Source organism: Oncorhynchus gorbuscha, linkage group LG19 (genome assembly GCF_021184085.1).
Source record: "Oncorhynchus gorbuscha isolate QuinsamMale2020 ecotype Even-year linkage group LG19, OgorEven_v1.0, whole genome shotgun sequence".
Taxonomy (NCBI): domain Eukaryota; kingdom Metazoa; phylum Chordata; class Actinopteri; order Salmoniformes; family Salmonidae; genus Oncorhynchus; species Oncorhynchus gorbuscha.
In genome coordinates, this window is record NC_060191.1 from 20,903,593 (window position 1) to 21,023,634 (window position 120,042).

At 44.1% G+C, this 120,042-nt stretch overlaps 10 protein-coding genes and 1 pseudogene across 26 annotated transcripts; 7 read left to right on the forward strand and 4 right to left on the reverse strand.

The window, feature by feature from the left end:
* Positions 1–569: 569 nt before the first annotated feature.
* On the reverse strand, positions 570–14,852 carry LOC124004853 (PHD finger protein 1-like). Its single transcript, XM_046313685.1, has 15 exons — positions 14,277–14,852; positions 13,627–13,705; positions 13,452–13,533; positions 12,686–12,772; positions 12,076–12,170; positions 11,405–11,553; positions 9,858–9,953; positions 9,298–9,366; positions 8,949–9,072; positions 8,514–8,581; positions 8,109–8,240; positions 5,884–5,962; positions 1,390–1,505; positions 1,040–1,123; positions 570–897 (listed from the first exon to the last, which is right to left on the reverse strand). The coding sequence occupies exons 2-15, from the start codon at positions 13,702–13,704 to the stop codon at positions 570–572; spliced, it is 1,587 nt and encodes a 528-aa protein (XP_046169641.1). The 5' UTR covers position 13,705; positions 14,277–14,852.
* A 10,969-nt stretch (positions 14,853–25,821) lies between these two features.
* LOC124005228 (ral guanine nucleotide dissociation stimulator-like 2) lies at positions 25,822–45,936 on the forward strand. Of its 4 annotated transcripts, XM_046314278.1 has the most exons (21): positions 25,857–26,142; positions 27,313–27,431; positions 27,609–27,778; positions 35,993–36,040; positions 36,162–36,245; positions 36,395–36,558; positions 36,737–36,793; positions 37,030–37,223; positions 37,548–37,651; positions 38,424–38,639; positions 39,331–39,434; positions 40,206–40,290; positions 41,201–41,260; positions 41,607–41,693; positions 41,840–41,872; positions 42,176–42,297; positions 42,428–42,517; positions 44,084–44,177; positions 44,516–44,740; positions 44,959–45,073; positions 45,169–45,936. In XM_046314278.1, the coding sequence occupies exons 2-21, from the start codon at positions 27,335–27,337 to the stop codon at positions 45,339–45,341; spliced, it is 2,322 nt and encodes a 773-aa protein (XP_046170234.1). In that variant the 5' UTR covers positions 25,857–26,142; positions 27,313–27,334; the 3' UTR covers positions 45,342–45,936. The 4 variants fall into 4 exon arrangements, with proteins under 4 accessions (XP_046170237.1, XP_046170234.1, XP_046170235.1 ...); XM_046314279.1 differs by lacking the exon at positions 27,313–27,431 and having other exon boundaries at positions 25,863–26,142; XM_046314281.1 differs by lacking the exons at positions 44,959–45,073; positions 45,169–45,936 and having other exon boundaries at positions 25,822–26,142; positions 44,535–44,734.
* A 1,855-nt stretch (positions 45,937–47,791) lies between these two features.
* On the reverse strand, positions 47,792–53,130 carry LOC124005231 (deoxyribonuclease-2-alpha-like). The gene is made up of 7 exons (XM_046314289.1): positions 53,000–53,130; positions 52,363–52,460; positions 51,886–52,054; positions 51,211–51,310; positions 50,857–51,021; positions 48,790–49,014; positions 47,792–48,585 (listed from the first exon to the last, which is right to left on the reverse strand). Exons 2-7 carry the CDS (start codon positions 52,458–52,460, stop codon positions 48,167–48,169), a joined length of 1,176 nt encoding a protein of 391 aa, XP_046170245.1. The 5' UTR covers positions 53,000–53,130; the 3' UTR covers positions 47,792–48,166.
* Positions 53,131–54,467: 1,337 nt separating this feature from the next.
* LOC124005232 (G-protein-signaling modulator 1-like) lies at positions 54,468–57,658 on the reverse strand. Of its 2 annotated transcripts, none has more exons than XM_046314290.1 (5): positions 57,493–57,658; positions 56,639–57,152; positions 56,223–56,382; positions 55,662–55,888; positions 54,468–55,086 (listed from the first exon to the last, which is right to left on the reverse strand). In XM_046314290.1, exons 2-5 carry the CDS (start codon positions 57,134–57,136, stop codon positions 54,946–54,948), a joined length of 1,026 nt encoding a protein of 341 aa, XP_046170246.1. In that variant the 5' UTR covers positions 57,137–57,152; positions 57,493–57,658; the 3' UTR covers positions 54,468–54,945. The 2 variants fall into 2 exon arrangements, with proteins under 2 accessions (XP_046170246.1, XP_046170247.1); XM_046314291.1 differs by lacking the exon at positions 57,493–57,658 and adding an exon at positions 57,332–57,471.
* Positions 57,659–58,976: 1,318 nt separating this feature from the next.
* LOC124005230 (pre-B-cell leukemia transcription factor 1-like) lies at positions 58,977–66,092 on the forward strand. The gene is made up of 8 exons (XM_046314288.1): positions 58,977–59,299; positions 60,083–60,156; positions 61,861–62,105; positions 62,532–62,722; positions 63,205–63,340; positions 63,456–63,597; positions 65,172–65,260; positions 65,441–66,092. The coding sequence occupies exons 1-8, from the start codon at positions 59,061–59,063 to the stop codon at positions 65,519–65,521; spliced, it is 1,197 nt and encodes a 398-aa protein (XP_046170244.1). The 5' UTR covers positions 58,977–59,060; the 3' UTR covers positions 65,522–66,092.
* Positions 66,093–66,177: 85 nt separating this feature from the next.
* On the reverse strand, positions 66,178–73,617 carry LOC124005229 (neurogenic locus notch homolog protein 1-like). Of its 5 annotated transcripts, none has more exons than XM_046314284.1 (10): positions 73,300–73,617; positions 72,324–72,474; positions 71,667–71,999; positions 71,333–71,559; positions 70,778–71,108; positions 70,348–70,497; positions 68,565–68,638; positions 68,325–68,454; positions 67,502–67,942; positions 67,285–67,336 (listed from the first exon to the last, which is right to left on the reverse strand). In XM_046314284.1, exons 1-8 carry the CDS (start codon positions 73,352–73,354, stop codon positions 68,384–68,386), a joined length of 1,392 nt encoding a protein of 463 aa, XP_046170240.1. In that variant the 5' UTR covers positions 73,355–73,617; the 3' UTR covers positions 67,285–67,336; positions 67,502–67,942; positions 68,325–68,383. The 5 variants fall into 5 exon arrangements, with proteins under 5 accessions (XP_046170243.1, XP_046170240.1, XP_046170238.1 ...); XM_046314282.1 differs by having other exon boundaries at positions 72,324–72,477; XM_046314283.1 differs by lacking the exon at positions 67,285–67,336 and having other exon boundaries at positions 67,503–67,599; positions 72,324–72,477.
* Positions 73,618–76,213: 2,596 nt separating this feature from the next.
* Positions 76,214–79,965, forward strand: LOC124005233 (annotated as a pseudogene).
* Positions 79,966–88,854: 8,889 nt separating this feature from the next.
* On the forward strand, positions 88,855–98,315 carry LOC124005446 (bromodomain-containing protein 2-like). Of its 7 annotated transcripts, none has more exons than XM_046314723.1 (12): positions 88,855–88,992; positions 91,550–91,838; positions 92,045–92,182; positions 92,357–92,507; positions 92,720–92,871; positions 93,028–93,537; positions 93,759–93,887; positions 94,216–94,467; positions 94,882–95,153; positions 95,633–95,973; positions 96,243–96,368; positions 96,474–98,315. In XM_046314723.1, the coding sequence occupies exons 1-12, from the start codon at positions 88,973–88,975 to the stop codon at positions 96,599–96,601; spliced, it is 2,508 nt and encodes an 835-aa protein (XP_046170679.1). In that variant the 5' UTR covers positions 88,855–88,972; the 3' UTR covers positions 96,602–98,315. The 7 variants fall into 7 exon arrangements, with proteins under 7 accessions (XP_046170679.1, XP_046170674.1, XP_046170678.1 ...); XM_046314718.1 differs by lacking the exon at positions 88,855–88,992 and adding an exon at positions 89,297–89,444 and having other exon boundaries at positions 91,547–91,838; XM_046314722.1 differs by lacking the exon at positions 88,855–88,992 and adding an exon at positions 89,297–89,444 and having other exon boundaries at positions 91,547–91,838; positions 95,648–95,973.
* A 3,990-nt stretch (positions 98,316–102,305) lies between these two features.
* LOC124006459 (rano class II histocompatibility antigen, B alpha chain-like) lies at positions 102,306–105,600 on the forward strand. Of its 3 annotated transcripts, none has more exons than XM_046316481.1 (3): positions 102,306–103,253; positions 103,643–103,755; positions 104,895–105,600. In XM_046316481.1, the coding sequence occupies exons 1-3, from the start codon at positions 103,195–103,197 to the stop codon at positions 105,197–105,199; spliced, it is 477 nt and encodes a 158-aa protein (XP_046172437.1). In that variant the 5' UTR covers positions 102,306–103,194; the 3' UTR covers positions 105,200–105,600. The 3 variants fall into 3 exon arrangements, 1 of the variants encoding a protein (XP_046172437.1); XR_006833785.1 differs by having other exon boundaries at positions 103,132–103,253; positions 103,544–103,755; positions 104,895–104,909; XR_006833784.1 differs by lacking the exon at positions 104,895–105,600 and having other exon boundaries at positions 103,132–103,253; positions 103,544–103,816.
* Positions 105,601–106,664: 1,064 nt separating this feature from the next.
* On the forward strand, positions 106,665–108,600 carry LOC124004854 (rano class II histocompatibility antigen, A beta chain-like). Its single transcript, XM_046313686.1, has 3 exons — positions 106,665–107,037; positions 107,294–107,563; positions 107,712–108,600. Exons 1-3 carry the CDS (start codon positions 106,665–106,667, stop codon positions 108,035–108,037), a joined length of 969 nt encoding a protein of 322 aa, XP_046169642.1. The 3' UTR covers positions 108,038–108,600.
* A 3,078-nt stretch (positions 108,601–111,678) lies between these two features.
* On the forward strand, positions 111,679–114,988 carry vmo1b (vitelline membrane outer layer 1 homolog b). The gene is made up of 4 exons (XM_046316452.1): positions 111,679–111,946; positions 112,241–112,353; positions 114,384–114,690; positions 114,830–114,988. Exons 1-4 carry the CDS (start codon positions 111,698–111,700, stop codon positions 114,830–114,832), a joined length of 672 nt encoding a protein of 223 aa, XP_046172408.1. The 5' UTR covers positions 111,679–111,697; the 3' UTR covers positions 114,833–114,988.
* The last annotated feature ends 5,054 nt before the right edge of the window (positions 114,989–120,042 follow it).

The window sequence follows — 120,042 nt, forward strand, 5'->3', positions numbered from 1 at the left end:
CTGATCCCTTGATTCAGGTCAACTTCTCAATCTGCAGATGCACAATCCAAATAGGCACTATGCAACCACATCAAATCAAATCATTCTATAATAATATACTGTGAATATATAAATCTAACTATAAAACAAAAGCCCCGTTGTGGCTCCTAATATATTTCTATTACATACTATCATGTAAATCAAGTATGACAAAAGGTAACGTAACAAATTGCCTGTAATCAAATACTGTATATACAATCTTCAAACGTAAACATGATAAATGCAAAGGCATATTCCAAAGGTATACAGTACAAATATAGGAGAAACACCAGCAAAGAGGGAGATATAGTAACATGTAGTGTGATGATATAGAATGGAGGCGATATCGTTTGAGCAACCTGGATTTGCCTTGTGTGGGGTTTTTGTTTTGCTTGTACTTGAAGTTGCCACACATTTCTGATGTGGCACCTGCACAACAGTCATTCTCCCTCTCCCTCTCTCTCTCCAATATCCCCTCTCTCCTGCTAAGCACTCTGGTGTGTTGATCCTCTCTGCCTCCCTCCACCCCCCCATTTCTCTCTCACTTTCTCTCAGTACACACTCACGTTCCCCCACTCCACGAGGTACTGGACCTTCCCGTCTGGCGTTACTCGCCTCGCCAAAATCCTCACCCCGTCCCCGCCCCCCCAGCCCCTGACAGCTGACCCATCCCCCCCGCCCCCTCCCCCCACGCTGTCCGGATAGGAAGGGACGTCACGCAGCAGGAGGGAGGGGCAGGGATCCAACTTCTGGCCAGGCTGGTGCTGGTGGTGCTGCTGCTGGTGGTGGTGGTGGTTGTGATGGTGGTGGTGGTGATGGTGGGAGGATGACAGGGAGAAGGGGAGGCAGGGGGGCGGCACTCGACAAGGATCTTCCGCACTGAAGAGAGAGAGAGAGAGAGAAATATTTCACGATTCATACTTTTTTCCATTGTCATCCAGGCACAGGTATGGTTTCCTCTCTAGATGTCTAGATTGAGGGTAGTCCCCGGAGAGCAGGAGGAGCTGTGGTTAACACTGACCTATAGTGATGCAGGGTTCTGGAGATGGCTGGGGCTCCGTTATAGGTGGGGTGATACAGGGCAAACATCCGCTTAGGTGGAGAGCTGTGGAAAAAGAACAAAAAAACAGACAAAAAAGTAACAATACATGGATTTCCACTGACATACTGACTAATACAAGCATTTCCTACACCCACAATAATATCTGCTAAATACGTGTATGTGACCAATATAATTTTATTTGATAAGGGTAGCCTAAATCAATGAGGATGTAATGTAAAAAATAAGCCAACACTCTGTAAATACAGTACATTGCATTATTACTTGTTATACAGTATGTAAAGTGTAACCAACACAATAACAGCACCAACCCCAAATTCAGCTCCTCCTCCGACTTCCTGGAGTTGTAAAGGTTAGTTCCACCTACGTAGCCATGGCAACATGGCACAAGATCTATTGGGGTGGCTGGGACCGGGGGCGGACAAGGCTGGACACAGGAGAAACACTGATTAGTTAGTGTTTTGACACCAAATCAGTGAATCCAATCACGCAATCCAATCCAATCACGCAGTTCATGTCCTTATCTTTATAGAATAATTCATACTGCTTGTGAATACATCTAAATACAAACCAAGGTCTATTAACATACTGTATCAAATGAAACATATCATTTAAAAAATGTAATTGCATTTCACTTTTAAAAAGGTCGGACGCTGGAATTTTGTCAGTACAAAGGGCTAGCCTTTCAAAAAGGAAATATACACTACCATTCAAAAGTTTGATGGTCACTTAGAAATGTCCTTGTTTTTGTCCATAAAAATAACATCAAATTGATCAGAAATACAGTGTAGACATTGTTAATGTTGTAAATGACTTATTGTAGCAGGAAACGGCTGATTTCTAATGGAATATCTACAGTTGAAGTCGGAAGTTTACATAAACCTTAGCCAAATACATTTAAACTCAGTTTTTCACAATTCCTGACACTTAATCCCAGTAAACATTTCCTGTCTTAGGTCAGTTAGGATCACCACTTTATTTTTGGAATGTTTTGGAATAATAGTAGAGAGAATGATTTATTTCAGCTTTTATTTCTTTCATCACATTCCCAGTGGGTCAGAAGTTTACATACACTCAATTAGTATTTGGTAGCATTGCCTTTCAATGGTTTAACTTGCATCAAACGTTTCGGGTAGCATTCCACAAGCTTCCCACAATACGTTGGGTGAATTTTGGCCCATTCCTCCTGACAGAGCTGGTGTAACTGAGTGAGGTTTGTAGGCCTCCTTGCTCGCACACACTTTTTCAGTTCTGCCCACAAATTGTCTATAGGATTGAGGTCAGGGCTTTGTGATGGCCACTCCAATACCTTGACTTTGTTGTCCTTTGGAAGTATGCTTGGGGTCATTGTCCACTTGGAAGACCCATTTGTGACCAAGCTGTAACTTCCTGACGTCTTCAGATATTGCTTCAATATATCCACATAATTTTCCTACCTCATGATGCCATCTATTTTGTGAAGTGCCCCAGTCCCTCCTGCAGAAAAGCACCCCCACAACATGATGCTGCCACCCCCATTCTTCACGGTTAGGATGGTGTTCTGCAAGCCTCTCCATTTTCCCTCCAAACATAACGATGGTCATTACGGCCAAACAGTTCTATTTTTATTTCATCAGACCAGAGGACATTTCTCCCAAAAAGTACGATCTTTATCCCCATGTGCAGTTGCAAACTGTAGTCTGACTTTTTTATGGCAGTTTTGGAGCAGTGGCTTCTTCCTTGCTGAGCGGCCTTTCCGGTTATGTCGATATAGGACTCGTTTTACTGTGGATATAGATACTTTTGTACATGTTTCCTCCAGCATCTTCACAAGGTCCTTTGCTGTTGTTCTGGGATTGATTTGCACTTTTCGCACCAAAGTACGCTCATCTTTAGGAGACAGAACGCGTCTCCTTCCTGAGCGGTATGACGGCTGCATGGTCCCATGGTGTTTATACTTGCGTATTATTGTTTGTACAGATGAACGTGGTACCTTCAGGCCTTTGGAAATTGCTCCCAAGGATGAACCAGACTTGTGGAGGTCTCCAATTTTTTTCTGAGGTCTTGGCTGATTTCTTTTGATTTTCCTGTGATATCAAGTGAAGAGTCACTGGGTTTAGGGTAGGCCTTGAAATACATCCACAGGTACACCTCCAATTGACTCATGATGTCAATTAGCCTATGAGAAGCTTCTAAAGCCATGACATAATTTTCTGGAATTTTCCAAGCTGTTTAAAGGCACAGTCAACTTAGTGTAAATAAACTTCTGACCCACTGGAATTGTGATACAGTGAATTATAAGTGAAATAATCTGTCTGTAAACAATTGTTGGAAAAATTACTTGTGTCATGTACAAAGAAGATGTCCTATAACCGACTTGCCAAAACTATAGTTTGTTAACAAGACATTTGTGGAGTGGTTTAAAAACAAGTTTTAATGACTTAAACCTAAGTGTTTGTAAAGTGTATGTAAACTTCCGACTTCAACTGTACATAGGCGTACAGAGGCCCATTATCAACAACCATCACTCCTGTGTTCCAATGGCACATTGTGTTAGCTAATTCAAATGTATCATTTTAAAAGGCTAATTGATCATTAGGAAAACCCTTTTGCAATTATGTTAGCACAGCTGAAACTGTTGGTTTGATTAAAGAAGCAATAAAATTGGCCTTCTTAAGACTAGTTGAGTATCTGGAGCATCAGCATTTGTGGGTTCGATTACAGGTTCAAAATGGCCAGAAACAAAGAACTTTCTTCTGAAACTCGTCAGTCTATTCTTGTTCTGAGAAATTAAGGCAATTCCATGTGAGAAATTGCCAAAAAACTGAAGATCTCATACAACGCTGTGTACTACTCCCATCACAGAACAGTGCAAACTGGCCCTCACCAGAATAGAAAGAGGAGTGGGAGGCCCCGGTGCACAACTGAGCAAGAAGACAAGTACATTAGTGTCTAGTTTGAGAAACAGACACCTCACAAGTCCTCAACTGGCAGCTTCATTAAATAGTACCCGCAAAACACCAGTCTCAACGTCAACAGGGAGGAGGCAACCCTGGGATGCTGGTCTTCTATGCAGAGTTGCAAGGAAAAAGCCATATCTCAGACTGGCAAATAAAAATAAAATATTAAGATGGGAAAAAGAACACAGACACTGGACAGAGGAACTCTGCCTAGAAGGCCAGCATCCCGGAGTCTAGAATGTCATTCGGGCCTAGCCCGAACCATGAAAAACAGCCCCAGACCATTATTCCTACTCCACCAAACTTTACAGTTGACACTATGCATTGAGGCAGGTAGCGTTCTCCTGGAATCTGCCAAACCCTGATTTGTCCGTCAGACAGCCAGATGGTGAAGTGTGATTCATCACTCCAGAGAACTCGTTTCCTCTGCTCCAGAGTCAAATGACGGCAAGCTTTGTAACACTCCATCGGACACTTGGCATTGCGAATGGTGATTTGCTCGGCCATGGAAACTTATTTCATGAAGCTCCCAAACAACAGTTCTTGAGGACAGACAGACGATCTTACACACTACACGCTTCAGCACGTGGAGGTCCCGTTCTGTGAGCTTGTGTGGCCTACCACTTGGCGGCTGAGCCGTTGTTGCTCGTAGCCCTTTCAACTTCACATTAACAGCACTTACAGTTTATCAGGGCTGCTCTACTTGAAAGTCACTGAGCTCTTAAGTAAGGCCATTCTACTGCCAGTGTTTGTCTATGGAGATTGCATGGCGGTGTGATGTTCAGCAACAGGTGTGGCTGAAATAGCCATGTCCACATATTTATTTTTTATTATACCTTTATTTAACTAGGCAAGTCAGTTAAGAACAGATTCTTATTTTCAATGACGGCCTAGGAACAGTGGGTTAACTGCCTGTTCAGGGGCAGAACGACAGATTTGTACCTTGTCAGCTCGGGGGTTTGAACTTGCAACCTTCCAGTTACTAGTCCAACGCTCTAACCACTAGGCTACCCTGCCGCCCCATATATATAGTGTATATCTGTTTATCTGTCACCTCCATTTCCTATGTAGAAGTAGATTCATATTGTGGAGACTGAGGTAGAATTTCTTACAGTGTGAGCTCGCTACCATAACAACAAAAGCATCAGTACTCTATCCCATCTATCATTTGCTTCCTCAGTTCTCAGCACACCCTCAGGTCTATCAACCTCCAATGCTGGACTGTGACCCACAACATATACAGTAATTACAGCAGTGCTATGCTAGCATTGTCCCCTTACTAGCGTGCTGTCCCTTTAAATCGAGGTGCTCTGTCAATGCTGCACTGTCAAAGTGCCAGCGCCACCTGGCCAAACTGTAATCGACTGCAAAGTGCACTTGGAAGCACTCCCAGATGCCGCATATCAGCGTACCTTCCCCTCTCACTTTCCCTGGGATAACCAACCTGCCCCAAGATGGCAGATGATTCATGTCCGCTCAGGATACAACAGACTCCTGGAAGTACTGCCCGCTGAAATACGACCGATCCATAACATTTATTGTCTCAGGATTAGGGAGCCAGCCTAAGCAGTAGTATAAAAGGATGTGTATTTTCTATTCATATTAAAAAATATATTTCTAAATCCGTGAGCATAACATGCCGTCATACTTGATCGATCGAGTCGTAAACCAGCTTCAATAGTGTATGAGGGGTAGGCTGGGCTTTGAAGAATATGTAAACAGACAACACTGGCTATAAGGAGAATCTTTTCTCCACATACTGACTGACATGTCGTTCCAATGCCAGGCAGCTCTTTGCTATGCAGTGAGGAAGCGACTGATGTCTGATCTCTCCCTTGATGCCTGGTTCGAGGCAGAAGCACTGACCTGTGTCTCCATGATGCGCCGCTTTGATTTGCGTGACTCTGGCCCCACCGCTCTCCTCTGGCAGGGCAGTGACAATGGGCTGCTCCACACAACAACACAAAGACACAGTCAATAACTTGAGGAGTGGTGCACTGTTTTCACTTAGAAAACTACAGTGTGAGTCAAAAGTTTGGACACACCTACTCATTCCAGGGTTTCTCTTTATTTTTTACAATTTTCTACATTGTGGAATAATAGTGAAGACATGAAAACTACGAAATAACACATGGAATCATGCAGTAACCAAAAAAGTGTTAAATCAAAATATATTTTAGATTTGAGATTCTTCAAAGTAGCCACTCTTTGCCTTGATGACAGCTTTGCATACTCTTGGCATTCTCTCAACCAGCTTCATTAGGTAGTCACCAGGAATGTATTTCAATTAACAGGTGTGCCTTGTTAAAAGTTGATTTGTGGAATGTCTTTCCTTCTTAATGCGTTTGAGCCAATCAGTTGTGTTGTGACAAGGTAGGGGTGGTATACAGAAGATAGCCCTATTTGCTAAAAGACCAAGTCCATATTATGGCAAAAACAGCTCAAATAAGCAAAGAGAAATGACAGTCCATCATTACTTAAAGACATGAAGGTCAGTCAATACAGAACATTTCAAGTACTTTTAAAGTTTCTCAAGTGCAGTCGCAAAAACCATCAAGTGATATGATGAAACTGGCTCTCATGAGGACCACCACAGGAAAGGAAGACCCAGAGTTTCCTCTGCTGCAGAAGATAAGTTCATTCGATTTAACTGCACCTCAGATTGCAGACCAAATAAATGCTTCACAGAGTTCAAGTAACAGACATCTCAACATCAACTGTTCAGAGGAGACTCCATGAATCAGGCTTTCATGGTCAAATTGCTGCAAATAAACCACTGCTAAAGGACATCAATAAGAATATGATAATTTCTTGGGCCAAGAAACAAGAGCAATGGACATTAGACCAGTGTAAATCTGTCCTTTGGACTTATGAGTCCAAATTTGAGATTTTTGGTTCTTTGTGAGACACAGAGTAGGTGAACGGATGATCTTCGCATGTGTGGTTCCCAGCGTGAAGCATGGAGAAGGAGGCGTGAGGGTGCTTAGCTGGTGACACTGTGCGATTTATTTAGAATTCAAGGCACACCTAACCAACATGGCTACCACAGCAATATGCTATCCCATCTGGTTTGTGCTTAGTGGGGCTATCATTTGTTTTTCAACAGGACAATTACCCAGCACACCTCCAGATTGTGTAAGGGCTATTTGACCAAGAAGGAGAGTGATGGAGTGCTACATCAGATGACCTGGACTCCACAATCAGCCAACCTCAACCCAATTGAGATGGTGTGGGATGAGTTGGACCGTGGAGTGAAGGAAAATCAGCCAACAGGTGCTCAGCATATGTGGGAACACCTTCAAGGCTGTTGGAAAAGCATTCCAGGTGAAGCTGGTTGAAGGAATAACAGGAGTGTGCAAAGCAAGGCAAAGGGTGGCTACTTTAAAGAATCTCAAATATAAAATATATTTTTAAAAATGTAACACTTTTTTGGTTGCTGCCTGATTCCATGTGTTATTTCATAGTTTTGTTGTCTTCACTATTATTTTTCAATGTAGAAAATAGTACAAATAAAGAAAAACCTTGAATGAGTAGGTGTGCCTGAACTTTTGGTATAAATGTGGTGTTTTTTATTTTAAGCCTATAGAGAATGAAAGAGAAGATGGTGTTGAGAATGTTTAGCAAGATGATCAATGTCCACATGCGAATGCGCACACACACACACACACACACACACACACACACACACACACACACACACACACACACACACACACACACACACACACACACACACACACACACACACACACACACACACACACACACACACACACACACACACACACACACACACACACTATAGATGATGTATTTATTGATACAAATATTAGTTATAAACATATTAACCAGAATGAAATAAGTGAGTCCTTCCCGTCATGATTTAATGAGGCACACAGGAGCCTGTTTAGTTAGGAACAGTTGTTCCTATCCAGCTGGAAGGACCACCGTCTACAAGGTGCCGCTCTTTTTCATTATTGTAAATGTGCAATTAATTACTAGAATGAATGTATCCATATAAAGAGTTGAGTCCTGGGGCTTGTGTTTGTAATGAGAGAATAATAAATCACAGAAGTTGTCCTTACTCTGACCTTCTCCTTTGGGTGATGTTGATGGGCGGGTCAGTGATGAGGGGAGACGAATCAGAGGTCAGGGGAGGTGGAGCTCGGACCTGGAGCCCAAAAAGACACTTCTTCTTCTTGATCTCTTTACCAGAGACAAACCTGGATGACATCACAGAGAAAAAGACTTTCAAAACTTGTCGACAAAAACTTTGTAAAGTCAGGTCATCGTTTTTTTTAAAAACAAGTTAGCATTATTGTCTATGTTTTCTTATCGTTCTCTATTGATAACATCAAAGAGTTAACTAACTGAAACAATTAACTAACTGTATTTTCTTTAACCAAATGTACAATTCCAGAAGCAACGCTATCATAAATCTGGTCACGCATAGCTGTGGCTTCTGTTTGTTCTTCGCATCATATGCAGACTCTCACCTGTCTTTGTTGGAGTTCAAAGCGTTGAGCAGATTGTGGCAGCGATCTTGCCTTGGTGTGTCAGAGAGCTGGGGGACAGAGAGGAATGAAAATCAGGAGCTTGATTAACACTGTGGATGGTAGCCTGAAACAAATGTTAACACATTTAGAGACACATTGACGAAAGGTAAACATCTCCATGGATGACATAGTTAGTTACTAATGTGATTTGAGAACAGCTCATTAAAAAAAGGTATGACTGATTTGAATGCAACTGCAGTACCTGAGAGCCACATCAAATACAAATGATATTTACCTTTTAAAATGTGCTAAATAACAATGGCAAGTAGCTAATGAAATCAAAGCACATAATTACCACATGACTGCTAACCAATGACGCTAGCTAACACTTTCACATCGTTTCATCATAGCACGTAAGTGAGGACATTTTTATACCGAGCCGAGAAGCAAAGAGTCCCAATTCTCATTGGCAAACGACATGATTTCATGGTCGAAATCAAAGTATTTTCTCTTGCAGCACAAGGAGAGGTGGTAGAGCACCAAATGGGCCAAATCTACCCTGTATTTACAACAAACACACCAGGAAAAAAGACGCCATTAGTTCAGAATTTATCACATCACAAAGCTTTTCATTACATTATTGAGTAAGAGGCATTAACATATTGTAACCCACACGACTCAATAAACCTGTCAGAAGAAACTGGTTTTCAAGAGTGTTTCAGTGTGATAATCCCTGCATTTTAAATGATGTATTCTTCTCTTAGCAGATACTGTATAGCTTTACCAGCTCATGGGTAGCCGTTGAATTGTCTCTGGTCCGCTTGCACAGACTGAGCACTGGAACTCATAAAACCTTTCAGAAAGAAATAGAACACAGATTATTCTATTTCTGCCTGTGATTGACCAGATATAAAAGTCAATGGAAACATAACATAGTACGTGGTTGCTACTGTCAGCAAATTCTTCCCAGTTTCCATCACCTGTTTAGCAGATGTAACAAAGCAGCACATTCTACCTCACCATCAATCTCAAACATTACTTTCCTATGCAGAAACAAAGGGTAATGTAATAAGTATATCATGGGCATTAAACCAGTAGGATAATACAGATGGTTAATGTGACAATAATGGTGTAATGGACTGGACTAATTTGAATTCATTTTAAACCTCTACCACATTACATTGGACACCAGAGAGGCAGAATAACAACTGCACTGCTATTAGCAATGAACACTAACAGCATTAGCCCTACCACTGCCAGTTTTATAACCTCTCTGTTATGGTTTGACAACGGTAATGCAAAGGAGCAGTACAAGGTTATATAGATAACAATACTCTGACTCACCTGTCTCCGTATAACAACGGCTTGGTCAGACACTGTGTGCAAGCTTCATGAAACCACTGACCACAACTTCCACACTGCAACATTTTCAGGTTCCACCTGCAGTTGATAAATAAGAACATTAGCCACACTCCCCAATGGCCAAAACATAGCTAACATCTGGTGGCCACCTGACAAGAGTACAGTATATTATGTATTTTTCAAAAGGCTGCAATACTCAACTGAAAAACACATTATGTCTTGACAGTAGAGCTGTATAATGGTGAAAAGGGCATGCAGGGTTCCGACATGAATATTCTATTTGTTTTTGTCGGAAAGGAAAATGAATAGTAAAGCTTATTGACCAATACATGTGCTAAACACTAATTATAAAATGTTATTATTAAGTGATAATGCCCGAGAAGCCGGTGTTTGGAGGATATATTGGTATGGGTGTTGTTAGAACCGAGTCAAAGTCGAGGGCCGGCAAACCGTGTCAATATATTCTCCGAACACCGACTTTGTGGGCATTATGACTTTTATACAACAGGTTAACAACATACTCAAATAATGATTGACATATTTTCATTATAAATGTTATTTGGATTAATGTATTCATACCCTTTCAATCCTTCCACAAGTTATAGTCCCGACACAAATCTAGGCTTGCTACCCAAGCTGGCTGGTCATTCGTTCAGTTGCCAGAAACGCGACCCAGTCGTTCAGTCTTTTTGTTCTGTATCTATGGATGTGACCCAGTTGTTTGTTCTAAATGTTCCATTGAAATACTGACTTGCAACGTTGTTATCCCTTGCTTGCTAGCTAGCTAACTACGGCTAACTTACAGTCATGTAAAACAGTGCAGCAGGAATAAGAGCAAAGTAGCTGCATTTGCATTTGTTTAAGCTGTTTTCTAGTGACATTTATTTGGATACATCCATAACAATGAGCTAATGAGGCACGATTTCGCCTGACATGGGAAATGTGCTCTCTCTTTAGGACACTGTTGTTCAGAGGAGCTAGCCAACAACACAGCTAACACAATCACTTCAAACCGAAGATGGAAGAACAGCAAACTAGCTGCACTTCGTTTCATTTGACCTGTTTTCGATTGATAGTTATTTGTATATATCCATACAAATTATGCTGATTCATGATTTCAACTGGCTGAGAAAAGCTGCCTTCCTGTCTGTCTCATCCCGACTCCCTACACGTCCATTAATATGGGACAGCTGGAGATCCAATTTGAATATTGAAACAATGTTGCAAATGTCGGAGAGACAGACACCAAAGTTTTTACATCTCCGCTGTTAAAAACTCAAAGTTAGTCTAAAAGAAATGTGAGATAATGTCTAGATGCTTTTTATAGTGGAGATCAGTGGATTGCACAGTCAGATGGAACACAGTAAATAGGCATTTTAATGTCATAGATTTAGCCAGTGGTAACTTGTGGAATAGACACCATCTGGAATGCGGTTTTAACCAATCAGCATTCATGATTAGACCCACACGTTGTATAACATAATTTATCTACTGAGGGAATCTGTTAGAAGCTATAAATTGTCACTCACTCTCCAGGTCCGGCACAGTAGCAGTAACACTGCTGCTGGTTGGTCAGATGCTGTGGGTCCCAGTCTAAAGATGACAGCTGATAGGGCAGCCGAAGTTTCATGATTTGCATGAGCCGGGCAAACCGTCCTCGTTTGATGGCTCCCCCTCTCTGAAATAAATGTTGACAAATCGATTCACTACAGCGACCTCTCCAATCCCGGTCATGTCAGTACATTCAAGATAGATGACATTGGATGGGAACTATCCAGAAAAAGCAATTCATCTCATTTTATTGTAGGTCAGCTGAGTGAGATAATATCTTGAGAAAAGTCAGGTCAATGAGATATGGACATTGACCGATGGACAATTAGCCCTTAACCACAGTGCTCCCTCATCTAACACCTACAGTACAGAATTGGAGCATACATGAATTACTGACCATAATCACGATAATACAGTATTATCTTGAAAAAAAATCTGCATTGATGAACTGGTCAGATGTCCAGAAACCATAATACAGAGTTGTAACATTTCTGTGGTGTGCTTCAGATATATCCTATGACGACACTGTTTAACACAACACTGGTATTGAAATCCTCTGGATAGATAAAAACATTTTTTACATGTCTGAAATTGATATTTTCCCTGAGCCAAGAGGCAGTGTGTTAAACAGAAAGATTAGCAGTCTAACCTTGGTTGCCACTGCAAAGACACATTGCCGACATATCCAAGAATTGCTGTCAGCTTCCGGCTCAATGGACGGAGTGTGGCACTCAGGATGATAACCTGTTATGGAATGGAGAGTGTTTACTGTAATTCACATGCTGAGTATATGTTACTGATGGAGGACATTTCCTTGTCTCTTTTCATGAAATATTATACACTGAGTATACAAAACATTAGGAATTGCAACGCTGGTGGGTTTTTCACGCTCAACAGTTTCCTGTGTGTATCAAGAATGGTCCACCACCCAAAGGACATCCAGCCAACTTGACACAACTCTGGGAAGTATTGGAGTCAACATAGGCCAGCATCTATGTGGGACGCTTTCGACACCTTGTAGAGTCCATTTCCCCCAACAACTGAGGCTGTTCTGAGGGCAAAAGGGGTGCAACTCAGTATTAGGAAGGTGTTCCTAATGTTTTGTACACTCAGCGTATATTATCTGGTAGAAAATCTGAAGAAGAAAAAAATAGATGGCATTGTTTTTTTCTTCCTTTAAATTAGTTGTGCCTACCCGTCATAAGTTATTATTTGACAATACCTCGATCAATAGTACATAACATGCTGTGTTTTCTTACCGTGACGACATTTAAGACAATTGATGAGAGGTTCTTTAAGAGGCGGGGCATCACAGACACAGCAAACCTCTTCCACTCCAACTGAGACTTAAGCGAGAGAGAAAAGGAGTGAGTATCAGAGAATGGGGGGGAGAAAGAGAAAGATCACTCAACAGTGTTAATTTATGTATATTGATTCATTTCCTTGCCACTTCATTGATTTCAATGTCTCCTGCATCCTTTCAGATTTCACTCCTTTTGACATGCAGATATTTGGCTGTGCTTCCCTCCACTTTACACTAACTACGTGGGGGCGCCATTTCCCTATGGAGTCATTACACTAATAAATTCATAAATACACCAATTACACCTAAAAGTACCCCATCAGAAATGCCAACATTTCCAGGGAATGTTGTATTTCAACCTTGACTAAAGACCTTAATTGCACAACATTCTTTTGAACTACAATGCATCGGAATGAATAGAGAGCGTCAAATTAAGAACAAACTTTTCAAAGCTGAGAGAGAAACATCAAAAGACATTTTATGAATTTCTTTAAACTCCCTGAGGTGAATCAAGGTAAGGTAAACATAAAGATGATTAAAATATGATAATGGAGAATCCTCAATTAGCCCCCTAGCTATAGAAAGGGTAGATATGAATGAAATAGTTTTATCCACATTTTAGGGGATAATACTTTGATTCAAAAGGAAGTCCACAGTGCCCAAAAACCCTCCAAAATGTGTTGTGTTAACTGAGGAAAACAAGAGTAAGTTGTAAGTCTTACAAGAGTGAATGTCTTTTCTTAGGACCCAGAATTCCGAGTTGTCCTCAAATCTCACCAGACAACACTGCTTGACTCCATCTACCTGAGGAGTGGGATGGAAAGAGAGTGGATTTGTTCACTCAAACCTAAATAGAATACTTTCCAACTGCACACACACACACGCACACACACTTACTCTTTTCACATTACCGAGGTACAGTAGCCCATCACTCCATCGAGCTAACACATCATCCCCTTCACTTACTCCCCCCATCCTGAAGAGAAGTGAGAGAGAGAGAGATAAAGAAGGGGTGAGGGAGAGGAGGGGGCTCATGTGAAATGGAAATCCGATTTATTCACCGAATACTTTGCTGCCATTGCTGACAGAGGTTTATGGCCTTATCGTTCCATAGGCACTTGGCTGGAGTGGATAAGGCGATACATTCTCACAAACCCAGCATAGCCACAGTCTGAATCCAGCAGATTTAACGATGAGTGTAAGTGCCCATGCATGGAGCAGGACAAACCATTATGACACAACACATGTGAGAAAATGCATTCACCACTGCATGATGACTGCACTGTAGTTTGATTGTAACACCACTGTACGTCTCTCTACTTTGCTTTCTCGTGCACTTCTGCGTTGTGTCCTCTTTGAACATCGAAAACGACAAAAACTTGAATAGAAAGGAATCGCTGTAGCCTATGGTCATAATCTCTGCACATCCAGCGGTTGTTCCAGTGCAGGCACTCAAGTCAAAGAGACACATGATACATAATAGCATTTTCTGATCAATAAAAATTAACATAGACAGTGTTGCTGGATGAACAGAGAGCCATTGCTACCTGTCAAGTCGAACTCCTCTCCGTTGGGGTCACAGCGATTCCTGTGCCGGCTTGACATGAAATATTGTATCTCTTCTGTTTTCCTCTCGTCTCAATTACTGTCCGGTTGGATGTGAAGCCTACGTGTGTGCCAAAGTGGATGTGCATGTATGTGTCTGTGCCAAGCGCGTATGTCAGTCAAGTCGTCAGTGAGACACCGTCGGTACGTCCGTCTTTCCCTCGGTCTGTCTGTCCTCCGCGACGTCGTTTCGTCATGTTCCCTTGCCTTTGCTCTCGTTTCTCCACCTATTGATGCTATTAGGCGTGTTTGTCAGAGCAGCACGAGAATCAACCCGCGAGAGACGCCATCATCCCTGCCTCTTTCTCGACCGACTTGTTGTGACGCAGACATAAAACACCGAGAGATAGAGTGGGAGGGAGATAGGGGGGACCGGGGCAACGGCGGCGGGAACACCTTAACATCCGAAGAAATTACCTCTAAACCGTTATGACAAGGAAAGCTGTGTTTTCCGAAGATTGAACTAAATTGTGCTAAAAGCCAGTTAAAAATCAGCCAACGACGATAGTCGCTGGAGTTTATGTGGCCAATTAGTGGAAGTTTAAATACCTCATTAATTGGTACCTCCCAAAGAAGGGTGCTGCAAGTTTGGAGTCCTGGAGAAAGTTTTAGAAGGGCCAGAGGAAGATGCGCTCACACGTGTTATTCACCTTCTTTTTTACCATTCAGTAAATTCCACCATAAATAGTCTCCTTGCTATAGTCAGCATTTTTCTTTCCTTCCAGCTAAAATAAACTAGAATCATAATGTGATCATAAATTATCTAATTTCTTAATATTACTACACATTTGTATTATATAGCCTAGGCTTCAATATACAATATGTATAATAAACATTGTAATTGTTTATATAGATTTATTTGTGCAGTCTTTGTGGTCCCCTTGCCAGATAAGCCTATTTTCAGGTTTTGGACACTATACAAAGTTAGCCTAAATAATTAAGGATAATTAAGGCTTGGATTAGTTTGAGTACTTGTCACTGTCATCAAAGGGAATTGTTGAACGTGATTTACAACAGTCTATAGTTGTTCTATACATTTCCTCTTATTGTGAAGTATTGAATATCTATGACCAATCATCTGTTCTTTACAGCTCAATAATCAATGCATATGCTCAGTAATGTCATCACCACTTGCCTCTGCTCACTATCGCCATGAATATCACTGGTCACACAAGCTTTCATTTCTCACAACAACTGGGTGATAACATATAACATGGTAATAACCAATGTCAGAATGAGTAACAATTTGACTTATTTACCATTGGTTAATTATGAGCCCTGGAAATTTCACACACGTTCATGTTTATAATTTATGAACTGCAGATTAAAGGGCATTTTAAAGTGTCATACCATAACTTAGCACTGACAATTCTATGAGTAGGCAACATAGCCTATAATTTAATAGTCAAAGCAACAAGTGATGAGGTGTTTCATATATTATTTGTATCGTTAGATTATATGTATTTGTTCGTTTGCTTGTTTTTGTCCTATGAATGGATCAAGCATATGGTAATATTGTGCTCAAAATGGCCACTGGCATTTCTGAAGGATGACAATGAGTTCCTCATTGGCAACACTAGATGGCGAGCACACTACACCTTCTAATGCACTGCTCTGTCAGTAGTGTAGTGTAGTGGTAGGCTAATAAAAATGCAGTGGTGGCATTTAGCTGAACTACAGTTCAGTTCACATGACTGTGTGATGAAAGAGATGTTTGGAATGTATCATTAGCATTTGGATGAGGGTCGCTTTGAATAATGGCAAAACGGAATTATGCTTCTAGCAGTCTCACAGCAAGATTCACGATTTACCAAGAAAGGATAGTGAGCCCATTAGCCCAACTTTAGTATCATCACAGAAGAGAAAAATGACCCCTAGTCATGTTAATACGGGGCTTGTGCAGGGGTCATAAGGTTGACAACTTGACGCCTTTCATGTACTCTCCCTTTTGGAATAAAGATGCCTCTCACACACACAGCCGGGGCTTTGTGAGCAGTTCTGTCATGAGACAGAGCGGAGGGGAAGCAGACAGTCATGAGCTTCTGATAAAAACTAGGCAAAACTCAATGTGGCTAGTGTCCATAGAAGGGTTTAATTAAGAATATTAGAGTAAACTTTCAGAGACAGAAGGAAACAAGCACCATTAATAGGATATTGTGCTACTACATCCAGGGGTGTCATGGACAATGTTCCCTCTAATTGAGCACTGAGCCAATTTTCATGTCTGCTGAGCGCAAACTTGAACATTGTTAAAATGTACTATGAACCCTGAGGCTGTACCCGCTTTAAGTTACAGTTTTAACTGTGGCCAAGTAGGCTACTGTGGCTATTTGATTATAATGTAGGGCTACCAGTGTGGCCTACCATCAAAAACAATGAAGAAAAAAGCATTGCATAATATATTAACATGGAAATACCTGTTTAATCATTCAGTCCACAGTAGCAGCCAATGTGTGTTGTTCATTGTAGGCCTACATTCCATGAGACTTTTGAGAGAGAAAAAAACATACAGGGCTTGACATTAACCTGTTTATCCACTTGTCCTTCAGACAAGGAGGTGACTGAAAATGCTGTTGTGTTGTTTGATGCAAGAAACCACTTTCCAAAATAAAATGCATTATTATTCCCATACCTTTATTACAGAGAATCAGACAAATTATGCTACCCTCTGCCTATTAGCTACTTAGCTTATTCAAGCAAGCATCAAAATAGAACACTGCCCCTTTAAGACAAAAAAATAGCTGTTTGCCTGACTAGCTATTCAAAGATGTGTAGAATTGTACATGTGTTGTGCTCTTGTAGAAAGCAATCACTCCCCTATTACTGACTACAAATGATCTATAACTGGGCTAACTCATTAACTAACAAAGGATATTAATGTGCACACATGGCTTTACATGCAACTCTCGCCTTGATCTCAAAACAAGCGCATCTACTCACAATCGCTCATGCTGTAAACACAGTCCAGTTCAAAGTAAATGGCACAAATCCATCTTTGGAATTGTCTATTTGCATATAGGCCTACTGCAGCTCTGATTGGTTATGCCGCACAGGTCTGTTTAGAGTACAGGCTGAGTCATGCATTTCAATGCAATATAATCCTACTCCGATGCATTCGGCCTACAACAAAATCTCTTGCATGATTCATTTTGTTTTGGTATGTTGCATTTAAAGTGGATAATATTGCGTTGATTCAATCACTATTGCCCCAGTAAAGGGAAACAGTAATAGTGTTAACTAACAGTGAAAACTCTAGAAAGTTGAGTAAAGTTCAATCTCATGCTTCTCTCCATGGGATGGTATGTCTTCTGCCTGCGTGGCAGTCTCAGGGATGCTTCGAGCCTGCACACAAGCAGTTTAGAGGGAACTTTGGTCATGAACCCATTATTATATAGGGGGGTTGTTCCCCCCTCTGTGAGTTGGAGAATTTTTAAATTTTTCAAACACCTGAAACATTTTTTTCCTGCAATCTAGAGCCATAATAATTATGACTATGTTAAAAATATATTTTTCTGCATAGGTTATCTAAGCATACCTCTTTATCTGTTCAATTGTTATTTTAATGAACAATGAACATTGATTCATCAAGACCTTTTATAACTTAGGAGGTTAGTATGTAACGGTTTTCTAGGTGTGGTGAAGGAGAGTCGGACCAAAACGCAGCGTGTAGATTGCGATCCATGTTAAATCAAACAAATGTAAACACGAAATAACACAAACACTACAAAACAATAAACGTAACGAAAACCGAAACAGCCTATACTTGTCAACTAATACAGCGACAGGAACAAACACACTAAGGACAATCACCCACGACAAACTCAAAGAATATGGCTGCCTAAATATGGTTCCCAATCAGAGACAACGATAAACACCTGCCTCTGATTGAGAACCACTCCAGACAGCCATAGACTTTGCTAGATCACCCAACTAGCTACAATCCTAATATATACACACCCACATACAAAAGTCCATGCCACACCCTGGTCTGACCCAATACATAAAGATAAATACAAAATACTTCGACCAGGGCGTGACAGAACCCCCCCCCCCCGTAAGGTGCGGACTCCCGAACGCACCTCAAAACAATAGGGAGGGTCCGGGTGGGCGTCTGTCCATGGTGGCGGCTCCGGCGCGGGACGTGGACCCCACTCAGTCAATGTCTTAGTCCCCTCTCCTCGCGTCCCTGGATAGTCCACCCTCGCCACCGACCATGGCCTAGTAGTCCTCACCCAGAACCCCACTGGACTGAGGAGCAGATCGGGACTGAGGCAGCTCGGGACTGAGGGAAAGCTCGGGAGTGAGAGAAAGCTCGGGATTGAGAGAAAGCTCGGGAGTGAGAGAAAGCTCGGGAGTGAGAGAAAGCTCGGGAGTGAGAGAAAGCTCGGGAGTGAGAGGAAGCTCAGGCAGGTAGATAGATCTACCAGATCCTGGCTGGCTGGTGGTTTCAGCAGATCCTGGCTGACTGGCAAATCCTGGCTGACTGACAGCTCCATGCCGACTGGCAGCTCCATGCAGACTGGCAGCTCCTTGCAGACTGGCAACTCCTTGCAGACTGACAGCTCCTTGCAGACTGACAGCTCTGGCTGCTCCATGCAGACTGACAGCTCTGGCTGCTCCATGTAGACTGGCAGCTCTGGCTGCTCCACGCAGGCTGACAGCTCTGGCTGCGCTGAACAGGCAGGAGACTCCAGCAGCGCTGTAGAGGAGGAAAGCTCTGGCAGCGCTGAACAGGCGGGAGACTCCAGCAGCACTGTAGAGGAGGTAGGCTCCGACAGCGCTGGAGAGGCGAGGCGCACTGTAGGCTTGATGCGTGGTGCTGGTACTGGTGGTACTGGACCGAGGACAAGCACAGGAAGCCTGGTGCGGGGAGCTGCTACCGGAGGGCTGGTGTGTGGAGGTGGCACAGGATGGGCTAGACCGTGAAGGTGTACTGGAGATCTTGAGAGCAGTGCTGGCACAGGACGTGCAAGGCTAGGGATGTGCACAGGAGGCCTGATGCGTGAGGCTGGCACCAACTTCACCAGCCGACTAACACGCACCTCAGGAAGAGTATGGAGCGCTGACCCAGGTGCCATCAAATCCCCGACAAGTTCCGTCGGGCGAATTCCATGCAAAGAGCACCAACACAGCAACTCCCTCATTTCTCTCTCCTCCAATTTCCCCATTAACTCCTTCACAGTCTCTGCTTCGCTCACCTCCAACACCGGCTCTGGTTCTGGTCTCCTCCTTGGCTCCTCATGATAAACAGGGAGAGTTGGCTCAGGTCTGACTCCTGACTCTGCCACACTCTCCCTGAGCCCCCCCCCCCAAGAAATTTTTGGGGCTGACTCTCAGGCTTCCTTCCGAGTCGCCGTGCTGCCTCCTCATACCGGCGCCTCTCCGCTCTCGCCGCCTCCAATTCTTACTTGGGGCGGCGATATTCTCCAGGCTGAGCCCAGGGTCCTTTTCCGTCCAGTTCGTCCTCCTCTTTGGGCTGGTCCTGTTGCCTCTTGTCCTGCTGCACCTTTGGGCGGCTACACTCCCCTGGTTTAGCCCAGGGTCCTCTCCCGTCGAGGATTTCCTCCCATGTCCAGAAATCCTTATTGCGAATCTCCTCTTTGGGCTGCTCCTGCCTGTTGACACGCTGCTTGGTCCGTTTAGGGTGGGTGATTCTGTAACGGTTTTCTAGGTGTGGTGAAGGAGAGTCGGACGAAAACGCAGCGTGTAGATTGCGATCCATGTTAAATCAAACAAACGTAAACACGAAATAACACAAACACTACAAAACAATAAACGTAACGAAAACCGAAACAGCCTATACTTGTCAACTAATACAGCGACAGGAACAAACACACTAAGGACAATCACCCACGACAAACTCAAAGAATATGGCTGCCTAAATATGGTTCCCAATCAGAGACAACGATAAACACCTGCCTCTGATTGAGAACCACTCCAGACAGCCATAGACTTTGCTAGATCACCCCACTAGCTACAATCCCAATATATACACACCCACATACAAAAACCCATGCCACACCCTGGCCTGACCCAATACATAAAGATAAATAGAAAATACTTCGACCAGGGCGTGACATAGTACAACTACCACACTGGTATATAGTATCATAGCCCTAAATATGCTTCTCTGCATCTCCACTAAAATCTGGTTAAAAATTGAACGGAATTTGAGTCATTAGTAATTGCTTTCTTTTCTAAAGTCTAGCAGCTATGATAGTTAGACTTGATTAATAGCCTGAAATGGGTTGGTAGCTACCCATGCATACCCCACAAGACATGTCACCAGAGGTCTCTTCAAAGTCCCCAAATCCAGAACAGACTATGGGAGGCGCACAGTAATACAAAGAGCCATGACTACATGGAACTCTATTCCACATGAAGTAACTCATGTAAGGAGTAAAATATATTTTAAAAACAGATAGAACTCTCACTCTCTCGCTCTCTCTTCTCTCTATCGTTCCGTTCCTGCTCCCAGCTGTTCCTATTCCCCTAATCATCATTTAGTCTTCCCACACCTGTTCCCGATCCTTTCCCCTGATTAGAGTCCCTATTTATTCCTTTGTGTTCCGTTCCTGTCCCGTCGGTTCCTTGTTTAGTATTCACCATGCTGTGATTGTGTTTCGCCCTGTCCTGTCGTGTTTTTGCTGTGATTGTGTATCGCCCTGTCCTGTCGTGTTTTTTGCCTTCATCAGATGCTGCGTGTGAGCAGGTGTCTCTGTCAACTACGGCCTGCGCCTACCCGAAGCGACCTGCAGTCTGGGGCCGCTTCTCCAGTTATTCCCCTCTACAGACTAGAGGATTTCTGTTATTCCCTGTTTGGACTTAAATAAACTCTGTTTCTGTTAAGTCGCTTTTGGGTCCTCTTTCACCTGCATGACAGAAGGAACCGACCAAGGAATGGACCCAGCGACTTCAGACGCTCGTTACACTGCCGTCAAGATCCAAGGAGCCATGCTCGGCAGACACGAGCAGGAATTGTCTGCTGCTCGCCATGCCGTGGAGAACCTGGCCGCTCAGGTTTCCGACCTCTCTGGACAGTTCCAGAGTCTACGTCTCGTGCCACCTGTTACTTCCTGGCCTGCCGAGCCTCCAGAACCTAGGGTTAATAACCCACCTTGCTACTCCGGGCAGCCCACTGAGTGCCGCTCCTTTCTCACGCAGTGTGAGATTGTGTTCTCTCTCCAACCCAACACATACTCTAGAGAGAGAGCTCGGGTTGCTTACGTCATTTCACTCCTTACTGGCCGGGCTCGAGAATGGGGCACAGCTATCTGGGAGGCAAGGGCTGATTGCTCTAACAAGTTCCAGAACTTTAAAGAGGAGATGATTCGGGTTTTTGACCGTTCAGTTTTTGGTAGGGAGGCTTCTAGGGCCCTGGCTTCCTTATGCCAAGGTGAACGGTCCATAACGGATTATTCTATTGAGTTTCGCACTCTTGCTGCCTCTAGTGAGTGGAACGAGCCGGCGCTGCTCGCCGTTTTCTGGAGGGACTCCACGCAGTGGTTAAGGATGAGATTCTCTCCCGGGAGGTTCCTTCAGATGTGGACTTTGATTGCTCTCGCCATCCGCATAGAACGACGGGTAGATCTTCGTCACCGGGCTCGTGGAAGAGAGCTCGCATCAACGGTGTTTCCCTGCTCCGCATCGCAACCATCTCCCTCCTCTGGCTTTGAGACTGAGCCCATGCAGCTGGGAGGGATTCGCATCTCGACTAAGGAGAGGGAACGGAGGATCACCAACCGCCTGTGCCTCTATTGCGGAGTTGCTGGACATTTTGTTAATTCATGTCCAGTAAGAGGCCAGAGCCCATCAGTAAGCGGAGGGCTACTGGTGAGCGCTACTACTCAGGTCTCTTCATCTAGATCTTGTACTACTATGTCGGTCCATCTACGCTGACCGGTTCGGGTGCTACATGCAGTGCCTTGATTGACTCTGGGGCTGAGGGTTGTTTCATGGACGAAGCATGGGTTCGAAACATAACATTCCTTTCAGACCGTTAGACAAGCCTACGCCCATGTTTGCCTTAGATGGTAGTCATCTTCCCAGTATCAAATTTGAGACACTACCTTTAACTCTCACAGTATCTGGTAACCACAGTGAGACTATTTCTTTTTTGATTTTCCGTTCACCGTTTACACCTGTTGTTTTGGGTCATCCCTGGCTAGTATGTCATAATCCTTCTATTAATTGGTCTAGTAATTCTATCCTATCCTGGAACGTTTCTTGTCATGTGAAGTGTTTAATGTCTGCCATCCCTCCCGTTTCTTCTGTCCCTACTTCTCAGGAGGAACCTGGCGATTTGACAGGAGTGCCGGAGGAATATCATGATCTGCGCACGGTCTTCAGTCGGTCCCGAGCCAACTCCCTTCCTCCTCACCGGTCGTATGATTGTAGTATTGATCTCCTTCCGGGGACCACTCCTCCTCGAGGTAGACTATACTCTCTGTCGGCTCCCGAACGTAAGGCTCTCGAGGATTATTTGTCTGTGTCTCTTGACGCCGGTACCATAGTGCCTTCTTCTTCTCCGGCCGGGGCGGGGTTCTTTTTTGTTAAGAAGAAGGACGGTACTCTGCGCCCCTGCGTGGATTATCGAGGGCTGAATGACATAACGGTTAAGAATCGTTATCCGCTTCCCTTATGTCATCAGCCTTCGAGATTCTGCAGGGAGCCAGGTGCTTTACTAAGTTGGACCTTCGTAACGCTTACCATCTCGTGCGCATCAGAGAGGGGGACGAGTGGAAAACGGCGTTTAACACTCCGTTAGGGCATTTTGAGTACCGGGTTCTGCCGCTCGGTCTCGCCAATGCGCCAGCTGTTTTTCAGGCATTAGTTAATGATGTTCTGAGAGACATGCTGAACATCTTTGTTTTTGTCTATCTTGACGATATCCTGATTTTTTCTCCGTCACTCGAGATTCATGTTCAGCACGTTCGACGTGTTCTACAGCGCCTTTTAGAGAATTGTCTCTACGTAAAGGCTGAGAAGTGCTCTTTCATGTCTCCTCCGTTACTTTTCTCGGTTCCGTTATTTCCGCTGAAGGCATTCAGATGGATTCCGCTAAGGTCCAAGCTGTCAGTGATTGGCCCGTTCCAAGGTCACGTGTCGAGTTGCAGCGCTTTTTAGGTTTCGCTAATTTCTATCGGCGTTTCATTCGTAATTTCGGTCAAGTTGCTGCCCCTCTCACAGCTCTTACTTCTGTCAAGACGTGTTTTAAGTGGTCCGGTTCCGCCCAGGGAGCTTTTGATCTTCTAAAAGAACGTTTTACGTCCGCTCCTATCCTCGTTACTCCTGACGTCACTAGACAATTCATTGTCGAGGTTGACGCTTCAGAGGTAGGCGTGGGAGCCATTCTATCCCAGCGCTTCCAGTCTGACGATAAGGTTCATCCTTGCGCTTATTTTTCTCGCCTGTCGCCATCTGAGCGCAACTATGATGTGGGTAACCGTGAACTGCTCGCCATCCGCTTAGCCCTAGGCGAATGGCGACAGTGGTTGGAGGGGGCGACCGTTCTTTTGTCGTTTGGACAGACCATAAGAACCTTGAGTACATCCGTTCTGCCAAACGACTTAATGCCCGTCAAGCTCGTTGGGCGTTGTTTTTCGCTCGTTTCGAGTTTGTGATTTCTTACCGTCCGGGTAGCAAGAACACCAAGCCTGATGCCTTATCCCGTCTGTTTAGTTCTTCTGTGGCTTCTACTGATCCCGAGGGGATTCTTCCTTATGGGCGTGTTGTCGGGTTAACAGTCTGGGGAATTGAAAGACAGGTTAAGCAAGCACTCACGCACACTGCGTCGCCGCGCGCTTGTCCTAGTAACCTCCTTTTCGTTCCTGTTTCCACTGTCTGGCTGTTCTTCAGTGGGCTCACTCTGCCAAGTTAGCTGGTCATCCCGGTGTTCGAGGCACTCTTGCGTCTATTCGCCAGCGCTTTTGGTGGCCGACTCAGGAGCGTGACACGCGCCGCTTCGTGGCTGCTTGTTCGGACTGCGCGCAGACTAAGTCGGGTAACTCTCCTCCTGCCGGTCGTCTCAGACCGCTCCCCATTCCTTCTCGACCATGGTCTCACATCGCCTTAGACTTCATTACCGGTCTGCCTTTGTCTGCGGGGAAGACTGTGAGAGCCGCCAATAAACGCAGGATTAAGAGTCCAAGGTATTGTTGCGGCCAGAGAGTGTGGCTTTCCACTCGCAACCTTCCTCTTACGACAGCTTCTCGTAAGTTGACTCCGCGGTTCATTGGTCCGTTCCGTGTCTCCCAGGTCGTCAATCCTGTCGCTGTGCGACTGCTTCTTCCGCGACATCTTCGTCGCGTCCATCCTGTCTTCCATGTCTCCTGTGTTAAGCCCTTTCTTCGCACCCCCGTTCGTCTTCCTTCCCCCCCCTCCCCCGTCCTTGTCGAGAGCGCACCTATTTACAAGGTACATAAGATCATGGACATGCGTTCGGGACGGGGTCACCAATACTTAGTGGATTGGGAGGGTTACGGTCCTGAGGAGAGGAGTTGGGTTCCGTCTCGGGACGTGCTGGACCGTTCACTCATCGATGATTTCCTCCGTTGCCGCCAGGATTCCTCTCCTCGAGTGCGCCAGGAGGCGCCGGTGAGTGGGGGGGTACTGTCATGTTTGTCATTTATTATCATGTCTTGTCCCTGTGCTCCCCATTCTATTCGTTTCCCTCTGCTGGTCTTATTTGGTTCTTTCCCTCCTTCTATCCCTCTCTCTCCCCTCCCCTCTCTCACTCTCTCGCTCTCTTCTTCTCTCTATCGTTCCGTTCCTGCTCCCAGCTGTTCCTATTCCCCTAATCATCATTTAGTCTTCCCACACCTGTTCCCGATCCTTTCCCCTGATTAGAGTCCCTATTTATTCCTTTGTGTTCCGTTCCTGTCCCGTCGGTTCCTTGTTTAGTATTCACCATGCTGTGATTGCGTTTCGCCCTGTCCTGTCGTGTTTTTGCTGTGATTGTGTATCGCCCTGTCCTGTCGTGTTTTTTGCCTTCATCAGATGCTGCGTGTGAGCAGGTGTCTCTGTCAACTACGGCCTGCGCCTACCCGAAGCGACCTGCAGTCTGTGGCCGCTTCTCCAGTTATTCCCCTACAGACTATGAATTGTGTTCAGGCTCCCTGACCATCCGCTCAAAAAAAATAGGAACCTTTTTTTTTTACACGAAAAAAATAAAAACAAACAAGAAAAGGACAAATCTGAGGGGCACATACCCTTATGGCCCCTGTGGGCATGACATCCTGTAATGCCTTCCAGCAGTGTCGGGTCAATTTCCTTTTGGAAATGTTTCCCCATAGTGTCAGCATTGGAGGGGAAAAATGTGGCAGATAGCTTATTTCCATAGGGAACTATTGGTTTTGTTCTTAAAACCTAATTTTAGGAGCCCATAGATTACTTGACATGTTTAATATTGTATACCACACACAGTCCACGTAGACTATATTTCCGAGATGATCACTTTTTCCCCCTCTCTCAGCCAGCGAAACAAGTGTAGGCTATGTTACTAAACGCGCTGAGCACAAGTCTACAGGAACTGCGCCGTCAGAGCACAGAGAGAGAGAGCAGTGACGGAGTGTGCTGCACACGAATGTGCTCAGTGCTGCTATCATCCGATAGAAGCTTGACAGGCGACCAGAGGGGGACACAGATACTGATAGAGGTGGAGAGAGACTCTCTTCCGACGTCGGTGCTGGAACGGATGAGCGCGACATTCGTCCACTAACCGGTTACCGTATATTCCACGGCGGCAGACACTACAGATATCCAATGCTAGCGGAATTTAGCTGACCATAGTTGGACACGCAACATTCAGTAAGTTCGTTCATACGATACAGCCATGAATGACACTTTGTATTTTCATCATCTCTTTAGTTGCAGGGCCCTCATAGCATTGAATATCATATGGCCTTCTGTGAATAGGCCTAAACCTTATGTATTTGTGTTACTAAAGAAACAAATGCTTTACACGCAAACTTTATCATCATATTCCGTTTAATCCCAATAGTGTCTTGTTTCCTATGATTTAAGGTGAACACAATTTGGTTGAGAAATCAATGCAGCAGCACCCATCGGTTGGTTGAATTGAAAGGGAACGTGTCCAATTGGGGTGTGACCATCTGTAGCCTAGTTACAGTGTGGACTCACTCATGCAGATCAACATGTCATGTTTACCTTCCTCAAAAAGGCAGCAATGTCACGAATGGAAGTTATTCAGACCTTTGGATAACCGTTGGTTGGTTCTGATGACAAACTAACAGTCAGTATATAGACACATTTTACAGATATGTTTTCCTATTACCAATATATATTTTTTTAACAACGCCAGGCCTAATTATATGCATTCCCTCAAGACTGAAATAAACTTAAAAGTTTAGTACCGTGTTTCCAAAGATGATGTGATTGAATTGATTGGTGTCCCATATAAGCCTATTGTATAACAGTGCATGTAGGGTAGAAAAGTGTGTTTCATTTCACAGACAAAAAGCTATATATATATAACAGGTTGCCCAAAACAAATCGAATCAAATTGTATTTGTCACAAGCGCCGAATACAACAGGTAGACCTTACAGTGAAATACTAACTTACAAGCCCTTAACCAACAATGCAGTTTTAAGAAAAATACCAACAAAAAAATAAATAAAGTAACAAATAATTAAAGAGCAGCAGTAAAATAAAATAACAAAACCAAACCCTTAATTATACAGATAAAGATGAAACATAAAATGTTTGTTACACCTATTTAAACACCTTTAGCATCATAACTGAAGTAATGACATGAACCATACAAGAACAGGAAGTCTTGTGACATATCCACATGCTGTACATTCCTATACAGTAGCCTACATCACACTTGCTTGGCAAAAAATGTCCTGACCCAGTTTCATTAATGTGAATCAGCAATGCATCATCGCATGAATATCTGCCATCTCTAAATATATATATAGTGGTTCATGTCAACATCCTCCCCCACTGTGTAACAGTGGTTTCTAGATTTCCATCATCATGGCAATCCACATCAGAGAGAAGGGGAAAAAAGGAAGGAAGAGCTGGCATTCAAATTCAGTGCTGGAGCAGGGCACAGTGAAATGTAAATCATCATGTAAGCAAATCAACTGCTACCACCAAAGCTTTGGTACACAATTATTTTTATTGTAGGGTATATATACTATTGTGCTTCTTTTTTTTATGCCTTTCAGAGTTGGTTAAAGTCCATGAACTATGACATTTTCTGAGTTGAAAATTGAAATTGTGCCTGTTGTTTATTTTGTGTCTCTAGCTGTTGGTGCCATGATCCCTCGTAGTATGCGAACAGGTGGGATGGCCCTGCCAGGGGTGGAGTCAAGGGATGTACCCCTCATTGGCTACCGGCCTTTAGCGACTGACGATGTTCCCCTCAGCAGCCAATCAGGGCAAGTGACTGACTGTACCGGACTGGACTCCTCTGAGGTTGGAAGTGATTTCATATTTGATTAACTTGATTAGGAACATGTACTGTAAGTAACTCATTCACAGCAATTAAAATGCAGTAGTAGTTTCATTGTGATGAGAGACATGAAGGTGCAGTTGCACTTTAATACCTGTAAAGTTATGGGGGGCACTGTTTCTTGTTCTCTCATATAAGCAAACTTTCTCCAGTGGTCTCATATTAAAAGATTCACCAGATATGGTGAATCCAATAAATGGCTGGTTTGATACAGAAGCACATCTGTGTCATATAATTTAAAGATGCACTGTGCAGAAATCGCTCTGCCATTTCCTTGTTGTTAAAATTCTAATAGTTTGCCTATTTTCAGTTTATGTGACAAAACAAGCAAGTTGTTTTGGGTGCACATTTTTGTTTTTTTGCCCTAGCACCTCATAGCTGATTCAAATAACCAACTCACCATCAAGCTTTGATTATTTGAATCAGCTGTGCAGTGCTTGGGAAAAAACAAACTATTAGAATCATTATACCATCTAAACCGCTGTGAAAATCTTTTCAATAACCAAAGATATTGTATTGTCAGCTGTTTGAAGCTAGTGTACAAAACCGGAAGTAGAAGTCTTAAAAATTAAACTGAAGACAGAGGAGGATAGAAATAGCTCACATAGAACAGCTCTACAGCGTTTTAGACTTGCTTTCAATGAGAATAACAGGTCTATAACAGATCTATAACTTACTCTATGTGAATTTGTCGGGTCGCCCAAAATATTACTTATTGCAGCTTTAAGTCAGGTTGTCCTCTTAGTCTTGCCCTTTAAAATTGATCACATTCCTCAGACCAATGCTCATGTCTTGAGATTTCCAAGACGACTGTAACATTTTTGCTAAGATGTTGCTTTCTTGAGCATGACTTTTTTGACCATATTACATGTATTTTGTAATATAATTCACTATTTATTTATTTACAGCTGAATTCCCCTGAAACAGAAAGGGTTGTGTTAGTTGTTTTGAAAGTGTGCAAACCTGGACAGGTTGACAGCACGCAGGTTTTTCTCACAATGTATAACCTTTGTTAATGTTCCATTGGCCGAGACAGAGGCTGTCAAGGTTTTATCAGACTAGTTGTGGCAGTCAATTTCTGGGTTATTCTACTCTAGTCACACAGCCTTGTTGTTCTGTCACTGATGTCTGGGTTTTACTCCTTTTCAACCCTAAAGTACACAGATAATTGTTTCCATTGTAAGTTCTCGCCTCTTTTTTAGGAAAGAATGTGTTTGTGAGATATTATACTACTTAATTTTTAACACTTAGGCCTATGTCATTTCATCACTTTGATTTTACAAATCAATATATTCACCCAATAATTGCAGACCTTATCAGGTCAATTTAAGATGAAAGTGTGATTGCCATTTAGTTGATTGTCTCTTAATTACATATCAATTAACTCCATCATTTCCCATTGACTAACTCTCATACACTTGGCTACTTGGCTTTAGTGCGTAGTGCACATGATGCTCGTCTCATTGGCTTTGACTTCACTTAGCATGCAGTCTCAAGAAACTCCCCGGGGCTATAAAAAGAAGACACCAGCTGCAGTGGTAACTTCCCTCTTGTTCTGTTTGTGTCACATGACATGACCACTGTACCAAGTGTCTCGTGTTAAATAATCTATGGGTGGCCACCAGCCGGTGGGTCTATGTGTTGTGTGTTGTACACCTGCCACACCCCCATCTCCACTCAGATATCATAGGCCGGGTTTCAGAGGACATTCTATCAAGTGGAATTGAATCAAGCCACTTGTTCACTCTTTAATGAGGGAAACTTAGATGCATGTGAATGGATTTAGACAATGGGGTCAGGCCTCACATTGACAATCCATCCCCCCCTGCAGGCAATGAAACGTTTACACACAGGGAAGCATGTTCTTTAGGTCAGGTTTCATAGATATGAGCTACATTTGTTATGCAGGTATAGCTTGGTGGAATCATTTCAGTAGTATTTCAGCTTATCTTAAAATGGGGCCTGTGGTTTGTCACATAGTTCTGTGGTGACCCATATAGTCTCCTGAATATTAATTCTTAACAAAAAAACCTAAGTGTCTTGCCGATATGACCCTGATAGTTAAAACAACCGTATGAACCAAAGTTTTCAAAGATATTTCAGATAAGACTTTGATATAAGGACATAGAGCAGCTCTAGCATACCACCAGGGCTCACTTTAAAGAGTAGAGAGGGTACCATGGGATGCACAGATGAAAGTTTGAGAAGAAGAGAGGGGAAAGATGGGAGGACGGGGTGGGAGCCTGAGAGGGAGAACAAGGGAGCTGCAAAAAAACAAACAATAGGCATCTTTAAATAAAACTTCAGAGGATATATTTACGAGCCCCAATTGTATTGCTGTGTAAAGTAGTCAACAATATTTGTGTCAGCGGTGGGATTTACGTTTTCACATGACAATAGCCTCCCATTTGCTCAGGCACCCATTTGTTCATACTGTATAACAACCATACATACTTATTTAAAAAGACAAAGCCCAAAATGTCTGATGTTGACAAACGAGTGACGGAAGTAAAACTTGAGACTGTGTAAAGACAGGGGGTGAAGATGGTGAGATTGTGAGGCTCTTTCCCGCCCTGCACCAATGCCTATCGTACGTGGTGGTCAGAGGAGGCCGGGTTGTGAGGGAAAGAGAAAGAGAAACAATAGCAGCTCCTTACGACAGCACGTCCTGCTTCCTGTGTTTGTCTCCGCTCATTATGCACTTCCTCTATGGAGTGAAAATATGGAAATATAGAGACAAGGAGCATGTTGAATCATGAGAGAAGTTCCGCATACAGAGTATAAACATTGAGTTAAAACTAGCAACGATGTGAAAAAGTGGGCGATCAAAAGAAAACATTGGACAAAATCTGTAAACATGAGCAGACAAAATGGGAGATTTGAATGATACAGTATCTGAGGGGAGGCAAATTTCCTTATCAAGATGTTTCTCATGGAATGGACCTCAGCCACTTACTTCCATAATTATTATCATCTGCTCCCTGGGCCAGCTTTTCCTTACAGCGGAGCAGCCAAGTCCTTGTATTGATTGTTGAGGAAAATGCACTCGAACAGATTCAAAGATTTTGCGCATTTGGTAGAACAGAAACACTGTAGGGGTTGTTACATGCCACAATATTAGACATCCTCATTGGTGCCTCTGTTCCATTGCCACTCACAGACTGAGATGTGGTGATTGTGGTTGGTTGAGGTTGATGTGGATTGGTCCCAAGTAAGTGGTTATACTGTAGCTAACTGAACCAGGAAGAGTTGTGGGTAAACTTAACCTTAGACCTACTGCTTGAGACAAAAACACAGTACCATGGAAAAGGAGGCCTACAGTAGACCTATGTTAAAAATGTAAACAAGTTGTATTTAGCCTCACTTTAACAACTGCAGTGCAGAAACAGCGACTGTGCTGTTAGCCTAGTTCATAACACCCGGATTCGTTGAATGCAGTGCTACTTTAGGCCTACAGTACAAAGGCTTCTCTGTTTTTCGTGACCTGTTGTAGGCTAGCATTAATGACCACACACAAATAATCATCTCCAAAAGTCCTGTGTTCTATCTTCTTTCTGTGTACATTGAGCTGAAATCCTCTTCAACTGGTTTGCAGTCCATGTATTTACACAACCTTCCTTCTGTCTGTTGCATAGAGTCATATGTGTGCAGACAGTGCGTTTATAGGTGCCGGTAAACAGCGCTACAAAGGCTAGTAGTCTATGCTAGCTAGAGTTCAAATGAAATTTTATTTGTCACATGTACTTTTTTACTCCATACATTTTCCTTGACACCCAAAAGTACTCGTTAGATTTTGAATGCTTAGCAGGACAGGAAACACACATACTTTGTTTGTAAATTATGTCTGAATGTTGGAGTGTTCCCATGGCTTTCCGTAAATTAAAGAAACAAGAAAATGCTGCCATCTGGTTTGCTTAATATAAGGAATGTTAAATTATGTATTCGTTTACTTTTGATACTTAAGTATATTTTAAACCAAATACTTTTAGGCTTTTCCTCAAGTAAAATTTTACTGGGTGACTTTTACTTTTACATGAGTCATTTTCTATTAAGGTGTCTTTATTTTTACTCAAGTATGACAGTTGAGTACTTTTCCCACCACTGTCAAATACAACAGGTGTAGTAGACCTTACTGTGAAATGCTTACTTACAAGCCCTTAACCAACAATGCAGTTCAAGAAATATTTACTAAATAAACGAAAGTACAATTTTTTTATAAAAACTAACACAGTAAAATAACAATAACGAGGCTATATACAGGGGGTGCCGGTACCGAGTCAATGTGCGGGGGTACGGGTTAGTCGAGGTAATTTGTACATGTAGGTAGGGGTAAAGTGACTATGCATAGATAATAAACAGTGAGTAGCAGCAGTGTAAAAACAAAGGTGGGGGGGGTCAATGTAAATAGTCCAGGTGGCCATTTGATGAATTGTTCAGCAGTCTTATGGCTTGGGGGTAGAAGCTGTTAAGGAGCCTTTTGGACCTAGACTTGGCGATCTGGTACCGCTTGCCGTGTGGTAGCAGAGAGAACAGTCTATGAATAGGGTGACTGGAGTCTTTGAACATTTCTTTGGGCCTTCCTCTGACACCGCCTAGTATATCGGTCCTGGATGGCAGGAAGCTTGGCCCCGGTGATGTACTCGGCCGTACGCACTACCCTCTGTAGCGCCTTATGGTTGGATGCCGTGCAGTTGCCATACCAGGCAGTAATGCAATCGGTCAGGATGCTCTTGATGGTGCAGCTGTAGAACTTTTTGAGGATCTGGTGACCAATGCCAAAACATTTCAATCTCGTGAGGGGAAAAGGTGTTGTTGTGCCTTCGTCATGACTGTCTTGGTGTGTTTGGACCATGATAGTTTGTTGGTGTGGACACCAAGGAACTTGAAACTCTCGACCCGCTCCACTACAGCCCCATCGATGTTAATGGGGGCCTGTTCAGCCCTCCTTTTCCTGTAGTCCACGATCAGCTCCTTTATCTTGCTCACATTGAGGGAGATGTGGTTGTTCTGGCACCACACTGCCAGGTCTCTGACCTCCTCCCTGGTTAACATGCTAACATTTGCTTATGCTAACAGCCAGACCTAGCTTCTACTAGTGCTAACAGGCAGTAACCTGAACCAGTCTATCATTGTGAGGCTGTGAAAGTCTCCACCTGTGTGTCAACATGTGCTCACCCCCTAGTGTCGTTAGCCCGTTGTGTAAACAGGGTGTGTTTTCTGCTTTATTCATTGACTTGGAACATTTATGAACTGTCATTAGCATATGTCACATATTAACAGGTCAGAGCAGCTTACCGATCACAGCACCTGTACACAGCCCATCTGTAAATAGCCCACCCAACTACCTCATCCCCATATTGTTTTTTTTGTTGCTCTTTTGCACCCCAGTATCTCTACTTGCACATCATCATCTGCACATGTATTACTCCAGTGTTAATGCTAAATTGTAATTATTTTGCCACTATAGCCAATTTATTGCCTTATTACCTCTCTAATGTTACTACATTTGCACACACTGTATATAGATTTTTCTATTGTGTTATTGACTGTACGTCTGTTTATCCCATGTGTAACTCTGTGTTGTTGTTTTTTCGCACTACTTTGCTTTATCTTGGCCAGGTCGCAGTTGTAAATTAGAACTTGTTCTCAACTGGCCTACCTGGTTAAATAAAGGTTAAATAAATAAAAATGTAAAAAAGTGTCAGAGGATGTAATGATCCTCAGAGCAGGTTTGTTGAAATGTTGATGATGAAGGATGAGTTTACTCTATTCATTGTAGGAAGAGAGGTAGTCAAACAGGTTTAGTTACAGATGTAGGTCATTCACACAGGGAAAGAGAGTGAGAGAGGAGGAAGGAGGGATTGAAAGAGAGAAGGTATTGTAAAGAGAGAGGGATTGAAAGAGAGAAGGTATTGTTCAGCCAATCGCTGCAGGCCATCTCATTGTGTGTAGGCTATGTGAGTCCCCTGTGTGTTCAACAGTTGAGTCTAATATTATATCATCCCTCTCCTGTGTGTATGTATTGTATGTGTCTCTGTCTGTCTGTCTGTCTGTCTGTCTGTCTGTCTGTCTGTCTGTCTGTCTGTCTGTCTGTCTGTCTGTCTGTCTGTCTGTCTGTCTGTCTGTCTGTCTGTCTGTCTGTCTGTCTGTCTGTCTGTCTGTCTGTCTGTCTGTCTGTCTGTCTGTCTGTCTGTCTGTCTGTCTGTCTGTCTGTCTGTCTGTCTGTCTGTCTGTCTGTCTGTCTGTCTGTCTGTCTGTCTGTCTGTCTGTCTGTCTGTCTGTCTGTCTGTCTGTCTGTGCCTGAGTGAGTGAGTGAGTGAGTGAGTGAGTGAGTGAGTGAGTGAGTGAGTGAGTGAGTGAGTGAGTGAGTGAGTGAGTGAGTGAGGGAGTGAGTGAGTGAGTGAGGGAGTGAGTGAGTGAGTGAGTGAGTGAGGGAGTGAGTGAGTGAGTGAGTGAGTGAGTGAGTGAGTGAGTGAGTGAGTGAGTGAGTGAGTGAGTGAGTGAGTGAGTGAGTGAGTGAGGGAGGGAGGGAGTGAGGGAGGGAGTGAGTGAGTGTATATGTTTGTATACGTCTATCTCTGTGTGTGTTATGGGTGTGTCCATGTGACGCAGGCACACAGAGAGGTTGGCCCTACCTAATGACGGCTCCAGGTGTGTTTGTGTGTTAAGTCCGAGAGCCAGACTAACTGAAAGACAAAAGACAAACTGTCCCTCGGTCATTGAAAAACGACGGTCAAGGAGGAAATAGGAAACTAAAAAGGCAGATGAAAGAAAGTGGACAAGATGGTGTTTGTAGCTTTCTTCTGAAGTTCTCAAAGAAGCTAAAGGCTTGTAGCCTGTCTGGACTTGTCGAGACAAAGGTAACTTGTGTTTTTTTGGGTCAATGTCAATGAGATACAGATGGGGGGAAAGAGAAAGCGCAACCGACAGATATGAGATCTACAACAGAAACATGCTGCAGTAGGTGGAGCAACATGTTCTGAACCTTTGTCATGATAATAGAGGGACTATGGATTTGTATTATATTTTTATTTAACCTTTGTTTAACTAGGCAAGCCAGTTATGAACAAATTCTTATTTACAATGACGGCCTACTCTGGCCAAACCCTAACCCAGACGACGCTGGGCCAATTTTCCACCGCCCTATGGGACTCCCAATCACGTTCGGTTGTGATACAGCCTAGAATCGAACCAGGGTCTGTAGTTACACTTCTAGCACTGAGATGCAGTGCCTTAGACCACTGCACCACTCGGGAGAATGAAAATGATGCATAACTGAGCATGGGCCTTTGGTACTCCAGTTAATTTGAATGAGGAAGTGGATACTGAAGGTGATTATAGAAGGCACCTCCACATGTAGAGAATAAAAAGGAAATTGATGGAGACGTTATAGGATACAGCAGTTGTTGCGTAACTGTGAGGTCTGGTCAGTGGTCTATATGACCTGCTTTGAGCTTAATGCATTTGCACGTATATGTTGACCTGGATATTGCTCATCATCCTATTGTGGTTGGATCTCAACTGAAGGGGGAAGTTAATGCAAAAGGAGGCAGTGCAATGCCCTAAAAAGCTTTTAAACGCGTTGACGTTGTTATGGTTTATATGTTGAAGGATTCACACATGACCAGTCGGACTTTTGTTTGTGAAACTGGATTGTTGATGTCAGACTAGTGATGCGTGCATTTTTCCGCATGGAAAATCCCATTTTCATGGGCGTAAATGGCAGGGGAAGTGTAAACTGGTATATCCATTAATATATTACCCCTCAGGTACGTTAGGATGTTTTGCTGTTTTACTCGTAGTAGGCCTATTTCATGGAATGGTTCGGTGAATCTGTGAGCAGGTCATTTCAGTACAGTATCACAGCTGTTTTGCAAGTATTCAGATGGCAAAGTGTATTTGATGTAATGTTCTAATTTCTGTTGAAATTATGCATCGTTTGTGTTCCAGAACATATGAAAGATGTTTGTGATCCATCGGTTTAGTTGCGTTTACAACTTTACTGTGTATTGTTTTGTTTTAAGACCTACTCTACTTCACTTACGACCTTTTCAGATTCTGGTAATATTTCACCCAATAACATAATATGCTTCAGGGGCACCTAAGGTTCTGGTTCTGGTTCTGGTTCTGGTCATGTGACAGTACTTCTATTTATTGTATGTTATTGTATTCCACAGGGGGAGACTTCCCCCATGAAGACAACTTGGTACTGTCCTCTGGACTTGGTAGGTCAATGCAACTTGAGATATGCATGAATAACTAGATCTTGGTGACAGTGGGAGGTTTGTGCGAGAGTATGAGTTATGCACATATTTTACTGAATCATACTCTTTCTCTCTTCCTCAGTCTACTGTGTTGGAGGAGGAAGAGGACGGAGTGATATACAATGTAGTGGTGAAGCAACAGCGTAGCGCCCCCACCAGTGCAACAGTGAGAATACATACCATAATACACTGCACAGAAATGACAGTATAATTGCACCTTACATCCTTACACGTTAGCTTTGTCTGATTTGTGAAATTGTTATAAATCTCTCTATTTCTTGCTCTATGTCTCCCTCCCTCCCTCCCTCCCTCCAGTCCAGCTCTCGTTCGCAGTGTGTGAAGGCGGGAACAGAGGAGAAGCTGGTTCAGCACCTCCTCCACTCCTTCGCCATGGGAGACTCCTCCTTCATCACCATCTTCCTCGCCACCTATCGCTCCTTTACCTCAACCAAGAGAGTGCTGGATATCCTCATCGACAGGTGGGGAAGACAGAAGCAATGCATTGCACACCGGTTGTGTGTAGTGTTACAAAATGTTTTGAAGTGCTGTAGAAAGACCAAGAGAACGAAAGGAGACGTTGTGATGCCTCTGCGTTGCCCTCAAGAAACCATCTTTTGTATATCTATTTTTTATATTTTTTATTCCCTCTTTCTCCAGATTGCAACATCCACCAGGAGAAAGTACAAAGAGTCAGATTAGGCAACCCTTCAACAGGTGAGTCTAATACTATATCACCCCTGTCCTTTGTGTGTGTGTGTGTGTGTGTGTGTGTGTGTGTGTGTGTGTGTGTGTGTGTGTGTGTGTGTGTGTGTGTGTGTGTGTGTGTGTGTGTGTGTGTGTGTGTGTGTGTGTGTGTGTGTGTGTGTGTGTGTGTGTGTGTGTGTGTGTGTGTGTGTGTGTGCACCATGCATTTGTATAGATTTTCTCCCGTTCCTCTCTCCCTCTCCCAGAGCGGTGTGTATGGTGTTCAGTATGTGGTTGTCGGAGTATCCTGAGGACTTCCGCTTTCTGGGAGAGCCTGGTCTTCTGCTCCGCCTGGCCCCCCTGCTGCCCTCCGACCCCTCTGGGACAGAGATCAGGGGTCGCCTCCTCAGACTGGCACAGGAGCTCAGTGAACAGGCTCTACTGCCTGACTCTAGTTCAGGTCACTATACACTCTGGGTTTATGACAGTCATGGCACTGCCAACCTGAGGTTATATGAGGATTTTGTGGGTGGCATAACCATAGATATATATATGGGCAGAACTCTCCTCCAAATTGTTTCCAGTAGTTTTCTGTAATGATCTTCAGTGTTCTATTCCCACTGTCTCTGCTGTCTACCATCCAAATCTGGTGGAACCTGCTTCTGTAACAACCACCCTGATGTGTCTTTCCACTGCCAACCCGACTGAATAAGACTTTCATTTGTATCAGTTAATATAGACCTACATTCATTGGGATTAGTATTGAATCATCTCTGCCGTTTAGATAGGACCACCCCCAGCCCCGCCGACCCCACTAAGTTTGATCCCACCAATATCCTGGGCTTCCCCGCTGGGCTGATTGCTGAGCAGCTCACCAAGATAGAAACGGTGGGTTTAACCTCTGACCCCTACAGTATCATTACTCCTCCTAACCTTGTATAGATCATGGGAACATGCACTTTACTACAGTTTTAATTGTGTTTCTTTTTTTCTATTGTTACGTCTCTCTGACCCTTTCCTACTCATATTGGACATGTTTGCCACTTGCAGTCTCTCTGGCTATGCCTTGCTCTCTCTCTCTCTCTGACTGTCTCTCTGTCTCTTTCTTTCTCTCTCTCTCTGTCTGACTGTCTCGGTGTCTCTCTATGTGCCTCTCTTTCTCTCTCCGTCTGTCTCTCTCTGTGTCTCTCTTTCTTCGTCTCTCTGTCTCTGTTTCTCTCTGTGTCTCTCTTTCTTTGTCTCTCCCTCTGTCTGACTGTCTCTCTCTTTGTCTCTCTCTCTCTCTCTCTCTCTGTCTGTCTCTCTCGGTGTCTCTCTTTCTTGGTGTCTCTCTGTCTCTGTCTCTCTTTCTTTGTCTCTCCCTCTCTCTCTCTGTCTGACTGTCTCTCTCTCTCTCTCTCTCTCTCTGTCTCTCTCTCTCTCTGTCTGACTGTCTCTCTCGGTGTCTCTCTCTGACTGTCTCTCTCAGTGCCTCTATTTCTCTTTCTCGCTCTCTCAATCTTTACTCACTCTCTACCTCTTTTCCTTCAATCATGGTCCCTCACTCACTCACTCACTCACTCACTCACTCACTCACTCACTCACTCACTCACTCACTCACTCACTCACTCACTCACTCACTCACTCACTCCTTACCTCTTCCCCCACTCTCTCCTAACAGGAACTGTTTGTGCGTCTGGTCCCGTACCACTGCCTGGGCTCCCTGTGGTCTCAGAGGGACAAGAAAGGCTGCGAGGGTGTATGTTGGTCCGTCCGGGCCACTGTACGCCAGTTCAACCGGCTGGCCAATGCCGTGATGGCTTCGTGCCTGTGGCCCACGCAGCTCCGCAGCCAGCAGAGAGCCTGCCTTCTGGAGAAATGGATCAGCGTGGCAGAGGTCAGCTGGTCATCATTACAATAGAATAACTTTATTGTCCACACACACCCGTTGAGTTTGGAAACAGCATTCCTCTGGAGGAATTTCAAGGTTAAATACCTCGCTCAAGGACACAACAGCAATAGGTTTGGGATTTTGAGTTGAAGTAGAGAGTGGGGAGCAGAATACTAAGCTGTCTTTCTCAAAGACACTGTACTTGACTTTCCCCATAATACTTTCCTCTCTCTATAAAGGTGCTCACAGTAGATGTAGTACTGCCATCCTGTAACTTAGGAGAACAGTAGCAACTTGCCGCAGGGCTGTTTCTGCTGACTCCACACACACAATCACATACACTTTCCTGCTTACTTGGTTACACGCCCCCCACACACACACACACACACACACACACCGTCCGCAGGTGGTTATGGACACATGAGCAAGCCGAGTCGCTGCCAGACCTCTTTCTCCTTCACGACTAAAAGCCTAGCTAGCTCCTGAGTGTGTGAAGGAACTTGTTTGGAAACACACACAGTCTCACACACACCCTCAGCCTAGATATCATTTGTTGCCAAGACACTCACGTCACCTCATCAACAGGTTGTTATGGGAGAAGTCACTTTAGAAATGTTGACCATGTCAGACAGCGAGTGCCAAACAACCCCATTGATCCGGCGGCAGATATTCTCAGACCATGTGTGTGTTTCAACAGGAATGCAGAGCCAGGAAAAACTTTTCTTCTCTCTACGCCATCGTGTCTGCCCTGCAGAGTAACCCAGTACACAGACTAAGGAGGACGTGGCTAGAAACTGACAGGTTGGTGGAGGAAGCATTTCGATTGGTATAACAGAAGAACGTACTTTAACAAATATATATATATCCTTGTAATGTTTGTTGGATAGAGAGCGATACAGTCTTAGGAAAAAGTGTTCCAAAACGGTTCTGCGGCTGTCCCCATAGGAGAACCCTTTTTGGTTCCTGGTAGAACCCGTTCTACATGGAACCCAAAAAGGGTTCTACCTGGAACTGAAAGGGGTCCTTCTATGCCGGAAAGCTGAAGAACCCTTTTTGGTTCTAGGTAAAGGAGAGTGTGTTGAAATGGGCGGCCTGATTTGAACTCATGCTACAGCAGAACATATGCACTGGAAGCAGCGGCCGAGACCACTTGACCACCCTAGGCCACACCAAAACGTACTTCTATTGCAGATGTTTTCATGGTATTGTCATTTCCATAACATTGTCATTCTCGTAACACTATCATTGTCATGACTGTCTTCTTTTTCCTTTCTTTTTTTTTTTACAACACAGCCATTTCAATAACTCAGGATTTTAATCACAATGTCACTGATATAACACCATCCTTTCCCACAGTCAACCATATTTAACGTTCCAAAACACTACAGCAGTTGATCATCTCTTCTTGTTATCATTTACCCAATCTTAGCTAAATTAATCATGGCTAGCGGATTCGTTTGGATGTGGATTATAGTAAGACCCAGTAGACAGCAGAGAAAAGTCAGTCCAGGCCCCTAATACCTTCTTTGGGTGCATGGCTAATTGTTGTTGTCATGTGACTCTGTCTGACAGGGAAGCAGTGAGGAGGTACGAGGAGCTGTCCAACATTTTCTCTGAGAAGGACAACTACTCCCAGAGCAGAGAGCTGCTGAAAGAGGTGAGTCACAGTGATTGAGAGTTACTGCACACACGTATTCACACACACACACAACACGCATGGACTGAATGTACGCACGTATGTACACACACACAGAGACACAGACACACACACACACACACACACACACACACACACAACACGCACGTACTGTATGTACGTACGCATGTACACACACACAGAGACATAAACACACACACACACACAGACACACACACACAGTGCACTGACAGACATCCCATTATACAAGCAATATGAGCTAAGGACAGGTCTCATGTGAAGTGTCGTCACAGATCACACCAAACGTGTTTTACTCATCTCAAATCCATATACGTTCAAGACTGGTTGCACTACACAGATCCAGTGTAAGCATTACTCCGGGGCTAAAAATGTCTTTGAATCATGAATCATGAATCATGCCTTATAACCCAGGGGAAGGCTTCATCTGGGGGAGTACAGCCTCTCAATGTCAACGTTCTGTCAATCTAAATTCACCCGTTTCTCAACATGTATTGCGTTTAGGATGCATTGTGAGTTTCTGACTCGGGGTCTGGAAATTGTTAGGATTAGCAGCATTTTCATTCACTGTTTATACGTTGTGCATGCATCAGTACCTTTTACATGAGCTGCAATATCACCAAGGCATCCACACAGGAATTCATCGAAACATATGCCGGAGCTTTCATTTGAAAGCTTCACTCCAGGCTTTGATGTTGGAAAAATATCACACTGCCTTCTGCTGTGCTTTGATCATTTACCAAGCAAGCTGCTTCCTTACCCTCTGTTTGTCTGGAATTGAGGGCCTACTACTCAGTTACTACACAGGGTTTTAGAGCACATAGCCATGGTTCTAAATTCTACATTGTGTTCCAGATTGTCATGCTTAGATGTTTGTCTGTTTTTTTTTCAGGAGGGTACTTCGAAGTTCGCCAACCTGGACGGCAAGATGAACAACAGGAGACAGATAGGAGTAAGTGCTCTTATAAGCGAGTTTGAAGTCACTGACAAATCTCATTATCATTTTGCCTTGAAGGAAGAAGCATGGAATATACTGTACAAAGGGCATCAGATAACCCTTTGCTGATGTAACGTAATGCAATGCTGGTATTTCTTCAATCGAGGAATTGTTGATGGTTAAGGAAGGACAACTTGATGTACAGCACATTCACCGGTCTTAACCCAAGGTTCTCCATCTTAACCCAAGGTTCTCCGTTGAGCATGCATTGAGTAGGCTTCATCTGTGTCTGGGAAGCCTAAAGCCCCATGCCTCTGTTTTTGCTTTTCCTTGTTCTCCACCCCTCCCCTCTCTCACACAGTCCAGTGCCCAGGGCACAGTACCCTACCTGGGGATCTTCCTCACAGACCTCACCATGCTGGACACGGCCGTCAAAGACAGACTGGAGGTGAGTCCCTTCATAATACAGTCATTTATCCCCCATCATGTGTCCAGCAACGGGAAGTTGGTCATACGCTCCGGTGGTGAAGGTGTAGTTGGTTTACCGAAAAAGTTGCATTGACAGTGCCATAATATCCTGTTCCTCCATTTCAGAACGGCTACGTCAACTTTGACAAGAGGAGACGAGTAAGTGATGCGGTCAGGGCCTTTGCACTGCTGCTGTTTAGATTCCTCAGAACCCGCTGTCCTTCGCGTTGAGTTATTCCAGGATCCAGACCAATTCATTAGCCTCTGGCTCAACACAGCAGATGGTCTTCATAAATTGCTTTTCTGTTGTGCCTCTCATTAAACGCGTGGCAGTGTATTGATTTCTGAAGCAGTGCGTTCATGCACATATTCATGTTTAACTGCTGGCGTTTCGACTGATAATGTGCCATTGGTGCTGGAGAGTCATTTGATGTTCATAATGATTTGTTTTTCTCTTTGCAGGAGTTTGAGGTTTTAGCTCAGATCCGACTACTGCAGTCCTCCTGTAAAAACGGTGTTTTCCTCACCGACGAGGCATTCCTACAGTGGTACCAAAGTGTACCCTCGTTAAATGAAGAAGAAAGGTAAGCCGTGATTCTCTTTTGGTTTTTATTCATTTTTACAATCAAACCATTCACGTTTGTACATACGTGTTATTTCAAACGGAACACTACCACTATGATGATCGCTAATCACATTACATGATGTCTGCAGTTACAGACTGTCCAATGAAATTGAGGTGCCGTGCGAACCGAGCTCTGGTCGTACCCTGAACCCTACAGTGATCATCACACGGTGCCCAAAGTAATGTGGCCTATTATTACACTCTACACACAACATGGAAGTAGTATTCACTGCAGATACCTTTCACTATGTATAGTGAAATACATTGGTTATATGGGCTCAGTACTATTGTATAAGAATGGCCAGTCAGCATTTTCTGTGAACTATACTACACTACATGAACGAAAAGTATGTAGACACCTGCACGTCAAACATCTCATTCCAGAATCACAGGCATTAATATGGAGTTGGTCCCGCCTTTGCTGCTATAATAGCATCCACTCTTCTGGGAAGGCTTTCCACTAGATGTTGGAACATTGCTGCGGGGACATGCTTCCATTCAGCCACAAGTGCATTAGTACGGTCGGGCACTGATGTTGGGCGATTAGGCCTGGCTCGCAGTTGGCGTTCTAATTCATCCCAAAGGTGTTCAATGGGGGTTGAGGTCATGGCTCTGTGCAGGCCAGTCAAGTTCTTCCACACCGATCTCGACAAACCATTTCTGTATGGACCTCGCTTTTTTCAGCACTAGGCAGTCCCGTTCTGTGACCTTGTGCGGCCTACCTCTTCGTGGCTGAGCCGTTGTTGCTCCTAGATGTTTCCACCTCACAATAACAGTACTTACAGCTGTAGCAGGACAGAAATTTGGCGAACTGACTTGTTGTAAAGGTGACATCCTATGACGGTGCCACATTGAAAGTCACTAATCTCTTCAGTAAGGTCATTCTACTGCCAGTGTTTGTCTATGGAGATTGCATGGCAGTGTGCTCGATTTCATACACCTGTCAGCAACAGGTGTGGCTGAAATAGCCATATCCACTAATTTACATTTACATTACATTACATTTAAGTCATTTAGCAGACGCTCTTATCCAGAGCGACTTACAAATTGGTGCATTCACCTTATGACATCCAGTGGAACAGCCACTTTACAATAGTGCATCTAAATCTTTTAAGGGGGGGGTGAGAAGGATTACTTTATCCTATCCTAGGTATTCCTTAAAGAGGTGGGGTTTCAGGTGTCTCTGGAAGGTGGTGATTGACTCCGCTGTCCTGGCGTCGTGAGGGAGTTTGTTCCACCATTGGGGGGCCAGAGCAGCGAACAGTTTTGACTGGGCTGAGCGGGAACTGTACTTCCTCAGTGGTAGGGAGGCGAGCAGGCCAGAGGTGGATGAACGCAGTGCCCTTGTTTGGGTGTAGGGCCTGATCAGAGCCTGGAGGTACTGAGGTGCCGTTCCCCTCACAGCTCCGTAGGCAAGCACCATGGTCTTGTAGCGGAAAAATTTGAAGGGGTGTCCACATATTTGACTGTCAAATTTGTAGTAACGTGGCCATAAGTAATCAGTTGTGGAAAATTGACTTGGGAGGGTCTGGGGGTAAGTCCTCTGTACTTTTTTCTATTAAAAATATCCGCACACAGTGCAAGAGCTGGTAAATGAACATACAACATTGGAAAGAGCTGAAAGCCAAACTTGGACATTTACTATGTATTTCTCAGGGGTTGAGTAAGATGTTTTGTCGGTTGTTGTCATACAGATTACGGTGCACGATGAACATACATGATATGATTCTCTCACCTCCTTACAGCCTGAATTCCTCCAGGACCAGCCTTGTTGCTGACAGTGACGGTCTTTTTTACTTCCCCTCCCCCGTCTGTCACTTTCTTTCCAAATTCACGAAGGTAAGAATAAGACCTAACATTTACAGTTATTTTACGTACTTTCCCAAAAATATATTTGCATTGCCAGCTAGGATTGCAGAGCATGTAATTACTATTCAGGTACAAATGCTGGTAGGTGTTGCTGTTTACTAGTAATCAAATATGATTGTTTTAAAACAAATGCATGTCGTAAAAACATACAGAAGAGCACTTTTCAAAGAGGAAAATCTTTGACCTTTTATAATTCTCTTCTGTGTCTTTTTATTTGCTTTGGCCTTCACGGAACAGCCACTTTTTTATCTTGTCATATCAGTAAGTATGTTTTTATTCTTTTATTTTCATCACTATTATTATTTCAGCATATGAAATCCCCCTCAGTTTCCTGTCTGGATGTTGACTCCTCCCATCCCACCAATGACCCCATCCCGTCTGCATTGACACCATCCACTCCCGTCAAATCACATCGTCGGTCAGTCTCCTGTGGCAACAATCCCACCAATAACAACAAAGGGTCTGGGCCTGACATGCGGATCGTCAGGATACGGATGGATTTACAAGATGGGAATATGTACAGAAGCATACTGGTACTGAGCCGAGATAATGACACATTTTGAGATATTTGCCTTTTTTGGAATCAAATTATACACTGGACTGCACCCTGCACTCATGACTATTTACTTTAATCCACAAATATCTGTTAATGATAGTAATCCAAAATATTTCCTCAGGTTGTACACAGGATATTATAACTAGGAGTCAAGCTGTCTGGTATCATTGTCGTTCTTCCTCTCTGTTTCCTCAGGTGACAAACAATGACAAGACGCCCACTGTGATTAGTTCTGCCTTAGATAAACACAGTCAGGACCCCAAACAGGCATCCAGATATGAGCTCATCCAACTATTGCCCGAGGGAAAGGGTAAAGACATTTCTCAACCCGACCATGCGAAGTCACTTTAACAGTTCTCTGTTCATATTGATTGTAGTGATGACTTTTCTTGTTCTGCCCTGTAGAGTTGGTCATCCCTGCCACAGGAAACGTCTTCTATGCCATGACTTCCTCTAGTGTGGACTTCCTGCTGCGCAGACAAGGAGGCAACACCCCTTTTCGCTCTCAACCAATCAGCACAGAAACCAGTGCCACCTTTCCTCGAATCAAAGCCAAGGGGCGGAGACTGTTTTTTTGACAACAACTCTTTCCCAAATAGGCTACATCTGAGACATAATGTAGCTAGTTCTTCTCAAGGACAGGTCACGATAAGAATGCAGGCAGATATCTCAGTGAGATGAGGCCTTGTCTTTCCTAATCTTTTTCCGAAGTGGAAACACATTCTGACCAAGCTTGTTCAAGCAAAATGTATCCTGAAACCTGTCTGAACTTGTTTGATGAACGTGTTCTTACCTGGGACATTTCAATAAATATGCTGCCCGTTTGTGTATACCAGGTAGGCCATTAGTGTAGAAGGGTGCACGTCTCTGGTTGGCAATGCATACTACTGCAAATATACACTGAGAACAAGACCAATGCAAATCTTTAACTGATGGTGAATGGTGCTGTTCCTTAAATCTCTCTGACCATCTAATTTCCTATTTAACCAAATGGAATGGCCTTGTAACCAAGAGCAACTGAGGAATCCAAATCATCTTGCGTATTTGAGGAATGTGCCTCAGGTTCCATCATAGAGACGAGTTGATAGTAGAGAACTTCATTAAATCAAAGTATTTTGGGGGATACGACCTCCTTGAATTGACCATGACAACAAAGTTGAACATTTCTCCGTAGAGAGTGGATACAAGCGGCATGACGACATATTACGTATGCAAGGCGTTTCCAGCGTATGAATGGTGGGGAGAGCACTGGGCTGACATTGTGACATAATGCATCTGAATAAGTGGCAGACAGAGTCACTGAAACCTCTCATTATAGCAAAGCACAGGGGGCTCATCAAAATGTTTTAACTATGTACTTTGTATGTATACATGTTTTTTTTATTTTTTTTATGTGTTGACGATGTCATGATCGTGTTTACATTCACAAGGAGCAATCAACAAGTGTCAGAATGACATGTTATTCATTTTGAAGTAACAGGAAATATATGAAATTGCCCCAAATTGCAACCATTTCAAATGAGCACAACACGTTACAAAGATAAACATGATCATTTCACTTGGGTTTTGTGCACATTTCATTGAATGATAGTAGCTCCGGTAGTATCTTATGTCAATTACAACACATTTACAGCCTTGCCACTCCCATACAGAAGTCATGTGTTGAGTATTAACCATTAGGCATAACAACATCAACCCACAAACTCTTAACCTAAACAATTCACGTGAAGACACTGTTGTGCGTATTGAAAAGATGTCTACCATTTATTTTTTTTTACCTTTATTTAACCAGGCAAGTCAGTTAAGAACATATTCTTATTTTCAATGACGGCCTGGGAACAGTGGGTTAACTGCCTGTTCATTTGTACCTTGTCAGCTCGGGGGTTTGAACTCACAACCTTCCGGTTACTAGTCCAACGCTCTAACCACTAGGCTACGCTGCAGCCCCATTGCACCTGAATGCTAAACTTTTCAATACAGCATAAGCTAATCTTTATCAATGGTCTCTGAATGGGTTTAGTTGGTAGTTGAAATGGAAGTCTGTCTGAAGTATACTTCAACCAGTGCACCCAAAGTCAGTCCTCAAAGACCCATGCCAGGTTAGTGAGTTATTCTCACCTATCACTGAATGATGTTTAATTGATATCTTCTCTGACGTTTGATAGAGATCTGACAGCTATTAAGGTTTCATTATGCAATGTCTTTAGTCCAGGAACTGAATGTAGAGGGTTTTGCAGAAGGCTCTGCTTCTATCCAATGAGGATGAGACCAGTAGGAAGGAAAACCTGTATGCATAAGGGCGCATGGGGAACAGATTGTGGAAGGCCCTAACTGATGAACTCTTGTGAACTCTGGCCACACTACCCAGTGCTGTTGAAGTCTCTACTAAGGCTGAAGCATAGACACGGTAGTTCCAGGGAGAGGAGAGAGGATTCTGGGTAACGTAATTTGATGAAGTGTTAGCGCCAGGCTAAGCTACTGATTGTTTAGTGCCTTTCTCTCATTGGTGCTTGAGCCACTAGTGTCCCAAATGGCACCCTATTCCCTAATAGTGTTACCTTTCACCAGAGCCCTGGTCAAAAGTAGTGCGCTTAATAGGGTGCCATTTGACATGAAGCATCTGTGATGTCGGCATTGGAATGTAAAAGTACATATGATGTACATTCACAGTGCTGTATATGCTTGCATGTTTATGCACTACATATGCCCTATTTGTTTTAGTGTGATACATTTCCTTTTTCTATGGACGCATTTTGATGCGTCGGTAATATGAGGAATTTCTATGCAACTCCCCGGATGTGTGCCGTAATTCTGCCGTGTCTATTCTTACCAAATAAATGTACATCTAAAAGATTCAGACTGTGTTTTAGTATCTAGCTTGTTGGTGGATGAGGAAGTTTAATGAAGAACATTATGCAAAATATTTGCGCAGAAAACAGTATCTTTGCCTGTTTCGAGCTGAACGCTGAAAAGGTCGCCACACGTTTGACTAAAAAGTAAAAGAGAATTCAAGAAAAAACATGACACATACTTTAACAATCTTTTTTTTTTTGTTAAATCATTTGTCACATAAAAGAGGTTGAAAACAGACACACATAAAATGTCTAAAAACATACCTGAGATCACAATCAACATTGCCTACAGTCATTAGCAACTTATAGAACTACATAGCGTGCATCAATATGATCATTGTTTAATGATTACAGGAGTGCCACTTCCCTTTCAAGTATGTTTCTATTCATGGCAATTTATGAAACACTCCAAAACTGCCATAAAAAAGGTGAATTAGATGCTGGTACCTTATTAATCAACATTCTACGGGGTACCTTGTTCATGGAGCTCAATAATAATACACCTACCTGCTCAGTGAACTGTGTGCCTACTAGTAACTTTACACTGATGCTTACTGCTTCATATCTCCCTGGTAGTGCCTTGCATCCTCTACGTCCACATCACACCCGCTAGTCCCTCCCCCGCACATCTCACACTCCAGCGCCGCTGTCCGATAGGCCTTCCACACCGTGGCGTCCTGCAGGCACACCGTCCCGCCCCCTCTCTTCTCCTCAGCCTCGTTGCGGTTGATGTCGCCCACACACACCCAGCCAGCAGCTCCATCCAACCCACCCCCGGTGGTACTCACGGCCCACTTGGAGTGGTCGTTGGAGGCCTTGAAGGTGATCCTCCCGCCTGGGGAGATAAGCTGGATGTCCAGGACCTTCCAGCCCAGGGAGCAGTCAGAGGGCAGGATGCCAGTGGAGCGGATCCAGAACTGGACTAGGAGGTCTGACTGGAGGGAGGGAGCCACCCAGGAGTGGTACAGATCTAATAATATAATAATAATAATAATAATAATATATGCCATTTCTAATGGGAGACAGGAGGAGGGGAAATGGGAATATTGCGGTTAAATGTTGGGTCAATCACAATGACAAAACGGTAATGACATGAATAGTCATTCTTACCATGAAACAACACTTCAACAGTACAAAAAAATGACAAATTAATTGTTTCTAAATTGTTCCTTACCATTATTGAATGATCTCCCCTTGGCAAAGCTGATGAACTCGGTTCCACCCAATGAGGTGAGAGGCACACTGCGATTGGATGCAGGTTGGGTGTGCGGTAAGCTGCTATAGGCCATCTGACCTTGGCTGTTGTTACAGACGTCAGCCAGTGCGGGCACCAGAGAGGCCAAGGAAGCAGGGACACCGCAGTCATACACATTGGGCTGGTTGATCTGCAACTGCTCTCCTGCAATTTAAAACATAATACATGTCAACTGAACACTTCAAACATTTCAATCAATGAATTGTGTCAAAAGTAAAGCAAATAATGATGAATTGACTGATCAATCCGGTTTGGCCGCCATTGTAAATAAGAATTTGTTCTTAACCGACTAGTTAAATAAAGGTTAAATAAAAAAATGTAAATAGGCACCAAGTTCCAAGACAAGTACTATCTTAATCTAGAGCATGACTTATTACTATGACAACTTTTCAAATTCTTCAAACAGAGTAGCATACAAGACCACTGACTGTGGCTGAGATTGAAAACATTTTAAGACAAGACAATGCTTTGAGGTTGATGGAAGTTGGCCTCCACTGAGAACTCCCATCACAATTAATGACACTCGTCTTAAGCTGAACAAAAATATATACGCAACACGAAGTGTTGGTCCCATGTTTCATGAGCTGAAATAAAAAGTTCCCAGAAATGTTCCATACACACAAATAGCTTTTTCAATCTCAAATTTTGGGCACAAATTTGTTTACATCCCTGTTAGTGAGCATTTCTCCTTTGCCAGGATAATCCATCCACCTGTCAGATGTGGCATATTAAGAATCTGAATAAACAGCACTATTGTTACACAGGTGCACCTTGTGCTGGGGACAATAAAATGCCACAAATGTCTCAAGTTTTGAGTGAGCATGCAATTGGCATGCTGACTGCTGGAATGTCCACCAAAGCGGTTGACAGATAATTGAATGTTCATTTCTCTACCATACGCTGCATCCAAATAGAGAATTTGGCAGTACGTCCAACCGCCCTCACAACTGCAGACCACATGTATGGCGTTGTGTGTGCGAGCAGTTTGCTGACGTCAACGTTGTGAAGAGAGTGTTCCATGGTGGCGGTGGGGTTATGGTATAGGCAGGCATAAGCTACAGACAACGAATACAATTGCATTTTAACAATGGCTATTTTGAATGCACAGAGATACCATGAAGAGATCCTGAGGCCCATTGTCATGCCATTCATCCGCCGCCATCACCTCATGTTTCAGCATGATAATGCACGGTCCCATGTCACAAGGATCTGTAAACAATTCCTGGAAGCTGGAAATGTCCCAGCTCTTCCATGGCCTGCATACTCACCAGACATGTCGCATGTTGTGTTTCTATTTTTGTTCAGTATAACTCCACGAGAGACATGAAACTTACAGAGCAAACATCGCACCGCGGGAGGAGTATGGTCTCTATGGTTACAGTGCCATAGAGGATAACCCTATCTGTCACTACGGTAACAGCACCATTTGCTAGCCAGGTTGTAGTGGTACTTGCTATTACAATATGCTAAAATGCTAATGACCTAAATTGTTTATGCAAATGTCATTTTTCGTTCACAATTATTGTGTCAACATTAATGTGGCTTTATTAGCTATTGCGTAATAATGAGTTAATTGTAATTTTTAAGTTCATTGCATGCAGGTTTTTCAGTGATAGGGGCAGCAGTACTTTACCATTAAAGACCCACTATTACTGTGGAGAATGACTATGACATAGGACTTAGTTTGTAGGGTCAGCAATAATAGTACGGCACCCCTGGAGAAAATGAGGGTTAAGTGCCTTGCTCAAGGGCACGTCAACAGATATTCCACCTAGTCGGCTCGGGTGGTACGCACAGACAGTCTGTCCCAGCATGAAACAGTCACATGAAATAGAACACATTTGTGTCTTCATGAAACAATTCAGTTTCATATATTATAACAGGGTGGATAATCCAAGATACTTTTCAGAATTATATTTATAGTATTCCATTTATAGTATTCCATTTATAGTATTCCAAATGACTTTTACAGGATTACAGTCTCACCAATGGCCTGAAAGCGTTCCAGTGGGTAGGTCACACAGATGAAGTTCTGTCCGTTCTGTACACCACTACCCGGGTAGGAATATTGCCCGATTTCCTTTACAGGGGGGAAATGAGGGGTGCTGTGGACCAACCAATAGCCCTGTGTCTTGTCCAATAAGACAACACCTGAGATGGAGAGAGGGAGATAACACACACATTGAAAACAGTCATTTCACAACAGTACATACTCTCTCGTCAGACAAAAACATGAACATGCTACAAATGGAGGAGCTGGCCAGAGGCCTGGGTACTGAGGTTAGCATTACAATGTAATGCCTGGTTACAGTATACAGCTGAGGTTTATATTGTCCTGACCTTTGGTGTGGCCACCTCGGCTACTAAGGAAACCAAATCCTTTTTCTCCCTCCTCGGGTGGTCTCTGGTCATTGTACAGGATGTATGCAATGTCACCATTCTGCAAAAGAAAGTACACACACTCATCATCAGAAGATATAGACTTTCATATATATTGCACACTCTAAACTCAGAAACAAACAAGGGTTATAGTGCCAATAGTGTTTGTTATTTGATAAGATGTCATATGCTGTATTTATTTATCATGGCTGTCTGGGTGAAAAGAAAACTCCAATTGCACCTTAGTGAAAATTAGACAGTGAAAGAAACAACCCAGAAAAAAGTTATAGATCCACATTTAGATTTTTTGTGTCATTCTGTCTCATTCCACTGTGACATAAAGAGGGAGGGGGCAGCTACCTAAAATAAAACCTCAGCAGTGGTATATACATGTGTTGCAAGTGAAACTTAAAGGGAAAATCCACTCAAAAACAATCTTTTGGTCTTTTTTTTAATTAGTCGACTGTTCATACAGTCCCAAAATGGTTTGCAAGTCAGCAGTCAAGTTTCAAGATATTTAACTTCCAAGAAACATGAAAAAACATTTTGGGCCTGATAGTTTTTGAGTGGATTTTCCCTTTAAGTTTCACGGTTCATTCTAACGTGGTCAGATATTAATAATAGAAGGAACCAGACCTTCCTCTGCTCATACAGCTGGCCCACGGTCCTCCCCAGGGCTCCAGTGCTGTCATTTACCAACACATTTCCATCCGTCCATCCCTCGCTCCCTTTGTCCATCAGTAGATAACTCTGTCCATCATTGGGAAATTCACGATCAACATGGGGGAGTTTGTAGAGATAGAACCTGAGAGAAAGTATTTGATTCTCAGTACTGTGTGTTGTTTTAGCATGTAAAAAATATATATAACCAGGCAAGTCAGTTAAGAACAAATTCTGCCTTGTTCATGGGCAGAACAACAGATGTTTACCTTGTCAGCTCAGGGATTCGATCTAGCAACCTTTTGGTTAGCGGCCCAATGCTCTAACTACTAGGCTACCTGCCACCCCATACCTTGCTATACACTCGGTCTGTGACTAAGTAACTAACAGACCTACGGGAAGAAGGAGGTCATATCAGTTCCATCTTCAGTCTGCCCAGAACTGTTTTCTCACCAGTCAACAGCTTCCCCTTGATCGTTGTAACAGGAGATAGGTGAGGAGCCTCCCTCTTCTGGTTGAAACAGGATCATCAGGACAACAAGTGACAACATCTGAAGGGAAAGCAACGAGGTCAAAGTAGTTTTAGGAACTGTGAAATACTATTGCCGAAATGACAACTTCAACATTTGTTCACTTAAATGGAAAAGGGTTGAAACAAGAAGAGAATGCTGCGATGCATTACCAACTGGAACAGTAGCCGACAGTCCATGATACAATTATTTTATGGTGTTGTAACAATGTATCAGAAGTAAACTAACAAAAAGTATGCGATTTTGCATCGATTTGATATCCAATTGATTTGTCAACTGCTTTTACAATCAATTAGGATGAAGCATAACCCATGCAAACTAAATGTATAGCCCCCTCAAACTCAACTCTTGACTTCGAAGCCAGTTCCACTGCGTTTTCTTTGTTCCCCTCTAATCAGGAGGGACTCATTCAGACCCAGGTCTGCGCACATAATGATCAGCTAGAACAGAAACCCAGCAGGCTCCGGACCTCAATAAAGAGTTGAATACCCCTGCTATAGCCTGTGCCCCACTGTAAGGTTGATTGAAAAGTCTAATTTATACATCAACACTTAGCCTACCTTTGAGTAGATAAGAACTTGACAAGGGCGCTGATTCTACAGCTTTTTCCGTATCCACGTGATCTTCGATTGTGGCGAACGATTCCATTTCTTTATTTGAGGTGCATCCTTGTTTTGAAGTATGATGTCACGGGGCGGGCTTTTGGTCACGAGTTAATAAGGTGGAGGAAAAAAATAAATAAAATAAAATAAAAAAGTTAATAAGGTGGAGGAACTGCATTAACGCCCTGGACCAGAAGCACCCTTCTGCCTTTTATACATGGGGGAAATCTATTAATTTAAATGGAATCAGAGCGTATATGAGCATAAAGCAAGCCGCAAACGTATGATACATATTTATTGGATACATATTAAATGAACAAGTGTGTTTTCCTTGCTGTTGTCAACAATGGTTGAACAGTTAAAGGGATGAAGTTGATACATTTCCACTTTGCTGTGGACAATTAATCCTCAGCACATGTAGTCTAGCCTAACAGCATTGCAACACTGTAATGTAAAGGCAGATATCTGTCGTTTGACAATTGAATAATGCATATTGAGTGGTTATGGCAAATTGCCTGGGATTGAGAACCTCAACATTCTGAAAAAAGCACCATTATGCATACATTATAAAGAAATGAGACCTTTACATTATTATGTCACTCTCTCCTTCATTGGATTCCAGGCAATGCTACCAGACTACTGTATGATATATTGAGAAGATTGCTTTGATGACAGGCTGTAGCTCAGTGTATAGTCTACACTTTTGGTTGGTTTGTTGACGTTTTCCTCAATGCCTGTCTCATGCCTTTCTTTCACAATTGCATCTATTTTGTGTCTTTATCTTTTTTTGTATTTAAAAAAAGAATCCTCCTTTTAATATCCCACCAAAACAGTTTCTCTGACTTTGGGACTTTGTTTGTAACAATTGTAAAGAAGGTCTAGAAGGCTAAAGAAAGTTAACGAAAGGACTCCACTTCAAGTGCCTTGTGTTGCACAGAGTATTCTTAGCATTTTGACCTTCGAGCAGCCAGTTGTCATATGATATGATAACTTTTCACTGCTCTTGCTATTATCACTGCTCTTTAATAATCTTTAAGTATTGGCCCCAATGCCTTCGTCAGCAGTGTGCAGGTTTCTTATTTTTTCCTCATCTTATTCAACCTGCAATGAAGATAGCTCAAATGTGTGAGGGCCTTTTGCATGTTGAATCACACTTTGAGGAACTGCCATAATAAGCATTCTTCCTCATCACTTACCACCTTCTCTGCACAGACAGTTCAAGACTTCCTCTGAAAGTTGCCGTCTCAGTTGGAGTGGACTGGAGTCTGACAAGACTGCAGGCTTCCTGGAGGCCCCCAGGGTTTTGATGCTGTGCTGGCCCTTGCATTGGCCCTCAAAATCTCTGTGGAGTCCAGTAGACAAAGGCTGAGGGACTTTATCAGAAGCCTTCTCGGGGAACAAGTAGAAACACTCTTGATGCAGGTCAAACATTTAACGCTTATTTTATTCTCGTGAGGAGCTGAATTCAAATATAAGATGGAAACACAAACACTCTCATTCATACTTGTTCACTGCTGTGGGGAGCAAAACTCATTTCCTCATATTGCAATAAACACATTTAAAGCACCCCAAAGCGTAGGGGCATTTTGAATAACATCCAAATTATTGTGCAGTCAACATACAAATCAGCCCACTCTGTAAGCTTAATATCATACAACACACATTGGAATTAGTCTCTACAGCATTATGCAACTGAAATGACGCCTCTATTATTCACATACAATTTTTTTATTAAATGACTGATGCAGGTATCGATACAGATGATACTGTCAACTCAGACCATAACAGAACAAAATGGTCATGCCTGGTCTGGCCAGGTGAATAAGAAGCAAAATCCATTGCTCTATAGGGCTACACCACATACTCTGAGCCAGTTGAGCCCATCTCTACAGCATGTGTATCTCTCAGGTTCCCAGAATCCCTGGCAACTCAGTCCTCTGGTCCTCCATGCGTCCTCCCTGGACACTCAGCAGTAAGGAAAAGAAGTCCTCATCATCCATAGGCCCTGGGGCCACACTGCGCTGCTCCTCCAGCCTACCCTGGGCCTGAAGTACAGAGACAGTCAGAAACACCACATGGTTTGATGCCTATTTTACACTGGACCTGAGGTAAGGAGACAAGACATTAACGCCTACGTAACATCACATAACATCATGCTTATACACCATATGACATGATATGTTGTTACACCATACAACATAATACCCAATGCCATGTTACAGCACATGACATACAGGTGTAGGATATTCCTTTGACCAGTATTGTTGCAGTAAAATAATCCTGCAGCAACAGCATTTGAATGTTTAGTCCATGATGTTGCATGATCGGTGGTTAGGCTATAAACTGGCCAAAATTAAGCTACTTGAAAAGGGAAATACTGTTAATATAACTGTGTTAGTGCGGGTTTTCCGTTCATTTATGTAAAGCACAAAGTCATTGCATTTCCTGGGGCGCAGGAAAATGAAGATCCTTCATCTGTTATGCCAATGTAGCACTGTAACATGATATTAACGTAACACCATATGACATGATGCCTACATTATATTTTGCTTATGACAAGAACAAAATAATGTTTTGGTCAAATTGACTATTGGCAGCTTGGGTGATTACAGTTACTTACTTGCGAGATGAGAATCATATTGTACAAGTCCTCGTTCTGCACTGCAATTGGAGCAGACTTTTTAGGTTTTGTATATTTTACGCTGCTCCTCTTCTTATTGGCTTTCGGCTTAAGGGGTGGGGTGTCATGTAGTTCCACCCGCTGGTCGTCAAGCCGACGGCCTTGGGAAGTAGCCACCAAGTCAAAGAACTCGTCTTTCTGCAGCGAGGTCATTGAGGAGAAATGCACTGTTGGGAATGGAAGAGGAGAAAAGAGAGTGGAGGCATGCTACATTTAATGGCCTAGTTCATTTAGTGTCCTAGTTAATCATTCAAGCAATATTATTTCAATATTTTACTAATGTACAGATGACATCCTAATGTGTGTCCCTGCCACAGTTATATGATAGAAGCGCTTCGATGGATGTTGGTACCGTACAGTTATTTACAGCTTTTCCCCTTCTGTCATTTGAAGTGAGTCAGCGTGTCAATGTTGAAACAAGGGAAGCTAATGGCAAAAGTTGTTATGTTTACCACAGTCACTTAGTTATTATTACAGGGAGTTGTTTTCACATTCTATCACCTCTGTGGGCTCTGTGGGCCGGAATGTAGGTGTTGGGTTCAGAATGGCATCTTCTCCTCCCTCTGAACGAGCACCGCTGGTCATTGAGTCGCCTTCCTTCTTGCAGAGTAAAGACCAGGTCATACAGAGCGTCTGGGAAGTAAGGGGTTAACCGTTGAGGCTGGGAAAGACAGGTTGCAGAAAGAGTAGTCATTATCAAGGACTTCAAAATGGGGGGTATCACTACTCATTTAAAATCCGCTGGCATTTCCACACATATACATTCTGTAACCACAAAATGAACCCCTTATTCTTCCACCACTGGGATGTTGTTTGTTCTTTTTCTATACGTGAAAGAAAACCCAATAGCGGAATTATTGTAATTGTGGGCACAAGGGAAATTGCAGTATTTTTTAGTGAAAGCACATGCTATAGACCTGTTTTTGGGCATGCTCTGGGCTCAGCGTATCTTTGGGCAACTGGTCAAAGGGAAGATGTCTATTTGTGTCAACTTGTAATCCTTGTGATGGTTTGTCCGTCTCCAAATCTTGTTCTGTTGTTTTGTATTTTTCTGTTTTATCCACCATCGCCATCCCTTCTTTCTTGCCATGTATTTTCGGGCCATCCATTACTAATTCATCCATCCCTTTATTGTCCTCAACCCCCTCCTCTGTCCCAGTCTCTCCTTTTGCTTGATTTATTTGGTTATCCTTTTTTCTTTTGTCGCCATCTCCGCTTTCAGTGTTGGCTTTTCCAATCTGTCCATGTCTGGCAGTGGCGTCCTCTTCCGCACTGGAGTCTTCATCGTTGCTCTTGCCTGTTATTGTCTCTATCCCTCCCTCAACATCCCCCTCCTTAATAATGATTAGATCCTCCAAGTGCTCCTCTTCAGCTGTTTCAACTTTGACCTTTGGGTATTCCATGACAACATCCATTTGTCTCAGTGTAAACCTGACAAAAAATGAGATAAGACAAATATATCAACTGATGTTCTATTGTACATTGTGAGGAATGTGGAACTGGTTCTAAGAAAATGTATTAGGTAATCTAATAGAGTTGATCAAAATGTTAACTCTCAACAACACATGTAGAAGACTTCTAGTGTGACACAGACTGAACGGCTACTGTACCTGTAAGCATAATATGGTATAATCTCAAGAGGGGTGTTTATGAAAAACCAGGACTGGTTTCCTGCTCACTTCTTTAGGCACTGAATTCCTATCTTGGATTGTACTTGCCCGCCTGCCAATCATTACCTTACCGACCCACACTCTCAATAAGTCTATCGTACCTGTGTTTTCCTGGAGTTCAGTTTCTGATAAACATCATCTTCTTGTGTCCACATGGATTAGGCATGGCATCACTGATTCACATGGCAGTTTTCTTCATGACAACGAATCAGTTATGCTTCACATATCACCGTGACGAGCTCTCGCTCGCTAGTCTCTTCCTGTTCCTCTTACCCCAACCCACCCCTATTTATTTGTGCCCTATCTCTCTGTGTCATGGATTTATGAAATATTACTGTAAAAAGTGAAGTGGTGCGATGTTATCAAATAGCCTTGTTTTTAACAAAGTCAAAACTCATCATTTGAGATGAACATCAGAAAGGGGGAAATGACTATGAAGTTTTGCTCTGCTTGTGTTGCATTTTCAGCAGAACAGCATACAGTCAGAAACAGCAACATGTTGAAACAGGCACTCTGTTATTCTGACAGGGACTGTGGTTTGGCATACTTCCTGTTGACTTGCAGCTAAAGGAGAAGTAGACAAAGTGTGAGAGAGAGAGGGAGAGAGATATAGTCACACGTTAGTCACATGTTCATTTGTGTATGTTCATATATGACTTGTCTGAACTATTCTGTAGTTCTAAAAAGTGTTCTGCTGTATATCACCCACTGATGTATGAAACTTTCACTGTAAATTAATTTGTCAAATCTGTTAATATTATGGTGTGCTTGTATTGTTCCATATGGTGAGAGTGGGCCACAACACATCCGCCACGCTGACCCTCAAGCTCTTTTGACTCATCACATACACAGCTGCTACTACTTATTATCTATCCTCTTGCCTAGTCACTTTAACCCTACCTATATGTAAATCTACCTCAATTACCTCATAGTACCCCTGCATGTCAACTCTGTACTGGTACCCAGTGTATATAGCCAAGTTATCGTTACTCATGGTGTATCTATTCATTGTGTTATTATTTTTTCTATTTCTCTCTCTACATTGTTGGGAAGGGCCCGAAAGTAAGAATTTCACTGTTAGTCTACACCTGTTGTTCACAAAGCAAGTGACAAATAAAATGTGATGAAAATAAATATTTGATGATTTGATTGGTAAAGAACTGTGTGTGACCTTATTATGAGGCTGATGCATTATTAAATTCGCTGACATGAAATCAGAAGATGATCCCTTCCCCATCATGGATGCAAATGCTCAATGTATTAGGCTACTTGCAGATTGAAAGATCCCCCTCTTCTCCAGTGGCGGTTCTGGGGCCCCTGTGACAACAATTCTGGACGCCCTTGTGGCCTCCCTAAACGTGGAGTATGAAATAGTTTTTACATAACAAATTTTTGCTATCATTCTTTTTTTACATCCCCATCCTTATAGTTATATCCATCTACCTGGTTGTTCAGAATACTTACTTAGTTTAAAAGTCATAGCTATGAATATCCCTAGTACAGTAGCCTATGGGCTATGTCTGGAGTACAAATCGAATTTATGAACATTCTTGTTCGAGACTTTCTTTGTCAATCGCTAGGGGACTCTCGTGCAGGCCTGCTCTAGTGTTTGAGTTTTGAAGGGTGTGTGACTGTGATTACTCGTCCGCGCCACTGTGTGCCGCTCAGGATGTTGCAGCAGCAGCCTCTCACTGGCAACGGGCCCTCTAACGGCCGGGGCCTTGGCCTGAGCTCTCACCCCGGTATGCACCCTCTAAACTCGGTTCATCCATCTTCCCACCACCGCTCCGATGGAGACACGGGCCACGAAGGCGCAGAAAATGGACATGAAAGCCGCAGAGACATTGGTGACATATTGCAACAAATCATGACCATCACCGACCAAAGTTTGGACGAAGCACAAGCAAAGTTAGTCATAATTGTTTCTAACTTATTCAGATTTAGCTACACCTTACTGCAAAGTTGCTCAATGGCCAAGAGATAGCTAAAGTTTTCAGAAGTTTTCATTTTTTCAACTTTGAAGTTTTTTAATAAGCTAACTAGGTAGACAACGTTGCTAGATAGCTAACTGGCTTTGTTTCATGATAAAGCTATTTGCACGCCTTATTAAATGGTTATCACTTCTTCCCCTTGGCTATTTACACGCCTGTTGTTGTGAAATTTATAAAAACCGAAATAATTTGTGGCTAACTCGATGAAGAGGGTGAATCTTGCTAAGCTAAAACTAGCCAGTTATCGAGCTACGCTCTATTGCTTTGTGTTACTACTAACGGCTATATGTACATGTATATGAATAACAATATATTATCAACGGACTGTGGCCATAATCTTGACATCATCCATTTCATGTTACATTTGTTCTACGAATAAAATGTTAACATATTAGCTACATATTGTAGCTGCTGCTAGCTAGCCATAGCATTTCGTAGCTAACGTTAGTATAGCAGGCTGCAGTGAACTCCAGTCAAAAGGTCACGAACAACAGAGCCGATGTTTGTTATGAATGTCATCTAGTTAACGTTAGCTAGCTATATTAAGCGTGTGAAAGCAGGGAGCTAGCTAACTTATCAAATATTTTGTTGGTGCTAATGGCTCGTTGCTAAATAGCTGGCTAGATAAACTAGATAGACAGCTACAGTAGCTAGTTAGCTAGCTAATAATAATAACAATTATCTTTTTTTCATTCGTCAGAAAACACGCATTGAATTGCCATCGAATGAAACCAGCTTTGTTCAGCGTCTTATGCGAGATCAAAGAGAAAACGGGTAGGTTAATTTTCACTAATTGAAACCCTTTGTTTGATTTAAAACTTGTTGCTAATTCGTTTAAAAGTTTCTGACCATCTGTGATGAAAACAATGTTGGCTCCATCACAATAATGAGTTGCGCATAATCCATGCAGTTGGATGACAGAACATTCTCTAACTATTTACAATTTTCAACAACATGTATTGTGTATGATGACTTTAAAAATGTTGCGCAAGATGAGCCTTCCGTTACTTGTTTCTTCCACAAAGTGCTTCTCCAAGTCTGTACCTCAGAGGGAAAATATTTTTATATACACTGAACGTAAATGTAAAGTGTTGGTCTCATGTTTCATGAGCTGAAATAAAATATCCCAGAAATGTTCCATATTCTTTTTTGTGCACTGATGTATTTACATCCCTGTTAGTGAGCATTTCTCCTTTGCCAAGACAATCAATCCACCTGACAGGTGTGACATATCAAAAAGCTGATTAAACAGCATGATCATTACACCTTGTGCTGGGTACAATAAAAGGCCTCTCTAAAATGTGCAGTTATGTCACACAACACAATGCCACAGATATATATTTTTTTAGGTATCGTGCAATTGGTATGCTGACTGCAGGAATGTCCACCAGAGCTGTTGCTACCATAAACCACCTCGAATGTTGTTTTAGAGGATTAGGCTGTACATCCAACCAGCCTCACAAAGCAGACCATCCGGCTTCTTCACCTGCGGGATCGACTGAGAACAGCCAGACTGGTGATGAAACTGTGGGAATGCACAACAGAATAATTTCTCCACAAACTGTCAAAACTGTCTCAGGGAAGCTGAACTGCGTGCTCGTCGTCCTCACCAGTGTCTTGACCTGACTGCAGTTAGGCAATGTAATCAACTTCAGTGGGCAAATGCTCATCTTCGATGGATATGGGACGCTGGAGAAGTGTGCTCTTCATGGATGAATCCCGGTTTCGGGCAGATGGCAGACCGTGTGTATGGTGTCGTGTGGGCGAGTGGTTTGCTGATGTCAGCGTTGTGAACTACGCGCCCTATGGTGGCGGTGGGATTATGGTATGGGCAGGCATAAGCGACGGACAACGAACACAATTATATTTTATCTATGGAAATGTGAATGCAATGAATTGTCGTGCCATTCATCTGCCGCCAACATCCATGTTTCAGCATGATACTGCAAGGCCCCATGTCGCAAGGATCTGTACACAGTTCCTGGAAGCTGAAAATGTCCCAGTTCTTCCATGGCCTGCACAATGTCAGCCATTGAGCGTGTTTGGGATGCTCTGGACTGACATGTTCGACAGTGTGTTCCAGTTCCCGCCAATATCCAGCAACTTTGCACAGCCATTGAAGAGGAGTGGGACAACATTCCAGAGGCCACAATAAATAGCCTGATCAACTCAATGTGAGAAGATGTCGCGCGCTGCATGAGGCAAATGGTGGTCACACCAGATACTGGCTAGTTTTCGGATCCAAGCCCCTACTTAAAAAAAAGGTATCTGTGACCAACAGATGCATATCTGTATTCCCAGTCATGTGAAATCCATAGATTAGGGCCTAATGAATTTACTTAAATTGACTGATTGCTGTAACTCAGTAATATCTTTGAAATTGTTGCATGCTGCATTGATATTTTTGTTCAGTGTAATAGGAGACATTGTAACTCTTAATTTTCCATGAATCAGATTGACAGACCTCTCTTGTTGCAGGCCTATCAATGCGAAATGCTCAGGAGGAAGAATCACAGGACCCACAGCTGGTGCGATTGGACAACATGCTGCTGGCGGAGGGTGTGGCTGGGCCGGAGAAAGGTGGCGGGGCGGCAGCGGCGGTGTCCGCAGCCACCAGCTCTGGAGGGATGTCTCCAGACAGCTCACTGGAACACTCCGACTACAAAAGCAAGTTGAGCCAGATTCGCAACATCTATCACACTGAGATGGAGAAATATGACCAGGTACTTTTCTACTTGTTTTTTGGGGGGAAAGCAGTGGGGCAGTCCGAAACCTTTTGTGTTGTTTTTTTGCTTTATTGAAGAGATAGTAAAGTGTTGGAAAGACGGGGATGAGGGAGGGTGAGTCAAAGAGCAGTGGGCCGGATTCAAACTCATATTGACTCTGACTCTCATATATATGTGTGCTGGGCTCATTGGCTGTACTTGATTTGAGGTGGCGGGATTTGACACTTTACACACACTGAAAATGACACCCTTTAGCAAAGTAAACTAAAATGTGGTGATGTTATAATTTAGGTGAGATAGTTGAACGTGAACATAAATGACCGACGTCAACAGTGTCGGCCCGCTGTTGACTTCCATCCTTTGAGCCCAACTGACTGTCATATCTGTCTCCAATACCCCCCTCTGTCTCCGTGTCTCCTGTAGGCCTGTAGTGAGTTCACTACCCACGTGATGAACCTGCTGAGGGAGCAGTCGCGTACACGACCTGTGTCACCGCGGGAGATTGAACGCATGGTGGCCATCATCCACCGCAAGTTCAGCTCCATCCAGACACAACTCAAGCAGAGCACCTGCGAGGCCGTCATGATCCTGAGGTCCCGCTTCCTCGACGCCAGGTCAGCGTGTAACACTGCTATTGTGGTGACACGACACCTGTCAAAACTTGCCATGATAGTGAATGACAATTCATTTTCAGGTAGTATTTTTTTATGGAGAATAAAACATTCCATACATTTTTATTTTACCTTTATTTTACTAGGCAAGTCAGTTAAGAACAAATTCTTATTTTCAATGATGGCCTAGGAACAGTGGGTTAACTGCCTGTTCAGGGGCAGAATGACAGAGTTGTCAGCTCGGGATTTGAACTTGTAACCTTCTGGTTACTAGTCCAATGCTCTAACTACTAGGCTACCCTGCCACCCCATGAACAGTGATTCATGGTCATACCAGTCATATTTACAGAGCATTATCATGTTATTACAGTGCAGGTTGTGATTGACTATTGTGTGTCAATATCAGTTGTTACTGTAGTTGTGAAACGTATACTTCTGCCTGGGTTGTTTGCCCACTCTCAACACACTCACCTTTGTGTTGTCAGGCGTAAGAGACGTAACTTCAGCAAGCAGGCGACGGAAGTCCTGAACGAGTATTTCTACTCCCATCTCGCCAACCCTTACCCCAGTGAAGAGGCCAAAGAAGAACTAGCCAAACAGTGTAGCATCACTGTCTCTCAGGTAACTTTGCGTCATAAGTATATGCGTCATATACTTACTATTAGCTCACCAATTGATACGTCCATATACAGTTGACTCCATTGACCAGCCTCTTACTGGCTCGTTAACTGAACAGGTGTGCAACTGGTTTGGCAACAAGAGAATCCGCTACAAGAAGAACATCGGGAAGTTCCAAGAGGAGGCCAACATCTATGCCATGAAGACGGCCATCGTGGCGACACAGAACGAGGACTCTCCACACACGCCCAACTCAACAGGTAAGAGCTGAGGAAAGGAAGCCAGGCCTAGTGATACACACCACTGTTTTGAGTTTATGGTTCAATTGATAATAGAAATGGATGGGTTGTTAGTGTTTTTGTGTTACGGAGCAGCAAGGGGAACTGCCCCTCCGTACCTTCAGACTATGCTCCAACCTTACATTCCAACCCGCTCTGCCACCTCTGGTCTCTTAACCCTCATAAACCAATCTCTACAAAGAGCTAGGACTACATTTAGGCTAATGAAATCATTATGGAACGGAGCGCAGACCAACCTGTAGCAGTTTGAACCCAACGCATGGCGCAATACTTGGCTGTGTCATCACACAGTTCCATGGTTAGTGCGGGCAATAGATGAGGGTATAGTCTACTATTTTACACTATCCTCCCTATTATAATTCTACGTACACTGATCTTCCAACATAACCATGGTTTAAAAACTGAATTTGGTGATTTTCAGAATGAATCAAACAACCGTTTTCTTTCTTTTAAATACTTTCCTAACCCTAAATAATCTACAATCTATCAGCTTTCTATTTTTAATTCTACCAATTGGTGCTGAAACGGAGACGAATATGCATATATTTAGATGGCTTTCTTCCATTGATCCCTAATATTCTGAACCCATTCTCTCGATATATTCTGTTGAGTCTGTCAAAACAAATTCTAACTAAAAGGTACACCATATTTAAAGGGATGGCTTAAAATAAATGTGCTGAAAACCCTATTGAATGAAAACTCCACAAGAAAATTGACCAGCAAGTGGGAGAGTTTTCAGAGGTTGAATTAAGCTTAATCAGCACACGCAAGGGAACTATGTCTGCAACTGAATAAGATACGTCTGAACACCAACTACTGAGAAGTGCGTAGGAAAGGCCTGCCTAATTTCATAGGAAAGGCCTGCCTAATTTCATAGGAAAGGCCTGCCTAATTTCATAGGAAAGGCCTGCCTAATTTCATAGGAAAGGCCTGCCTAATTTCATAGGAAAGGCCTGCCTAATTTCATAGGAAAGGCCTGCCTAATTTCATAGGAAAGGCCTGCCTAATTTCATAGGAAAGGCCTGCCTAATTTCGTAGGAAAGGCCTGCCTAATTTCGTAGGAAAGGCCTGCCTAATTTCGTAGGAAAGGCCTGCCTAATTTCGTAGGAAAGGCCTGCCTAATTTCGTAGGAAAGACCTGCCTAATTTCCTAATTCGGAATTGGGCCTTTGCTGCTGTCGTACCAACTCCTTGTCCGATGATGGAAGTCTGCTTCACAGCACAATCGGATCTGGGACCAGGCTGATATTGTATGAATAGTAGCCCTTATTAAAGACACCCCCCCTTTTGTTCCTCCACAGGATCAGATCTGGGACCAGGCTGATATTATATGCCTAGTGGCCCTTATTAAAGACATCTCCCCTTTTGTTCCTCCACAGGATCAGATCTGGGACCAGGCTGATATTATATGCCTAGTGGCCCTTATTAAAGACATCCCCCCCTTTTGTTCCTCCACAGGATCAGATCTGGGACCAGGTTGATGTTGTAGGCCTAGTAGCCCTTATTAAAGACATCTCCCCTTTTGTTCCTCCACAGGATCGGGGGGCTTCTCACTCACTGGACCAGACCTTTTCCTGGGTGTTCCACCAATAAATGGAGAGCAGCCTGTCTACATGGGAGCACAAGTATGGAACTTCACTGTCATTCACTTCATGTTACATAATCATCTTTATTTTAGCTCGTAGCTAATTGAGATCACATTCTCATTCACAACAACAACCTTTGGGATGAGTTGTATTGGAGTGGAGAGGGGTTAGTGTAGGTTAATGCCGCTACACGTCACCACGTCTTTTTCTCTTTTGCAGACTAATGGGAACTGGCAAGGGCAAAACACACCCCCCTCTGCCACTTCCCCGGGAAACGACCACTCGGGGGACTCTGACTGATGGCCCCGCCCCCTTTGGGTCGATGACATAGATGGAAAGATTGACAACGGAGAAAGAATGATATCACCCTTACTTGGCTGCAGTTTTTGTATGTCCTTTCTGTTTCTTACTGTCCAATGATACTGTTCATTATGTTTGTATGAGCTGAATGTATGATTTTTGTGTGAGTGTGTGTGATGTTTTGTATTGGGATCATGGGTTTTTGTTTCCCACAACTTTATATGTTACTGTGGTATGTAGGCAGGGAGGCTTGGGAAATTGCGTTACCATTGTTTTATTAGGCTATATTATTAATGCTGTTATTACAAATATTTTAGGATTTTCGTTTAAAGCTCAGATATAGTTGCATTTAGAGGATGTGGGGGCAATATAGAAAATCCAAAGATTTAGTGTGTTTGTTTTCTCTTTTCTACTGGGCTTGTTTGTCTGTGTGTCTATATCATGAATGAAGTGTGTGTGCTGGATATATTAACAGTTTGAATGAGTATATCAACAGTGCTGTCATTCTGTACAGTGAGTGAAAAACACCTGTATTCTCTACCTCTTTTACAATAAAGTCTCTGTATTCACAGTCAGTTGGTCTGTCTTGATTGGTTGATATCAGCATAAGAGAGACAGGTCACTGCCTAACATGGCAGAAAAAAAAATGCACATGAATCATTTCATAGTTTATTGATTTAGATATTTCGAGTAAATTAAGTTACTCATTTATTGACTGAGTTTATATCCCGTCTGTCAATCTGCTGTTATTTAGGGGCAAGGAGCCTGTTACAGAAAATGTAAACAGCACATGATTGACATGGTATTTGGGGTCATTTTAGCAGAGCTCTCTCCCTTACAAAGCTGTTTGTTTAGAGTCGGGCATGTGGTTATTTAGCTTCTCATTTCGGGCTTTCTGGTCTGCCTTTTTAAAACTTGCCGTTTCAATCTCTGGCGCCGCCCTGTTGGGGTTATCGCTACTATCGACTATTGATCTACGATTTGATTGGATGGGAGCATCTGTAGGAGGGACTACGATCACTCTTTCTATGGGCTCATTGGCAATTTTCTCTGATAAGGCAACATAAGTCGGTTCGGGCTGCTGTGAACTGGAGCGACGCTGCATTGCATTCTGGGTACAGGAGAAGGACCGCTGTCGAGGAGCAGGCTGGGGTAACAGGAAGTGCGGTGTCGCTGCTCTTGGGACTTTCTGGGGCCTTTCACGATCTTCGTCCTCTGAGGTAACTTCCTGCAGAGTGCTGATTGGCCGTGGGGGACGCCCCATGATTCTTGGGGTGACCAGTGCGGTCACTGATTGGTTGAGCTGTGGCCGCCAGTTCTGAGGGGAAGGGCACTGCACTCTGCCCATTGACCAATCACTGTCAGAAGAAGAGGGCGATCAGATGAGTAGGCAGTGATGAATTTGCCTTACCAAGATTAGTAAATTGCTAAATGTTATTGTGAGTGGATGTGTGTGGATGTGTCAAATGCCACAAGACTTTACCTTGGTGGAGGCGAAGACATATCCCGATGCCCTATGACACCAGAGAAGGAGGCACTTCTCCCAGGGAGCCCAGGGGAATTCACCCATTGGCTATACAGCAAGGCACGCTCATCCCACAGCATATCATTAGCTTGCTCCAAAGGAATAGGCCCTCTCTGAAACCTGTGAGCCAATAGGAGCTCCAAGACTTGATGATGCATGCCCTCTCGGGCAACATCCAGTGCCCGGCGTCCTCTGCGATCAGACAGATCCTGATTGGCCCCGTTTAGGAGCAGGAACCGGGAGGTGTCGTAGCAACCGTGGAGGGCGGAGAGGAACAGAGCAGTCTCACCCTATCAGAGAATGGGAGTGTCGAAGCAATAATATGAGAGTACCTTAAAGTTGAACCATTCTACGCAGATTCAACTGAATACAGTTTCTTCGAAGTTCCTCTTCCTAAATCTTCATACTAGTACGTGAATAATCATAAAAGCAGAGGCTTCTGCTGGCCTTGGTACCTTGTTGTCCTGTAGGTCCACAGCAGCACCGTAGCGAGTGAGGGTTCTTGTCAAGGAGAGGTGGTTAACTGAGGATGCCCAGTGGAGGGCTGATCTCCCTGGGAGAGAGAGTGCATTTACAGTGGAGGAAGGTGAGGGAAGGAAGGTGGGAGTTCAGTACAGAAAGAGAGGGAGGAAGTCAGCCAGTGAACAAACATTATACAACAGAGTCAAGCCCAAAGGGTGAAAGACGGGGAAGAGGGAGATTTTGAAAGGGAGGAAATGAGAATGCAAATGATGGTGAGGGACTAGGGAATTAGCCCGAGAGGGAGAGAGATGGTGTGTGTGTGAGAGAGAGAGAGAGAGAGAAGAGCAAGGAAGGCTAATATGGTACATCCACACTGCCTGGGCACTAGGGCACATTAACTTCTGTATCGGTTTGAGAGGGGGGCAGCAGGGGTGCTGTAGAGAGGAATGGGAAGGAAGAGTGGGAAGCCATGGAGGTTTTACCAGAACAGAAGAGAAGAGAAGGGACACAAAAAGGGACGCGACATGGGGAGGACCAGAGAGAGATGAGGTCAGTTACACTGGTTACTCAACCCCTCAAAGTAATACAATATAGTAATATGTATGCGAGGCAGTGTGTTTATAAGCTAGTTATTACACCTATGGAAGCTACATAACATTTATGGACATTTGTTCCACGTAATATTGATTTTTAAAATATATTTGCACAATAATTCTCCCATGACACTCTACAGGGAAGTTCAGTTTACTTATTTTACCATCTAGCCTACATTTTGGTTTATAATATAATTGGGAAATTGGGAGAGTAAAGTGATACCAGTGTGGTCGGTGTTGTTGACCGGCACCCCAGCTCGTAGCAGCTCCAGAACCACACGGTCAAGCCCACTCCGGACTGCACGAATCAGGACAACTGACCCATCTGGACCACACCACTGAACCGAACCAGACTGTCAAAATCATATGTATTGTCAAAATAGAACACTGTAAATAATAACCAGCGTTATCTAAAATGTAAATAGACATATTGACATTTATGTAGAATATGTATGGAACTCACTTGATTGGGTGTTCTGTGATGTGTCGACGGGACAGCATTTCTCTCCCATCCTCTTGGGGGAGCTAAAAGGGGAGCTGAAAGTCCATTTAGTTTCATGCTTAGTGACGTTGTGCAAACCGTAAACTATTCTGTGACAAATTAATATAAGAGAATAATGAGTCATTTTACAAGCCTATTAATGCAGTATGTTAACCATGATCATTGGCTACGTCCCTTCCGTCTTCAAGAGAGCGAGAGTTGCACCCCTTCTGAAAAAACCTACACTCGATCCCTCCGATGTCAACAATTACAGACCAGTATCCCTTCTTTCTTTTCTCTCCAAAACTCTTGAACGTGCTGTCCTTGGCCAGCTCTCCCGCTATCTCTCTCTGAATGACCTTCTTGATCCAAATCAGTCAGGTTTCAAGACTAGTCATTCAACTGAGACTGCTCTCCTCTGTATCACGGAGGCGCTCCGCACTGCTAAAGCTAACTCTCTCTCCTCTGCTCTCATCCTTCTAGATCTATCGGCTGCCTTCGATACTGTGAACCATCAGATCCTCCTCTCCACCCTCTCCGAGTTGGGCATCTCCGGCGCGGCCCACGCTTGGATTGCGTCCTACCTGACAGGTCGCTCCTACCAGGTGGCGTGGCGAGAATCTGTCTCCTCACCACGCGCTCTCACCACTGGTGTCCCCCAGGGCTCTGTTCTTGGCCCTCTCCTATTCTCGCTATACACCAAGTCACTTGGCTCTGTCATAACCTCACATGGTCTCTCTTATCATTGCTATGCAGACGACACACAATTAATCTTCTCCTTTCCCCCTTCTGATGACCAGGTGGCGAATCGCATCTCTGCATGTCTGGCAGACATATCAGTGTGGATGACAGATCACCACCTCAAGCTGAACCTCGGCAAGACGGAGCTGCTCTTCCTCCCGGGGAAGGACTGCCCGTTCCATGATCTCGCCATCACGGTTGACAACTCCATTGTGTCCTCCTCCCAGAGCGCCAAGAACCTTGGCGTGATCCTGGACAACACCCTGTCGTTCTCAACTAACATCAAGGCGGTGGCCCGTTCCTGTAGGTTCATGCTCTACAACATCCGCAGAGTACGACCCTGCCTCACACAGGAAGCGGCGCAGGTCCTAATCCAGGCACTTGTCATCTCCCGTCTGGATTACTGCAACTCGCTGTTGGCTGGGCTCCCTGCCTGTGCCATTAAACCCTTCAACTCATCCAGAACGCCGCAGCCCGTCTGGTGTTCAACCTTCCCAAGTTCTCTCACGTCACCCCGCTCCTCCGTTCTCTCCACTGGCTTCCAGTTGAAGCTCGCATCCGCTACAAGACCATGGTGCTTGCCTACGGAGCTGTGAGGGGAACGGCACCTCAGTACCTCCAGGCTCTGATCAGGCCCTACACCCAAACAAGGGCACTGCGTTCATCCACCTCTGGCCTGCTCGCCTCCCTACCACTGAGGAAGTACAGCTCCCGCTCAGCCCAGTCAAAACTGTTCGCTGCCCTGGCCCCCCAATGGTGGAACAAACTCCCTCACGACGCCAGGACAGCGGAGTCAATCACCACCTTCCGGAGACACCTGAAACCCCACCTCTTTAAGGAATACCTAGGATAGGTTAAGTAATCCCTCTCACCCCACCCCCCCCTAAGTTTTAGATGCACTATTGTTAAGTGACTGTCCCACTGGATGTCATAAGGTGAATGCACCAATTTGTAAGTCGCTCTGGATAAGAGCGTCTGCTAAATGACTTAAATGTAAATGTAAATGATCAGGAGGTGTTGTTACGTTGTGTGGGTGATTGTGGGTGGCTCGGGGGGGCTGCGGTAGTGCTTCTGCTCTTGCGTCCGGTGGTCACAGATGGACCTGTTGATGTCCTCCATAGAGCTCTGTGTAAAGTCAGTGTCACTTCCAATATCCAGGTCCTTTTTCAGGGGCCTGAAATCATACGTTTATGCTCTGAATAGCAGTACTTTGTGCATACTTAGTGATATTACTACAGTATCACTAGTATTGTGTAAAATAGAGGCAGTCCAACAGAACAGTTTTATCTTACAGACAGATTAAAAGTTCAGTTAGGTTCAAATGACCCTAATGCAAACAACCGAAAGCCATACAACCCATTACAATGAAGCAAACTGTTATGTGATCACAGCGCTGTTGATTTACTAGACTGAACATCCTCTAACTTCTCCCATAATCCTTCATCTTCACTCACCGCAGTCGAATGGCATCCTCCCCCAGTGGATCTCTGCGTCTTTTCTTCTCAGCCTCCTTTGCTTTCTTCTTCTTTATCCCATTCCTGTCTTTCTCTCTCCCTGTCCTGCCCCTCTGCTCTCGGTGGGGTGTGTGCTGTACCCATGCCTTGGCCACATTGGCTCCGCTGTCATTCTCAGTGACAGTGGATCTGTGCCTAACCCTCTCTCCTCCCTCCCTCTCCACTCGTCGTCGTCTCACCCTTCTGATCGCCAAGACAACCATCAAGACCAAAGCCAGTACCAGGCCCGTTGCCACGCCGATCACAGCCCATAGCCATGGAGGTGTTGCTCCTGTGCAGAAAAGGGGTGCAGAGATATTAGATGGTACTCACATTTACACCCCCCCGCACACACACACACACACACACACACACACACACACACACACACACACACACACACACACACACACACACACACACACACACACACACACACACACACACACACACACACACACACACACACACACACACACACACACACACACACACACTATGAAACAGGATACATACCATTAGTTTCCTCTTTTTCCTCAACTGGGTCCTCCTCTCTCCCCCCTATTTCCTCCCCAACTCCTCTTACACTAATAATGGCTTTTAATTCTGGGTGAGAGGGGACCGACACACGAGTCGGCGACGTAGCAGCCCGCAGGAAGTTAGCTGCTTCAATGGCGTACGGGAAACAGGTAGAAGGAAGACGGGAGCACGGCCTGTTATCCACTTGCAGGAATAGGAGAGAGCTGTTTCAGAGAGATGGGGAGTGAGAACATTGATGAGATGCTAACAAAAGAAACTCGGTTAAGGTAAAGCATTTGGGGAAGCAAAATCATAATCTCTTTATAGTTACCCATTTGAGTCATCCGAGGAAGCTTGAGCCAGCAGGTTCTCGAGCTGCTGGGGATTAAAGGTGAAGAGGTCCTTGCTGGCGTCAAGGGACACCATGCCGCGCAATTTGAGGGGCGTCTGCAGGAGGGTGCTGAGGGCCCAGAGAAGGGAACTGTTGGAAAATGTGCCGTGTTGCAGGGGGACGTGGGTGTGCAGGAGCAGGGTGCCCTTAGCCCACAGAGGGCTGTGGTGCCTGTAACAGTCACTCCCGTCCCAGCCACAGGCGGCGCTTTCACAGCCCTGGTCACAGTAAGAGTTGGCATAGTGGTCTCGGCAGTAGTGGATGTGGCCTGAGCTGAGAGGTGGGATAGTTGGAGGGATGCAGAGAAAGTGTGAAGCCCAGCTGAAACATCTGGATGTATACAAAAAGGAAAGTGAGAGTGATAAAGAGTAAAGAGCAGGGTGTGTTTCATTCCAGGAAGATGTTCTCTCCCCTCTGCTCTTATTCACTCCCCTCACCATGAATATGAGACTACTGGGTAAGAGTAAGTCACCATATTGCTTTCACATATCCAGTCCTGTTAGATCCATGAAGGAGAGTGAACAAAGGGAAAGGTTGATGGAACATCTTCCTGGAATGAAATGCAGCCCAGATCTCCCTGCTGCTACAGTGTCTTACTTGCAGTGTCCTTTGTCCCTCAGACAGTCGAACCCGTCTCTCAGACACTCAGGCTCGGTGCAGTCTTTATCACATGACCCATCTCCAAACGTGGCCTTACACTGTCTGGATGGACACTGGGCCCAGGGGTCACCACCGGGAGATGCTGCTGCTACTTGGGGAGGAATCACACACATACACACACACACACAAAGGTTGGATTTCCACTTGACACTAATATACTAACTTAAACTGAATCACGTTGGATAAAAGCATCCATTAATTACACTACTGTATCACGCAAGAACCTGTGCTTTGACCTACATTTTCAAGCTGTGTATTGTGTAGGCCTATGTGTACCTATCACCACCAAGCATTCATTGTTAACAATGCTTGGTACCATGCAGGCCAGGCAGGCTATGAAAGGTGTGTCCTTGGCATGAACCAAGAAACGGGAAATAGGAGGCCTGACACAAACAGGAAGTCTCCAGGAGAGGCGAATAGCAACAGGAAATGGAGTGGGCTGGGACTGGATGAAGGTCGGAGGTCGTCACCCTGGCGATGAGGAATGTAATGGAGAGGGACAATGGAGAGGCTTGGCAGGTGTGTGAGGGACAATTAAATCGTAACACAGGAGAGTTGGGATTAGACATAGTGTACTGTATAGCAGTGAACAGTCAAGGAAATGCAGTACAATCTTTTTGGTTAGTTACATCTTTAAATCAGGGACACATTCATGCAGCATCTTATAAAGTGACGCTGAAAGAAGGTGAGAGCAGCATATGTCAAGTACGTCACAGGATTTTCTCCGAATGATATATCCTCGGAAATCTATAAAACATTGAAGTGAGAATATGTAAAAAATAAAAGTATGTTTCGTTGTTGGGAAGTACCATGTAGGACCTCTCTTTAGACGATTACCTAGTAGAGACTCTACCTCACTCTCATAGGTATCTAACATCGTATCAACAAGATAATAGCTGGAAGACGGACTCACCTCGACACCACCTGCTCAAACCCAACAGAACAGCTGTCCACAGCACCAGCATCATTGGGCCAAGCAGGTCCCAGAGAGGAGGATGGAGACGGCAGTAGTCTACTCTCTCTCACTATCCTCCCAGCTGTACCGGTGCGGTTACTAGGTCCAATGCCTTGGTCCAGCTATGGCAGGTCCGGCAGGTCTGTACTCCGCCAAAGTGTTGCGAGGTATCTCTCTGGGTATCTTCAAGAGAAGACCGCGTTCGTAATTGGACTGTGTGAACAGTTGATGTCTAAAGTGTACACCCTAACCTCCAGTGCTGCTACCACCCACCTCCCTCTCTCTAATTCTTCCTCAGAAGCACTGCGGATATGTGGACAACTTCCTGCCACTGTGTGGAAAAGAATAGGAGCGGGATGTGTGTGTGTGTGTGTGTGTGTGTGTGTGTGTGTGTGTGTGTGTGTGTGTGTGTGTGTGTGTGTGTGTGTGTGTGTGTGTGTGTGTGTGTGTGTGTGTGTGTGTGTGTGTGTGTGTGTGTGTGTGTGTGTGTGTGTGTGTGTGTTTGGTTTTTGTGTGAGTCTGCAGTCAGTTTTTCTATTGATTTCAATGTCTCAGGATGTAATCTTTCAAATGAACCAGGCCCTGTATTCATAAAGCGTCTCAGAATAGGAGTAGCGATCTAAACATTTGAATTACATTTAAAAAAGGCTAAACCGATCCTAAATCAGAACTCCTTCTCTGAGTCACATTATGAATACAGGCCAAGGAGTAGGCCTGCACATGTCACTTTTTTTTTTTACCTCCCACGCAGGAGCATGCTCTCTGCATTTAGATTATATATATATAATCTTATCTACTGAAAACGACAAATAAAACTATTTCAAAATCTCAAAGAAGAGGTAATAACCTCCAGGAATGTGGTGGGTCTTAAAATAGACAGATAAAGCTGCAGCACCTTATGTCATCTGTCTCAAATGAAAGGATGGATCCAGGAACAGGAAACTAGGGGGTTCTTCTTTCATCCTTAACCTAGGGACTCATCAATTGTGCCAAGAAACAGCCTCACAGCAGGTGGTACAACAAAGGCTGTGTGCCTTTTCAAGTTATTTTGCGGGGGTCTATTTCAGACTAAGGCATACTACTTACTCTTGACCTTCATTTGAGGTATTTGAGAAAAAAAACTAGAATCGTTTTTTAAACGTTTTATATGATGAGTTTATATAAACCTATATAAAACATTAGGCTGCTGTGCATTGTCAAGGGGGAATATGCAATAGATGATCGTGGAAATAATGTATCGATGATAAGAGCAGTGATAATGATTATGATTATCATCGTGTAGGTCATCAAGCTTTCCACACGATGTCGCTATTCTACATGAGATTCCTTTCAAATTCAAAGGTGACTGCAGTATAACTAAATTAATACTAAGATGTCCCTTTGTATGATATGAGGGTGTAACATAGAATATAGGCTAGATCTATTCTTAATAGATATAGGCTATCGTTTCCTTGACATTTAGAATAAATTGCAACCTCACTCGTAATAGCCCACATGCAAACGTGAGTAGCCTATCTTTTCAAAAAGTAATTTGCGATACTATTGAGTCCTTCCAATTGATACTCCTGTTTAATTTTGAGGTTTCAAGTGTCCTAACCACTTTCATAGGGCATTTATTGTAATGATACTGTAGTAACGTGTTTATTTGCCCTCCTTCTCCCATCTCTATCATTCAGTGTTGTGTGTGACCTCATCTACAACATCACCATGAGTCGCATACACACCATCGAGCGCCTCGGCTTCCAGTCGGTGCTGAAGCAGGAGATCGCTTTCTTTGACAAAGCTCAGACAGGTGAGTCATATCTCATTACAATCTACAGGTAACTGCCTAAATAAATGAAATACCACCACTAGCTGCCAGAATAGCTTCAATGTGCTCTGACATAGATTATACAAGTGTCTGGAACTTTATTGGAGGGATTGACACCATTCTTCCACGAGAAATTGAATAATTTCTTGTTTTGTTGATGGTGGTGGAAAACGCTTTCTTAGGCGCCGCTCCAGAATCCCCCATAATTGTTCAGTTGGGTTGAGATCTGGTGACTGAGGCACACACACACACACACACACACACACACACACACACACACACACACACACACACACACACACACACACACACACACACACACACACACACACACACACACACACACACACACACACACACACACACACATTAACTCTCTATACTGCTTTGAGACCCGTCTTTCAAAGTCACTGAGATCCCTTCTTCTAGCCATGGTAGCCAAAATAATGGGCAGCTGGACATATTTATACGTGACCCTAAGCATGATGGGATGTTCATTGCTTAATTAACTCAGGAATCACACCTGGGTGGAAGCACCTGCGTTCAATATACTATGTATCCATCATTTGCTCAAGTGATTTCTTTATTTTGGCAGTTACCTGTACTTCACCTTTCATAAATATATATTTTTATACAGTTGCTGGTTTACTAATTGATGAAGCTAACTGATAAACACATACTGTATGTCCAAAGTGATGTGAAAAGCAGAGTATCTTAATAAACATGAATGATCCTGTCAAGAGTATTGTGCGGGTCTTTCATTTCTTCAAAGTATATATGCTATATATTTATGCTTTATGCTATATATATATATATATATGTGATATATATATTTGCACGCTAACTTAACCTATGACCTTTCCAAAGATACCTGGCAAGCGGTACCAGGTACAGGAAATCAGACCTTTTCTAACCTATTGTTGTGGAAGTAGCCTGGTCCCAGATCTGTTTGTGCCTTTTGGAGAAAATTTATGGGGTGACAATGTCAATAAGAGTTGGCAAGACAGCATAAACAGATCTGGGACCAGGCTATAGTGGGGGTAGTTTTGTGAACTACTGAACACCCCCGTGATGAGTAACCTTGTCTGAGAGTTGCAGTTTCGTGTTTGCATACATCTTGATTCTACAAGTTACAGTCACCAAAAATAGCACTACAAAGCAGACAGAACAGAAGGTAACTGTGAATATTGTTTTTGTCCCATAAGCTCGGTGCGAAGGTTCAAAAGTCACTAGCCCAGGCCAATGACGTTGCCACGGAGACCTTCTCCTCTATGAAGACAGTACGCAGCTTTGCCAATGAGGAGGGCGAGACGGAGCGCTACAGGAAGAGGCTGGAGAAGACCTACTCTCTGAATAAAGAGGAAGCAGTAGCCTACACAGCCTCAACCTGGACCAATAGCTTGAGTCTCAGTTTCAATTGTAAACGGTCACAGTGTGAGAGCAATTTATCAAATTCAGTTCCAAAGAGCTTGGATTGCACATTGACTCACGAGGTTGCATGAATTTGTCTGTAATAAGGGCACTGAGTTTTTCCTGGCCATGTGAACTGACGAGGGAAAGCTCTGGGCCATTGTTATAGACTATAACTACTGTAGTTCCCAGAGTGTTTCCTGGTTACATGATCTGGAAAACTCTGGTCTCTAGTCACCCCATCTGTCTCCCTCTCAGATGTAAAGCCTGTTCCTGAAAGTCAGTATCCTGTACTATGGTGGCAGTCTGGTGACAGGGGGGACCGTCAGCAGTGGGGACCTGGTGGCCTTTGTGCTCTACGAGCTCCAGTTCTCCTCTGCTGTGGAGGAACATAAGATGAACAATCTCCATTCAATCTACCTGCAGCCATCTTAAGCTTGATCCCTACCGCCAAATCCAAACAGACCTAAATGTACACGCCCTAACAAGGCACTGCCAAGTTGTTCTCCAGCAAAATAGGGGTCAAAATGATTCATCATTATCACAACATTTGAATCACAACTAGAGTTTTGAGTAGCAACATTTTGACAGTCACTTACTGGTGCCGCATTTACACCTCCTGTCTGACAGTCCGTGATGTCGTGTTACCCAAGTGAGATGAGGGCAATCGGTGGCTCTGAGAAGATATTTGAGTATGTGGACCGACAGCCCCATGTTCCTCCAGAAGGCACCCTTGCCCCACAGAAACTTGAGGGATATGATCAGTTCAAGAATGTCATATTTACCTACTCTACCAGGGAGGATACACCTGTGCTCAAGGTATCTACAGTATATTTACAGTATACTGTATACAGATATACTGGATACGAATTAAAATAACATACATTAAATCTCAATTTCTCTCAGGGCCTGTCTCTGGAGCTGAGGCCTGGGCAGATCACTGTCCTTGTGGGGGCTTCTGGAGCAGGGAAAAGCACCTGTGTGAGCCTGCTGGAGAGGTTCTACCTGCCCCAGGAAGGAGAGATCCTATTGGATGGACAGCCACTGAACAGCTACAAGAACCAGTACCTGCACGACCAGGTCATTACAAACAGCAATGGAAGCAATGTTACTCTTCCCCTAAGCTATTTTAGTGTCTAACATAATTAGCTACCAGCCTTTAAAGAAAATTACATGATCACAATGTTTGCAGAGAAGTTATTAACCAACTAAATGCATTATCTAAATTAATAATTTTTCACAGATCAGTGTGGTGAGTCAGGAGCCGGTGTTGTTTGCTCGTTCTGGCAAGGAGAACATCAAATACCCTGCCTGTTTGGCCCTGTCCGGGGGTGTCATCGGATGGGGCCACAGTGTCTCCTGACCCCTCCTGTCTCAGCCTCCAGTATTTATGCTGCATGCTGCAGTAGTTTATGTACCGGGGGGCTAGGGTCAGTCTGTTATATCTGGAGTACTTCTCCCGTCTTATCCGGTGTCCTATGTGAATTTAAGTATGCTCTCTCTAATTCTCTCTTTCTTTCTCTCTCTCGGAGGACCTGAGCCCTAGGACCATGCCTCAAGACGACCTGGCATGATGACTCCTTGTTGTCCCCAGTCCACCTGGCCGTGCTGCTGCTCCAGTTTCAACTGTTCTGCCTGCGGCTATGGAACCCTGACTGTTCACCGGATGTGCTAACTGTCCCAGACCTGCTGTTTTCAACTCTCTAGAGACAGCAGGAGCGGTAGAGATACTCTTAATGATTGGCTATGAAAAGCCAACTGACATTTACTCCTGAGGTGCTGACTTGTTGCACCCTTGACAACTACTGTGATTATTATTATTTGACCATGCTGGTCATTTATGAACGTTTGAACATCTTGGCCATGTTCTGTTATAATCTCCACCCGGCACAGCCAGAAGAGGACTGGCCACCCCTCATAGCCTGATTCCTCTCTAGGTTTCTTCCTAGGTTTTGGCCTTTCTAGGGAGTTTTTCCTAGCCACCATGCTTCTATACCTGCATTGCTTGCTGTTTGGGGTTTTAGGCTGGGTTTCTGTACAGCACTTTGAGATATCAGCTGATGTACGAAGGGCATTATAAATAACTGTGATTTGATTTTGATTTGAAATATGGCAGAGATGATGCCACTGATGAGGAGATGTACCAGGCTGCTGAGCTGGACAACGCCCACAAGTTAATCTCTGACCTGCCCAATGCCTATGGTACAGGTATGTCCCAAAAGCTCAATTCATATTGACTTCATCCTGATAGGGTTGGTAATGTTGTTTTTTAGGGGCTTTGTTTAGTCCTTACTGATAGAACGTTACACTTTTCTCTGCATAGCTTTAACTTTGAACTGTTAGTGCTTTTCCTTCAGTAACCTACTGATGACGTGATTGTAGTGGATGTGTGTTATCCAGCTCTACTGTTCATACTTAATTGTTGTTCTTTATTCCACAGATGCCGGGGAGAAGAGAAGGGAGGCCAGGTTTCAGGAGGGCAGAAGCAACACATTGCCGTCACCAGAGCTCCGATCAGACGGCCTCGGATTCTAGTGCTGGATGATGTCACCAGTAACGTGGACACAGAGAGCGAGCATTTGGTAGGAGAACTCTGAATCTTATTATCTTTCACTACAACAGACTGACAGATCTATTGTTTGGGGGGATAATCAGTTGCTGTTGATAATTTACTCACAATATAAACCAATGGAGGCTGTTTCCTTCCCTAACATTAAATATTGATTTACAGTGTATCTCAGCTAATCTCTGACAGTTCAGTGGCTTTAATTCAAACAAACTCATCATGTTTCTCTCCATGTCCTTAGGTCCACCAAGCTCTGCTCAACGATTCAAACCCCTGCTCAGTCCTGCTGATTGCTCATAAGCTGAGCACTGTGGAGAAGGCCAATCACATTGTCGTTCTCGAGGAGGGAAAGGTGCTAGAGGAGGGGGGCAAGGTTGAGCTGCTGGAGAAAGGTGGAACCTATGCTGACCTGGTGAACAGGCAGAACACTGGCTTCCAGCGCAAAGAAGGGGAGGAGCTAAACAACTAAAACAGAGGCTCCAATCCCATGACACTCCTCAATGTAAACTGAAATCCCACTTCTGTCACCATCTCACATTTTCAACATTATTACCTAGTAGTTCTACTGCATCGTATATGCTTAACAAATACTCTGAGATCATAGCATCAAACTGTTGTTAAATGATCATAATCCCCTCACTGATTACAATAAGAGTCCTGTAATATAAGAGGTTTCATACAAAGAGCACATTTCTATGTTCAACTTTCTATTTGCACTATAGTGTAACTAAAGTATTCTTTCTGCCCCAAATGCCTTTTGTATTTATTTTTACATTTATTTTTGTTAAATTGTTCTCCCACATTTGTGTTCTAACTATATAGTGTAAATAGGGATCCCAAAGAATGTTTTGTTTTTCTGTCTCTTCAAGGCAGTACACTACAGGAGCCTTTTTCTGTTCTGTGTTAATGACAATAAACATTCTGCTCTCTGAAATAATTTCTTCATTTAGTATTTGAATGTGGGGGAATGGTTACATAACTACAGCATGATGTGTACGTTTTGCAGTTGATCTGTATTATGGGAAACGCCTAATGACATTCACTTATTCTTTCCTTTGCTACAGGCCTAGATAATGATGCCAAAGGCCAAGCCGAATCGCATACATTGACCCCCAGCAATACTGTTAGTGTTTAGAGGGTATTTCCAATGAAGGCAATACGATGCTTAACACAGGCAGTTTCATAACAGTTGCAATAGCATAGTTTTAGGTCCACAAACGTACACACTGCTGGAGCAGCCATATACTGCAGCAGTAGCAGCACAGACAAGGGGTAACCAGCACAGACAAGGGGTAACCAGCACAGACAAGGGGTACAGGGTAACCAGCACAGACAAGGGGTAACCAGCACAGACAAGGGGTAACCAGCACAGACAAGGGGTAACCAGCACAGACAAGGGGTAACCAGCACAGACAAGGGGTAACCAGCACAGACAAGGGGTAGCCAGCACAGACAAGGGGTAACCAGCACAGACAAGGGGTAACCAGCACATACAAGGGGTAACTAGCACAGACAAGGCAGCACAGACAAGGGGTAACCAGCACAGACAAGGGGTAACTAGCACAGACAAGGGATAACCAGCACAGACAAGGGGTAACCAGCACAGACAAGGGGTAACTAGCACAGACAAGGGATAACCAGCACAGACAAGGGGTAACCAGCACAGACAAGGGGTAACCAGCACAGACAAGGGGTAACTAGCACAGACAAGGCAGCACAGACAAGGGGTAACCAGCACAGACAAGGGGTAACTAGCACAGACAAGGGATAACCAGCACAGACAAGGGGTAACCAGCACAGACAAGGGGTAACTAGCACAGACAAGGGATAACCAGCACAGACAAGGGGTAACCAGCACAGACAAGGGGTAACCACACACGTCACAGGGGCTGTAAAGCTGAAGCATCCGTTTAGAATGTTTTCTCACCACCAAATATGTTGTTGAGAGGAAGTCCAGTCGTGGGTCGTGGGAGAAATCACATACACATGGTTAGCAGATGTTATTGCGAGTGTAGCAAAATGCTTGTGCTTCTATTTCCGACAGTGCAGCAATAACTAACATGTAATCTAACAATTCCACAACAACTACCTAATACACACAAATCTAAGTAAAGGAATGGAATAAGAATATATACATATAAATATATGGATGAGCAATGACAGAACAGCATAGGCAAGATGCAATAGATGGTATAAAATACAGTATATACATATGAGATGAGAAATGCAAGATATGTAAACATTATTAAAGTGCATTATTATTATTACATTCTTTTCACCTTTATTTAACCAGTTAGGCCAGTTGAGAACAAGTTCTCCTTTACAACTGCGACCTGGCCAAGATAAAGCAAAGCAGTGCGACACAAACAACACCAGAGTTACACATGGAATAAACAAACGTACAGTCAATAACCAAATAGAACAAAATCTATATACAGTGTGGGCAAATGAGGTAAGATTAGGTAGGTAAGGCAATAAATAGACCGTAGTGGTGAAGTAATTACAATTTAGCAATTAAAACCTGGAGTGATAGATGTGCAGAAGATGAATGTGCAAGTAGAAATATTGGGGTGCAAAGGAGCAAAAAAAAAACAATATGGGGGTGAGGTAGTTGGATGGGCTACTTACAGATGGGGCTATGTACAGGTGCAATGATCTGTGAGCTGCTCTGACAGCTGATGCTTAAAGCTAGTGAGGGAGATATGAGTCTCCAGCTTCAGTGATTTTTGCAAATCGTTCCAGTCATTGGCAGCAGAGAACTGGAAGGAAAGGCGGCCAAAGGGGGAATTGGCTTTGGGGGTGATCAGTGAAATATACCTGCTGGAGCGCATGCTACGGGTGGGTGCTGCTATGGTCACCAGTGAGCTGAGATAAGGCGGGGCTTTACCTAGCAAAGAATTATAGGTGACCTGGTGGGTTTGGCGACAAATATGAAGCGAGGGCCAGCCAACGAGAGAATACAGGTCGCAGTGGTGGGTAGTATATGGGGCTTTGGTGACAAAACGGATGGCATTGTGATAGACTGCATTCAATTTGCTGAGTAAAGTGTTGGAGGCTATTTTGTAAATGACATCACTGAAGTCAAGGATTGGTAGGATAGTCAGTTTTACGAGGGTATGTTTGGCAGCATGAGTGAAGGATGCTTTTTTGCTTAATAGGAAGCCGATTCTAGATTTAATTTTGGATTGGAAATTCTTAATGTTAGTCTGGAATGAGAGTTTACAGTCTAACCAGACACCTAGGTATTTGTAGTTGTCCACATATTCTAAGTCAGAACAGTCCAGAGTAGTGATGCTTGGACGGGCGGGCAAGTGCAGGCAGCGATCAGTTGAAGAGCATGCATTTAGTTTTACTTGCATTTAAGAGCAGTTGGAGGCCATGGAAGGAGAGTTGTATGGCATTGAAGCTCATCTGGAGGTTAGTTAACACAGTGTCCATAGAATGGCCAGGAGTACACAGAATGGTGTCGTCTGCATAGAGGTAGATTAGAGAATCACCAGCCTCAAGAGCAACATCATTGATGTACACAGAGAAAAGTGTCGGCCCGAGATTTGAACCCTGTGGCACTCCCATAGAGACTGCCAGAGGTTCGGACAACAGGCCATCCGATTTGACACACTGAACTCTGTCTGAGAAGTAGTTGGTGAACCAGGTGAGGCAGTCATTTGAGAAACTAAGGCTGTTGAATCTAGTGATAAGAATGTGGTGATTGACAGAGTTGAAAGCCTTAGCCTGGTCGATGAATACGGCTGCACAGTATTGTCTTTTATCGATGGTGGTTATGATGTCGGTTAGGACCTTGAGCGTGGCTGAGGTGCACACATGACCAGCTCGGAAACCAGATTGCATAGCGGAGAAGGTACGGTGGGATTCAAAATGGTCGGTGATCTTGTTTGTTAACTTGGGTTCGAAGACCTTAGAAAGGCAGGGTAGGACAGTTTGAGTCTAGAGTGTCCCCCCCTTTGAAGAGGGGCATGACCGCAGCAGCTTTCCAATCTTTGGGGATCTCAGACGATACGAAAGAGAGGTTGAAAAGGCTAGTAATAGGAGTTGCAACAATTTTGGCTGATAATTTTAGAAAGAGAGTGTTCAGATTGTCTAGCCCAGTTAATTTGTAGAGGTCAAGACTTTGCAACTCTTCCAGAACATCAGCTATCTGGATTTGGGTGAAGGAGAATGGGGGAGGCTTGGGCAAGTTGCTGTGGGGGGTGCAGGGCTGGTAACCGGGGTAGGGGTAGCCAGGTGGAAGGCATGGCCAGCTGTGGAAAAATGCTTATTGAAATTCTCAATTATCGTGGATTTATGGGTGGTGACTGTGTTTCCTAGCCTCAATGCAGTGGGCAGCTGGGAGGAGGTGCTCTTATTCTCAATGAACTTTAGTGTCCCAGAAAGTTTTGGAGTTTGTGCTACAGGATGCAAATTTCTGTTTGAAAAAGCTAACCTTTGCTTTCCTATCTGCCTGTGTATATTGGTTGTAGGACGGCCAGGGTGTTAAGTGACTAGTGATCCATTTATTAAAGTGGACAATGATTTCAAGTTTGTATGTAGGCAGCAGCCTCTGTGTTAGTGATGGCTGTATAACAGTCTTATTGCCTTGAGATATAAGTTGTTTTTCAGGATGGAACAAGGTGAGGATGGAACTAGGTGAAATTGGGCTGACATTCTGCACATTTTCTCATTCATGAAACATCTGACGTCAATCATTTTTGCTGTTCCCCAAAACTAGAATATTACAAACACAGTGCACTAAGTTTTATAGGCTTGACGCTTTGCGAAAGGTTAAAAACAAATCAGTTGTTTAAGAGTGCACTGTCTAATTGGCTTTGTGAACACACACACTTCACATAGGCGTTTTTCATGGAAATATGCAAATACATGTTACAACACGCCAATAGGATCTCACTAGCTCATGCTTGGCTTTACCCACCTTGCTTGTTTCATTTGCTCACACTGTAAACAACACAGATGAACTGTCTTGGTTTAGTTAGAAATATATTTGGTAGTGGGTCCACCACAGCTCAACTGTCGTAACACCATAGCAACAGTATTTGTTTATTTGTTTCCCCATTAGCTTTTGCTGAGGCAGCAACTATTCTATTCTAGTCCAAAAAAACACAAAACATGACAAGTACAAAACGCACTTTGATTGATAGACAGTCACACACATTTTTAACACAACGATATATAAACAATAAAATAATAATAATATAAACAATACAAGTAAAACAAATAATGTTTGTCTGCATGTGCTTGTCCCCTCAAAGTCCTCGCTGATCCATGACATGTTGTTTAATCTATTCTTTAACCCTTGTGTGGTGTTTGGGTCTGTGGGACCCATTTTCAATGTTTACTAAAAGAAATGATACAATTCATAATTTTTTCAACCTGAGACTCAATGGCCTTGGCTCATGATGAACATGTAAAATAACACATTTCCATTGAGTGCACCCCTCCACACATTTATATTACATTGTGTGGTGTTCAGGTCCACTGGACCCGAGGGTAAGTGTGGAAAAGTGTGTTGGTGAAAACAAGTAAAAATTCAACAAAAAGGTTTGCTGTGTGCCTTCACTCTGTCTTCCTCCTCCCTGGGCCTGCTGTTTCAACATAGCACCAAGAACCTGTCTGTCTCCCTGTCTGTCTGTCTGCCTGTCTCCCGCTTTTCTCGCACTATTTACCCTGTGTAGTGTGTGAAACTACACAATGCCTTGCGGGAACTTGCACAATGCTATTAGAATACATTATTTCGATACATTGTAAAACATTCTGTATTTTCCCACACTCTACCGCAGCCAGGTGCAAATTGGGGGGAGACACAACAAATTAATAGCTTTGCGTGAGTGGCTCAGTATGTCAAAAAAAATTATCTTTGCTCAGAGGTCCTTGGAAATTATTTTTAAAATGATTTTTACCCCCTTTTTTCTCCCCAATTTCATAGTATCCAATTGTTAGTAGTTACTGTCTTGTCTCATCGTTACAACTCCCGTACGGACTCAGGAGAGACGTACGGGAGTCCTCCGAAACACAACCCAACCAAGCCGCACTGCTTCACACAGCGCGCATCCAACCCGGAAACCAGCAGCACCAATGTGTCAGAGGAAACACCATACACCTAGTGACCTGGTCAGCGTGCACTGGGCCCGGCCCCCCACAGGAGTCGCTAGTGCGCGATGAGACAAGGATATCCCTACCGGCCAAACCCACCCTAACCCGGACGACGCTAGGCCAATTGTGCGTCGCCCCATGGACCTCCTGGCCGCGGCCGGCTGTGACGGAGCCTGAGCTCGAACCCAGAGTCTCTGGCGGCACAGCTAGCACTGTGATGCAGTGCCTTAGACCACTGCACCACCCGGGAGGCAGAAATTATTTTTTGTAGAGAGAGGCTAGTTAGTGTAACCGAGACACCAGACCAGCTCGGCGGCAGAGAGACAAGCTAGCTGCAATCAGGTCAGTGGGTGGACCACCTTCTCGTGTTTTACAACCCTGGGCCCAACGTTACTGTTGATGAGCAACTTATGCCCTTCAGACAGTACATGCCGTCTAAACCCGCTAAATATAAAATCAAGATCTGGGCTGCTTGTGATGCTGCTTCATCATATGCCAATTTGTAAGTCGCTCTGGATAAGAGCGTCTGCTAAATGACTTAAATGTAAATGTAAAATGTAAATATGCGTGGAACTTGAAAGTATATTCGGGGAAGACATATGGAGGAGCCCCTGAGAAGAACCAAGGGATGTGAGTTGTCCTGGACGTGACAAAGGGACTCTGTAGCCACAACATCACATGCAATAACTTTTTGACTTTGCACAAGCTGGGACCGGAGGTCCTCAAGAGGAAGCTGATGATGGTAGGAACAGTACAGAAAAACAAGCCAGAACTCCCACCTCAGCTGTTGAATGCACGGAACAGACCTAAGTTTGTGTTCACAGCCAATTCGTCCCTAGTGTCCTTCATGCCAAATGAAGGCAAAAACGTGGTACTCATGAGTATGCTGCATAGGGATGTGAGAATCTGTGGCCAGGAACATCAAAAAACAGAAATCATAATGGATTAAAATGTCACAAAAGAAGGGGTGGACAATTTATACAAGCTAGTGACTGGCTACAACTGTAAAAGAAGAACCCTACGCTGGCCACTTGTGATATTCTTCAACATCTTGGCGTACAACGCGTTAGTCATCTGGATGGCGTTGAACCCAGATTGGAACAGAGGGAAGCTCCAGAAGAGACGGCTCTCTCTCAAGGAGCTGGGCAAGGCATTGGTAAGACCACAAATCCAGAGGAGGCAACATATCCCAAGGACTCCAGCTTCTGCAGCCATCGTGATGGGGATTCAGGAGGATGCTGGTGCCCCATCCGTCAAACCCACAGAACCAACCACTCCAATATCGGAAGTAAGTGTGAGTGATGTTGTTGCATGTGTGTGTGTGTGTCTGACTCCTCTACCTTATGTTAGTAACATTCCTGAACTAAGTGTTTTCCTCATTCTAGATTGCAGACAGAAACAACAAGAAGCGCTGTGATGTGTGTGGACCCAAGGACAGGGAGACACAGTACACATGCATCAAGTTCAAGAAATGCATTTGCAACACACACACAGTAAAACTCTGTCCCTCATATGGTGTGTAGACGGATCTTCATTTATGTTCAATGAGGCTCTTCCAATTTGTTCAGTTCAAAGCAATAAACATCAATAGTGATGAAAACCTTGTTTCATTTATATTTGTTCAAGATAAACATGATTTATTCCACCCATGTCTGGATTATATATTTTTTAAACTAATAGTGCTTTTATTGATAAATGTAATCTAGCAGAGGTAAATGGCAAATATGAACCATATATGCTGTCTATATTGCTTGTAATTGAAATGTCAACATCTAAGTATTAAGTATTTTTACATAAATTATTATGGCTGTATTGTTTTAAAAACCCAATAATGTTGTGGGTCCATGAGACCTGCGAACATTGGGTGAATAACAAAACCATGAAGGGTTAAAGGTCATTTTGCTGTTAGCTTGAGTAATTGGAGAATGGAAGGGAGTTCCATGCAATCCTGGCTCTGTATAACACTGTGCATTGTCGTGAATTTGTTGGTGGCATGTCTTGTGAGGTATGTATGGGTGTCTGAGCTGAATGTTATTTGACTATGCAGACAATCTGGAATTGGCATGCTGCTCTGTTTTGAGCCGGCTGTGGCTTTGCTAGGTCTTTCTCTGCCCTTGACCATATTACCGAACACTAATCAAGATGGGACTAGACCAGAGTCTGACCAACTAGTACAGTTGATTTTTGTGCCAAAAACACAGAACATCGTTTTATAACAGACATACATGTGGAAGACCAGTGGGAAATCATTTTTGAAATAGAGAAGGATAACGGCCCAAGGGAACTGCCCTAAGGGACACCGTACTGTGCATATCTGATGCTAGAGAAGCTTCCATTGAAGAACACTCTCTGGGTTCTATTGAATAAATAACTCCCCAACCATGTGCTGGCAGGTGTTGTAAAGCCAAAGCAAATGAGTTTCGTCAATAACTATTTATGATCATTAACATCAAAGGCTGCAATTAAATCTAACAATACAGCTCCAACTATCTTATTATCCATTTATTTTAAGCAATCATCTGTCATCTGAGACAGTGCAGAACAGGTTGAGTTCCCTTCTCTATATGCGTGCTGAAACTCAGTTGTTAACTTGTTCTCTGAAAATAGCACTGTATTTGGTCAAACACAATTCTCTCCATCAGTTTACTAAGAGCAGGCAGTAAAACTGATTGGGTGGCTGTTAGAGCCAACAAAGGGTGCTTTACTGTTTTTAGGCAGTGGAATTCATTTAGCTTCCTTCTACGCCTGTGGACACACTAGTTTTGGCTTTGGCTAAAGATATAGAAAATTGGGGTGGCAATACAGTCCCTACCATTCTCAATAGTTTCCCATCAAGGGTTCCTTTACCGCTATTCTTTTATTTTACCAGGCAAGTCAGTTAAGAACTTAAGAACAAGTTCTTATTTTCAATGGCGGCCTACTAGCAGTGGGTTAAATGCCTTGTTCAGGGGCAAAACAACAGATTTTTACCTTGTCAGCTCAGGGATTCAATCTTGCAACCTTTCGGTTACTAGTCCAACGCTCTAACCACAAGGCTACCTGCCACCCCACATCATTATTGATGGATAATAGTTTTCCACCTCTCCCACACTAACTTGACCAAATTCAAAACAGACATCCTTCTCTTTCATTATTATATATTTTATTCAAAAATATGATGGTTCACTGATCAATATTTTAATTTCCACTTTACTAGTGAAACAGTCTTTGAAATGTTTGGCAAATATCGAAAGGTTTTGTTATAAATGACCCATCAAGTAGGCCTAGGGGTTATCCCTTTAGAATGATGTGAAACAAATTGAGAAAATCAAGCTGTCTGAAAAATTAGCCATGTCATGACAAGATGTTGACAATAACTTATTTTAACATCGGCATCATCATGTCACGACTGAACTGCCCCAAACTCCCACTGATGTGACAAATTGCATAACTTCCACTTCAAATAAAAACGGAGTTAAGCTCCAACCAAGTGATTGAATACAACCTACAACTGAGGCTGATACATACAGCCAATGATGTGTGTATATATATATATATATATCATTGGATACAGCTGATATAACCCACAAGTAAACCTGCCCATAGGTAACCCCAATAGCGGAACTGAAGGAGAATGAAGGTTGGAAGGCCAATACGTTAGGTGCCAGTGTGCCTAAAAGGCTGGTGATTTTCTGGCTGTTTTAGCTAGCCACCGTTAGCTACTTGGGGCTAACCATTGGGAAATATTACCCAGTCATAACATGAGGAAGATCTACCACCGGTAATAATTATTTTGTATTTATAATTCGGAGTAGCTCGTAATAAGCATTCGGTTTCGTGAACGTAAAGATGGTTATATACAGTTATATAAACAAATAATCTGTGTTGTATTTATCTAACTAGCTAGGCTAGCCGCCTGAAGCTAACGGGACAGGATGTTCTTCTTGTAGGGCGTGGCATGTTAAATGACAGACAGCGTGGATAGCCAAACATAATATAGCACCTATGCGGAGTAGCCAATCGGAAGCAAGTATTACGAGAACCCCGACAGGAATTGCACGGAAACGACACGTGATATGTTTATAAAGCGGCAGGCGGTAGCTTTTCGGCGCCATTTCATTGTAGAACTGTTCGGCTTTTATTTAGTGGAAACATAACAGTGGACAAATTCGGAACATAAAAAGAATCCGGATCCATCCTGATGGAAACGGCCGTTAACCCGCCCCTTGACAGGTACCTTTAGGAACATTGTACCTTCAGGCTCGGGTCGGACCTGATTTTGCAGGCGTGACAATTAACACGAATCGGGACGGAATGGCTAAACCTAGTTAGCGAATATTCACTGTCGGTGCATCAGCTCGCTAACTAGTCTTTTCTCAACTCTGACACGAACCAATGAAAATAGTCCGTTGGCTAGTAAGATGTAAATATAGAGATGTTTTTTGTTCATAACACCCCCTTAGATAGTTAACCATACAGTGAGGTTGATATTGACTTGTGTGAGTCAGCCTACTCTAACTTAGTGCTGGGAGATTGTTCAGAATTGGCTGTGGTGATGAAACGCTTCATTGAGCGGCACTGCGCCACCGCCATTTTCCTGCTATAAATCTTAATGACAGAGAAATAAACTGAGCTAGGGCCGCAGATGTGCAATGTATTTGCAGCTTATTCAGTTGCCCTAACCCGGTTGTTTACTTTCTGATGTTCGCCAGCAAACGTTAGCGTCCTGGCTAACTAGATTGGTAGCTAGCTGGATTCAGTTGTTGACATGCGATGGTTCCAAGCTAACCAGCTAAGTTAGCGTTTTCACAAATGGGGTCTCACATAAACAAGCTAGTAACATGAGGAGCTAATTGGATAGTTGAATAAGGGTTTAAGTCACAGGAGTTTGACGGTTTTGACTGACGATCCTGAGGGTCTGTTTTGGCGTCGGTGTGTTTACACACACTCAAAAAGGCGGTGCGGCGACACTGATCCCACGCAATGACTATAAATAAGCGCGGAAGCCTCGCCTCTCTGCCGGCTGAAATGATTGCCACAGTTAAGAATGAAAGCATATCACAATTTAACTAGCTAATGCATTTGATTATTGCCTATTACCGGTTAAGACCCACAAATCAAAGTGAATTCAACGAAAATACTTGGGAGATTAGGCTAAGTATAACAAGTACTCATAGAGAGAGCAGTAAACTGGGCAACATACTGTAATGACACTGGCAGGGAGCATGCCTCAAACCCTCGACCTTATAGCCCGAAGTCCAGCGCGCGATCGACTGTGCAAAAGCATGCTCAAACGGCAGTCGATATCCGTGCTTATAAATCCAGGGTCGTTACACTACTCTCTCCTTTCAAAGAGCGCGTCCTCGCGCTCGCTTGCGACTCTACGTCTTATAGGAACGCGCTCACCGGCCAAGCACACGCACTGTCTTGAATGCAAGGTCCGATCACTTCTGACACCAATGGAATGAAACAGGCCTCGAACCCTCTACCTTCTAGCCAGAAGTCCAGCACGCTATCGACTGTGCCCCAAAAGCATGCTCAAGCGGCAGAGTCGATATCACCCTGGGCTAGAAGGTCGCGGCAGAGTCGATATCTGTGCTTATAAACCCAGGGTTATAAAACTATCAGTCTTTGCCCCTGGTTATTCATGAATAATATTATTAATGCATTTCCATACTTTGCAGCTCTTTCTCCAAACGTTTAACTTAACAATGCCATGTTGTGTTTGGGTGTGTGTAAGTCCTGAGATGGAAAATCAGCTCATGAGCTTTGCCTCCCTTTGTGTGTCAGTGGGATGGCATGTGCGTGCTGTGTGAGCCCTGGGCGACTGGGAGAAAATTGGCAATCTGGTCCACACAGTGCAAAAGATGGAAGCGAATAGAGGGAGAACCTGCATGTTGTCACAATTCTACCACTGAATGCAGGTTTAACTGCCCTCAATGCTGCCCGAGGGATTTCCCATCCAGTGATCTGGGTTGCCGGGGCTGTGCCAAAAGTGGCAGCCTATTGATAGAATCCTTATGGCATTGGTGAGGGAGCAGATGGCAAAGGGCCTGTGTTGGCGAAGGGTTCCTTCCTAATGCTTTCTGTAGGGCAATGAAGTATCGCAAAGATCAAGCACATTGTAGCTTACTACTTTTGAAATGCCAGAGCTGAGGGATAATTTTAGCATATGAATGAGGTTCTGTATTTCTCCCCTCATACTACATCCCCTTCTGTCTTCCCACCGCCTGTCCTGTCTATCCCACTACTTACATTTACATTTAAGTCATTTAGCAGACGCTCTTATCCAGAGCTTCAACCTCTCTCACCATTTGTTCCTCTCTCCTGGTCAGCAGCTCTCTGGGAGTGGTGGGGCTGTCTGGCGGCGGGATGGAGCACCATGCCTCGGGCCAAGGCAAGCGCATGCGGAAGCCCTCGCTGCTGTATGAAGGCTTTGAGAGCCCTCAGCTACCGTACGCGCCGCCCCCTCCCCCGGTCCAGCCCCCCGTCAGGGACCCCGGCCGGCAGGGCTGCATGACCAACCAGCTGCAGTTCCTCCAGAAGGCTATGATCAAGTCCCTGTGGAGGCACCATTTTGCCTGGCCATTCCATGAGCCAGTGGATGCCTTCAGACTCAACCTCCCAGTGAGTTACACTGTTTGTTTATAAACAAGTGTAGAGATCAGTGGTCACCAACAGTGGTCCTAGAGAGCCATAGGAGTTGCAAGCTTTTACAACCCACCACCATGTAGGCCTACACCTATGAGCGTTTATACATAGTTTACATCCTCGCCACACCACCTTTCAACTGTCATTACTCTTTTTCTTTATTCCATTCTTTCTTATTCTAGGATTATCACAAGATCATCAAGCAGCCCATGGACATGGGAACCATCAAGAAGCGGCTGGAGAACAACTACTATCGCAGCGCCAGTGAGTGCATGCAGGACTTCAACACCATGTTCACCAACTGCTACATCTACAACAAGGTATGGCCATAATATTTACATATGTGTAGGTCAGGCTAATGCATCAATGACAACAGACCTAATATAGTTATCTAATTTATCACAAGTCCTTTCCATATTCACAGCAACGGTAGATGTACCGGTGTTAACTGGATTTAGATTATAAAGTGCCTGTGGCCTCTTCTCCTCTCCCAGCCCACAGATGACATAGTGCTGATGGCCCAGTCCCTGGAGAAGGTGTTCCTGCAGAAGGTGGCCCAGATGCCCCAGGAGGAGATTGAGCTGCCCCCTCCTGCCCCCAGGGGCAAACCGGGCAAGCCTGGCAAAGGAGGCCGCAAATCCAACGGTGAGTCACTCTGGAGATTGTGGTGGGGAAAAGCAGGCAAGAGCAATGTTCAACGACGAGTTGGTGGATGTACTGTGTATGTTTGGTAAAAGATGAGTTGGAACAACCTGTTTAATGTGTAGTGCACTGTACATCTTTGGCCATAATATTCTTGGCAGTATTATCACCATGGGTGTGTTCTTGGGCCTGATTTTTCTCTGCCCATCTTACAGCGTCAAAAGCTCACCAGGTCCCTGCAGTGTCCCAGTCAGCATACTCCTCCTCTGACACGGGTGACTCAGACACCCCCCCTCTGACCATGCTGCCCAAGAGTCTGCCCCCCACACAGCTGCTGAGCCTGCCCCCCACACTGCCCACCGCTAAGGTACCTCACCACACTTCACTCAAGATGCTAAGACCTGAATAGGAACTTGCTATAGTACTGTACATCGTATTGATGCTACACACTTGTTGCTGCTGCTTTCACACTGTATATTGGCTATAGAATACCATACTATAACTCTTCTCTCTCCCTGTGCAGAAGAAGGGAGTGAAGCGGAAGGCGGACACCACCACTCCCTCCAACATGATGACCATGCCCCTGGCTGTAGGAGGGGGTCGGATGGTGGGCCTGGGGAAAGGAGGCCACGGGCAAGGCCTGAGCCATGACCCCTCCACCCTCTCCCTCACCTCCCTGGGGGACATGGACCCCCCTCCCAGCCTGGTTAGAGGACCCATGGGCCCAGGGGGTCCCGTTCTGCTCCAGCCCATGATGGCTGGAGGCGGGAAGACCCTGGCTCGGCGCGGTGGCAGTGGACGCCCCATCAAGCCCCCCAAGAAAGACCTGCCGGACTCTGTGCAGCCAAAGGCGCCACGGCGGGCCAAGCTGAGTCAACAGCTGCGTTACTGTAGCAGCGTGCTGAAGGATCTGCTGTCCAAGAAACACGCGGCCTACGCCTGGCCCTTCTACAAGCCCGTGGACGCCTCGGCCCTGGGCCTGCACGACTACCACGACATCATCAAGTGCCCCATGGACCTCAGCAACATCAAGGTCAGCTTGCAAGCTAGAGATGTCATATTGCCTTGACTCAATGAGAACTGAATGTGGCTGAAATACACAGTTCATGGATTATTACCTCCTATCTTCTCAGATTTGTTTTGCGTGGATTTCTGTCACAGTATGAAACTAAGGAGGCTTATCCCTATCTGGAGTCCTCTCCTTTATATGTTGGAGTTTAAAACAGTCTTTTCTCTCTCCCATTATTCTCTCAGAGGAGGATGGACAGTCGGGAGTACAGGGATTCGCAGCAGTTTTCCGCTGACGTCCGACTCATGTTCTCCAACTGCTACAAATACAACCCCCCCGACCATGACGTAGTGGGCATGGCCCGCAAGCTGCAGGTGAGCTCTGTTTTGTCAACACAATTCACCCTGGAACCCTTAGTTCACCTTTGTTGCTTGACCTCTGTCCACTGCATGCTCAGGGGGTTTTACTTGGAATGACTGCGATATGTGGTAGTCTACCTTGGCAGAATGCAATGACTGAAAGTCACTGGATAAGTCTACTTATTGTCTAATCTATAAATTGTTTAGACTCCATTTCTCTGTTCTGTCCCTACAACTTTGTTTCTTGTGATAACTGTTATTACTGTGTAACAAAACAAAAGGGACGTGATCCACAATGGAGTAAAAAACAAGCTCACTCCGTTTTGTCCATCTGTCCAACTAGGACGTGTTCGAGTTCCGCTTTGCCAAGATGCCCGACGAGCCCCTCCAGCAGGCTCCTCCCAAGTCCCGAGGCATGGGCGGTGGCATGGGCACTCACGCTCACGGCGGCGGTGACTCCTCGTCTTCGTCGTCATCGTCGTCCTCCTCCTCCTCGTCGGAGAGCGAGCCCAGCAGCGAGAGCGAGAGCAGCTCTGACAGCGAGGAGGAGCGAGCACACCGCCTGGCCGAGTTACAGGACCAGGTGTGTACACAGGTAGACTCAACCCCCCGTTCACCGAACACACCGCACCACATACCTAACACAGGCCAGCTTTCATCTACACACCACAAGCATAGACTGCATCAAGAGTTTTAGACTTCTCTCCAACACAGGTTTTTCTAATATTCAGACAAATCCATGCTAGTATGCATACTTTCACTCAGTTGGTGTACATGTTCATACAAGTACTCTCTGTGTTCAAACATGTATTTTCACAAGCCTGCTATTTGCTGTATTTTCTTACTGTTAGTCTATGGTAGGCCGTCTTTGTAAATGAGAATTTGTTCTTAACTGACTTGCCTAGTTAAATAAATAAAATATCACAGTATTCCTTCATGATCTAGCCATATAAGCAAAGTGTATTTGTCCAGTTGAACACTCCACCTCTGGTCTGCCCCATGGTCACAGCTCCGAGCCGTACACGAGCAGTTGGCAGCCCTCTCCCAGGGCCCAATTGTCAAGAACAAGAAGAAGAGAGAGAAGAAAGACAAGAAGGAGAAAAAGAAGAAGAAGAAGCCGGAGAAGCGAAGCCGAGGACGGCCCAGCACGGCGGTAGGCTGTGAGGACTGGGAGATGCCGACGATAAAGCCGGTGAGGACTCCGAAGAGTAAATCCAGTAGCAGGAGCTCAGCTCCCGCCTCCTCACAGGGCAAGAGAGGCCCTGGCAAGAAGGGCAGCAAGTAAGCACACACTGACCTCAAACACAACCTTTCTCTTTGCTTTTATTTGCTGTTTTCAGTCTCATTTTGTAGACTTTCACATTGCTTCCTCTTCTACCTTTTCTGTTTCCTCACTTTGCTTTTTAAAAAGTTTCTTACACCATTTTCTACTTCCTCTCTTTCATCACAATCCAATTTCCAACTTGACCTGCATTTGTTTCTCTAGAAACTACAGTGGGATTGCAGAGTACAGATTATTGTACGGGGCAGTATATCAAGTTCATTTTGATAAGAGATTAAAATATAATGAATTGAGGTGATAAAAAAAAAAAGTAAATGTGTCAATGTAGGTTGTCATTATATTTGGCGTGAGGTCACGAGAAATGATTACCAAAAAATGTATAATTGGGTCCCCACAAGTTCGGCGTAAAAAAAAATGGGCTCCGTGTTGGAAAAGTTTGCATACAATTTCTCTAGGACTAATCCATGGCCTCTAACAGCTTCCCTCTCCCTAGAAACACCAAGAAGTCCCAGGCTTCTACCATGCCCTACTACGCCCCGCCGGCATTCTCCATGCTGCCCCACTATGACTCCGAGGAGGAGGAGGAGACGACTCCCATGTCATACGACGAGAAGCGCCAGCTGAGCCTGGACATCAACAAGCTGCCCGGCGAAAAGCTGGGCCGTGTTGTCCACATCATCCAGTCCCGCGAGCCCTCGCTGCGCGACACCAACCCCGAGGAGATCGAGATCGACTTTGAGACGCTCAAGCCGTCAACGCTGCGCGAGCTGGAGCGCTACGTCATGTCGTGCCTGAGGAAGAAGCCCCGTAAGCCCTATGGTGAGGGGGAACGAATAGCAATAGCTAATGCTAGTATGGTGTGAATGGGAATGCATCATGTTGTCACTGCAGACGCTTGCTAATGCCTTGTTATGCTACAAAGGACTGATGCTACAAGCTGGTGCTGTGGTGATAAAATGCTACATGCTAGCGCTCTGGTTGACTAATACCATACAAAAGGAACTAGTCTTTCACTATGGAATGTTTGGATATGTATGTGAGGGCTGAGTATGTAACCTTTAACCTGTCTTCCTGTCTGTGTGTAACAGTGAAGAAAGGGGGCCCCGGCAAGTCCAGAGAGGAACTGGCCCTGGAGAAGAAGAGTGAGCTGGAGAGGAGGCTGCAGGATGTCAGCGGACAGCTCAACTCTGGCAAGAAACCCCAGAAACCCAAGGGTGAGGGCCACATGCACACAGACACACGGAACTGCTGTTGCACATGTAGCATTTAGCATTGAGATAAATACTAATCCTATTACCCCCTTTGTGTCTCTCTTGCAGCGGAGAAGCTCAGTGGCGTGGAGCCTCACGCCCAGCCCTCCCGCCTCAGCGGCAGCAGCTCCAGCTCGGACTCTTCCTCCTCCTCGTCATCCTCCTCCTCTGACACCAGTGAATCAGACTCTGGTTGATGAGACAGTGGGAGAAGGAGGGAACCCCCGTCCCCCCGTCGAAGCTCAGGGACATGTGGCAGCCCCAGGACGAAGTCTCCTGGGACAGTCAAGGGAGGGAAAAGAGTGCCCCTCCCTCGAAAGGCACCCCAGCTAGAACAATCCAAGATGAATGATGGTGGGATTAGGGTGGAGGACGCGTGAAGGTCACTAAGGATACTGAAGACCAGAAACATATTGAGAGTTCAGCCAGGTTTAAGAACGGCTGCCATGTTAGAGCCTTTATTTTTGAAATGTTGGTAATATGACAATACGAGAGCGCCTCTGACAGTTCCCTATGAAATGACCATTCAGGATAATGTATAGCCAAGTCTTTACTCTGTTGTGGTTTCAACAAATTGCATATCTGCTTTCACTGGACATCTTCATAGCTTTTGAAACTATCAGAAATAAACAGTGCAGAAGCGTCAATCATTACTTACAACGGCTATGGAGGAGGAAGTGGTGCTCTCGGAATGTTCAGACAGAAACCACATCGGACCAACTCTGACTGCACAAGACCCCCAACACAAACGCCTTGTTATCCCTCTCCTCCCTGTGTAAATACTTGTACAATTTATCTACGTTTCTTTTATAAAGAATAATTTTATGGCGATCCCCCAAAGATGGAGACTGAGGAGTAGTGAAAGGATGTGGAGAGATGTGTTGGACACTTCTTGATGTGCAATCATAGATTGATAAGAACTGAATGGGTATAAGCAGTATGGCAGAAAGCCCACTTTGCCCTTCCGGAAAGCTATGTGGAGTGAGTATTGTAATGCTTACAATGATCTGTTCTCTCACTACGAGGCCGTCACTGTCTAGTGGTCGATTTTCAGATCTGGTAGTTGTCTTTTCTGTCACTTCTTATAGCTGCAGTCACGAGTCGGTACTTTTTGTTGTTGTTGCTTTGTGTTTCATTTTACATCTGTTCTTACTGCTTACAGACCCAACATTCAGCTGGATATAAAGTTCAGAGGCAGGAGAGTTTGATTTCCATTCCATATGTTACTCTTGAGAGATCTAACTAATGACACGTGTCATACATGTATGGCACTTACCATTTAAGAAACAGCCCGTGGGTCATTTCTCAGGAAAGGAGTAGGTTTCTTGATGGTGACACTGCAGTCTTAATCACAGCGGTCGTAGAAACTGATCGCTTTGCAGATCTAAGCAACTCCGTTCATTCTGTTTGTGCTTAAAGGAAAATTCTCCCAATCATTTGTCATTTTGTTTCGTTAGTCCACTGTTACAGTTCCACAATGTTTTGTAGGTCAGCCATAACGTTTTCAACATTAGAACATTCAGAATACAGTCAGTGTCACAGTATGATGTGCTTTGTAAGCTAACTGTTGGTTAGCTGTTACATCACCATGTACACAGGAGCAGATATCCTACGTTGAAGTCTGGACCAAGAGATAGACCAGATGAGATGTATAGAAGCTAGGCTGTTAGATCTAAGGAAATTGTGTGTGTATATATGTATAGTACTGTATTTCAGTGTTTCTACCAGTGAGTCTATTTTCCTGTCTTGCTTTTCTTTTATACTCTATATTTATCCTCTTCCGCTTAGTCCTGCTTTATTATTCCAGAACATGTCCTGAACATTGTTTGGCCTCCTGGTTGACTGGCATGCTTCTGAGCAGCAATCCAGTCATTTGAAAATTGTATATATTAAAATGAGACCTTCTATAAAGCCTTTTCTATTTGTTTGTAATATGTATACACAGTACACCCCTATTTATACAGTACCTATAGAAAGTATTCAGACCCCTTGACCTTTTGCACAAAGCATTGTTCTAAAACTGATTGAATTATTTGTTTTCCTCAATCTACACACAAGACCCCATAAGCAAAAACAGGTTTTTAGAAATATTTGCTAATTTATCATTTGAAAATATCACATTTACGTAAGTATTCAGACCCTTTACTCAGTACTTTGTTGAAGAACCTTTGGCAATGACTACAGCCTCGAATCTTATTGGGTATGACGCTACAAGCTTAGCACACCTGTATTTGGAGATCCTCAAGTTCTGTCAGGTTGGATGGGGAGTGTTGCTGCACAGCTAATTTCAGGTCTCCAGAGGTGTTCGATAGGGTTCAAGTCCAGTCTCTTGCTGGGTCATTCAAGACTTGACCTGAAGCCAGTCCTGCGTTGTCTTGGCTGTGTGCTTAGGGTCGTTGTCCTGTTGGAAGGTGAACCCAGTCTGAGGTTGAGTGCTCTGGAACAGGTTTTCATCCAGGAACTCTGTACTTTGATCTGTTCATCTTTTCCTTGATCCTGACTAGTGTAACGGATGTGAAATGGCTAGCTAGTTAGCGGTGGTGCGCGCTAAATAGCGGTTCAATCGGTGAAGTCACTTGCTATGAGATCTTGAAGTAGTGGTTACCCTTGCTCTGCAAGGGCCGCGGCTTTTGTGGAGCGATGGGTAACGATGCTTCGTGGGTGACTGTTGATGTGTGCAGAGGGTCCCTGGTTCGCGAGGGGACGGTCTAAAGTTATACTGTTACACTAGTGTCCCATTCCCTGCAACTGAAAAACATCCCCACAGCATGATGCTGCCACCACCATGCTTAACCATATGGATGGTGCCAGGTTTCCTCCAGATGTGACACTTGGCATTCAGGCCAAAGAGTTCAATCTTAATTTCATCAGACCAGAGAATCTGGTTTCTTATGGTCAGAGTCTTTAGGTGCCTTTTGGCAAACTCCAAGTGGGCTGTCATGTGCCTTTTACTAAGGAGTGGCTTTCATCTGGCCACTCTACCACAAAGGCCTGATTGGTGGAGTGCTGCACAGATGGTTGTACTTCTGGAAGGTTCTCCCATCTCAACAGAGGAATTCTAGATTTCTGTCAGAGTGACCTTTGGGTTCTTGGTCACACCCCTGACCAAGGCTCTTTCCCCTTGATTGTTCGGTTTGGCCGGGCGGCCAGCTCTAACTAGAGCCTTGATGGTTCCAAACTTTCCATGTAAGAATGATGGAGGGCACTGTTCTTGTGGACTTTCAATGCTGCATAATTTTTTTGGTACCCTTCTCCATATCTGTGCCTCGACAATCCTGTCTCTGAGCTCTACGGACAATTCCTTCGTCCTCATGGCTTGGTTTTTGCTCTGACATGCACTGTCAACTGTGGGACCTTATATAGAAAGGTGTGCCTTTCCAAATTTTGTCCAATTAATTGAATTTACCACAGGTGGACTCCCAAGTTGTAGAAACATCAAGGATAATCAATGGAAACAGGTTGCACCTGAGCTCAAATTCGAGTCTCATAGCAAAGGGTCTGAATACTTACGTAAATAAGGTATTTCTGTTTCTCATGGTCTGAGAGTCGTTAAGGGCCTTTTGGCAAACGTGCTGTCATGTGCCTTTTATTGAGGAGTGGCTTCTGTCTGGCCACTCTACCATAAAGGCCTGATTGGTGGAGTGCTGTAGAGATGGTTGTCCTTCTGGAAGGTTCTCCCATCTCCACAGAGAAACTCTAGAGCTCTGTCAGAGTGACCATTGGGTTCTGACCAAGGCCCTTCTTCCCTGAATGCTCAGTTGGCCGGGCGGCCAGCTCTAAGAGTCATGGTGGTTCCAAACTAATTCCATTTAACAACGAGGGAAGCCACTGTGTTCTTGGGGACCTTCAATGCTGCAGAAATGTTTTGGTACCCTTCCCCAGATCTGTGCCTCAACTTTTCTAAATCATGTCCAATCAATTGAATTTACCACAGGTGGAGTCCAAATCAAGGAGTAGAAACATCTCAAGGATGATCAATGGAAACAGGATGCACCTGAGCTCAATATCGAGTCTCATAGCAAAGGGTGTGAATACTTATGTAAATAAGGTATTTCTGTTTTCTATTTTTTATAAATTTGGTACAATGTATAAACCTGTTTTCGCTAAGTCATTATGAGGTATTGTGTGTAGGTTGCTGAGGATTATATAAAAAAAATATGTTAGAATAAGGCTGTAACCTAACACAATTGGGAAAAAGTCAAGGGGTCTGAATACTTTCCAAAGGCACTGTGTGATAGTGTGTATGTGTGTGTATATACACTGCTCAAACAAATATGAGGTCTAGCATTGTCTTGCATTAGGAGGAACCCAGGGCCAACCGCACCAGCATATGGTCTCACAAGGGGTCTGAGGATCTCATCTCGGTACCTAATGGCAGTCAGGCGACCTCTGGCGAGCACATGGAGGGCTGTGCGGCCCCCCAAAGAAATGCCACCCCACAACATGACTGACCCACCACCAAACCGGTCATGCTGGAGGATGTTGCAGGCAGCTGAACGTTCTCCACGGCGTCTCCAGACTCTGTCACGTCTGTCACATGTGCTCAGTGTGAACCTGCTTTCATCTGTGAAGAGCACAGGGCGCCAGTGGCGAATTTGCCAATCTTGGTGTTCTCTGGCAAATGCCAAACGTCCTGCACGGTGTTGGGCTGTAAGCATAACCCCCACCTGTGGACGTCGGGCCCTCATACCACCCTCATGGAGTCCGTTTCTGACCGTTTGAGCAGACACATGCACATTTGTGGCCTGCTGGGGGTCATTTTGCAGGGCTCTATCAGTGCTCCTCCTCCTTGCACAAAGGCGGAGGTAGCGGTCCGGTTGCTGGGTTGTTTCCCTCCTACGGCCTCCTCCACGTCTCCTGATGTACTGGCCTGTCTCCTGGTAGCGCCTCCATGCTCTGGACACTACGCTGACAGACACAGCAAACCTTCTTGCCACAGCTCGCATTGATGAGCCACTTGTGTGGGTTGTAGACTCCGTCTCATGCTACCACTAGAGTGAAAGCACCGCCAGCATTCAAAAGTGACCAAAACATCAGCCAGGAAGCATAGGAACTGAGAAGTGGTCTGTGGTCACCACCTGCAGAACCATGTGATTTTCTGGATTTTTTTCTCTCATTTTGTATGTGTACCTATGATGAAAATTACAGGCCTCTCATCTTTTTAAGTGGGAGAATTTGCACAATTGGTGGCTTACTAAATACTTTTTTGCCCCACTGTATATATATATATGTATATATATAATATACAGAGTAGAAATTTTAATACAACAATTTCAAAGATTTTACTGAGTTACAGTTCATATAAGAGAGACAGTCAATTGAAAATCGGTCAATTTAAATAAATTAGGCCATAGCCTATGGATTGGTTTGGGTCAGAAAACCAGTCCATATCTGGTGTGTCCACCAATTTGCCTAATGCCGCGCGTTTCCCGGCTGTTGATTGTGGCCTGTGAAATGTTGTCCCACTCCTCTTCAATGGCTGTGCGAAGTTGCTGGATATTGGCGGGAACACGCTGTTGTACACGTCGACCGAGAGCATCCCAAACATACTCAATGGTTGACATCTGGTGGGTATGCAGGTCATGGAAGAACTGGGACATTTCCTGCTTCCAGAAATTATGTACAGCACCTTGAGACATGGCGCTGTGCATTATCATGTTGAAAACATGAGGTGATGGCGTTGGATGATTTGAAGGACAAAGGGCCTCGGGATCTCGTCGCGGTATCTCCATCAGTGGAGGCTGCTGAGGGGAGAGAGCTCATAATAATTAGCGGAACTGAAAAAATGAAATGGTTTCCAGGTGTTTGATGCCATATGTTTGGTGTATTAGTAGATACCGTTCCACTGATTCCGCTCCAGTCATTACAACGAGCACGTTTTCCCCAATTTAGATGCCACCAATCTCATGTGCTGTGCATTCAAATTGCTATCGATAAAATGCAATTGTGTTCGTTATCCATAGTTTACGACTGCCCATACCACAACCCCACAACCACCGTGGGGCACTCTTCACAACAACGCCATACATGCTGTCTGCCTGGTAGTTGAAACTGGGATTAATCCATGAAGAAGACACTTCTCCAGCATGCCAGTGGACATCGAAGGTGAACATTTGCCCACTGAAGTCGGTGACGCCAAACTGCAGTCAGGCCAAGACCCTGGTGAGGACAACGAGCACGCAGGCGAGCTTACCTGAGAAGGTTTCTGACAGTTTGTGCAGAAATACTTTGGTTGTGCAAACCCACAGTTCCATCAATGTCCGGGTGGCTGGTCTAAGACGACCCCGCAGGTGAAGAAGCCGGATGTGGAGGTCCTGGGCTGGCGTGGTTACCTGTGGTCTGCTGTTGTGAGGCCGGTTGGACGTACAGTTTAATTAACAATAAAGGGCAGACACTGTAATGATCATGACTCCACAGTAGGTGGCAGCAGTCAGACGTGGGCAATGCCAGGGCGATGCTGATCATTCAGATAGAAATGTATTGTGTAGAATGCAGAATAGGGAGTCATGTCCCAGCGCTATTTATTGAGTTTCTATCTGCAAAGTTCTGAATGTTTCACCTCTTTGATACACCCTAGTTGTGTGTAAGGTGTGCCATGCATGCTCAGAATGACTAATGTTCTCTATGTAATAACCATAGATATGGTAATAACATCAGTGTCATCAAGATAACAGATTCAATTGGCTGATGACATTGAGGAAGTCACCTGACACCTTCAGCAGCACTGTTTGGAGTACTACACAATAATCAGAACATTACTGATAAGCCTTACTGGACAAGTGTACTTAGGATGGGGTGCAGAGTGTTCCTGTTTTATACTGTGTGTTTGTCTACTGTCACACTGCCAAAGTAAGTCCACTTTCACTTTTTTCATGTGAGAGAGAAAGGAAGCAGACTGGGAATTATTTTGCTTGCAAGAATCACTTTAGCATACTGCGTTCCGGTGTTCTATTCCGTAAACACATAGATGCAGACAGCTGCTTTACATCAGTTCCCATTGTTATTAAAACAACATTTTACTGAAAGGCGTAATCAAATGAATTATATTGCATTCAACATCGCTCGTACTCTTTGGCAAAGCATGCTACTAGACAGCAAGATGTGTCATTTTCCGTCTTAACTTTTGTTATTGAACACAGGCAAACATTTGCTGCAGTTTTTGACCTTCTGCCAAAATAACGGCACTAGCGACGAAGAGTATGACGTGGAGTTTGATGGACATGAGCTCTTCTACCCAGCAGTGGACAACTGACCCAGGGACTGCCTCACGAAGTGTACGTGTCCCTCGGAACCTGCCAGTACAACATCCCCCGCTGCATTGTGGGAGAAAAGAGCCCGCCAGAGGCAATAGGTGAGTGCTGTTTCTGCAAAGTCACACCCCAGCTAGCACATCATTATCTGAGAACCATTTCTGAGACTGTTTCTTAGAGCTTGGTGAGAGCGTGGTTGTCCTATGGTTATTTTGCGTACAACCTTACCACAACTTTCTGGGAATGATGCAGGGCAGTTGCTTGACTTTGGAACATTCTCAGCACATTTAAGGAACTTGACAAAGTGGTTTGATATTGGGAATGTTCTGAAATAGTTCAAAGAAGGTTAAGAAACAACATTATTGTGTGAGAATTTCAGTACCTCAGCATAACTTTTAATCATGGTTCCATTTTGCGATGTTCTCATTGTACAGAGAATGTTAAAAAGACATTCCATAAAAAACACAAGAAAATGTTTAACGTTCTAATAATGTTATTTAGAAACATGCATTCTGTTCTCAGCGTCAATAAAACACTCTCTTGTTAACTGTGTTCAGGTGTTATGGCCATGCCCATTAATTGGGCACACCTGATCTTAATGAGTACTTGTTTTCTTTGAAATGGGGTCTGTTTGAATAGACTAAAATGAACAGCTTTGTATGCCTTAAAATGCTAGCTCCATCCTGGTGGTGCAGTGGACTAAGGTGTCTTCTATAACAAATTGGTTTGGTGTTTTTCCGAACTCTGGTGCATTTAGCCCCTTAATTCAGTTCGTTTGGACTGGTGTGAACACTATCCCTACATGTACATACTACCTCAATTAGCCCGACTACCCGGTGCCCCCGCACATTGACTCTGCACTGGTACCACCTGTATATAGCCTCGCTACTGTTATTTTCACTGTCATTTGAGTTGTTTTTCTTATCTATTGTTTACCTAATACCTATTTTTGTAAACTTACAAGCCCTAACCAACAGTGCAATTTTTAAGAAAGCATTTCACTGTAAGGTCTACTACACCTGTTGTATTCGACACACTGACAAATAAACTTTGATTTGATCCGCACTCTGGAGTGCACAAAACAATGGACTAAAAAGGGTGCAGGTTATTGGTTATGTGATGAAATTCATACAGTGTAATAACGAATTGACACTCTCCTCGATCACTCTACCACTCATCGGTGGTCACCGAGGTGAGAGGACGAAGGAGTGCCCAAATTAGAATCCCCCCTCCCCAACAGAGGTGCCCACCTCCCACATATACTCCCAGAGAGAGGTGGAGCTGGGGGTCCCCAACACACTCATCTGCCAGGTCAGTGATTTCCACTCAACACCCGTGGATGTGACTTGGACCAGGAACGAGCAGCCGGTGGGAGAGAGGACTGTCATTCAGACCCAGTACTACTCCAATAAAGACATCAGCTTCAGGATCTTCTCCTACCTGAGCATCACACCTCAGGAGGGGGACATCTACTCCTGTAGTGTGGGTCACGTCAGCCTGCAGGAACCCCTCACCAGGATCTGGGGTGAGTCACTGCTGGTGTGACCTTATACTGTAGGGTACGACGCAGAGAAAGGTGGGATGTTATTGATACTGTATTAGGGACACTAACAAGTTAATTGTTTCTTCACTATATGTGTCCACTGAGGTTGAAGTGGACACGGATCACCAGACTGCAGAGACAGCAGTGTGTGTCGGAGGTGTGACTCTAGGAGTGGTGGGAGTAGCATCAGGAGTGTGGTTTATTTAAAAAGCCAAGAGGTCTGGTTGGGCCTTAAGAACATAGGCAACAATCAGCTCTCAGCGATACAGCAAGGACTCCATGCACCAATACCAAGGACAATTATCATATTCAGCAACCTACAACTACGCTGGCGACCAATATAATGCAGTTCACTATTTCCTACATTTGATTCATAATCTTAATAAAATACTTCTTAATTGCTTTTCAGACCGGGACATGTTTTTTTTGGCTTTGGTAATGTAGGCACTACACATTTATTCAATGTCAAATTTCTGTATTACATGAAAATAAGAAATACTTGTTACTGTATTCTTTGTGGGTGTTTTCTTCCTTTAGGTGTACTTCTCAGTTTGTAAACCTGCAACATGGTTATTAGCCTTGGCTATTATAATTTGTATAAAAGGAAGTGGTTGGTTACTGTTGCACAAAGATAATGCAGTGACTCAGGGAAACCATATGAGGAATTTTATATTTTTCCAACACACCACCCAAACCAGAAATATCTCATTCTGTCCATGTGAGGACTGATATTAACTTCAACTCATTCCACAGGTTATCACTTACCTTACAAAACGTATTTAAAAAAATTGACATTTGTTTTGTCAGGTGTGGCAAGGGAAAACAACTATTTTCACTCAATATCAGAAACAGTTTACAGCAGTATAGCAAGGGGGGACCTTATTGGATACCAAGGTGGAGCTTAATCTTATTTGTCACACAGTGGGATGTACCTGTCAATGATAGCTGCTTCAACTGGTAGACTTCAGTGTAGTTATTTGTCTCTATCTGGGTGACTGGATGCACCATGGCTCTCTGCTGGGTCTATTGGGTGACTGGATGCACCATGGCTCTCTGCTGGGTCTATTGGGTGACTGGATGCACCATGGCTCTCTGCTGGGTCTATTGGGTGACTGGATGCACCATGGCTCTCTGCTGGGTCTATTGGGTGACTGGATGCACCATGGCTCTCTGCTGGGTCTATTGGGTGGCTGGATGCACCATGGCTCTCTGCTGGGTCTATTGGGTGACTGGATGCACCATGGCTCTCTGCTGGGTCTGTTGGGTGACTGGATGCACCATGGCTCTCTGCTGGGTCTATTGGGTTGCTGGATGCACCATGGCTCTCTGCTGGGTCTATTGGGTGGCTGGATGCACCATGGCTCTCTGCTGGGTCTATTGGGTGACTGGATGCACCATGGCTCTCTGCTGGGTCTATTTGGTGACTGGATGCACCATGGCTCTCTGTTGGGTCTATTTGGTGACTGAATGCACCATGGCTCTCTGCTGGGTCTATTGGGTGACTGGATGCACCATGGCTCTCTGCTGGGTCTATTGGGTGACTGGATGCACCATGGCTCTCTGCTGGGTCTATTGGGTGACTGGATGCACCATGGCTCTCTGCTGGGTCTATTGGGTGGCTGGATGCACCATGGCTCTCTGCTGGGTCTATTGGGTGGCTGGATGCACCATGGCTCTCTGCTGGGTCTATTGGGTGACTGGATGCACCATGGCTCTCTGCTGGGTCTATTGGGTGACTGGATGCACCATGGCTCTCTGCTGGGTCTATTGGGTGACTGGATGCACCATGGCTCTCTGCTGGGTCTATTGGGTGGCTGGACTTTCTGCCATTCAGACCCAGGCAACACCAGCAGGTGAGTCAAGTCTATTTTTTTGATTAAATGCATGATGTGTCTAACATACTGTATATTTTGAAGAATGTATCAAATGAAGTAGACACATCTTTTGTAACAATACAGTATAACGACTCCACAAAGGCAATGATAAGGAGATTTACCTGAATCACAAAGCAACAACATATTGTTTGATTGTACCTCATTGCACAATTACATGGAAAGGGATACAACAGTCCAAATGAATAAATGTATTTGTTTCAGGTGGGTACCAGTTCCAGGGGATAGTTGACTGTGAATATGATGACACCACTGATAATATGATTTACTTTGTGAAAAACATATTCAACCAAAAATTGACCACCATCTATGACTCCAGGGTTCAGAAGTATGTGGGTTTTGGGGAGTTTGGCATACGCAATGCAGATCACTACAACAGCCAAGCTTGGGAAATGGCTATAAGGAAAGCAGAAGTGGAGACTATTTGCCGATACAGTGCAAGATTCTTCAAACTGAGCACTTTGGAAAGAATAGGTAAGTCATTTTTATGTTTCTTTCCTTTCTTAGTCATTTGCACATACTGTACATTTTTTAAGTCAAGTTTGATAAAAAATGTTGATGTTTCGGGCCGGGGACTTTCATCAGGCAGACAACTTAATTTCTACATCATCCTATGTCCCAGTGCCTCCCATTGTCAAAGCCCGCCTGACCAAGCCCTCTCACTACGGGGAGGTGTCCATGCTGGAGTGCAGCGTTCTAGGCTTCTACCCTCAGGAGGTGAGGGTGAGCTGGCTGAGAGACAGGCTGGGGACCACCATAGCTGTGACCTCCACAGACACACTGGCTAACGGGGACTGGAGCTACCAGCTCCACTCCTACCTAGAGTTCAGGCTTCAGAGAGGGGAGAGTGTAAGCTGCATAGTTGAGCACCCCAGCCTAGATGAACCACTGGAGGTGGTCTGTGGTGAGAGACCTGGGGAAGAGAGGGAGTATTGTGGTCTGGAGTGAGAGCTGGAGGGAGGGGAGGACAGTTGGAATGGAAATGTAGGGGAGAGGGGTACAGAAAGAGGGAAGAACATTCTGCTTATAGCAGTGTTTTCATGAAAATGTCAATACATTTGAAGTTACTGGATTGGTAGCAGCCATGTGGTAGAGTGTGATGTCTTGTTTTACATAATTCCATTCCCAGATACCTCAGGCCTGGATGCTAAATTGTTTAAAATGGCAATAGGGTGTGTTCCCTTTTCATTGGTGTAGCCATGGCTATTGGAGGAAGAGTTTACTACTGGTGGAAGAACAGGTAAGTCACAACATTATCACACAATGGACAGAGATTTTATGTAAACTAGAAATCTATTGTATTTTTCGATTTCAAGAAGTTTCATAAAGTAGACATATTTTACTGTTTCAGGTCAGGCTTTAGGCATGTGCATAGATAAGGTAAGGCATTTTTCTATATTGTGTTTGACATTTTTTGCAAAAAAATTAACATTTCTATCCAGTGTGTGCAAATGAGGTGAGGCAATAAATAGGCCGTAGTGGCAAAGTAATTACAATTTAGCAATTAAACACTGGAGTGATTGATGTGCAGAAGATGAATGTGCAAGTAGAGATACTGGGGTGCAAAGGAGCAAAGAAATAAATAACAATATGGGGATGAGGTAGTTGGATGGCCTATTTACAGATGGGCTATGTACAGGTGCAATGATCTGCTCTGACAGCTGATGCTTAAAGTTAGTGAGGGGGATATGAGTCTCCAGCTTCAGTGATTTATTATTCTTTTTTTTGCAATTCGTTCCAGTCATTGGCAGCAGAGAACTGGAAGGAAAGGCGGCCAAAGGAGGAATTGGCTTTGGGGGTGACCAGTGAATTATACCGGCTGGAGTGAGTGCTACGGGTGGGTGGTGCTATGGTGACCAGTGAGCTGAGATAAGGCGGGGCTTTACCTAGTAAGGACTTATAGATGACCTGGTGCCAGTGGGTTTGGCGACGAATCTGAAGTGAGGGCCAGCCAACGAGAGCATACAGGTCACAGTGGTGGGTAGTACATGGGGCTTTAGTGACAAACGGATGGCATTGTGATAGACTGCATCCAATTTGCTGAGTAGAGTGTTGGAGGCTATTTTGTAAATGACATCGCCGAAGTCGAGGATCGGTAGGATAGTCAGTTTTACGAGGGTATGTTTGGAAGTATGAGTGTAGGATGCTTTGTTGCGAAATAGGAAGCCGATTCTACATTTAATTTTGGATTGGAGATGCTTAATGTGAGTCTGGAAGGAGAGTTTACAGTCTAACTAGACATCTAGGTATTTGTAGTTGTCCACATATTCTAAGTCAGAACTGTCCAGAGTAGTGATGCTGGATGGGCGGGCAGGTGCGGGCAGCGATCGGTTGAAGAGCATGCATTTAGTTTTACTTGCATTTAAGAGCAGTTGGAGGCCACGGAAGTAGCGTTGTATGGCATTGAAGCTCTTCTGGAGGTTAGTTAACACAGTGTCCAAAGAAGGGCCAGAAGTATACAGAATGGTGTCGTCTGCGTAGAGGTGGATCAGAGAATCACCAGCAGCAAGACCGACATCATTGGATGTATACAGAGAAAAGAGTCGGCCCGAGAATTAAACCCTGTGGCACCTCCACAGAGACTGCCATAGGTCCGGACAACAGGCCCTCCGATTTGACACACTGAACTCTGTCTGAGAAGTAGTTGGTGAACCATTTGAGAAACCAAGGCTGTTAAGTCTGCCGATAAGAATGTGGTGATTGACAGAGTCGAAAGCCTTGGCCAGGTCGATGAATACGACTGTACAGTATTGTCTAACATGTCTGATATATACTGCTGGAATCTTTACTTTCCATTCATCAAAACAGAGAATTGCATAGACAATCTTTGTGCACCCAAAATGTCACATTTTCATATTTTTTCAGTTGTCATATTTTTTCAGCAGTCAATTGACTGCTTCCATGTGCATAGCATGAGAGATAACTCTTTCTTTGCCCAAAATGCCACTGGTTAACAAAGCAGAAGTAATACTTTCGTTCTTTACCATACTATTCAAATTGTGTCCATGTGATGGAATCAGTTTGCTTACCATTCGTTATTTGCTTGTGTGGGACTTTCCGAGCATACATTTTCAAACACTACAGTCACGTCCATAATTATTGGCACCCTTAATAAAGATAAGCAATGAAGTCTAGAAAAGAGCTCTATTTTCATGTCCTCTGTCCATAGCGCTGGTTCCAAGTCCTGATGCGTTTTGTCGACCTCCAGGCAGGGTTGGGCCGATGACATGAAAATAAAGCTTTTTGGCCACGCACACCAGTGGTGGTTTTGGCGTTGACAGTATGCAGAAAAGTACCTCATTCCTATGGTAAAATACAGTGGTGCATCCTTGATCCTTGTTAAGGTCAACTGCATCATGAACATCAGAACCAGTCCCAGGACATTTGACCCATGAACCTGGTTGCCTCTGCCAGGAGGCTGACACTTGGCCACAAGTGGATCTTCCAGCAAGGCAATAACCCCAAGCACACATCACAATCCACCAAGAAATGGTTAATTGACTACAAAATCAACATTTTGCAATGGCTGTCTCCGGACTTGAACCCAATTGGTTTGAATTGAAGAGGGCAGTCTATAAGAGCAGACAAAGGATATCAATGATCGGGAATGTTTCTGTATGGAGGAATGGTCTAAGATCCCTCCCAATGTGTTCCCCAACTCATAGAATATTTGAGAAGAATACTGTGTTATCCTTGCAAAGACTGGGTGCTGGAGTACTGAAAAGAGGAATTCAAAAAGTGTTTATATTTTTTATCTATTTCTTTATGCTCTTGTATTAGTATAATTCGTAAAAAAAAAATATTTGTGTTTTTGTATAATAGATTTTTTGCTAATAATTATGGACCTGACTGTATGAAATGTTAACATATGTGCAGGTAATTGATGTGCATTTAGACATTACTGCTAGATACAGGGGACACAAGAAGGTTATACAACAAGGTCATTTTTTTCTGTCGTTATATAATTGGAAATATAGACTCATTAACATGCACAGAATTGTTTGAACGTCATCCATAGAGAAAAATCATAAAATATCACTGCTTTCTGTTATACCAGACAGGAGAAAAAGCTACTCATTATGCAAGTCCTGTCGCTTGAAAACAATTACTTCAGTTGCCTTGGGACTGCACATGCACAGCGATAACAGAAAGGCTCTTCATATGAGATGGAAGAAAATTAACATTTGAAATCAACGTAAACTAACTGATCTATTTTGATAATAAAGACATTAACATATGTTCCTTTTTTGTTCACTCTTGTCGCGCCAAAGAAATCAGCTTTGGACGTGGTTTCTGACAATTAAAATGTTTGCTTTATGTCATAGCATGTGAACAGTCAAATGACTAATATACAACATGGGCCATACTTTGGTATGACAAATAATTGACAGTTCATTGAGACTAAACCAGCTGCTTTTGAAGTCAAAGACAGTGTGGTTATTTTGAACTTTAAGTCCTAGTACCACCTGCCTCTTCCCATGGCCGGACCACAGTGTTGTAAATGATTAATACTGATAACAGTATGGAGACACCATATGGGCACCATTTTGGAGGCGTGAGTGAGGAAGGCTATAAGAGTTCACTGCCTTTGTTCCATCCCTTCTGTGGATGAGACTGACTTCTGTCAACATGCCTACCCCTCTGTTCACTGCTCTGTCCTTCCTGGCTGTGCTGGCCCTTGGGTCATGTCTAGCTCTCTTGCCCGAGGAGCAGCCCTATGTGGAGCGTGCTGGTATCCAATACAGTGCTAGGCCTTACACCTCCCTCCTCACCGTGCCCAATGGAGAGCAGTTTGGGAACTGGACCTGGCCTGAGATGTGTCCCGACAAGTTCTTCGCCGTTGGGTTCATGCTCCGGGTAAGCAAGGGCTCCTTCATACATTTCAAACACATCTACCAGTTTGGATAGCATTTCTTTCAGTTAGTCAATTCAGGGATTAAATTCCAGTCCCCTGTGGTCAAAAAGCCTATTTTCAAATAGCCCATTTATAAAAATAAAAAAAATGTACACAATTCAAATCCTAAATTTGATGTAATCAAAATGTATTTGTGGTGTTGATCCGTTACCAAACATGATCAACACATTTGTGTATAACGAGACCATTCTTCTGTTTGAGCTAATGCTAGCATATGTCCATTAACCTTCTCTCAGGTGGAGTCCGAACAGTACGGTCTGGACGACACTGCCCTGAATGGCATTCGCTTGATCTGCGCTAAGGACGAAGATAGGAGCTTCTTGTACACCATTGAGTCTCACACTGGATTGTATGTACAGACGAGAACAACATGCCTCATATTGGCCTATCACATTGCTCAATGTAGACACAGTTGGAAGTAATCATATCCTTTTAAGATACAGGTTTAATTGTAAAAGCGCATTTCAAACTATAGTGATGACATGTGACTCGACACCTAGATTCGGTATTATGTAGCAACATTTGAAGTGTTTAAAAAAAAAAAAATTTTACATGGGTAAAAAGTAGAGACTCAGAGCTTCAAAATGGTGTATCATACACTGCATTTTTGAGGAACAATGGGAAAGTAATTCTGCTTTGATAGTTGATAAAACATTTATAGGCCCAAACATTTATATGCCTACTGGAGAGCGCTCCTTTGTCTCCTTTGTCTACACCCATTCAGCATTGTTCACACCCTCTTAAACCAGCCCCACCCATTTCTTTAAGGATTCACATGTGAGGTCATGTGCTAAACAGTGAGTGGTGTACTAAAGATTAAGACTAAATGTGGTCAAAGTAGTAGCCTACAATAAGGAAAAATTCCAGGTTAACAAAGTGTCCAGCTAAAAACATTTTATAAATGTTAGATCACACTTGCCTAAATTGATGGGTCATGTGAAAGAAATTCTATAACGCCCAGCCACATCCAGTGGTGAAAAAGGTACAAAATTGTCATACTTGAGTAAATGTAAACATACTTTTACTTCAGTCATTTTCTATTAAGGTAAGTCACCCAGTAAAATATTACTTGAGCAAAAGTCTAAAAGTATTTGGGTTTAAAAATACTTAAGTGCCCACCAGCACCGTACCATCCTCCAGTCCAACCAGTTGCGGATGTTGACCCCTGTCACAGTGCTGTCCTTCACAACACCAGCAGTCTGATAGTGTTCATTCTGGTCTTTTTAAAGCGCTGTTTGATGAGGCCAGTCTGGGTCCAGACTATGGTGGAGCTTGTGCTTGGTCCGCCTGGCACAATACCAGAGCACAAACTTGTTCTTGATTTGGCCACTGCAGTTATCACAGTTCAGGTCCACACGTGTTTCCCCAACTCCGTAGTTGGTGAAGAAATGGTGCATGTAGTTGATGACTGCGCTGCTGCCTTTGCTAGATGACGTGCCTTCATCAATCAAGTAGTTGACTTGTGGTGGTATTCCTTCACAGCCGACACCAAACAAGCCACACTGGCGAGGAGTTCAAAGGTAGATGGGACCTGGCTACATAGGCAGAAGGATAGTGCACCTGAAAACAACAAAAGAACATTAAGATAAATTACAATTAATTGTCTCAGCCCTGTCAATCTGTCTTTACACATCTCAGTGAAAGGTATTTGCCTGCCTCCCATATATGTTGTGTATATATATCCATCTATGTCCTTAATCAGTATTAAAGGAGGAAATGTTGCTTACCCGTAGAACAAAATCAAAGCTGTAATGCATCCTGAACAACATGTCTCTTATCGTCCTTGTCACAAAATGTTGCCAAGCCAACAGATGGCGCTGCTGTTATCTGAGTATGATACTATTTTTATTTTTAATTTTTTACCTTTATTTAACCAGGCAAGTCAGTTAACATATTCTTATTTTCAATGACGGCCTGGGAACAGTGGGTTAACTGCCTGTTCAGGGGCAGAACGACAGATTTGTACCTTGTCAGCTCGGGGGTTTGAACTCGCAACCTTCCGGTTCCTAGTCCAACGCTCTAACCACTAGGCTACGCTGCCACCCCACTATATAGTACTGGCGAGCCAAGATAGCCATTACTTACTATGCATTGTATATGCATGCTACCGAGTGATGCTTAAGTAACATTACCTTGGTCTTGTATAGAACAAACAGCACACAAAACAGTCCTATTTCATGGCTCAAAGTAGACACAAATTGACTTATCAGTTGAACCCTGCATCTTCAAACTGCAGTGATATATGTTATTCCATGTCCTGTTTCTACTCCCTACATATCATGTGCCTCTTTTCTCTGTCTCACAGCTCTGGTCAAACCTCATTCCAGACTGCTGTGATGGTGAAATAATATTCCATGCCTCTCTCTCTTCCTCTCCCAGCTTTGGTGACTGGTCGGACCCTCAGTATTGCCCCAGGGGGGTGCTAACTTCCTTCCAGCTGCGTGTGGAGCCCCACCAGGGTCTGTTCGGTGACGACACAGCCGCCAACAACGTCAGGTTCCGCTGCAGCAGCAACCCCATCCTCGCAGGCGCCGGCCTGGACTACGGCGAGTACAGCCTCTGGAGCCAGGATTGTGGCGATGGAGGAATCTGTGGCATCGAGACCAAGATGGAGGAATACCAGTACGGTCTGGATGACTCGTCTCTCAATGACGTGCGCTTCCACTGCTGCGCCAAACTCCAGCAGGTGAGAGAAGATGGTTTATCATAGAGGGGTTGAATGAGTTGGTCTTGTGTATGATATTGATGTCATGGCAGCTCTGGAACCCTAAAGTACATCACTCATTTTCTAACCCTGTGGTGTATATCTTGTCGTATCCTCACAGTAATCATCTGAGGGTGATACCTCTTCTGGACCAATCTCAACCAACCAACCGGCCCAGACCTGTCAACACACAGGCTCTGACCCATGGTCCATTCAATCCTATCTACACCCAATATCTGAATCTGCCACTGGTTCAAACCTAATAAATCATTCAACTGTCTCTTTATGGCTCCTTTGTTCAGTGAGGCTGAAACAAATGACATTAGCTCCGACTGAACGTAACCCACTCATCAGAGCTGAAGGACCCCTCTAGATCACTCCACAATACGCACTGAAATCCTCATCAGCATGAGAACAGCATGTTTTCATAGAGCGTCTCTAATGACCCAATAAACTCCAAGCAAAGTCATAACAAGTGTGCACAAAATGTAGGTGCTGACACACGCATTTCTCCTCCTGGAAAGGGAGCTAATTAAGAAATGACTAGGGTTATTAATTAATTTACAGTTTAAAGGCCTGACGGCATCCGATAAGACGGTGATTGGCATACACAGAGGTACTTGTGTTTAGTGTGTGAGTGGGTAATCTGCAAAACGCAGTGTAAGTGGAGAAAAAGGACCGTGTGACTTTATCAAGCAGCACAGCAATGGTTATCACCAGCTACTCAAACATGAGGCAATGGAGGCATACTGATAATGACCCATTATTCCATAATGCACTACTCTGGAGTTTCTCTTTCATGCTAATGAGTGAACTTCTGGTGAACTCAAGTTAAGTTCAAACTTATTTGCCTCTTGGTACACAATACTTTCATTTAGTGTGGGTTAGATTAGAGTGATAGGTCGTCTATATAAACTCAGTAACAACAAAAACAGTCCCTTTTTCAGGACCCTGTCTTTCAAAGATAACTTGTAAAAATCCAAATAACTTCACAGATCTTCATTGTAAAGGGTTTAAACAATTTCCCATGCTTGTTCAATGAACCACAAACAATTAATGAACATGCACCTGTGGAACGGTCGTCAAGACACTAACAGCTTTCAGACGGTAGGCAATTAAGGTCACAGTTATGAAAACTTAGGACACTAAAGAGGTCTTTATACGGACTCTGAAAAACACCAAAAGAAAGATGCCCAGGGTTCCTGCTCATCTGTGTGAACGTGCCGTAGGCATGAGGACTGCAGATGTGGCCAGGGCAATAAATTGCTATGTCTGTACTGTGCGACACCTAAGACAGCGCTACAGGGAGACAGGACGGACAGCTGATTGTCCTCACAGTGGCAGACTACATGTAACAACACCTGCACAGGATAGGTACTTCCGAACATCACATCTGCGGGACAGGTACAGGATGGCAACAACAACTGCCCGAGTTACACCAGGAATGCACAATCCCTCCATCAGTGCTCAGACTGTCCGCAATAGGCTGAGAAAGGCTGGACTGAGGGCTTGTAGGCCTGTTGTAAGGCAGGTCCTCACCAGATATCACCGGTAACAACTTCGCCTATGGGCACAAACCCACCGTAAAATTAAAAGGAGATGCACTCCAGTACTTAATGCAGCTGGTGGCCACACCAGATACTGACTGTTACTTTTGATTTTGACCCCACCTTTGTTCAGAGACACATTATTCCATTCTGTTAGTCACGTCTGTGGAACTTGTTCAGTTTGTCTCAGTTGTTGAATCTTATGTTCATACAAATATTTACACAAGTTTGCTGAAAATAAACGCAGTTGACAGTGAGACGATTTTTTGTTGTTGTTGCTGAGTTTATGTATGTTGATACTTTGAAAGGGTCCTTATAAGATGAAGTGTTTAAATGCAGACAAAATATGCATTTCTTTGCTGAGTCATGAGCAGCATCAGAGGGAGGTACATCCAACCAGATGAGCAGATGACTGGCATGACCACTAGATGGCAGTGTTATCTTAGAGGTGAATTGACATGTTTCAGTGGATGGATGGTATGACACAGGGGTATTCAACTCTTACCCTATGAGGTCCAGCGCCTGCTGGCTTTCTGTTCTACCGGATAATTAATTACATCCACCTGGTGTCCCAGGTCTAAATCAGTTCCTGGTTAGAGGGGAACAACGGGGGGGAAAAGCAATGGTGCTGGCAGCGAGGTCCAGAGTTGAGTTTTAGGGGTGTGACAGAACCAACTAGATGAAAACCAGTAAAACTAACAGTATACACAATGTAGACGAACATAAATTATTAAGTGATCTGGTTGCGTAGACAGTTTGGGTGTCCTCCTACAGTTTGCAGTAAATCAATTAAACCTTTATGGCCCTCTGGGCACAGAATGATATTCCTTAAAATAACCTTTGCGTATCATTTTACAAATATAAAGATTTAGTCTGATAAATTCCCATCTTAATACAGATTAGCAAAATTCTCCAGACAGTCAGTATGCCACATTCAGCAGTTTTATCCCAAACCCAACTAGGTCTTAGTGGTAAACCCCATTGGCCACAGCGCTTTAGGCTGAAAGTACATTTATTCAATACCCAATAACTGCAGGCTGGAAATGAGGATTTTTGACACGCTCTAGTGGTCCACCTCATCCCCTTGGTCATTTGAGATCTATTAACGTTTCCTGTAGTGGACAACATGGAAATGTGATGTGGTTGTTGTTTCATAGCCCTCATTGTAATGACCCTGTCCTCCCCGGGGCTCCTAGCTCTCATGACGTATAGATCACCCCTGACCGTGAAACTCTACGTAAATACGGCGTGCTTTCACAAGCACCATTACCATGATTTGTGAACACATGGGGCCCACAATACAGCAGCATAATGCCTATACATTTGATCAACTGTAATGAAAATGTAATAAGCAGATACGACAGATTTTAAACAATAGTTGTGTTTTTTTTTTTACCCCTTGTGCTCCCTAAGAAAAGGACATTGTCCGTAAGCGCATAGCTACAGCACTCAGGTCCAGCCTGATCCAACAATGGAGTCCTTGTACTGTAGACTGTGAGGGACTGACGTTTTCTGCATTTACCTCTTTACATTCTATCAGCACTACAAAGGCCAACCTACAAGAGCCCCTCACTTGGGGGCCGATTCAAACCCGAGTTAAGCTTGTGTAAATAACATCTAATTCCCTTTTCATGCACCTTTAGCTCTATGGGTATTCTGACCTTGAACTTTTGAGAATAGCATGTTATTCAACCGCTTTTCGTTTTGGTTGAAGATGAAAGAAGTGAAGGTGTGGTGGAGGTGTGTCTACAGAAATGCCGTATTCTGACCTTGACTTAATTCCCCCATAATTACACCACCTTTACACATGATGAAACGAATAAGGTCATGCAACCTGTCGGTTCCAAGTGGAACAACATCTACTTTCTTTTCCCCCCCCGATAGAAAGAACACCATTCTTCATGCACTGTAATTTACAAATTGATAAGAGCTAGGTAAATGAGTAAGCCGTTTGGATAAGGGGATTGTAATATATAAATGACCCTAAATAATATACAAGATCAGAGTATTTTAAAATCAACCAACTGGTGGCGAAAAGGAGATAAATGTGTGTATTAAGAGGGTTCTTTCATTAATCCCCATTCTGAACCAATTCTCTCAATATACACTGAATGTACAAAACATTAGGAACACCTGCTCTTTCCACGACAGACTGACCAGGTGAAGGCTATGATCCCTTATTGATATAAATGGTTAAATCCACTAAAATCAGTGTTGATGAAGGGGAGGAGACAGGTTAAAGAAGGATTTTTAAGCCTTGAGACCATCGAGACATTAATTGTGTATGTGTGCCATTCAAAGGGTGAATGAGCAAGACCAAAAAGATTTAAGTGCCTTTGAACGCGGGATGGTGCCAGGCGCACCGGTTTGAGTGTGTCAAACTGCAACACTGCTGGGTTTTTCACGCTCAAATGTTTCCCGTGTGGATCAAGAATGGTCCACCACCCAAAAGACATCCAGCCAACTTGACACAACTGTGAGAAGAATTGTCATGAGTCATGAGCCAGCATCCCCGTGGAACGCTTGCCACCTTATAATGTCCATGCCCTGATGAATTGAAGCTGTTCTGAGGGTAAAAGGAGGTGTAACTCAGTATTAGGAAGGTGTTCCCAATGTTTTGCACACTCGGTGTCTGTCGAGAAAATTTGAATTAAAAAGGTACACCGTATTTAACGGGTTTCAAGATAAATGTACTGAAACCCCTTTTTAATGAAAACTTCACAAGAAAATACACTGCTCAAAAAAATAAAGAGAACACTAAAATAACACATCCTAGATCTGAATGAATGAAATATTCTTATTAAATACTTTTTTCTTTACATAGTTGAAAGTGCTGACAACAAAATCACACAAAAAGTATCAATGGAAATCAAATTTATCAACCCATGGAGGTCTGGATTTGGAGTTACACTCAAAATTAAAGTGGAAAACCACACTACAGGCTGATCCAACTTTGATGTAATGTCCTTAAAACAAGTCAAAATGAGGCTCAGTAGTGTGTGTGGCCTCCACGTGCCTGTATGACCTCCCTACAACGCCTGGGCATGCTCCTGATGAGGTGGCGGATGGTCTCCTGAGGGATCTCCTCCCAGACCTGGACTAAAGCATCCGCCAACTCCTGGACAGTCTGTGGTGCAACGTGGCATTGGTGGATGGAGCGAGACATGATGTCCCAGATGTGCACAATTGGATTCAGGTCTGGGGAACGGGCGGGCCAGTCCATAGCATCAATGCCTTCCTCTTGCAGGAACTGCTGACACTCTCCAGCCACATGAGGTCTAGCATTGTCTTAGGAGGAACCCAGGGCCAACCGCACCAGCATATGATCTCACAAGGGGTCTGAGGATCTCATCTCGGTACCTAATGGCAGTCAGGCTACCTCGCCATGGAGGCCTGTGCGGCCCCCCAAATAAATGCCACCCCACACCATGACTGACCCCCCGCCAAACCGGTCATGCTGGAGGATGTTGCAGGCAGCAGAACGTTCTTCACGGCGTCTCGACTGTCACATGTGCTCAGTCTGAACCTGCTTTCATCTGTGAAGAGCACTGGGCGCCAGTGACGAATTTGCAAATCATGGTGTTCTCTGGCAAATGCCAAACCCCCACCTGTGGATGTCGGGCCCTCATACCACCCTCATGGAGTCTGTTTCTGACCGTTTGAGCAGACACATGCACATTTGTGGCCTGCTGGAGGTCATTTTGCAGGGCTCTGGCAGTGCTCCTCCTTGCACAAAGGAGCGGTCCTGCTGCTGGGTTGTTGCCCTCCTACGTCCTCCTCCACGTCT

Excerpts from the sequence above, each read along its gene's own strand:
- LOC124005229 (XM_046314282.1), bottom strand. The coding sequence starts at position 73,354 with ATGATGCTGGTGCTGTGGACAGCTGTTCTGTTGGGTTTGAGCAGGTGG. Across the intron at positions 72,478-73,299 it reads TTTGAGCAGGTGGTGTCGAG|TAGCAGCAGCATCTCCCGGT; the intron begins GTGAGTCCGTCT and ends TTCCTCCCCAAG. Across the intron at positions 70,498-70,777 it reads GAGGATGCCATTCGACTGCG|GCCCCTGAAAAAGGACCTGG; the intron begins GTGAGTGAAGAT and ends GTATGATTTCAG.
- LOC124004853 (XM_046313685.1), bottom strand. The coding sequence starts at position 13,704 with ATGGGGGGAGTAAGTGAAGGGGATGATGTGTTAGCTCGATGGAGTGAT. Across the intron at positions 9,954-11,404 it reads TACTGTGCCGGACCTGGAGA|GTGGAACCTGAAAATGTTGC; the intron begins GTGAGTGACAAT and ends TATCAACTGCAG. Across the intron at positions 898-1,039 it reads AGAACCCTGCATCACTATAG|TGCGGAAGATCCTTGTCGAG; the intron begins GTCAGTGTTAAC and ends CTCTCTCTTCAG.
- LOC124005230 (XM_046314288.1), top strand. The coding sequence starts at position 59,061 with ATGTTGCAGCAGCAGCCTCTCACTGGCAACGGGCCCTCTAACGGCCGG. Across the intron at positions 62,106-62,531 it reads AGATGGAGAAATATGACCAG|GCCTGTAGTGAGTTCACTAC; the intron begins GTACTTTTCTAC and ends TGTCTCCTGTAG. Across the intron at positions 65,261-65,440 it reads CTGTCTACATGGGAGCACAA|ACTAATGGGAACTGGCAAGG; the intron begins GTATGGAACTTC and ends TCTCTTTTGCAG.
- LOC124005228 (XM_046314278.1), top strand. The coding sequence starts at position 27,335 with ATGGCAATCCACATCAGAGAGAAGGGGAAAAAAGGAAGGAAGAGCTGG. Across the intron at positions 27,779-35,992 it reads CCGGACTGGACTCCTCTGAG|GGGGAGACTTCCCCCATGAA; the intron begins GTTGGAAGTGAT and ends TGTATTCCACAG. Across the intron at positions 40,291-41,200 it reads GCAGAGAGCTGCTGAAAGAG|GAGGGTACTTCGAAGTTCGC; the intron begins GTGAGTCACAGT and ends TTTTTTTTTCAG.
- LOC124006459 (XM_046316481.1), top strand. The coding sequence starts at position 103,195 with ATGGGGTGCAGAGTGTTCCTGTTTTATACTGTGTGTTTGTCTACTGTC. Across the intron at positions 103,254-103,642 it reads TCTACTGTCACACTGCCAAA|CAGTGGACAACTGACCCAGG; the intron begins GTAAGTCCACTT and ends TCTTCTACCCAG. Across the intron at positions 103,756-104,894 it reads GAGCCCGCCAGAGGCAATAG|AGGTGCCCACCTCCCACATA; the intron begins GTGAGTGCTGTT and ends CCTCCCCAACAG.
- LOC124005446 (XM_046314718.1), top strand. The coding sequence starts at position 89,413 with ATGGAAACGGCCGTTAACCCGCCCCTTGACAG. Across the intron at positions 91,839-92,044 it reads CCTTCAGACTCAACCTCCCA|GATTATCACAAGATCATCAA; the intron begins GTGAGTTACACT and ends TTCTTATTCTAG. Across the intron at positions 93,888-94,215 it reads GCATGGCCCGCAAGCTGCAG|GACGTGTTCGAGTTCCGCTT; the intron begins GTGAGCTCTGTT and ends CTGTCCAACTAG.
- LOC124004854 (XM_046313686.1), top strand. The coding sequence starts at position 106,665 with ATGCACCATGGCTCTCTGCTGGGTCTATTGGGTGACTGGATGCACCAT. Across the intron at positions 107,038-107,293 it reads TTTCTGCCATTCAGACCCAG|GTGGGTACCAGTTCCAGGGG; the intron begins GCAACACCAGCA and ends TATTTGTTTCAG. Across the intron at positions 107,564-107,711 it reads GAGCACTTTGGAAAGAATAG|TGCCTCCCATTGTCAAAGCC; the intron begins GTAAGTCATTTT and ends CCTATGTCCCAG.
- LOC124005231 (XM_046314289.1), bottom strand. The coding sequence starts at position 52,460 with ATGTTGTCACTTGTTGTCCTGATGATCCTGTTTCAACCAGAAGAGGGA. Across the intron at positions 52,055-52,362 it reads CAAGGGGAAGCTGTTGACTG|GTTCTATCTCTACAAACTCC; the intron begins GTGAGAAAACAG and ends ACTTTCTCTCAG. Across the intron at positions 49,015-50,856 it reads GGAACGCTTTCAGGCCATTG|GAGAGCAGTTGCAGATCAAC; the intron begins GTGAGACTGTAA and ends TTTAAATTGCAG.
- vmo1b (XM_046316452.1), top strand. The coding sequence starts at position 111,698 with ATGAGACTGACTTCTGTCAACATGCCTACCCCTCTGTTCACTGCTCTG. Across the intron at positions 111,947-112,240 it reads CCGTTGGGTTCATGCTCCGG|GTGGAGTCCGAACAGTACGG; the intron begins GTAAGCAAGGGC and ends ACCTTCTCTCAG. Across the intron at positions 112,354-114,383 it reads ATTGAGTCTCACACTGGATT|CTTTGGTGACTGGTCGGACC; the intron begins GTATGTACAGAC and ends TTCCTCTCCCAG.
- LOC124005232 (XM_046314290.1), bottom strand. The coding sequence starts at position 57,136 with ATGGATGTTGTCATGGAATACCCAAAGGTCAAAGTTGAAACAGCTGAA. Across the intron at positions 55,889-56,222 it reads GGCCCACAGAGCCCACAGAG|TGCATTTCTCCTCAATGACC; the intron begins GTGATAGAATGT and ends CATTCCCAACAG. Across the intron at positions 55,087-55,661 it reads ATATGATTCTCATCTCGCAA|GCCCAGGGTAGGCTGGAGGA; the intron begins GTAAGTAACTGT and ends TCTGTACTTCAG.